Source organism: Ixodes scapularis, unplaced genomic scaffold (assembly GCF_016920785.2).
Source record: "Ixodes scapularis isolate PalLabHiFi unplaced genomic scaffold, ASM1692078v2 PGA_scaffold10__122_contigs__length_95168666, whole genome shotgun sequence".
In the NCBI taxonomy this organism is placed as follows: domain Eukaryota; kingdom Metazoa; phylum Arthropoda; class Arachnida; order Ixodida; family Ixodidae; genus Ixodes; species Ixodes scapularis.
The window spans coordinates 91,050,368-91,194,546 of NW_024609836.1; the positions used below are offsets into that span (position 1 = coordinate 91,050,368).

At 46.0% G+C, this 144,179-nt stretch overlaps 5 protein-coding genes across 5 annotated transcripts in view; 4 read left to right on the forward strand and 1 right to left on the reverse strand.

Moving 5' to 3' along the window:
• The window catches only part of LOC120840702, an 11,276-nt gene extending 240 nt beyond the window's left edge, over nt 1-11,036 (reverse strand). The window contains exons 1-3 of the mRNA XM_040211325.3: nt 10,747-11,036; nt 9,516-9,599; nt 8,645-8,746 (exon numbers count right to left, since the gene is read on the reverse strand). Coding sequence (XP_040067259.1) covers nt 8,645-8,746; nt 9,516-9,599; nt 10,747-10,819 — 259 coding nt within the window. The 5' untranslated portion in view covers nt 10,820-11,036. The remainder of the gene's footprint in view (nt 1-8,644; nt 8,747-9,515; nt 9,600-10,746) is intronic.
• A 24,747-nt stretch (nt 11,037-35,783) lies between these two features.
• On the forward strand, nt 35,784-47,191 carry LOC115316760. The gene is made up of 6 exons (XM_040211311.3): nt 35,784-35,974; nt 36,709-36,804; nt 37,178-37,245; nt 41,203-41,374; nt 42,143-42,274; nt 47,000-47,191. Exons 1-6 carry the CDS (start codon nt 35,867-35,869, stop codon nt 47,189-47,191), a joined length of 768 nt encoding a protein of 255 aa, XP_040067245.1. The 5' UTR covers nt 35,784-35,866.
• A 621-nt stretch (nt 47,192-47,812) lies between these two features.
• Nucleotides 47,813-60,673, forward strand: LOC120836050 (hapless 2-like). The gene is made up of 6 exons (XM_040211312.2): nt 47,813-48,049; nt 52,628-52,725; nt 54,243-54,399; nt 54,961-55,126; nt 57,179-57,314; nt 60,534-60,673. The coding sequence occupies exons 2-6, from the start codon at nt 52,654-52,656 to the stop codon at nt 60,621-60,623; spliced, it is 621 nt and encodes a 206-aa protein (XP_040067246.1). The 5' UTR covers nt 47,813-48,049; nt 52,628-52,653; the 3' UTR covers nt 60,624-60,673.
• A 5,484-nt stretch (nt 60,674-66,157) lies between these two features.
• LOC8033319 (polyribonucleotide nucleotidyltransferase 1, mitochondrial) lies at nt 66,158-92,291 on the forward strand. Its single transcript, XM_029976219.4, has 23 exons — nt 66,158-66,391; nt 67,583-67,721; nt 69,095-69,200; nt 69,924-69,973; nt 72,185-72,248; nt 73,229-73,390; nt 74,205-74,391; nt 77,732-77,783; nt 77,916-77,973; nt 78,879-78,975; nt 81,142-81,244; nt 82,088-82,158; nt 82,698-82,734; nt 83,946-84,102; nt 86,719-86,882; nt 87,497-87,568; nt 87,859-87,922; nt 88,355-88,438; nt 89,102-89,185; nt 90,840-90,946; nt 91,197-91,252; nt 91,364-91,442; nt 92,007-92,291. Exons 1-23 carry the CDS (start codon nt 66,207-66,209, stop codon nt 92,175-92,177), a joined length of 2,349 nt encoding a protein of 782 aa, XP_029832079.2. The 5' UTR covers nt 66,158-66,206; the 3' UTR covers nt 92,178-92,291.
• Nucleotides 92,292-101,044: 8,753 nt separating this feature from the next.
• On the forward strand, nt 101,045-103,019 carry LOC8023847 (leukocyte elastase inhibitor-like). The gene has a single exon (XM_040211303.1). It carries the CDS (start codon nt 101,234-101,236, stop codon nt 102,401-102,403), a length of 1,170 nt encoding a protein of 389 aa, XP_040067237.1. The 5' UTR covers nt 101,045-101,233; the 3' UTR covers nt 102,404-103,019.
• The last annotated feature ends 41,160 nt before the right edge of the window (nt 103,020-144,179 follow it).

Here is a 144,179-nt window from a genome sequence, read left to right on the forward strand (position 1 = left end):
TTGCTCCCCCCCCCCCCCCCCCCCCCTTTTGACTGCGCCAGTGTAAAGGTTCTTATTCCAGGCGATTGTTTGCGTGTCTGCAGTGGTGCATAGTGTAAAGACTTATTATGATATATATCTTGTCCTACACTTCGGTGTGCATTAACCTCATAGGCTTCGTGTTATTTAAGTAATGGTTTTTCAGTGGTAAAAGCACGCACGGCTTTTATTTGATGATGCTCTTACAATGTATACTAGCTCTGGCAATGACTTTTGTTATCGTATAGAGTAACTAACAGCTTAACAAACACAGGACGTGGTTGAGCATGTTATTATCCCTCCGCACGCAATGACTTTGCGTCATTAGTGATTATAAGAACTCCAGAAGACGAATCACGAATCAAGAAACGTGAACATAGAAGCCACGCCCTTCGTTTTGTAAATTCTCATTGAACATACACAGTCGTCCTTATGATTATTTTTGTATACCACGTTTCTCTTCCATCACTAGCTCTTCACTAGGCCAATCGCAGCAGACGACATTGTCCCGGTTCCTTGGTTCCGCTTGGTCCCGCCGTGTAGCATAAGGCCCCAAGTTAACTAACCTCTCTGTCACTCCTTCGCGAACTAATCTTACCTTCCGGAAACATAGGAATTGCCTAAAAAGAATCTTTGAGCCGATTTAGTCTAGAGCCTACATATGATTCAGGCGGGCTTTAGACTGATCCGAAACATTTTACCCCGGAGACCTATGCTCATTTTAAATAGAGCGAAACATTTAAAAAATGCCGCAGGATTAACGTGCTGCGAACCAAGCCTTTCTCGCAAAGCTACCATTGCGTATTTTATTTACAGTAATGTGTTGTTATTGTGTTTGCTTCGTAGATTTTCATCATGTTGAAATCTATAGATGTTCAGCTTGATCAAAGAAGACGCAGAGTGTTTGTGGGCTATAAATCGATCTACAGCATGTAAACTAACGCTTCTGAGGCCCTTCAGACGGCCCGCAAAAAATTTTTTTCGCAATGTATCAGGCTGTGATTTGTTACAGAGGTGCAACCAGATGGCGGAAGCATGGTGCGAAAATACCAACAGATGAGCTTACCTTGTTCAAAAAAATTGCGGTGGCTTAGCTCGGCTATGCCAGGATATACGTAGCATGAGCTTATGCGCACAAAACGAGAGGCGCTATCAAGCGGCTCCGGTGCGGCGTCAGACTTGGCTACTGCGCAACGGAGGCGCACAGCTGGGCACGCGGCGGCGCCAGTGCGTCTGCCGTGGCTATGACGTCACTCCTCTGGAATGCGCAGACCGGCGAGGCGGGCGCGGCGGCGGCGGCGGCGGCGGCGGCGGCGGTTTTGGCGCGCCAGCTGTGCGCCATGTGACATCACTGCACCTCGCGCATGCGCAGTACAGAGCACGGCTTATGCGAGCCACGCAAAACTGCTCAACCTCGGCCAGTGTAGCTCACGCTACAAAAGAAAATAGTAAAACCTGTTTCGGGCTATCTGCCGCAGCATTTTCAGACGACATCCTGACCGCGCTCGCCTAGTTCATTTTGCGGACGACAGATGTCGGAAGCGCCGAGCGCGCCAGCGCCGAGCTTAGCAGACGATCTTCGGAAACTTTTCAGAGTACCGGTGCGCGTCTCTCTGATGTTAAATTCTAATTGTGCGATAATTTATTCATAAAAAAACAAATTAAACTCATAAGAAAGCAACTATTTAAATCTCTCACGGCTTCCTATATTTGGTAAGGGAGATGATCGGTCGAGGCCCTGCATTACTCTCGTACATCACGTTGCGCCATCTTTCGGCAGAACATACAACTGGGCGAGCCCGGTTATGACGTCGTCTGCGAATGCCGCGGCAAATAGCCAGAAACCTTTTTTTTTGAACAAAGTAGGTTTATTTGTTGATATTTTCACTTCATGCTTCCACCACCTAACCGCACCTCTGTAGGAAATCGTAGCGCGATACCTTGAGAATCCGAATTTTGCGGACCGTCTAAAAGGGGGTTTGAAGCGTTAGCTTACATGTTGCAGAGTTATTGATATTTCGATCATGCGTCAATACCTACAACGCAGCAGGTTAAAACATTCCCTGTGTCCGGATGCATTTGAGCATTTTACACGAGGCTCCGTGGGGAGGACTGCAGCAACGTATTTCAATTCAATTCAATTCAATTCATTTATTTACTCCCATTTGTACATATGGGTGACGGAGACAGGGAAATAAGCTGCAAAATGTGCAGCTTGACAAAGCCCCTGCCCCCTATCGGCCGATCGGCAGACAGGAAACGTTAACAGAAACATTTTAAAGGCGAAAAAACAAAACAGGCAATTCTATGCGGGAGAAAAAAGTTTAAAAGTTAGAAGTGAATATTGTGCGTATTGTTTTCTTATTTAGTGCATCAAGACAGACATGGTGGTCTCTTAAAAAGTTCATTAATGTTGGCAATGTATGCTGTAACATTTGAAGCCCATAATTTGTTCTAGGACGAGGTACTCTCAGGGACCCGGCGCTACGTACTCCGTATACCGTATTTTTAACACTTAGTCTAGAAAACCGCAGTAATGGGTGGTTAAAATACTTAAGGGATGCCGCGTATACTGTCGCAAGCTTATATTTGTAATATTCTTGTATTTTTGGTACTTTATGCTTAGAGAAAAGTGGATCGGTGTGTGCGTAATACGACGCATTGGCTACGACTCGAATTGCTCTCTTCTGCAATAAAAAAAGTTTATTAAGGTTTGTACTGGTCGTGGTTGCCCACACCAGGTTACAGTAGGATATACGAGAATTGAACAATGCATTATAAATTAAGAGTTTAATACTAGATGGTAATGTATGGCGATGCTTATATAGAATTCCTACGATATTTGAAAGCTTAAGTGTAAGATTTTGAATATAGGAGTCCCATAACATATGTTCATGAAAAATTATGCCTAAAGTTTTAACAGTGCTTGCAAATTCAATATCCGAAGAATTCAACATTAACTTTACATTAGGATTGAACACTCTACCTTTTGATTTAAAGATAACGGCTTTTGTTTTGGTTTCATTTATTTTTAGGGAATTTGAGACAGTCCATGAACTAAGCTTTTGCAGACATGTGTTTGCATCGGCTATCATTATATCAATATTGTTCCCTGAAAAAAAATATACTAGTATCGTTGGCATACATGACAAATGAGGCGTTACTTGCAATAGCGACTACATCATTTATAAATAAATTAAAAAGCAGTGGCCCCAAGACACTACCTTGAGGTACCCCTGTTCGGACTGCTTTCAGCATAGAAGAAAAACCATTAATTTCAACTGTTTGCATCCGACCGCTTAAGTAACTTTCAATTAAAACAAGAGAATGCCCTCGAATGCCATAGAAATTTAATTTTTCAAATAGAATTTTATGATTTATCCGGTCGAAAGCTTTTGGGAAAAGCTTTCGACGAGGGAAAAGACATCACTTTCTAACTTCTTGAATGCGCCCCGTTATCGATAATGTTTTCGTCGAAACATATCAAGCTGCCCACATCGCGCAACCGCCATGCGTCGTAAAATACTTATCGAGGCGATATTCTCGATAACCCCTATCTTCCCCTAAGTGGCCAAAGTAAGGCCTACTCCTCGATCCTTATGAGACATAAATATTCCAAGTAGAGCTGGAGATAAATGGTGAGAGATAAGACTCAGAAGTTAAACCAGCGGGTACTTATTACTTAATTTACGAAATCTCTTTTTAGGAAACGAGGGTATTTGTAAATGTCTATCAAACACCTTTCTTTGCTCGGTGGTTACTTTATGCATGAATTTATAGACAGAGGTAAGTTAGTCTGCTCCAAGGGCGCCTTATGTCTACATTGAAAATGAGAAATTTTGCAAGTGCAGTAGGACTGCTGGTCTAATGTCTGTGACATGAATTTCGCGCTAGTGATACATAACCGCTCGCCGGTAAGAGGCCCTTCCAAATCGAAACGGACAGGGGTGGGGGTCAAATTCAGGATCCCTGCGTAAATAATAATAATTTACTGGAGGTGAACAGCAAGACAAATATTCTCGTGTTCCTTTCTTTTTAGAGCGCAGCTCTTAGGCGCCCATTCCTGGCTTGAACGGCGTCGGCGTCGCCGTCGGCGTAACCGCGAGTAACCCTCGTAAGGGTTACGAGGGTTACTCTCACGAGGGTTACCCTCACGAGGGCTACGGGGGTTTCTAACCCTTGTAACCCTAACGAGGGTTACGAGGGTTAGTTACCCTCAAAAGGGTTACGCTCACGAGGGTCACGGGGTTTATGTGAGTTATCCTCACGAGGTTCACGAGAGTTGCCCTCACAAGGGTTACTAGGGTTACCCTCACGAAGGTCACGATGGTTAGCCAGGTCACGTAACCCCCCGGGGTCACGTGAACTGGGAATACCCCCGAGGTCACGTGACCCACCCGTCGATGTCATCGCCACTGATGACGTCATCAGTGACGTCAGTAATGACGTCACCGGCATCCGCATCGTCATCGTCATCATCACTAATGTCATCATGAGTGACGTTACTGATGACGTCACCGGCATCCGCATCGTCATCCTCCTCATAACTGATGACGTCATCCGTGACGTCACTGATGACGTCACCGGCATCCGCATCGTCATCATCACTGATGACGTCATTAGTGACGTCATCGGTATCCACATCGGCATCGTCACTAATGACGTCATCGGTGGCGTCACTAATGACGTCATCGACATCGTCACGTGACCCCCCGACATCACTTGGCACCCCAAGGTCACGTGACTCCCACAAGGTCACGTGAACCTCCCCCCCCCCCCGCCACCCGAGGCCACTTGACCCTCCCCCCCAGTACCCTTCCGTCCTCCTCCTTAAGAGCTCCGCTCTAATTCGGCGTTACAGGGAGTTGTAAACGGCTTTCATTTTAGAGCGCAGCTCTTAGGCGCCCGTTTCCGGCTTGAGCGGCGTCGGCGTCGCCGTCGGCGTAACCGCGCGGTGCATTATGGGTAAATTTCCCCGCTAAATCTGGCAGAAAAATTTCCCCCCTAAATCTAGCGGAAAAATTTCCCCGCTAAATCTAGCGGAACAATTTCTCCGCTAAATCTAGCAGAAAATTTCCCCGTTAAATCTAGCGGCAAATTTTCCCCGCTAAATCTAGCGGATAAAATTCCCCGCTAAATCTAGCAAAAAAAATTCCCCGCTAAATCTAGCGGAAAAATTTCCCCGCTAAATCTAGCGGAAATATTTCCCCGCTAAATCTAGCGGAAAAATTTCCCCGCTAAATCCAGCGGAAAAATTTCTCCGCTAAACCTAGCGGAAAATTTTCCCCGCTAAATCTAGCGGAAAAACTTCCCCGCTAAATCTTGCGGAAAAATTTTCCCACTAAATCTAGCGGAAACACGTCCCTGCTAAATCTAGCGAAAAAATTTCCCCGCTAAATCTAGCGGAAAAATTTCTTTTGAGGTCAGGTGACCCCCGAGGTCACGTGACACCGTGGTCACGTGACCCCACGTGACCTTGGCGAGGGGGTCATGTGACCCCTCCAAGGTCATGTGACCACCCCCCCCCCCGATAACACGTGAACCTCAGTACCCTTCCCTCCTCCTCCTCAAGAGCTGCGCTCTAATTCGGCGTTACAGGGAGTTGTGAATGGCTTTCATTTTTTTTTTCTTCTTTTTTGGTAACTGAACATCCTCAAAAGCGTTTATCTAAGAGGCACTTCAAATAACCCTATAAAACATTTTGAGATGCTTCTAAACATGCTAATGTCGTAAACTAAAAATATACAAACGACCTCTTTGTGTCCCAGTTGATATTAGGACAAAACCAGTTTATAGTTATTGTATATAATATCACTATACTGCATCGTCTTTGCAGATTACAAAAAAATATATATAGATATCTTTGTTAGCAGTTACACTCTTGGATTTTGTATGTATCAAGTATATTATTGTTTTATTTGTAAAATATTTTCCACATTTACATATTTACGTGCCTTTTTTGTTAGGTTAATAAAGGCAAACTGTACCGAGAATACTTTCCAGAAATACGGCAGAAATTACGCGAATGTTCCCTACCCAGAACTTCCAAAACGTGTGCTGCCATCTTGCGATCGGTCAGTAAATCAATTCATAGACCCTCGTGTGCAGCGACGTCGGAGCAGTTTCAGCCTAACACTAAACGATGGCGCCACCGTCTAACTGTGTGCTCGTGCTCGTAAACAACGTCCTTGGTCGTGCGTAGGCACCAGCGACCCCGAAAAGACGAAGCCGCTTTATTGAAAACATTGTTAGTGACAAACGTTATAATAAATATTGCGAAGGCCACAAGAAACTTATCTTGGCTAGCTTGTTAGATTTTCCTTCCTGAAGGAATACACAACGCACTGGTTCATAGTTACAGTAATCATTTGCCAACCATCGTTGCTAGCTATGACCAAACGACCCAACGACCCCTGACGCACATTCGCCGGCCTTTTATTACCGTCGGAGGCAGCAAGCACCCTTGGTGAAGACGACCGCAATTGCTCACATCGGGTAGGAGGTGGCCAAGAATGGTTACCTATAGGGGAGTTTACGACCAACCTAAATTTAATCGAAAATTTACTCTTAGGGGTTCTTCGGCTTGTCCATATTTTATTTTAAGCACCCCCTTAAAAGGGTTCTTTGTGAGAATTCCTATAAGGTGTTCTTTTAAGCTCCTTCTTTTAATGCGGAAGTTTATCATCGCCCAGTTGTGTTTCTAGTGCGCCAGGGGGCGAGAGTGATTGAGGCAAAACCATCCTTCACTAGCTGAAAGAGTTCTTGGTGTGTCAAAAAAACCTTACAAGGACAGTTTTTTTTTCTTAGAGTGTAGGTTTTTATTTTTCTGCTGCTAAGATGCCCACTAACTAAAGAGAGCAGATGCAATTCGCACAATGATCCAGTGACACCCAGATTAAATTTAAGCAACAACTTTCTCCTGTGCACATAGACAAGATGTGACAGAAAGATTGGGCGGGATCGTCGCCACCACTGAATCTCCCGACTCTCAGATAGCTATTTTAATTCCTCTTTTTCTTCCTCATACTAATATTCACTGCATGCACCTGCCTTATCGTATGCTACCCTGAACGATCACGCTCTTTATTTTGTAGCAATATCCCAATTGGATTCTTAGTCCTTTTCAAGTATGCTACGCGCTTATTACGAACGGTAATGTTTTACATTGTCCGTATGTAAAAAAAAATTGGGTTATGGGGATATTTATGCAGCGTGTAGTTGGTCAGCCATTAAAGTTGCGACGAGTCACACGCTGTACATGAGCAATTTAGCCAGTGCAGTACAACCGCTAGCCTGGGGTCTTTAACGTGCAGCACGCAGTAGTGATACACGACCGCACGCCGGTACGATGCTCATCCAGATCGAAACGGGCAGAAGTGCGGATTGAACCCATGTCCGTATGTTTCTCTTACCATACAATTGCCAATCGTTCTGTTGTTAACATTAAGTTTAGTGTGTGTTTCACTTTGACGTCCTCAGATGTTCCTGCACGTATACTGCCTCACGCTGGTGATATGTGGCCTCTAAGATTATCAATGTCCTCGAATAAGGACCCTTAAGGACTCTAAGAATTTAGAAATAAATAAACCTTGCAAGATCCCACCTCCACAGTAGATTTCGGCTTATATTTTGCTTCCAACAGACGCTGCCTTCTAACACATGCAACTTGGGTCGAGCGGCGTTACAATAGGGAGTTTTCGTAGATCGTTTTCGCCGTCACGCAGCGCTCTCCGCAACCCGCTACGATAGCGGGAACTCTACAGTCAAGGCCATCGGCGCGCAAGCGCAGACTCGCTTCTTCGTTGCAGAGGGCTTAGCGGGGGGCTCAACGCGGTCTACGAAACCTCGCTAATAGGGAGTTTTCGTAGACCGCGCTGCCCCCTCCGCTAAGCGTTCCGCAACGAAGAAGTTGCTACTGCGCCTGCGCGCCGGTAGCCTTGACTGTGGAGTTTCCGCTATCGTAGCGGGTTGTGGAGGGCATTGCGGGACGGCGAAAACGATCTACGAAAACTCCCTAATAAGAGAAAGTTTTAGGGAACTGTTTTTAGACATCCGATATGGTATATGGGCCCTCCGGTACGAACTGCGCATATGAGAGACTTCTGAGGCGGCGCATGCGCAGTGCGTACTGGATGGCCTATCGTACCGTATGGCATGTGCAAAAACAGTTCCCTAAAGCTCTCTATTATCTCTCGGCAGCCGCAGTGCAATGCGCTGTATTCAGAGCGCAAGTTCGTCTGCTTTTTCGCAAGGGTTGTGGTGATGTCAGAACGCCGAGCTTTGATTGGCTCTCATTGAAGGATAGGGGATAAACCTCAAAGCCAGCTGCCTTGAGGTCTACCCATTATCCTTCCAATCAAAGTCAATGAGAACTCGGCGTCGTTCTGACGTCACCGCAAGGCCTGCAAAAAAAGCAGACGACTTGCTTTCCGGATAGTCATCGACGGCTTAAGAAAGGTAGGGCGTAGCGTATTATGTTCACGCTTTGTGCTTCGTGATGCCTATGCGGCGTTCTTATATGGCCTCAATATCATTGACTGTGGATTGATCCTAAGAAGCTCGGAATTGGCACCAATCCACGTTTCTTAAATCGTCAGTGATGATAGTTTGTTGTGAAACCACGTACCACAACGACACTTGCACGTGATGTCTTGAGTCGTGCAGTGGTTTCTTTTGCCCAAGAGGCAGGGCTGGTCTTGAATAGACTCGCACGGGTCCTCGCTTTGCACTGTGAAGTACGAGCAAAGCACAGTGATAATATATTGGCCATAGACCCTTTTCCAAAACTGCCTGCGCCATCTAGTAGCCACTCTGCCAAGTCCGCCATTGTTTGGGCACGAACTCTGATCGTGCATTGGACACGAGGGTCGCGTCAGCGTTCGGCGAGGACTCGGATCCAATCACGCGCTTCGTACACCAAAAATGGCGACCGCCAACGTTGCTTGACGGGGTTTTGCAAGGGGTCTATTGGTCGCAGAACCAATTTACCCAAACGACACCAAGTCGCCGCAAAACGACAGACGCTTCCGTCTTGGTATTACCGCGTGCTTGCGTCACGCCCGGTGTGAGACGCTGCAAGCCGTACTTACCGCGATGCTGCCTCGAGCTCGGCCGCTCCGCATGAATTCACTAGTGATGACGTTAGGGGGAGTATCTTTAATGTTATATTGTATAAAACTGATTCGGAGGAGGCCAACGATCCAGGATAATCGCAGGGCGTTGTTGTGCATGCAACGTGCTGGTTACAAACAAAGCCCCCACGAGGGTGCGGACAAGCGCGGAGTTTTCACAGGAGGGATGGGCACTGCGCCTGCGCAGAAACCAGATTCGTGAGAAGTAAAAAGTCTGCGCATGCGCCCTGCAGATAGCAGCGCCACCTCAGTTGCGTGACGTCAGGCCCGCGTGTCGGCCTATAAGATGGTCGGGAGCAGCACGTTTAGTAAGCTGTTGATGGTTCTACCAGAAGGTAAAAACGAAAAGAAAAAAATTAACCTCACCGCAACGACAGCTGCACCTTTCTTCACCAACGATGCAGGCCACCTTAGAACCACCGACGCATTTCAGCAGCGGGCACTCAGGACCTACGAATGAATGGACTCTACTGGCTATCACAGTTCCTTTCACTGATCTCAATGACAATTGCTGGATCGCGCTTCCCCGCTTCGAGCCCATTGCGCGATTGAAGCCACCGGTCGGCCATCTTACCGGTTCCGCGGAAGCGTTGTCAAGGCGGCGGGTGTCTCTGTTGTCACGTGACCTACACACGGTAACCATGGTAACTGTCTAGGCTTTACAGCGCTGGAGCATATCTCGTAAGATGGCCGACGGTGGCTTCATTTTCGGTGCGGGGAAGCGCAATCCAGCAATTGACCCCCCGTGACTGCTTGCAAGTATGGTACACTGGCGCCATCTATCGGGTGTCAGAGGAACACTTCCATCTGGCGTATATTTCCCTTTTCCTCTTTTTACGCATCGTATCTGGGTTTGAGTAACCCAGAGTGGGACTCTGGGTTTGAAATAATGCTTACAGTGTTATAAGTTATAAGCCACAATTTCTCATAGATAGCGTGTTTATTTGAGTTCGTAAAGACTGCAAAACCCTCAGTCTAGTTATGCACAGATCGGAAGTGGGCCAGGCCTACATGACATGCGTGAGTGTGCACATCCGTTCCCTCATCAAAAGCATTCGCTCTCAGACGCAAACGCGTAAATCAATTAAGGCCCGTCCATTACTCGCGTTTTCTTACGACTCAGTTCCTGCTATCTCTTACGACGAGAAAACTCTGGCACGCCAGCGCCGTCTACGAGGTAACCCTGGAACTGGATTTCACCCGAGTGAAGGTTTTGTAGAATTCGCGAGATCAAATGCGCGTACTATCATGAGAAATACATGGTCTATCCCATTGTCGAAAGATGTTTTTTTCTAGCAAAAAAAAAAAAAAAATATATATATATAAAACAATGAACGATGCACGAAAGAAAGAGGAAATATATGCGGAGCGTGAGTTCGTTTGCTTCTTGTACAGGGGTTCCGATGATGTCAGAACGTCAAGCTCTTAGTGGATGATCGAAACAAATAGCGGGTGGGACTCAAGGCATGTAGCATTGAGGTCTACCCACAATCCTTTTAATCAAAACCAAGGAGAGCTCGGCGTTCTGACGTCACCACAACCCCTTCAAAAGAAGCAGACGAACTTCCGATCCACATTATGACAGCTTCCAACTCACCTTCGGGACGCGACTCTTGAGTCGTGGCTGCTGCGGCGACAGCCGCGAGACAAAACACAGCCAGAAGCTTCATCGCTGAATGGGCGCACGTGGTTTCGAGTCTTTCGACATCTGACAGCGAGGACGACTCTCTTTATACGTGCATGGACGCACAGAGTCTACTTCGCCGGACGTTGTTAGTGTATGCAAATTTCGCTGGTGTCAAGTTTCGTTTCTGCGAGGCGTATATCGACACGGTGTCCGGTGCCGGTAACGAGCATACGCAGCTGTCGATAGGTCAAAGACACGCAGAAAAAATATTTAAAAAAAAGAAGTCACGCGTCTAGACCGCGGCGTCGGTTCCAGCATATACGTTATCGCGATCGACACAGAGTCCTTGGAAGTTGAAGTTTGACTCCTGCATATCGGCGAGGGAAGGCGGCTGGCTCCTGGCGCTCTCGTAGAACGTGCCGTAACTAGACATGTACACGTTACTGAAATGGAGTAACTAAATATCGTTACCCGTTACTCGCTCAAAAAGTAACTAAATGTGTTACTTGTTACTGGGATTCAAAATGAACGCGCTACCTCAGCTTGAAACTAACACGTTTTGTCGTTATTTTGAACGTCTCGTTCGTATCAAGCAGTAGCCGTTTCCACTATATGGTCGTCGTTCGTAACTCCTCTTTTTTTAACGCGTTCATTCAGGGATAACAATGGGTATACTCGCATACTTTGTACATATATTTTTATGGTCTCTCTGGCGTTTTATTGTGAAAGAAATTACGGGCGGGAGTATATATATATATATATATATATATATATATATATATATATATATATATATATATATATAAGTAGCATTCATTTCCGCAATAAAAAAATCGCTGCTGACCTAGCTTCGTTAGTTTTTTTTTATTTTAATTGATAAAGTTCACCACCGACCTGACTAATTTTTATTTTGAATTGTTTTAACACGTTTGAAAGGAAAGAAGCAACATGTAACATGCTTAACCGTATTCTGGGGTTTTTAAGACCAATTTCGGGAAAGGAGCTCTCGTGCCAAGTGGCATACGCCAACCATTCATATTGTCACAAATGACTTATGACGCGCTTAATCCGGGAACCTGTGCTGACAATGGAAATGAAATATACGTTCATGTCACCGTAGATGCATAGAGCGCTGGGGCGAGACGGGCAGCATCCGGTGTGGCAGGCACCATTTCCTGTGCGCTTCTTGGAGTCTGGCCGCTATAGATTTTCACGCATTGGTTCTGTCTCTGGAGACGTTTTTGTCGGAAATAAGCTGACCCACGAATCCTTCAATCAATCCTTTATATTTACTACCTGTGGCACTATCCTTGTGTAGAAGTTCGGTCAATATTCATGTCTAACACTCTTCTGTTCGAACTCTTATTTCTGTTTGTGCTGCGGTTTTTTCTTCGACATTCATATATTTCTGAAATCTTTGGTATCCGCATATTTCTGAATCAAAGCACTCGCATTCGGCCCTAGAAGATTGAACTACTTTCTAAGAACAAAGGTGATGAAGCTACGGTTCAGTGGAATGCAAAGAACGGACAAAGCGATAGACACGTCTTTTTTCTTTGTAGGCTGTTTTCTGGGACATGCAGAAAGGGCATTGTGCTCCTTTAACAACAGGAGGTGACGTCGTCACCGTAACCGACGCCTCAACGAGCGAGGAGTTTGGAATAAAATTCTCAAATATATTTCACAGATTTGCAGGGAAGGTTTTCCTGTATCCGTCAAAAGGCTGGAAAGTTCTGCATTAGATAAAATTGCGCTGAGTTTTGCTTCGATGAGTTTTTTACTGATACTTTTTTTAGCAGTGAGCTTTCTTCATTGCGGACATGGAGATCAGAATACCATTTAAACTTATGCGAGGGACGTCTAAATAGACACCAAATAGATCGGAGCCCAAATGTCTGTCACGAATAGACCAACTATAGCAAAAAGTAAACTATTTATATAGCATGTCCGAGAGGCGCACCGCAGCACCGTGAAGAAACCTTAGACTCGCTGCTCCACCCAACTGCAGACATTCCCGGTACCTATGTGTCCCACTCTCCCGCCCCCTTTTTTCTCTGATGTCAGTAAACAATTGGTTAGAAAAAGTCGTACCCGTTTTTTTTATATTTTTATTAACGGCATATTCAATCAATCAAAAATCACCCCTGCTCCGATCCGATGGGTCGCACAATTTTGTTCTGTCTGTGGAGCAGCGGGTACATCCTCACATTTTTCTGCGGAGCAGCGGGTACAACTCAAATATCACCATAGTCGAGATAGTAAAATCATTCAAGATATTAGGTGTAATCTTTTCAGATAATTTATCATGGAACGAGCACATAGAATACATACATAAAAAAGCCAGAAAAGCTGTTGGTACTCTATCCCGGTACCGTACAGTTTTCACCTCATTTGTTAAGTTAATAATTTTTCACGGCCTCGTGCAGTCACATTTTCAATATTGTCACCTGGTATGGGGTATCACTACCATTCAAAATATAAACAAACTTCTAACTCTGCGAAAGAAATCTCTAAGAGTGGTTGCAAATGTGTCCTATTTTTACCATACAAATGCTCTTGTGGTCCGTTTTAATGTTGTCAGAATAGCACACCTACATTACTACCGCCTTCTAGTATCTTATAAAACAGCACAAAAAAATAAACAAAGTTGTTTTCTACAAATAGCAAATTTAAATAAAAAATAGCGGCGTTTATAACACACGGCGAAGTGAAGAGTGGAGTCTACCCACAACCCCGGACAAACTGTGGACTGACATCGCTTACATACATACTTCCATCTTTCTTGAACAAGCTGAATGTTGAAACAGATCTTAGCCATAGCTTACCATTTGAAGCTTTAATGTTGATACTGTCGAGGTTGTGAATTTCAGGCTTCGTGTTGTATGTGAACTGTGTCAATTGATATCATATGTTACATTAGAATCTTGTTAATGTCTTTTTTTCGCCCTTCTGAACTTGAAGAATGTTTTCATTTTATATTAGATTTTTGAACAAAGCCCTGTACGCGCGCCGCTGTCTTGGAACTGGGGCCTTGTCAAGCTGCACATGTTGCAGCTTTTTGCCCCAGCTACCTTCTTTCCTGTGAAAGAAAAAAAAAATAATTGATTGACTGATTGATTGATTTTGCGGTGTTCGCTCAACTGGGGTGCGCTCTAGTGTCAAGCGCGCGCTACTGTCGCAGCGCCCTCGTGTTGCGCTCTAACGTCGGCGCTCTAGTGTCGCGCGCTCTAAAGGCGTTCTTCCGAACAGGAATGTATTGTTAAGTAATTTCCTCGCTAAATTTTCCCGGGCATTTGACGTCACGTGACCCAGCGTCACGTGACTTTGCGGTGTCACGTGACACCACGGCTTCCCATCACAACGTCACGTGATCAGACGCGTCAAGTCAGGTCAGTTGACGTGGTGTGACGTAACGCCATTTTCTCCGCTTAATTCAGCCCCAAAATTGATGTCACGTGAAATCGCGTCACGATGTCCAGTCGTCGCGTCACGCTGATACCGTGGAGTCAGGGGACGTCAATTTTCCGACTGAACTGAGCGTGAAAGTGCACTGAAAGGTGAACGAACGAACGGACGAACGATCAGGCGTTTGGATTAGGGCCGAGGTTCCATTAAAAATGCATTTAAACCATCCATCAGCTTCTTTCCACGAGCCCGGCCAAGCAGGAACGTCTATGCGGACCGCAAGTTCGTCTGCTTCCTTTGCAGGAGTTGCGGTGACGTGCATGAGAAAGACGCCGAGCTTTCATTGGCTCTGATTGAAGGATAGTGAGTATATAGACCTCAAAGCAAGCATGTCTTGAGCTCTACCCACTATCCTTCAATCAGAGCCAATCAAAGTTCGGCGTCTTTTTGACGTCACTACAACTTTTGCTAAGGAGCAGACGAACTTGCTCTCCGCGTAGTGTTGAGGCGTCGCAAAGACTATGCCGTACGGCAGGCAGGGGTACCTTTTTGTCACATTGCCTGCATGGGCCATTAGAGAATTATAGCAAACGCCCTTTTCATTGAGTAAACTGATTCCAAGAGGATTTATTGATCGTGTTTCCAAGGCTCCTTAAAACATTTGTGTTTGCTTACGACCACGTTCTTGTGATCTCTCACGACGAGAAAACACACTGGCATGCTGGCGCCATCTGTGAGGTGACGCTAGAATTGCATTTCGCTAGAGCGGAGGTTTTGCGGTACTTCCGAGAACAAATGTACGTACCATCTATGAGAAATGGTCGTTTGTAACATTATCAGAGGGTTTTTCGAACCAAGAAAAAAAAAGCATGATGCGCGAAAAACATAGTGAATATCCGGGAACTGAAACAGTTCAACGACAACCCGATAGATGGCTCCAGTGTGTTCTCTAGTCTTAAGAGGTCCCAAGAGACTTGAAGGCACACGGTCGTAAGTAGATGCAAGTGTGTGGCCTTAAGAGCACCGCGGACATAAAAATTGCGATGGATGGATGGATGGATGAATCCGGCTGAGCCCTTTGGATCGGGCGGTAGCTTACGCCACCTAGCCATTTTGTTTTACCATTTAAGCTTAGAATATTTAAATGCGAAATCTATATTCACTCCGCACTGCAAAGAAAGTGAGGCTATAAAACTTCCTTACCATCAGTTAATAAGAAAATGCCTATGGGCGAGTCCAAGAAGGCGACGCCACCTAGTGGAATAAATGTGAATGAGAGAAGCGGAGGTCTACCGCCCACGCAAGTGTGCAGCAAAAAGTGGCGTGACCTGGAGGCCGAAATCTGGAACAGGAAAAAGGGGAATTAAATGCCCCGGGGTTAAAGTTGCGATTAGGAACTGGATTTTCCGAGAACTTGCTAAAAAAAACTAATGTAATAGCCGTTTTCTTTTTATTTACCCGAACTGGTTCTCTTTTGGAGGATTATTAACAACCTCGTTCTTGTATTAATTTTTTGCTTGTCTCCTCGCTGATCATCTGCAATATCTTTTGTGACGAAAATTGTCACGATTTTTGTTTACACATTTGTAAACTATGCGCAAGAAGACGCACGATTTTCGTCAGTGACAACTTAACAAACGCAGGGTGTGATGAGCATGCTACTGGCTTGGCGATTCGTTCTTCGTCGTCCTTTTCGGCGGATGCCACGACCTCGTTGGCTGCAGTCTGCTGAGCGGTAATAGGGCACATCGAGACTCGCCGCGCCAGGTGTTTATTAAGTTGTCGGTGACCATATGCGACACTATTGAGGACGCGAAAACGTGGAGATACATTCTTGTTGTGAGTTTAATGTAGCTCGACTTGTCTTCGCCATAATGCAGGCCTCGATGCCTTCCTGGACCTCAGGCGCCTTCTTCTCAATCGGGCACTGAAATTAAAAAGAAAAGTACCATGAAAAACACGTTTGCGTCGTAATCACATTTGTTTAAGTCATTCAATTGAAAAACGTGGCTAGTGTGTAGGCAGTCTCCGAATGTTTAAAACGCAGATATTTGGAGGAACCAAGTAAGTACAAATATACCTGTCTCTCCCTCACAATAAAATATTTCATAGAATATTCAACGAAAATCAGCGCCTCTAAATTCAATTCTTATTACTTCTTGCGTCTCATTTCGGACGAGAATGTTTAGAAACAATAGCATAACTATGTAATATCGTTTTACGATGAAAACTTCCGTTCGCGATATTAAACAAGAACTCTGTAAACCCTAATGAGTGTTTTTATTTAATGAATCGCCCGATCGGTCTTCTCAAAATAAACAAACTTTAAACAGTGTTTTTTATAGTTTTTTTGTTTGTTTTAGTTTAAGTGCTATAACTTAAAGCTTATCTGTTCAGAACGCATTGCACTCTAAGACTTGTATATCGTCTCAAACATCTGAATGAAGTCTTCGCCGCGAAGCTTGATCAAATAAATAAAGGACATCGGCAAGAAACCTGTCTGTTTACTCTTCCTCCATCGTATAGGCATCAAGCACAAGATGATGAACGTTAGGATATACGCCTGGGCTTGAACGCTAAAGTTTGGTTGCAGCCGCTGTTATTGTAGGAAAAACACCGACCGCAATGGGCTTTTTGGAGATATGCCAAGTGTATAGGATAACATCCGCAGACTTCCGACTGCTTTGATTTTGAGCGAGTCGCCGACGGTACACGAGCTGGAAAAGCCACAAGAAACAAAATCTGGGCAGAAATCGCTTCTTGAAAGGGGAATTACCCCGGCGTGTTGGCTCGTATACACTTAGTTTAGCGTCGCTGAACTAAAGTCAAACGCCCGATTTATCGCAATCTGATTTGCGGCGAACCTATAACGAGCAATCCAATTACTTGTTATTTACATGCCACCTTCAAGTAGTTTGCTAGTCGTTTAACTCTATTTGAAGCGCCGTTATTATGCAATCATTCTATTTGCGTTCAAACTACAACAGTTACTACATGCTGCCGACTTTCCGGATAAATATAGATTGTATTACTTTGATGAAGACACGTTTTTATCCATTGTTTAGTGCTACAAGGAAAAATTTAATTTTCAGTCGCACTTCGTCGCATCAACGCTCCAAGAAATCTGGTGAGTCGGATTTCTTGCAAGGCCCCTGTGTGAGCCAATCGCTGCAATTAACGGAGGGATCTCAGCCAATGACGGAGTTGACAATATGTCTAAACTTAAAATAAAAGACAATTTGCACACTAACATTGAGCGTGCCGTAAGTGCGTGCCTAGTGTCACAACGCAGTCTTTTCGTCTAAACTTATTCTTAGGTTTCTTATTCGCCGAATTGCCTCCGCTGGTTGTCGCGATTGGTCCTCCAAAGGTGCTTGGTGTGAATGAATAGATGCATCGTATTCCTCAGAGGGAAAATACTCACCGCAGCGACATTGGCAGCTGATGTCTTGTGCAGAACACTCATTATGACCTTCGGGGCACGGCTCCTGCTCCACATTCTCGCATGGGTTGTCCGTCTTCACTGTAACGGAAGAACGAGGCCGATTCGGGAGTTTCAAAAGCTCCGTATTCCCTCTTCAGTCAGTGACTGGATCGGTGTTGATGACAGAAAGACCGAAAGCTTAACGCGCACGTTTCTCCTTCCATGGCTACTCTGCACTTGGAGTTAGGGTAAAAGGGATAAGGATAAGATATATACAGTGATGATGAGAAGTGACACTGAAGGAATCGTGATAATGACGCGAGACATGGTGAGGACGACCCTAATACTCGCTTCCACACAGACTCACAAAAAGAAAAGAAAAAAACAACTAAAGACGTGTTGAGAATTCATTTGGATCACGTGGTTTCTCGGATCTCTTTTTAGCCGCGGTCAGGGGCCTGAGGCGCGTATTTTCCTTGAATGACAATGCTGTTACATTAGCCACGCAAAAGACTGTCTGTAGATAAAATCCTAAGCATAGAAATGTATGACACAAACGTGCTTCCAACTTGCTTCAGGCGTGTCCACAGATTTTTTTTTTTTTCATCGTGTCTGCAACCAACACTGTGTCTTTTTCTTTCATGTATGAGCAGGAGTCATGGGCGGGTCAGGGGCCCGCCCATGACAAAATGCTATATGAGGGGGAAGGGGGAGAGGAGGTCCCAGCCAAATGGAAGATTTCGGGGGGCGGGGGGGAACCGGGTCTTATGGGCCTCACCCCTGGATACGTGCCTGCGGCCGACACTGCCTCAAACATACGCAGCACGCACGCGAAGAGTACCTTTGGAAGGCTTGCAGCCTCTCGGTGCTCGGAAAGTAAGGCACAAGTGATGCAAGCCTGTCGAAGGTACTCGCGTGTAGCACGCGTTTGGGGCTTGTCGGTGCCGGCTGTTTCTGTTTCGTCGCTCTCATGGGACTGGGGCCTGGCTGCAGTTACGGTACGCAGAGGCGGCTTGTGGAGTCACATTGCTCTCGCTGCACACTCACCCATAGCTCGCCGACGTTTGCGCAGACTTGAACGTATCGCGTTCCAGGTTACGCGTTACTTGTACCCAGTTACTTTTTTGGAGAACGAAGTAATGACCTAGTCAATTATTTTTATGAGAAGGAAAGAGTAACGTATTTGTGTTATTTTCCTTGTTGAAGTAAGGGTTAACAGAACACAGTTATTTCTGGAGGATACTGTGTACAACACGAGTACTCAACCTTGTTATCAGCGCAGCTCGCGGCTGCAATTCGCACTGCGAGAAAACGCTAGACAGATCATGAATAGGTGTGCACAAGCTATGTCAGTATAGCTCCGGTTGTTCCCGAATGAGCGCGTTAAAAATCATGGAATTATTAACGGCGACAAGTATTGAAAGCGGCTGCTGCTTAAGAAAAAAGTGACACATTCAGAATGGCTAAAAAATAGGTCGTTACTTTCAAGCCGAGGTAACGCGTTCTTTTGGAATCGCAGTAACGAGTAAGGTACTACTTGGTTGCTTTTTGAGAGAGTAGCGAGAAACGGTATTTATAGTTACTTCATTTCAGTAACATGCACAATGTCGACATTTTGCCAAATAGTCGGTCAGCCCACACTCCGGCGCTACTCAACGAAGCAAGCACTCTAGGATGACAACCTAGAATCACAGAACCGCATCATCGCGTGTTCTCTAAAACAGGGGCCTTAGTGTTCTCAACCCGAGGGCGACAATCCGAAATTCCGGCTTACCGCAATGACAGTAGCAGGTCTCCTTTCCGACGAAGCAGGCCACTTTTAACCCATCGCCACATTTCACCAATGGACATTCTGGACCTATACCACCGAGCGAATGATACGAAGTTAGCGAGTATACGCACGACTATACCTCAAACCGAAAACCGTGTTCCGCATCGTGCTGCATTCACTTTCATGTAGCCACTCCGATTATATGAAACGCAGAGAATACCAGCAGGACGCCCTGCGTTTCCCGCAATCACTATACTTTCCCGCCGAGCTTTCGGGGACGCCAATCACGTTTAGCAATAGAGGGTGTGATCGGCAAATGACCTGGCTGAAATCGTGTTTAGTCCTAGTGCAGCCCACCCTGTGAGACGGATTGCGGTGTAAGGAACGTAAAACATCTGCAGTCACTGTCCAAGGCGTGTTTGTTCCTTGTAAGACTGTCCTGTCCCTTTGGTCCTACAAAAACTATCTGCAGAATGTTCGAAGCACACTTATGTATGAAGAAAACTTGCTTCGAACAAACTTGAGGCGTGCCAGCAGATTACACTGTCATCATGTCTGCGGAGAGAACACCGTTGTCTTTTGTATAATGTACGTGCTGCGTGACTGAGGCTTTAGATGCGTGACGACGAATTTAACAGGTTCCGGGGAGTTACGCAAAAGAGGACAGCGTTCGCTGCGTATCGCGAGGACACCAAAGATCACTCACCTCTTGCGCGAGCCTCTCGAGTGGCGACAGACACCAGAACAGCCGAGAAGCATACAACCATCGTAAACCTCATGGTCGGTTCGATAAATCCGTTCCGACGTCCGTCTCAGCGCGAAAAGAGCGGGCGCATTTTATTCTTTATTTTTTTTTATTTAAGAGACTCGTACGCACGCCTGCGCGGCTATGCTCCACAACGGAAAAGCAATAGAGGCTTCCCCTGGTGGTGACTTTCACTTTCGTTTACCCAAAGGTAAGAGGCAGCAGGTAAGGGCAATCGGAAAGCCATTGCCAAAGCGCGGACGAGCGCGCGCAGACACACACACAAAGAAAACATCACAAACGACGGCAAGCAGCATTTAATCGAGACATAAAGGAAAGAAGTGGTCAGGTCGGTGTCTTCCCCTGGGACGTTCCTTCCTAATCGCTGTAAATACAGAATGGTCGCTTCGGCCTTGAACATGGAAACTATTCGCTTCTTCCCAAGACGACCAACAAATTGCACTTCAGGTGCCCGACGTTTTCGCGCCTTACGACCGAGCGCAGCGTACGCTACGAGACACCGGAGCCAGTCCAAGGCCGCTTGAGTGTTACGTGACCTTGGAGAGGGGGAGCAGTGACGGGCGAGTGCGTATCACGTGTTACGTTCACGGAGTGGGATTGGTTGAGATGGATCTTAGCTTTCGCCGCGGTCGGACGATAACGTAAAACGGAGTAGAGAAAGGTGTCTGGAAAGTTTGGGGCAGTTTGGGGTGATGCCCTCGGGCGTCGGTCGGTTCCGAATGTCCGATAGGGGGTGTTCGTATCAGTTTCTCAAAAAGGACCACGTGACCGCTTGTGGCCGGGGGGAGGGTTAGTGACCTTTGGTCGTTGACTCGGCAACGCGGTCGTCAACCCCTTCGCCGTGGATGCACTCTCCGAGGACGTCGGAATCTTCTAGATATCGGCAGAACGGTGTCTTCCGGTACTTTGGGATAGTCCAAAAACGTACGTTAAAAAAAAAAAAAAAAGTGTCCGTAAGTTGGCTTTTCCACGGAACACAAAGACAGACAATCAGCGTGTAATGATTAAAAGGTTAGTTTTGTGAAATAGAAGTCTATCAGGTTGGAATTGCCGCATAGGCCTTTTCAAAAATGACACTTTGCTTACGGTCGACTTGAAAATACTGCAAAGTGGCGTGCTCAAAGGACAAGAATGGCAAGTCTATTAATTGTATACAGTCTTCTGGGAGTCAGTGTCATATCAGGTATAGACTTGCCAGCTTGTTGGTGCTTTTCGCGCACGCCACTCTGCAGGAGTTTCAGATCGACCTCTCAGAGGGCTTAATTTTTCAAGGTGTCTATCAAAGGACGACGAGGCCATTTGAAACACACAACCGAAACGCACTCTATTCACACAAGGAAAGTACAAAACAACATGGGCTTTAGAAGAATGCTGAAAGCAATTATGCATCTTACAGTGCTAACTCTAAATGGCAGCGCAATTGACTACGAATACGATCACAGAAAGGAACTTGACAGATCAATGAGAACACTTATTAGTTCACATAAAATAGAAAGAATAAAAACAGCGAGGACTTTCACAGGCAACCACACTCTTTCATTTAGCAACGAGGAATGTTTATTTCCGGGCGTGAAAAATTCACGCGTTGACCAGAACGGGGTAGGTCTGAAGAAAGGAGGTTACAGTCGGGAGAGCCGATAAGGATTGAGTCACCATACCGTGACAGCTCGGCGTGATAAATTGGACTTCACGCCTTGTCAGGGATAACGATGCAAATAAGTCGTTCTTCTTTCTTTTTCAATGAAGAACGTCTCGGTGATTTCACGTCCGAATCGCTAATGATGCGTTCCCAGAATCTTAGTCTTTCCGAAGTTCGCTGCGCACCCAAAACACTTCTTCGCATGTGCAGTGATGGGATCTTTGAGATGATCGACTTTTGATGTTGCCTTATTTCGATGCTCTCGTAGATGGTCCTTTACGCATGGGTCAGTTTGTCCAATGTATTCAGCTTCACACTTAAGGGGTACCGAATACAGCTTCTCGGTCGCACATACACGCTCGCCTTAACCAGCAGTCCACTTATTCGTTGGCCGACTTGGGGTGCACAGGGTGCTGGCTGAGGTGCCAACGTGCGGAAGACTTGCGGTGAGGGAAGCGAGCGTGGCGGTTCGCGGTGGCGTGTTCGGGCAGACGGCGCTGCCGGCGTCTCGCGCGCCTAGAAAGTGAGGGAGAGGAGGAGACGGAGGGCACGCGGGGACATCAGAACGCTGAGCTCTGATTGGACAGATTAGTGGGTAGACCTAAAGCTAGCTGCCATTGTATCCACTGCTTTCGTCGAAGGCGTTCGAATGCGATAGCCAAACGTACGACACCGGCGTTCCGCGTTTTAACGTGTTCGACGAGTGCCGTGGAGACAAAGGTGGTTAGCTTTTGGTCTACCCACTACCCAGCTCGGCGTCCTGACGACCCCGCGTGCCCACGTCCCCTCCTCTGTCTCAGTTTCTCGGCGCGTAGTCTGTATTGGAATTGGGCGTTACGAGCGCCTCGTAGGGGATAAGGCATGTATCACCTGCAGTGTTGTCAGCGCTATCGAAAAGAAGTAACGAAATAGTTACCGGTTACTTGCAAATACGAGGAACGCGTTAGCGACCTACGTTACCTCGAAATAAAAGGAACGTGTTACCGTTACTGATAAAAAGTAGCGCAGGTTACTTTTGCGTCACTTCTTTTTTTAATTATGAATTAACACGTTTTGCTGTTTAGACGGTACAGGAATCCATAAGCGCCATATTTCGAGAAACATTATGTTCATGTAGAAACTGAACATAATTACTTTATCTGTTTTACTGTTTCACCAAAATACTCACGTGAACAAACGCGAAGAAAAACGCCAAAAACTAAAAAATTCACATGGCTTGGCGTCTAAAAGCTTTAAAAAAATGGAAGTGTATTTTTTTCTAATATTTGGAAGAAGTGCCTTATTTGAAGCAACGTGGAACTACGTTTCACGTTACCTCATATAAGTAACGTAAGTATGTTACCCCTTACTGTTTTAAAAAAAGTAACGTGTTACCGGTAACGCCGTTACTTGTAACGCGTTACCGCCAACATTGATCCCCTGGCGTGTCCGGGAACAACCAATATCCCCTTGAAGACAAGCCATGCGAATGACATCATCGTTCGTGGATCAGCGACCCGCCCCTAGCGGCAAACACACTGAAGCTCGACGTGCAAAGCGACAGACGCGTCCGCCTTGGCGTCGTCGCGTGCTAGCGTCACGCTCGTTGTGAGACGCGGTACGACGCGGTGGCGACGACGCTGACGCAAGCTATGCGGAGCGCAAGTATCGTCTGCTACTTTTGCGGCGGTTTCGGTGACGTCAGAACACTGCTTTCTGATTGGCTCTGATTGAAGGATAGTGGGTAGACTTGAAGGCAGCTTGCTTTGAGGTCTTCCCACTATCCTTCCAATCAGACTCAATCAGAAATTGGCGTTCTGACATCATCGCAACCGCCGCAAATTAGCAGACGATACTTGCGCTCCGCATAGGGGGCGCTGCGTGTGTTGACTACAGACGACGTTCGGGGGGGGGGGGGGGGGGGGGGGGGTGCCTTATAGCTTGTATTAACACAACCCACCTGGCTTGTATTTATCACTGAGACAGGAATGACTGGTCAATATTTGATTCGGGACAAGGGTGCGTCATTTTATTTCTGGCCTTAGTATAGCGTGTGCCACTCCACCGGAGATCTTCGAACGTCCAATAAATGCTTGACTCGCCGCTAGGGCACTGGAAAGGAAGAAACAGATAGAGCGTTGCTGAAGCACAAACCAGGACTGGATATTGAAACTGCTCGAGGATATTGATATATTCGTGCGGAGTGTATCGGGTGGTTTACTGTTTCGCGTAGTGAGAACGACTTACCGCATCTGCATTTGCACGTGGAGTACTCGGTCGTGCAATTGATCGTTTGCTCTCGGGGACAGCTGTACGACCGAAGCTGACCGCAGGGGTCTTTTGTCGTTACTAGGAGACGATCAAAATAATAAACAAATGTAAAGTAAACCATTATTATTAATACATCAACTTTATTTCGAACAGCTTGCAATAATTCTGAAACACAACGACCTTTTTTTATTTTTTTACCCGGCTTATGAAGATTCAGGAGGTAGCTTCACGCTTCGCGCTTTGTGATTCGTTCTTAAGCATTCTTACAGGCTAAAGCCGCTATTGCATTGGTTGGGGAGAAACAATATGATGCTCGAAACCCGCCACGCCCTGCGTTTCTTACATTGTCATTCCCTATAGACACTAAACTTTGATTTCGTTTTTCGCAGCGCCAGGCACACAACTCGCTCCCGTGTATCATCTGCCAAGGACAACAAAACTTCATTTGCTGAAATTCCCCCTAAACGTGTAGAAAGATGCACTCCACCCTAACAAGATATTTTGTTCTTGGCAAACAACAAAAATGCTAGCTGCTGTCACTGAGAGCTCAAGACGCGCGGTGCGGAGCTTCTAGTCTCTACGCCTCTTGCTCGGGGATTCTTATAGCGCAGTTCTTACCGGATAAGGGCCCATTTTAATTGGCTGCGGAGTGATGATAAGATTCAGGAGACTGGCTACGACTTGCGGTTCTTAAACTGCCAGCGACCATAGCCTTGGCGCTTGAAGCTAACCCAGCGGATGCATTTCGTTTCAATTCGCCGTTTCTGCTTTCGAGCTAATTCGATGTCTGGAACAGTGTCTAAAGCCGCGAGGACACACTGTGTATACTTTAACTGTATACGAAAGATAGTCTGCGTACAGATTCGAACGCGATTCAACGCGAGATCCGTGCTTCAAATGCCTCATGGCAATGAGTTCAAGGAGGAAACTTGGCACGCGACATTCGAACCACGGATATTGCGGTGACTCCTGCTTGCAGACTTCAGGGAATTTGACATCTTGCGCAGTTCGGGCACTTTCACATTCCGCTGCCAGCACAAACTAAAATCAAACAATACGTCAACTAAAAACTACAAAAAAGTGTGTTTTCTATTGCATTATAAGCTCCCAGAAATATCTCTTTAGGAGCGTTCATTAGCCCGATAGCTGAACCGGTGCTTCGTTCTGTCGCGATGTCATGCGGAAAGCAAGTTCGTCTGCTTCTTGTGCAGGAGTTTCGGTGACGTCAGAAAGACTCGGAGCTCTGATTGGTTCTGATTGGAAGAATAGTGGGTAGACCTCAAAGGCAAGCTGCCTCACCATCCTTCATTCAGAACCAATCAGAGCTCAGTGTTCTGACGTCACCACAACCTCGGCAAAAGAAGCAGACGAACTTGCGTTTCGCACTGTGCCCAACTCACCACAGCTGCAGTGACACTGCACTTGTCCGATGAAGCAGGCCACTCGGGAGGCATCACCCAGGCAGTTCAGGAGAGGACATTCTGGCTCTATTCGCGACTCCAGCAAAACGGACGCCGCCAAGCGGGAAAACCGGGAACCAGTCGGTCCAGGTCGCTCCGCGCCCCGCCGCGTCTCTGATGGCTTTCGCGGAAACGTGCTGTCGGCGCGGGGGCGAGCAATGTAATTTGACGAAGCTCCGAAAATTTCTTAAGTTTGCCTGAGTGTTCATTAGTGTGGTGAATCCTCAGTAGATTGTTTCTTTCCATCACGTGTTTGAAAGCCCGTTTACTCTACAACACACGGTCGCGTTCTTTCGATTTTTTGGATGGGGAGGAATCACGGAAAAACGTTTTGATTTCTTGTGTCTCGAATCACATTCAAAGTGACGACTGCTTGGTAACTGATAAGTGGTTTCTTTATAAGGATGTAGAACAGTGGACTGAGGTCGACAGACGAAGTGTTTCGCTGGAGAGAACACCAATGTTGCATTCAAGTGAATGGGAAGGTTCGATAGCTGCTTTCCTTGAGTTTGGTTGTGCTCGATTAGCTTCAAGTTAATTTAGCCACTAACGCCGGCCGGTGCGTTGGCTATTCATCTTGGCGGCTTTTCGCCGAAAAAAACCACATTGAAGGAGTTGGGCTAATTTCGCAATTACTTGATTCAGAAAACCTGCTCGATGCATATGATTAACGAGGGAAATTATCTGCTTTCAAAAGGTGGGGGACGCGTCTGGCAAAGTTTGAAGCTGTCACGACATTAGGATCTATCGCGCCTCCAATATTTATATTATAACCCCTGTCGAAGCCAGCAGCAATATACGTCTACATTGCTCAGGTTGACCGGCCACAAAAAAAATACTCATTTTATCCGTTGAGGATTCGAAGTCAAGTTCAATGCAGAGAGTTTCTGCGTGAATCTCCAATGAAGACTCTCTTCAGTTTGTCCGCACTCGTCTCCGTTCTACCGGCTAGAGCCATTTGGCTAAGTTTAAGTAGTATCTCTCTGTCTGTCAAATATACTTTTATTCAGCAGTTCACCTAATAGTTAGTTAACTAAGTTCATATTTCAACCCGAAGAATATACTAATATCGCTTTAGCGGGACATAGTACGTAATATAATACATAATCCGCATATTCGTCAAAATGACTTCTCGATTGCTACTAAACCTGAATTGAAATACGAGTACCAGCTGCTTAGTGAAGCGCCAGCGAGTCGACATGCTCCTTGGCTCAAGAAACGCTTGCTTAATTTTTATAATTTTCCTGCAGCCTGTGTTTTTTACCGAGCGCAGGACTGGAGCTGTTTCTTGAAACGCGGACAGGCACAAAAGCTTAATTTCGCGGACAGATAAGTCGCATGGTCGAGGCATGCGAGTTAGCGAAAAATTACTATCGGATTTGTAGCCCTCGCCGCTTTCCTTAGATGATCAAAACTAATTAGACCCTATTACCGTTTCTCTGGAGCCCATAGTTTCGGTTTTGATCGAAGCCTCCGAAACGAAAGTTTGACATAAAAAGAACAAAAAACACCGGCAAAACAAAACTATGCTCGGCAAGTTTATGCGCACCGGCTACACTTAACTGTCCCAGTTCAAATACACATAAAATTGGGCATTCAACAAAAGAAATTTTGTTAAATTGAATGCGCCACCCATTCAGGCGGCGCGGCCGAGCCGACGCGACCTGGACTCGGCCGCCATGTTTGTTTGGTGGTGGCGCCCCCTATAGGTCGCTGGAGTCGCGAATACGTGGGGACGTGGATACCATTCATTAAGGCGACACGCAATCAATCGATATTTATTAATTGTTTCGCGCTTCTGAATCAATACTTCGAAGTTGATTTTGATTTAGAATCATTGGTGGTGTCTCAAGAAACCGAAGGTGAATTTGACGATAGCAGCATTCTTCTCCATCATCCAGAACGTAAAAAATATTTAAACTGTACATTTTTTTAACAATGTTCAATCTCACAACAAAAACAGATTTTTTTTTTTTTTTTTGTAAACGCATTTTTAGCTTTGACCTTTGTTTAGCTTCGTCCATCTTTGATTGCAGCGATTGTCTCTCCCGAGTGCTTTGAAGGAATTCGTTTTCTCAAGGCTGGTTCTCGCACTTGCGGCCGCTTATACGTGACGTCCGCGTGCCTTAAAACCTCTTGAAATCTCTTACGACGAAAGCGAGGTCTCCTGCTCAAAAATCTTATACGCATGAGAAATTTGCTTTGTCCAATAAACGCATATAATCAGATAAGATATTATAAGAGCATACAGGAGCCTTATAAGAACATAGTATAAAAAATAACGATTATATAAAAAGTTGTAAGAAACTTCTTATCAGTTTCTTATAACTTATTATATTATCTTATATTGTTCTTATATGGTCTTACAGGTTTATGCTCTTCTGGGATTTGAATTGATCACATGCGTTTATTGAATAAAGAAATATCTTATACATATGAGATTTTTCACTAGAATCCTGGGATAAAATTTACGCTTGGCGTTTCTTGCAAGTACAGCCAGCCATTGATGGCGGAGAACGCAACAAGTCTTGAGACGATGGATGGATGGATGGATCGATGAATACGGCTGAGCCCTTTGGATCGGGCGGTAGCTTACGCCACCTAGCGACGAGAGAACGCACCGCAGCGCCATCTATCCGGAAGACGTGGGGAACTTGGCATTTCCGTATATTTCCTATTCTTTTCGCGCATCGTTCTTTCCCTGTAGGCTCGAAAACCTTTTGACGGCGTTATAAACGACCATTCCTCATAATTAGTATGCACATTCGATCTCACAAAGACTGGAAAATCATATAGTGAAATGCAGTTGGTCACATCATAGATGGCGCCAGCGTGCCAGTGTGCTCTATCGTCGTTAGAGATCACAAGATCTCAAACGTAAGTAAACGCACGTGTGTGAACGGACCTTTAAGGTGTGTTGAAAAAAATACTCACCCGTTGGCTGCAGCCTGGGCGTCGGCATGGAAAGCGCGACCACAACAAGTGAGAGGAACAGGAGGACCTTCATAGCTTCTCAACGTCCGCTGCTGTCTGCAAGTCGTGCCGAACGGGTTACTTTTGTGCCCGCTCCAAATGTAGGCATCTCTTTGAACCGGCGTATGAAATATGTCTGTGTGTCATCGTATGCCAACTATTCTTTGCCGGTGTCGTGGCACGTTATCGACGCGTTCAAAATCAGGTGGTTGCCCTCGCGAGGGAAATGTTAAACAGGATGCATGAAACCTGTAATTGAAATGAGGTTGGCTACTAATAAGCAGGGATGAACAATATGGATGTTGAGCGTTCACTCTCCAAACACATTACGACCTAAAAAAGACAAATTTAAAATTGAATCAAAAGCTTTTAGTATTATAGCTGGCTAATTAATTCATTTTGCGCCTTTCTAAGTGGCCACCATGGCTCCCAACTTAGCCCCAGAGCTAAACAAAAACTGATGCAAATTTCCTTAAAAAAAAAACTGGATTATTAAAATAATTGACTATAATAATAAATCAAGCATGCGAAATAAGGAACCAACCAAGCGGCTATGGTATACTGGCTTCAGAAACGAAATAAAAAAATGCACGTGATTTTTGAAGGGAATCGAGTTTTTAGACGGGATATGCTCCAAGTAAAACTTACGTATTAACTTGATCGGCGGGTGGAAATTGTCAAAAGCTTTGTCGAAGTCTTCGCGAAGCGAGCACAAGACGAAATTTAATGCTCGTTTGCGCGAAATGAAATTGGGACTTGGTTTTAAATTTTTCGGACTTCGTAAGAAAGGAGGAGGATGGTGACTCATTGTCATGTCGCAGATGCGACACGAGTTTACAACAAAAAAGATAAGAAAAGCTAAAAAAATTCGTCTTCGATAGGGAACGTCGCCTCCACACCATGCTCTGCATGATTAAAACCAAATCTTTTTCAACGTAACAGTGTGAATAATCTTTCAGCAGCGCTATAATATATTTCAAACTATGATAGCTGCAACTATGACAGTTCAAAGAAAGAATGGCTCCAGTGAGATACCAGTCTCCCAAAGTGGCAAGCTCGTTCGTTTTCCGGTTGTGTCTGTTTGTAGTGAAAAATCCCCCCCCCCCCCAAAAAAAAAAAACAAAAAAAAATAAAAAAAAGTTTTTTTTTTACATCGATAATAATAATAAGCTTTATTTTTCATTTCCCATTACAGGTAATGATGGGGCCGAGAATAAAAGCCGCGATAGATGGCTTTTTTTTTTTTTTTTTTTTTTGCAAAAATAAATTACTTATTGCTCACCGCTTATTTTCCGCCCCGTATTGTTAGCCTTCCGAACGAGATCCCAAAGTTTCAGAACTTTATCTCATTCAAAATTTATTAATAATTTTCAGAAATTTTCAATAAAATATGGGGCCCCTTTTTGCCCATTTTTGGTAACGGCACCATTCAGCTCCACGTATTCGAATGCTCCGTCACCTGGCATTTTTACATTAAAAAAATACCAAAAAATCACTTCTAACTTTTGAACAAGATAACGGTTATGGTTCTGAAAGTTCGTTATCCGGTCCGGATCGCTTGCGATGTATACAAGTTTGGCAGAGAACGAGCGTTCGGCAAGGCGTAGTTTATTTTTGTGCTTCGGAAGGCGAGCAAATTACGCGCCATACGCTCGACTGAAAATGAAACCAACCAGCAGCCCTTTTCTTTTTTTATCCTTTTTTGGAAAGGTCAATATACTTACAGACTATGCCATCACAGTAAGAAAAATAGCGATGAAAACAAATTATGAAGACCGGGTATAGGCGAACTAGATTGACGTCGATTATCAGCGTCGAGTCATCCTCATCTTTCCCGCTATGTGACATTCCGATGGACCGTCCGGATGATGTTGTTGTTGTTGTTGTCGTAGTTGTCCTAGTTGTTGTTGTTGTTGTCGTAGTCGTAGTCGTTGTCGTTGTTGTTGTTGTTGTTGTTTTTGTTGATGTTGTGGTGGGTGGTGGTGGTGGTGGTGGTGGTGGTGGTGATGGTCGTCGTCGTCATTTTCCTCCTCCTCCTCCTTCTTGAGTTTTGAGTGTGACACACCGAGTTCGTGGCGCGTCAGGTTCAGAAAACGTTTATTGGCCTTTTGGGAAGGGAGAGTGGGAGTGAGATCGGTGGCTTACAATCTAGGATCTATGGCCAGGAGAGGGAGGATGGGGGGGTTATAGATAGTTGGTCATCCCCACATCGTGAATGAAATCCACAGGCGTGGTCATGACCGCCCGAACGTTTGTCGGGAGGGCCCCAAGGACGGGCCCATTCCTCCATGCTGGAGACGTCTGGTCGTATGCGTTTTCGACGAATCTCTTCCAGTTGCGGGAATTCCCAAAGTAGGTGGCTTTGGTCGGCAAGAAGTCTGGAATGGAAGTAACTCCACTGCTTCAACCTCCTCTTCTTTTCCCTGCCCTTCTCTGGGTGTGCGCAAAAAACAAAAACTGCAACTATGAGGGAAAACAAAATTAGTGGTTATACTTGTAACAACTATGATAACAATTACAACCATCACTGCAAAACCAGAAAGCAGAACTGCCAACGTCGTGAAATATGCGCAACAGACGGGTCGCGCTTTCCCGCTCCGTGAATGCGACCACCGGAAGTTCCGAGTCGGTCATCTTGGGCATCTGTGAACCTGCTAGGTAAAGCGTTGAAGAGACCGGCTGGCTGTGTGCCGAGAGTCGCATCTTCTGTTTGTTCGCCATCATTCACCGAAGAAGTCTTTGAAGACCCTGTCTAAACGGTCATAGCTGGCTTTAAAAACCCGTACAAATGTTTACGAAAGCAGATCCGCAGGAAAAAAAAGGCACAGATCGTCAAACCCGTCTCGCGGTCAGGCGGCGTAATCAAAGCACATGCCTTGGCACGCCAAAGTCCTGCGCCAACGCGCGTTTGCACACTTACATACCAATCAAGAATCGACGCCGTGTTAATGTATTAACCTTTCGGGAAAGTTTTGAGGCTGCACGTGTCGAGCGTACATGTCGTTCGCGGAGTTACTTTCACTGATCAGTTGTTGCTCTCAGTAAATAAGATATATATATAAAAAAAACAGGGATTGCTATCACGCACCATCAAATCAACCATGGCTATTCTCGATATTTACTCGAATATATCCGAACTACTCACGTCACACTGCAACACAGGTAGAGCAGCGCAGTGGAGCAACGCTGGACGGGAGGTAGACTTTCAGCAAACTCGCTTATGGTCCGGGATTACCGCACGCTACAAATGCAGTCGTCCGAGCAAAGTAAAACGCTGTTCCATAGGCATATACATCTTCACGCATGTTGCACTGGCGAATTATTCCCGAGTGGATATCATGGCGTCGATTCTTGCCCGATATCTAAGCGTGCGAAGGCGCATTGACGCAACACCTTGGGTTGACAAGACGTGTCCCTTGATCAAGCTGCCTGACCGCGAGGCTTGTTCCACGAGTTCTACCTCTTTTCCTGCAGTACCACGGGTTTTTAAAGGCAGCTACGACCGTGTGCACATGGTTTTCAAAGCATTTCTTCGGCGAATGACGACGAGCGAGCAGAAAACGTGTTTTTCAGCCCAGCCTCTGCAACGCTTCATCTGGCCGATTTACACAGGCCCAAGATGGCCAATTTCGCACTTCCGGTGGCCGCACTGTGCGCTGCAGCGATCAAGCAGGGATGCGCGATCCAGAAAATTGTCATAGAGATCAGTGGTACGAATTCAAATCTTTAAGGAACAAAACGTTAGGGCGCAAACAAGCTGGTGAAGGTTTAACGTAATTTTTGACAAACCCCGAGACTGGGGAAAAGACGAGGGACAACACAACACACAGTTTCTCAAGCTCTGTGTGTTGTGTTGTCTTTCCTCTCTTCCGCAGCCTCGAGGGTTTGTCTAAAATTATGCAAAGCTTTTATCGGTGTTCAGTGTGCGCCGTTTTTGTCTTGTTTTCTATAAACAAATGTAACAAGGGACACAGGCATAGTGCGCGTACAAAACGTTGTCGAAACCACTGGAACGAGCGGGTGCACGTGCGAATGAAACGCTACGGTGGTAAACTAAAGAGGGAGATTGGAGCGTGCGGTGGACGTCAGAACACTTGACTGGCGCCGCGCTGCGGCGAGACGCCGAAATGCAGCGTCTCGCCGCTGCCTTGAGACGCTGCGGCAAGACGCGAGGACCCCCCGAAAGTGTGTTTCGCGTACTCGCCGCTGCAAAAGCTGTACGCTGACGTCCAGGTTCCCCGAGAAATGACCCTCTGATGCTCTGTGCTACCAGACCCTCGCGCTCCAAATCTGCAACCGGGCTGTCTATGGCTCCGTCGTCGAACCGCCAGACTTTGTGAGTATAGGAGGTATTCACTGGACACCATATTTGAGGGCGATGTTTAGAGCGCATGCTCAGAACGAGCTCACAATAATAGCCTGCTAAGACCGGCAGCCTTGATGGTGCTAAATGCACGCTCCAAAAGGACTGCGGAAGCTCGCCGTTAGCACGCGCTCAGCAGCAGCGCACAGGGATATGGCCGCCAGTGAATACTCCCTACAGAGGAGGCTACGGAAGAAGTGAAGATTGCACGTGAAGAGCTTAGCATAGCGCTCAAGGTGCTAGAGCACCTGTGCGTCTATTGCCTTGAACTATGCATGGCCACAGAAAGCTCTCCCCGACTCTAGCTCCCCATAGAGCTGCGTATGTCTGGCCATGCTCGTAATAAATTGAGTTTCAACAACAACAAAATAAACATTACTGAACATATCAGAGTGAGCCGACTACAGAGGCGCTTTTTCAGTCGTGTATAGCTGAAGTCCCTCTATCCTGGGAAAAGTGGCGCCATTCATTGTTGTGGAAATGCTCGAGACACGTGCCGCGCGCCACTTCTGGGAAGAACATTGAGTCTGAAATCTAGGTCAGGGCTGCGCTGTGCCGCCATGATCTTCCCAAGGACTGCACGTTGCACGTGCCTTGTGCATCGACGCACCTTGCGCTGCTTTTGAAGCATGAAGGGGCTTTATGTATAGCAGCTAGCCGAAGCGAAAGAAGACGAAGGAAGTGCCGCAGCTCGGCAGGCTGCTGTTGCCGGATGGCTGGGCAAGGTAAACAGGAATAACCACCGTAACTCGAACCCATGGCTCGCTTCGTGCTTGCGGTCGCACTGGCCGCGGTCTTGAACCCGGCCTGGACACTCACCGACATCAAGATGAAGGCTGTGCTCACGTCGTGCGACAGCCACGCCTACGAGCCCATGGCGTTTCAAAACAGTATCACCAACTGCCAGAAGAAGATACAAATATCGCTCCTTGTCAACAACACCGCTCTGGTAGGTCTGCCTGCTCCCGCACCAAACAAAGTCTGTGTACTTTCTTGAGCCATCCGTATCCTTCCCGAGACATCTGATTTGACGAAAACGTTGCATCTGCATGTATTTCGACTCAGGGCAGCCGCGGCGCTGCAGAAAGCCCACACTTTCACGCGGCGCGTAATAGTATAGGAATAAGATGTGTCAATAAAGATGGATGTTGACAAAAATTTGCGATTGAAGGTGAAGGGATGACGTCGACAATGCGTAACATACACATTTGCGCACAAACCGTCGTACTTGGACGCTTGCTGACAAATAATGTCATCAGGGCCGTATGGAATGCTTGAAACTAGCTCGGTGGTAGCGACAAGTATATCGGCTGAGCGCTTCAGGTGGGTCTCCCGATGACGTAGTGTACGCGTTATGAAAGGCTGAAGTTTTGGGCGTTCGGGCGAGGAGTTTCTGGAGATACCACAAACCTCCGTCAGCATCTCTCATGAGGCTACAGAAGAGACGAGCAGAACCTGCGTCTCTTTTGCGCTTTATTGACGCTCGGACTTGGCGTTTTTAGCACGCTAAAGGAGGTTGTCTATGGTGTCCGGTTGGCCTTCTTCTTGATAATAATGCATATCAAGAAGACAAAGCCCTTATTTCCTGTCAAATCTTAGAAATAGTCTCAATGATTCCAATCTGAACAATACTTCCCCAATCAACTTGGCTGACACCTGCCTTTGTGCTTGGCCAGCCACAGCTCGTTTAGTCGGGTCATGAGCGTTTATTTTTTTATTGCGGAACTTTTTGAAAGTACTGGCTGTACTTTGTTTCAACATTCGTCAAAGCGCAGCCAAACGCGCAAAGTTATGAGCCGATGCACCAAAACACCACCTCATGATTTTCGTTGTCTTTCTGTGCGTGTGATTTCACCGGAAAATCTAATCAACCGCAGAAAATGCACCGCGTCCTATGGCGCTTTTAGTCTGTCTTTGGCTGTGTTCCAAATCTTACCCAAATGGATCCGAGTTACTCCGGCGGATCGTATCACGTGACAGCACAGATTGAAAAACGCTGGACGCTGGTAGGTTTTAGAACGCCAAGGGTACAAAACCCTTACCTTGGAGTTAGATCGAGTAAATTTTGGAACACGGCCTTTGTGCGTTCGGTATCATCGACCAAACCAAACAGGCACAGTGAGTGCGCCCGCCGCTATCCTGCGCTTTTTTCGGTGTGTGGCTGGTTTGATCGGTGATAGGAAACTCATAGAAACGACGAGGGCCGTTGCTGCTTGATTGGTTCCTTCGGACCGCAGTGTCCTCCACTGCGCTTTGATTTGGGATGAAACATATTACCTATAGTTATACTCGACATCAACTATTTAGTGCTACGTCGTCGAAGCTAGTATATATCTTCCACAGTGCTTCAGCACGCCTCCTTTGCGCCGCGAATGAAAGCCACACGTTCTCGCAGCAATGGCAGCATTGTGGAAGCTGCGCCAGCCTTACCGAGGCTACCGCAGCTGCCCCAATGCTGACACTGCTGCGAGAACATGTGGCCTTCATTCGCACTCGCCCTAGTTCAATGAAGACGCACTAAAGCAAGAGCAAGTCGTCTGCTTCTTTTGCAGGAGTTACAGTGACGTCAGAAAGACGCTGAGCTTTTATGGGCTCTGATTGAAAGATAGCGGGTAGACCTCAAAGCAAGCTGCCTTGAGCTCTACCCAGTATTTGCAGGAGTTACAGTGACGTCAGAAAGACGCTGAGCTTTTATGGGCTCTGATTGAAAGATAGCGGGTAGACCTCAAAGCAAGCTGCCTTGAGCTCTACCCAGTATTCTTCATTGAGAACAAACCAGAGCTCGGCGTTCTGACGACACCACAACCCCCGCAAAAGAAGCAGACGAAAATGCGCTCCGCATAAGTTATCCATCAAAACGTAGCACTAAAACGTTGACGCCGAGTATAGGAAGCTCGTGTACATCGATGTCCTTAAGAGCCTTCTACTTTTTGCAGGGCAAGAAAAGCGGCGGTTACGTGCACGTCACGGAGGTCTACGAACCAGAGCTGGAGAGGACCACTCGGCTCTTCAGCTCCATCGTCCTTCGGCTCAGACAGGATGACATGCTGCTCGCTTACCCTCTGCGCTACATCGCAGTACGACCAAAAGCCTCGCGAGGTCTTCTGCTTTAGTTCGACTGTGGCGGTTGGAATGCGTCTCCGACTGGTGAGTTCATACCGCGGCGTCCTGAAAAGTGGTCCCTCGTCTTCCGCCTGATGACGTCGTAGGAGTGACATGCTGATGCCTGTCGCGATCGTGGTGAATGTGCAGCAGTGGAATTAATTGTGGCAAACGCCTGCTTTGCTAAAGGTCCCTCTCTAGCGGTACAGTCGATGATAACCAATGCAGAGAGGAGAAGGGACGCCGCGTCGACAGCGACCCACGGGTCCACTTTCTTTTTTCCGCCAGCATTTTTACGACCAACCGCCAAAATCGCGACATGCGACAGTACGGCACGCTGGCTCCTGTCACGTCATTTCTTGCCACTTGGGGACCACTTTCGATGGATGGGCGGTCTATAGACCGCCAGACACACCAGCCGGAGGCGCATTTCAGCTACCCTAGTCATGACAGTGTTCGTGGTCATATCGATGGGAGAGCTTTTTGTGGATTGACGGACTCGAATGCAAGATTGTGAGACCAGGTTTATGTTAACCGAGTTTGATGCAAAACAGCTTTCTTCTAACTCCTTCTAACACCCGTCCTTGCCTCGTTTTTACTCGTCCGCGGACACGCTGGTGGGCGCGTGGTAGATTTGGGAGACATTTCACAGCTTTGCTTGACACTGGAACAAAAATATAACGGTTTGAGAGAAAGTGTGAACTATGATTTTTGTTGGCTGAGCCTAGGTTAGGCTTGCTTTCGGATTCGTTTAATGCCATTTCTTTTTTTCTTGTCAGACCGTCAACGGCAAGGTGACTGAAACACACCTCCCAGAAAAATCCTGCAACCTCAGCTTCTGCTCAGAAGCTGACAAATCTATGCGTCCTCCGAGGGTGAGCCAGTATTACCTGCAATGCTTTAGTGCCCCCCCCCCCCCCCCCCCCCCCGTTTTAATATTTTCTGAAGTGCTGTCTAGGAATAATAATCCTGAATCGTCGTAATCCGTGTGACCCGTTTTTCGACAATAATTTTGAATTAAATACCGCGTTATGAGAATCCACAAGACTGATAGGTTAAAAATGTACTGTGCTTTGAACATCAGCCTCCACAATCCAATAAGAACTAAAATTAAAAAAAAAAAAACGCGTAGAGCTTGGTTTTGCAAATATTGCTATTTTCATACTCCTGTTAAAACTCAATTTAACATAGACTTGTTTGTATCGATCTTTGCGATCAGTTTATATAATGTACGGTTTCTGTTCTCAGGGTTATTGCTGCAACTGTAAATCTGGCGGCAACTGTACTGTTCACTGCCTCACGTACAGCAAACTGTGGTAAGCGCACCTGATATCGTTGCCCCAGGTACAATTTTGTTCTTGTTTCTTTTTTTCGATGTTCCTGTATGCAGGCAGCATGAGATTGCACGGGCAGTATAGGGTGCAACTTTCCCACGAACTTCTCATTGGTTCAACCGATCAAGGAATTGATGATTGGTCTTCTGGGTCGCTAAACTCGTCAACAAAAATATTCTTTGTGTTATGACATAGTGGGGGGAGGAGCCGAAAGATTGCTGCGAAGTTTTCTTTTCTCAAAAACCCGCCAATCCGTCTGTCTTAGTGACGTTTTTCGTTGAGGGGACGAAAAATCCCTACGCCTCCCTAGGCACCGAACAAGAGCAGCACTAGAGAGCGCGCGGAGACGACCGTGGCTCATACGTGTGACGTCACAACAGAGATTATCAGCTGCGACCGTCATGTTTGATGGTCTCTAAAAAGCACGATGGATGCTTGGGAATTGCATTTTAAGATCAACACCGTCGAAGTGGATAGTCTGGTATCGTTCTTATCTCCGCAGATAAAGCAGAATTTACTAAAAAGCGTCCCTGCCGTTCTTTTGATTTATCTCGGCCTTTCGAATCTGGCCAAAGTGTAGCCCGACGTGGCTAGGTCACGACCAGCCGACTACCGTTGTCTATTTTCGGGTGAACTTCGCCTCCGGGCAGTTGTCCCTTCATCGGCGGGATAAAATCATTTTATGGTAGACATTCGAAGATCAGTCAGTTTGGAATTAAGTATGTTTATCGACGGAAATAAGGAAATAAACGTAATGTCAGGTTGTCAATATGATGGTGATGGCGGTGATGCTTCGAGAACGCAAGGACACTAAACTTGACATCGTCGATTTGAACACGCACCATCAAATTTGTCGTTCACAACTGATAATCCTGACTCCATCGTCAAAGGTATCAACTATAAAATGATGTCACTGAACGCGCCCGCACACTATATACGTGCCCTGGCAGGAGTCTTTCGTTTGAAAGTCTGTCATGGCCACCCTTGAGCTCATGGAACGCGAGTCGTTTTAATTCCAGAATCTCTTGAACCGTTATTTCGAAAATTGCAGGCTGTGCTGTTCCTCGTCATTGCTCATTGGAACACCTCTAAGCAGGGTCGTCGAAACAGGAGGATAGGGAGGGGGATTTAGCCCCCCTCCCCCAGCTGCGTCGAAAGAGGGGGCAAGGGGCATAAGGGGGGGGGGGGGGGGGGGGTATCGCCCCCAGCCCCGAACCACCATAGCATTTCAGAGAATTATAATAGAATATTAGGGGAAAGGAACATCCCCGTTTCTTCACCACCATCACCTCCTGTCTCTCACTCTCTCTCCCGAACAATTTCTACGGCCCTTCTTGAGACTCCTATTTGTTTGTTTGTTTGTTTGTTTGTGCGTGCGTGCGTGCGTGCGTGCGTGTGCGTGCGTGCGTGTGCGTGCGTGCGTGCGTGTGTGTGTGTGCGTGCGTGCGTGCGTGCGTGCGTGCGTGTGCGTGCGTGTGCGTGCGTGCGTGTGTGTGTGTGCGTGCGTGCGTGCGTGTGTGTGTGTGTGTGTGTGTTTGTGTGTGTGTGTGTTGTTCGTACCTTAATTATTTCTTTAGAGCGCAGCTCTTCGGCGCCCGTTTCCGGGTTTCGCGGCGTGGGCGTCGCCGTCGGCGTAACCGGCCCGCTAAATTTAGCGCGAAATTGACGTCACATGACCTCAACACCAATTCAATTCCCAGCTACGTGACTTCAACGCGAATTCGCTTCTCCGCTAGATTGTCATGTGATGTCCTTTTCCCTGCTAAATTTAGCGGAGAAACTGAATGGGAGGAGGAGGGAAGGAGAGGAAGAGGGGATGAGGAGGAGCATACCCTCCTCTCCGTACCCTCCCTTATTCCTCCTCAAGAGTTGAGCTCTAATTTCGCATTACAAAGATTTGTAAACGACTTTAATTTTTTTTTATTTCCCTTTCTTCGGCTTTTTTTTTTTTCTTTTTTTTTTTTTTTTGTTATCCGCCGTTTTTCCTCATCTCTCAGACATTACCGACGTCTCTACACAAACCGCCTGTGGGTGACCCCGGTGGCGTTGTTGACAGTGGCGGAAGATGAGCTCTATAAAGCCGCCCGCGTACACCGCGCACGGCTCCACAACATCACAAAGTTCAATCTTCGCCTCGATTCCGAAGCGAAGATTTTGGCCTCAAATAACTCCTTCCCAAAGTTGTGAAACGTCACTTTGTCGTCACCAATAACTTCCGCAAACGACGATCTTGCGACGAGAAAGTTCAGAGTATTTACCGGCCGCCTAGGTACAATCTACGCATCATTGACTCTAACGCGGCGTAGGGATGTAGGGACACTCGGGCGAGACGTCATCAGTGCAGCCGCTCAATCGGCTGGCACCACGGTGTTGCTCGCACGCGCTTCGATGGAGATCGCTACGACTTTGTGTTTTACATTCTTACTGGAATTTGAGCACCGAGAGAGCTTGGATGATTGACACCTCGCTCGGCTTGACGTCAGCGTCGCGAGAGTCCAATTAGCGCGTTCCGTAACTTTCGGACACAAAGTTGTGCTCGACGAGTTTAGCTACCCTGACGGCATCGAGCGTGGAACATTGTACACACACAGCTCTGATTATGCATGTTTCCATGCCTTTATCACTAAGGCGAAAAATGTCGAGTCACTGGGCTGTGGACGTCTGATATTTCGGAGATGAGAGCTACAGAGCATGCGCAGAATGGCGCAGAAGGCGATTGTCTGAATTGTCTGTACACTCGGAGATTTCCGAGAGTCTATGATACGTTACGCAGAGATCACGCGCAACCGCGATTGTCTTTCGTCAGCAGAAGTCGCACGAAAGAATTCCTTGCACAGCTTCGATAGTCTGTTACAGGTTAACTCTTGGAGTGCAACGCCCGGGCATGTTCAGACGCGTTCGAGTGTTCTTTTAGATTTTTCGGTTTGCCCCCTGCCCCTATTAACAGGTGTGCCAATCTTTTTTTTTTTTTTTTTTACGTGTATGGTTATGCATGAGCAAGCGATGAAAACAATGTTTCATTGTGTGATGTGACTTTTTGACGGAATGTAACCTTTTTCTTTTTGTTTACGCGACTTCTGTTTCGGTATGCTCTTTCGATGTTACATAATAGCGACTCTACGTCGTTCTACCTGGCGCTCTATGGCGAACAGTGAGATCAAGAAATAACTAATGAGCTCTGTATTCGACGACTGTAAAAACAAGGAAGTTCCAGTTTATAATAAACATAGGCTGAGCAAGGCCGCTCAAAAGTGTAACATCAGTGGGTGCGAGGTCGAGATGTCATTTCATTGGGCATAGCATGCACCGGGTCTCGAAACGTAAAGCACGAGAAAGACGTCATAGGTTGGAGGCATGTAGACATCAATTAACTTTTTGCCCATGAAATACGTTTATAAATTAATATTCTTCACAGAGTATGCTAGAGTGTTACTGTAGCATGCTCTGTGCTGTTACTGTCACCAATTATGGTAACAGTGCTACCATCATTGGGGGTTTCCTTCTCTTCACTTGCCTCCTCTCCGGTCGTGGGCGTACCAACCGGGGAGGGGGGGGGGCAAAGGGGGGCACTGGACCCCCCCCCCCCAGTTCTTAGAGGGGGGGGGGGGGCAAGGCATGTGTTTTGCCCCCCCCCCCCCCTGAAACAGCCACCACTGGGCAGGGCAAACACTAGCCGGCGGCGTCCAAGGGATACCAAGACCACCGCCCCCCGTCCTTGGGGAGGGGGGTGCGGGTTGGTTCGCCCCTCCCCCCCCCCCCCTTACTCAAGAACAAGTTGGTACGCCACTGTCTCCAGCATTCCCTCTACTCAATATGAAAGAGTGGAGGGCCTTGTGGTAGGATCGTGTCCGGCTTTTCTTAGTCTGCAACGAAGTTACACAGTGGCATAGAAGCCCGGAGTGACCTTAGTTTTGGCTCATGCTTCGCTCGACCGTGAAGGTACTTCGTCTGCGTGCTCGGACCCCCGGTCATCAAGCAAGACACCTTTGTTCAGCTGTTTGTCCAGAGCGAACATTCAAACTTGTCGCAACGCTGGCAACCGCTTATGGACCCGCCCGAGGAACTCGTACTCAGCGCTGAACATCCGCTGGACTCCAACAGCCTAAACACGGTGTGCCATTTTTCGTACTTTTTTAGATGACTGAAACAAATAAACAAAAAACAAAAAAACAATGAGGAATTCTATTGGATCTCGTTGCATTGTATTGTAAGGTTTCAGAAACTTGTATATGCATCACATTGTTCCTAAAACTGTATTATAAACACTAAAACTCAGAGGATCTTCGCTTCATTGTCTGAGGTATTGCAGCTATATGAAAACTGGAACAGAAAATTTGAGACACGGCCCGTCGCGGAAAAGGATGGTATGGAGCGGCCGTGGCTGAGAAACCTTTGTCGCCAGCGACGAGAGCTATTTCGCCTGTCGGTGTGTTTCTACACGTACAATCGCACCACTTCCGAATGTTTCCAGATTGCCGCCCCTGGGCTCCTCAGATACAAAATTACTTCTTTTTTTTTTTTTTCAAGTAAATGTAATTCGGTTCTATTGAATCTACCAAGCAAATTAAGCTAACTAAACGTTAATTACCAAGAAGTCCCTTTAATGGTTACATTTAAAAACCTCAGGACCCTTGCCTTAATTAATAATTGTATGAGCTAACAACTTGTCTAAATATAAAAACACATTTGGATCTGACTGGAACTTAAGATCTATATTTAGAGTATCCTTAATTAAAAACAAATGACTACATGCCATCATGCGTCTATACTGGCTTCGTGCGCGCTCATGAAGTTAGGCCAAAAGAGGTAACCATTTGTAACGTCTAACGGCACCTACTTCCTCGTTCACATCCCGTACCCTCTGCCCTTCATACCGCAGGTTGCTGCCAGTTACTTGTCAGAGAAAGCACCCGAGGCAGAGTTCGTACTCAAAGACTACAAGACATTGAGGGCGCTGATCCCGTACCCTAATCCGGGAGTGCCCGTGAATGAAATGTCGTCCGTATTCGCTGTGAGTGCCCCCTCATACACATTTTTTGCACATATATATGTTTATTACCTCGAAACATCTTACGGTACTGTAGTATTAGTATGCATTAGGTATTTTCAAGATCCACACAAACATCTTGGACGTAACGCTATTCGTGCGGGGTTCATACCCTTGCAATTAATCGACTGGGCAAAAAGAAAAAAAACGTTTTATGTTTCTACATTTTAATATTGTCTTCAATGAGATTATGAAATTTGATAATAAAAACGCCGTAAAACAAATCACGAAGAAAGATGCATGAGCTCAATGAGCCAGGCTTGAGCGAGTTGTCGTAACTCACGCTCAGAATTAGCTCCCGTTTGTCGTCGGCCAAAATCAACAACTTCGATTGACTCCAGTGCACGTTGATGGCGCATTTCGCCCAATGAAGGTATATTTTCTTGGCGTACAGTAACTCGGAGTTCTTTCGGAGCATGCGCTTTAAGCAACGCACTCAAACATGACATCCAGTGTATACCATTACACCATTAGTTCCGTTGCACTCTGAAAAAGCCAAATCTGGTCTTAAAAGGACTCTCAAAAGTTCTTTGGCTTGTCCATCTTTTCCACCCTAAAACGATTTTTCCAGTATCCGCCTAAAAGGGCTTCGTGAAAAACCTACAATGAGTTCTTTTAATCTATTTTCTTTTATGCGAATAAGTTCTTCACCGCCTAGTTGCCTTTCTAGCGCGCAAGTGCTTGAGCCGAAACCGTTCTTCAAGAGCTAAAGGAGCTCTTGCGGTGTCGAAGTACCTTTCAAGAACATATCTTTTTCTTTTTTTTAAAGTAACTCTTTGTCGGCGAAGAGGATATGAATTACAACGTTTTTTGTTCTGCCGTTATTGAATGTTAAAAGAAAAATAAACAAGTTTCATAATTTTCTGGTTACGTAAACAAATGATTTATTTATTCATACTGTCGGCCCTTTACAAGGCCTTTACAGGAGTGGTAATACATACAACATGTAAAAGAACAATTATGCAGTGACACTTAAAGTGATTCACCCGGAGGGATAAAAAAGCAAAAGATACATTCAAAACACAAAGTCACAGCACATTATCAAGCACTATACTCTTTATATTTCAAATCTTTTTAAATATATATATATTCCTAACATTTTTGGTGCAGTATTTCACGTCATATAGTATATCTTCTTTCAATACCGGCAATTATTATTTTGCTCAGAAATTTGTCCCGATTCCACGTTGTCTGTCTGACTCCAAATGAACACAGTGTTTTCTGTCTTTGGGAAAGCGAAGGGCGGCTCAGACAACATAATGCTCATTCCGAACAACATGACCAAATCGAGCGACGTCCTGGAATGCATCAATGATCTCTCGCTTTTCAACATGGCGGACCACTGCCACCCCATGAACAAGAGGTGAATCACTTATCCTACCAAAGTATCTTCTTTTCTTTTTACATATAACAAAGTACGCGCTCACATACTTGCGTTTGCTTATGACCGAGTTCTTGTGATCCCTTATGACGAGTGAACACGCTGGCACACTGGCGCCATCTATAAGCTGACCCGGGAATTGCATTTCACTAGTGCGAAGGTACTGCGGTATTTGCGACATCAGGTGTGCGCACTATTTGTGAAAAATAGAAGTTTATAAGATTGTCCAACATTTTTCAAGGCAGTAAAAAATGATGCCCTAAAAAAGTGGAAACTACTCGGAAATCAGAAGTGTTCAACGGCTACACGAAAGATGGTGCCAGTGTGCTCTCTGGTCGTAAGACATTACAAGCGGTTTTAACGCACTCGGTCGTAAGTACTCGCAAGTGTGTGAACGAGACTAAAGAGCGTTGTTTTGTCTGAAGCTGTGACGTGAGACAAAACCAAAACTCATCAATTGTTCCGGTCGCTTCAATAATAAGCCGCCTCGAAAGTGGCGATTCATGTTTCATGCTTCGGTTGCACGGCGATATCATCTATTCAATAATAAGTTACCATGAAGCAACTTTTTAAATAAAGTGTAATATATATATATATATGTATATATATATAAAACTGAGAAGAAAAAAACCCTTAGTGAAAAACAGCAACAACGGACGATTAAATCGTCCGTTGTTCCTGTTTTTCACTAAGGGTTTTTGTTTTAGAGCGCAGCTCTTAGGGGCCCGTTCCCGGCTTGAGCGGCGTCGCCGTCGCCGTCGGCGTCGCCGTCGGCGTAACCAAGGTCATCCCAAGGTCACGTGACCCCCAAGGTCACGTGACCCCTCCAGGTCACGTGACCCCTCCCAAGGTCATCTCAAGGTCACGCGACCCCACGTGACTCCCAAGGTCACGTGACCCCTCGAGGTCACGTGACCCCTCCCAAGGTCATCTCAAGGTCACGTGACCCCAAGATCCCACGTGACCCTTTGAAGGTCACGTGACCCCCAAGTCACGTGACCCCTCTGAGGTCACATGACCCCCGAGGTCACGTGGTCTCCTCCCCAAGGTCACGTGACCCCTCCCAAGGTCATCTCAAGGTCACGTGACCCCAAGGTGACCCCCACGTGACCCCCAGGTCACGTGACCCCTCTGAGGTCACGTGACCCCTCTGAGGTCACGTGACCCCCCGAGACCCCTCTGAGGTCACGTGACCCCCCGAGGTCACGTGACCCCCCTCCCCGAAGTCACGTGACACCCCCCCCCCCCCGAGGTCACGTGACCGCCCCCCCCGGAGCATATTAAAGAATGAGTGGAGGAGGAGGGGTCTACCCTCCCCTCAGTACCCTTCACTCCTCCTCCTCAAGAGCTGCGCTCCAATTCGGCGTTACAGGGATTTGTAAACGGCTTTCACTTTTTTTCACTGTTTTTCACTAAGGGTTTTCACTAAGGGTTTTCACTAAGGGTTTGTTCTTCTCAGTTTTATACCCACGCCTTCGGCCTCCCGCCACCATATATATATATGTATATATATATATAAAACTGAGAAGAAAAAAACCCTTAGTGAAAAACAGCAACCACGGACGATTAAATCGTCCGTTGTTGCTGTTTTTCACTAAGGGTTTTTGTTTTTCACTGTTTTTCACTAAGGGTTTTCACTAAGGGTTTGTTCTTCTCAGTTTTATACCCACGCCATCGGCCTCCCGCCACCATATATATATATATATATATATATGTATCACTTTTTCGCCAGTGATATATAAATATATGTGTTAACGATGTAAGCGGAACACTGTGTTGACATTCACCTTAAAAGGATCCTGAACCAAACATTTCATTGTCTATAAAAGGTGGCGCACTACCTTTCTATGAGTCAGCAGCCGCCGGTGTGCGCGAGCACACGCAGCAAAATTGACGTCATGAAATCTCCCATTCAAGCTTACTAAGCATGAATGGGGGATATGATGACGTCATTTTCGTTGCGTGTGCTCGCGCACACCGGCGGCTGCTGTCTCATGGAAAGATAGTGCGCCACCTTTTATAGACAATGAAATGTTTGGCTCAGCATCCCTTTAAACCGTGCGCACGCTCATGGATCTTACTCACCTAAAACGTTATCAGGACTTTTTTCGTGGTTTTTGTTTAGATGCTTTGAAAAAGAACCCTACGACATATTTTTAAGAGAAGACGTAAGTAAACCTCTCCACTTTTTTTACCTTGGCCCAACTTGGCTCTCCTTGCAGGGAGCTCCGGACTTGGAGCGAAAATAAAGGTTTTCTCTCTCTCTCTCCTCGCAGCTTAGGAGAGGGGAGCGCTAAGGATATTATCTTCCCTGCAGAAAACCGAGGTTTTTCGTCGGCCTTTAAGTGCTTCCTTACGACGGGAGAACACAGGCGCCATCTATGCGAGGGACCCTGGAAGGGCATTTCACCAGCGCGAAGGTTTTGCGGTTTTTGCGAGGTCAAGCGTCCATCTATGGGAAATGATCGTTGATAACATTGCCAAACAATTTTCAAACCAAAAGAAAAAAATAATAATAATAATGCGAAAAAAAGGAAATATACGGTTGTGTCAAGTGTTCCATGGTGTCTCATGGTCGATGGTGCCAGTGTATACGTTCTCTTATCATAAGAGATCGCAAGAGCTCGGTCCTAAGCAAACGCAAGCAGGACGCAAGAAGAGTGAACACAACACCCCACGCCTAGCGTTCATTAAACTGTCATTGACTCTATAAGGTACTTGTTCTATACCCTCCGATGCTCCCAGAAAGAGGTTCCTGATGCACTCGCGATGCACTTATCATTAACCTTCCTTTTATCCGTCTCGGTTAGTCATAAGGTCTATCAGTCTCGTGACCATGAAGTCTCAAAATTGAAAAAAAAGACGTCCATCTCTTTCACGACTAAAACTGCCTGACCACTGGATCATTTGGTACCAGCTGCCTTTCTGATTGGCTGGACTGACAAGAAAGATCAGTTATTGCTGTTCAGAGTTTGATTGTCTAGAACAGCGTCTGGATGAAAACAGATTTTTCATACACAAACTCTAGGAGGTTTAATTTCGATGCGTGTTTCATGAAGGTGAATAAGAATGCAATAACAAGGTTCCGACAACACGAATAAAACTGTATCTATGAACAAAAAAAAAAAAAAAAGAAGAGAATAATCGTGTTAATTTTGAACAATGCGTCGTTCGTGAACCAATTATACCGCGTTTCAATTGCTGAACTCCCTCAAGGGGAAAGCTGTTGCTGGTCGATGTAAAAGTTCCCGAAGAGGGTTTGTTTCCCTTCCAGTACGGGAGGGTCCAGGCACGTCTTTTGTGCGCAGGAAAAGAGGAGGACCGGCGAGTTCCCGCCCTTGCTTCTGAGCTCGTACAAGAAGCAGCTGCCAGAGTCGCCCATCCTGTTCAACGAGACGAGTGGGGAGCACTTCCTGGCGTTCTTCCACGCCCACTCCCACCTGAGCCTGATCCTGCTCGAAATCAACGCGGAGAACATCACGCTGTTCAAGCAAGGGTAGGCGTCTTGAAAGCGAAAGCTTAGACCTTATTGTAACCAGTTGAACATCACATTTCTCACAAGAGAAGATAATGTTCTGAAAAAGAAGGCGTTCACTTTCGTAAATGTTCCTGGGGACAAGCATATGGCGATCGAAACATGTTCCATATTTCTATCCTTCAAAAGTGTTAAAGCCGTACGGTTTAGTTTTTTGTGTCTTCTCTTGTTTTGTGTGTGTGGAGCCTGGGAGGGAAGGGGAGGGGGGCGGGGAAGGGCAGGCGATATGTTCACAGGTATCAAACGTTTCGTACTCTGAGGCAAAACGGTTAGAGTGAGTGATACTGATACGTATGGGCTACTTTTTCTGCCGACTAATTGGCGATCTAGTTTTGTTCAAATGTTACATTACAGTTTTTGACTGACCCGAAGTACACGATCTGTTTAATGACATGGATTTCACGCTTGCGAAAAAAAGAAAAAAAAAACCTACAGAATCATGGCCGGTGGACTTTGCAGGGCCCGTTGGCGAGTGATTGTTTAAAAAAGAAATGGGCAGTATTTCTTCCAGTTCGGTTCTCACATCAGGGAAGGAGCTTATAGTGCCTCGTGCATTTATATATGCTCGCTCTGGTGTCCAGGACGAACGGGCGCATCAACGTGGTGTCCACTCGCAGCTCGTTCTCGTCGTCCGTGGTGCGCGTGGAGGCGCACAATGTGGGCGACACGCCGGCCATCTTCACGGCTCTCGTGACCCAGTGCACACACGGCGTCTCCAACAGCGACACCAGCTCGGCTCCGGTCAGGCCCCGACGTTCCATCCTCCTGCTGTTCGTCGTCCAGTTCGGCACGCTGGACATTCGCGAGGACGTCAGGTGCACCGGTGGGCAAGCTCCTTGCTTTCCAGCTTCCCAGCAGGGCCCTTTCAGGCGTGCAAAAGGCGTGTGCGAGCTGAATTCTCCACATACCCATAGATGGCGCAAAACGCTACTGTCGAGACCGGGTATAACGAAGTGGTTACAACGAAATAGCGGCTGCAGCGAAGCGGTCACAATTTCCCATTCCCTTTTGCACTTCGTTATAACCGAAGTCGCTTATAAGTTATAACGAAATAGCGGCTGCAGCGAAGTGATCACGATTTCCCATTTCCTTTTGCACTTCGTTATAACCGAAGTCGCTTATAGCGAAATAGCTGATATAGCGAAGCGATCATGATTTCCCATTCCCTTGTGCACTTTATTATAACTGAAGTCGGTTATAACAAAATACCGGATATATCGAATCATTAGTGAAATCAAAATCATATCTTGCAATAAAATAGCTTCTTTTCAGGGTTGTGACATTTGGGGATTAGCAATTTGAGGGTTGCAGGTACGGCGGGGACGAAGCCAGCAGTGGGTTTTATTTCATGTGCATCTAATACATTTCGTTAGAACCCCCCCCCCCCCCCCTTCCGGCCCTCCCCCCTTCTTGTAGGGACCCCCTCAACTTCCTGGAGACTTCAAGCACTGCATTTCCAATTCCCGTTCACTTCGTAATACTAACCGGTCTCGACCCAGTACTCCGTTTCACACCAAGCCCCAGCGCAGCCGTTTCGATTGGGTACAAGTGCATCGTCATGCATCGCCATGTCGATGCAAAGTGCATCGTCATGGCGCTAGTCGTCTTTGGGCGTTTGCTATGTGCCCAGCTATAGACCAACTGAACTCACCGACGTCACGCGGCTGCGGTGGCGCTGCTGTCGCCACAGCGCATGCGCAGGCGCTTCGCTCCTCCCGAATGTAGTTTCTGCGCATGCGCAGTGCCCACACCTGGTGCGGGCAAAGCGGGATTGCTTGTGTTGGTGTATACCAATCCCGCACAAAAGAAAAAAAAATAATAATAAAATTGGAAGCGATATTTACCTTTAAAGCCCTATAAGGTATGAAATGTAGTATTTAAGGTCTAATGTTTTAAAATAATTTAGAACACATGAAGCCTTCTTTTCGGCTGGGAGTGAAAACCATTATTTTGATCAAATCCCCGATATAACGACCGCGGAGGAACTAAATTGGTACTTAGGTCTCGTGATGTTAGGTCATGTGACATCAATTTTCCCGCTAAATTTAGCGGGGCAACTGAATTCGTGTACAGGACACGTGACCTCAGTTTCCCCCGCTAAATTTAGCGGAAAATGCACGGACGGACGGACAAAATTTTAGGATTAGGGGATAGCGTTAAAAAATCTTTCATGCTTAAAAAAAAAAAAAGCAAGATCAGGATCATGTTGCATTTATTGTGCGTGATTGACTAAGCCGTTGATAGGAGACGCACAAAAGCCAAAGCAAAAGAGACGAGCAGCGGGACGGTGCACTTTCGGCGCTGCCTTCGTTGGCTCGTTTGGACGGTAGCGTCGCCTGCGCTCGGGCTCGGTGTGACTGCAGAGAGAGAGAGCTTGAATTTAAGCGAGGAAGAAAGGCAGACGACAACGAGCAGTTGAAATTTGACGGCGGACATTTCCTGCGTAGATTGGTTACTTAGGCGCGTGTGTGCCCCTCCGTGGAACAAGGAGGATAACGGGCGGGGACGCTATAGGGCAAAGCTTGAAGACGATTGCAGACGACCGGTCGGCCTCTTCCTTGCACCTTGCATCGCAAACGCGGTCTATTAACCACTTGACCGCGATCGAGCAGTTGGAAATACTCTCGAGGTAGCACTCGCGTTTTAATGTGACCAACTGAGACAAGACCGAGTTTTTAAAGGGGCCCTGCAATCATATTTAAGCGTCTACCTTTTTTGCGGTTTCCACGTCTCTTGGGGTTGGGGCAAGCCAGCGGGCAGGGAGAGGGTAACCAAATATCAGTGCGTCATATTTTAACCGGGCGGCGCGGAAACCTCCTCCACCGACGAGGGCGACCCGCGGTACCGAAAGCGCGCAAAATGTGACGTCTTTGGTCCTGGGCTTGACACTGGTCAAAGCCGCTAAGAGCTTTTTTTTAGTCGAGATACAAAATATAAGAGTCGCGAAACGTTTGAATTATGTATGAAAGTAGTTTTTGTTCACTATTTTAGATCAGAAAAGAAACAAATGCGGTTTAGAAAGTACGGAAACGAGAAATGACCCGTCGACATACCCGCCACCAAGCGGCGGAAAAAAACGGCGCATACTAGAAAAGGCTAGTGGGATGAGGCTACGACAAACGAGGAGCGTAGAAGGTCCCGGATGTACGTGGCGGCGCTGTGGTCGTATACCGGCTCAAGAATCCGACCGGTTCCGAGCGTTCCGAAGGCCTTCGGCGCGGGCCCTGCTGGCGATTTGGCGCTTTGGCGGTGCGTCAGCGCGAAGTGGCTCCCGTTCTGAACTGATATTTACCCCGTGTTTGCTGTCGTTTGTGGCCAATGAAATGTTATGCCGAATAAGTGTTTAGTCGCGCTGCAAATGCAATGCGAGCTGCCCTGGCAGCCCGCTTCATACAGCCTATCCAACACGTGCTTTAGTGGCGCCCTCTCGAGCCGTCGACACGGAGTGCGGCAGCCGTGTGCGCTCTACTCCTCCTCTAGTTCAAGGCCACTCAAGCCAGGACCTACGACGTCATGAAGGAGGTTATTTTTTGCTTGTTTTTGTAATTCTAATTTGCCTATAACTTTTAAAATAAAGCGAAATTTGAGAAAAGAAAAGTTGGATTAAGTTACTACGTTCAGTACGCTCAGGTTCAGTGCAAATTAAAGACCAGTCAAAAAGTCATTGCAGGGCCCCTTTAAGGCTCTTGCGACGGTTAACGACCGGCTGCGGGTAGTAAGCCGTTGCAAGGGACTTCAAAACAGTTTTTGTCTCAGTCAGTCGTGGTCAAACGCGAGTGTGTGAACGGGCCTTCAGATATTTGGCACACTATACACAACTCACGAGGAGGCAACGCCATCTAGCGAAAAGACATGAGGGAGGGGAATAGGGTCTATACAAGTATGCAGCGACAACTTGCGCGGGCTAGCGGCCGTGATGGGAAACAGGGGAAAGGAGACTTTATCAATGTTCTTGGAACTGTCAATACTTCACCGCAATGGACTCAAAATACCAATAATTGGCTTTGTCGTAGTCAGATTAGCCAACAAGAGCGAGCGGGTCGGGCTCCGGTGTCCAGGCAGTATTCTTTTTTAGTAAAGGGCAACTCCGCTGAATTTCGAAAAATTTAGGCTTCCATGTGATTCACATTCACAAAGCACTACTAAACAACTCTACGTCTTCGGATTCGCGAAATGTGGAATATTATTTGTGTAATCCTAATAGCAGATACCGAAACCGAAACTTCGGTTGCGTCAGGCAACATTGGTCTCGGGTCGTCAGAGTCATGGCCACGTCACGTCGAACCACGTGGTCTTGTGACGTTCGGGAGGGAGCGAGAAACAGAACACGCGACGCCGGGCAGGTCGTTTTTCTTCTTTTTTTTTTTATTGGACGCGGGCAGGTCGCTTCGCATGGCGTGGATGGTGATGGCCCGGGGGAGAGGGGGAGGGGAGAAGACGAAAGAGGAGAAGGGGAGCGGAGAAACCGACCGATAAGCGCGCAGGGCAGGGCAAACTAGCGCATCCGTGTTACGGTGATCACGTCAACGCCCGGTCAGCCAACACCGGGAGGAGAAACTCATGACGTCATCGTTCAATTTCGCTCTGAGAAGTAAAAACAAGCAAAACGTGAGAATGACGTAGTCATGCCTCTGACGTAGTGGTTCAACGTTGGCCGCTCCAACTCTGTGGCATTGACTGCGCTGATGTTTGCGCCTCGCGCCGCACGCTAGAGTTGGCGGATTTCGGCGACTTGGCTCGCTTGAAGGTTTGCTGGCCAGTTTATTAAATATATAAACGGAATTAGATCGTAATATTTGACATGGGGTCTTCCTATATGATACTGAAGAGGGCTACATAGTTTTCTAAATATCAAAAATGAAGCAGAGTTGCCCTTTAACGCGGAGAACGCATGGTCGTTGAAGCACCGGAGACACCTTTCTCATCTGCTCAAATAAAAAAAAAACAGCAATATTAGCGTTTGATGTTCTCACTTGTGTGTGTATTACGGTGCAGTATACACCCGTTGACTTCTAAAAGCACAGGCCACGGGGCGACTTTCTTGTTCTAGCGCGGCAAATGCAATTTGAGCGGCAGCTCTTAGATCTCGAAGGTTCTTTTCGTCAGATGGACTACCGCTTAGTGTGAGAGCTATCCAGGGATTTAGAATCTCACACGTCGCCATCGTTGTGCTTTAAGCTGATCTACATGGAAGCGTAGTTCGGCGCTTCAACGCAGCGCCCGTGATGGTCATATCATGGTGCATCCAGGCACTGCTTCGTGCGATCAAATTGTGAAAACATTGAAGACCAGAAAGCATCGGCCGGGATTTGGAGTGGCTAATAAAATATATGCTGGATGTCGAATTCCCACCCTTTTGTTGGACTCAAAGAGCAGATGCGTCTGTTTTATCTCTGTGTAGTGGAACTGCATGACTCTGAATTCGGCATGATCGCTTCCCGCCTGGTGACTCTTCGACCAGGCAAGCAGTGCTTCTGCTACCTCTCCTGCCAATGCAGCGTGCGTACCGCCTCTGCCTTCATTTTACCGTCTGAAAGAGAGAAAGAAAAGAAGGAAATAGCTCTTTAGACTATATACTCGTTTTCACCACAATAAACGCAGTAAAAAAATGTCCGGTCCCTTGCGGAGAATGACTAAATTCCCCCTTTGTGTAGATAATCAAGATAAATTGTGGTGTTTTTTTGTTTTTTGCTTTTATTATATATATGTTATCTTATCAAGGCGTGCACGTTTCAAACAATAAAAGCACCGCTTCTTCCTCTGACAGCCAACTCTTGTGGGAACTACTTCTTGCGGCGTATGAACAATGCGCAAAACTTCCTTTTTTCTTGAGGTGAAAACGAGTATAGTGGGGCTTTCGACGCTCATGAATAATTAAAAGATTCCTCTAAAGTGCTTTGTTTTTGATAGATATCGAAATCTTTGCTGATTTACCTCTATCTAACTTTGTTTTTCGACACGAAACGATGCCATAAACGCAACAGCATTGCGCTCTCTGTGTCGTCTGTTATCATCGGTTAAACCAATCAGGCGCCATGAAGACGCTGCGACGCTGCACTTCTGAGTGCCTTCTAACCTTTGACTTCGCTCAGGCTTACAAGAAACACTGAACCTAAGAACAAAAAAACTGTCTACATGGTTAGGGCATGCGTGTCCCAAAATAATTTTTCGCCGAAAAAAACACATTTATGTTACAAGGCGAAGTTTTCGATATCCAGGCGAAACCGAACTTGTACCCTTGTGGGATGATGATAATTGCGTTTGTACCCAACTAAACTGCGCTTTGACGTCCAGTGAACCTGGAGCGCACACTAGTTGGGTACAAATGCTATCATCATCCCACTAAGGTACAATTTCATTTTCGCCCTCAAATCAAGAATTTCGTATTGTAACATAAATATTGGGCAGAAAATGTTCAAGGTTCATCCAGAGCAGGTTGTTTTTACGTCCGAAAATAATCGCTACAAAGATTGTCTCCCCCCCCCCCCTCCCACACACATACACACGAACACTTACACACTCATCTTAATCACGACCACAAAAGCTCGTAGATGCTTGATGTTTCTGGTCTGCAACCTCGTACAAGTTAGGCCCAGCCCCCTAATCAAGACCACGTCGCTGACGTATTCAGGTAGTGGTAGTACTATGCGTGATGACGTGGTTTACTCTTTCTTCTACCGCACTTGCTCTTGGTCTAATACCCCCGTCAGACGGGCACGTTAAATGACATTTAAGCAAAATGACATTACAGCTCGACCAATCCGCGTGTTTAATACGCCACGCTGCGCGTGCGCCCGCCGTGTGCAGAACCAGCATCACGAGCTGATTCGCCGAGCGGTGAATGACATTCGATCAAAATGACATTTACTTTCCCGTCTGACAGGGGTATTATTCTCGTTGTTTGAATTGTTACATAATTTTCTTCTTGTGCCTGGATATGGGCTCGGGCTGACGAGAGGCGAGTGCCAAAAACCTTACCCGTGACGTGGAGTCCACTCTTTCTGCATTCACGCTAGTGTGGCAACGAGAGCCTCGAGTGTCGCCTTATCAACGAGGCCGACGCAGTCAAGGCGGGCATCTACAAGAGCCGTTCAGCCCGATCCAGCGATGTTCCCGGTCTCATTGGAAGTGTGGGCCTTCTGCTGACTCTGGTTCTCGTTCTCATGGCAGCCGGTGAGCGCTCACAGGGATCTCCCTTGATCTTGCGAAGTTACCAAGTGAACTTGGAGGGCTTGAAGAGAAAGGAAACTCACAACATAAAAGGATATACATAGCCTGTTACAAAAATCTCTTTCCCACGTTACCCACACGCTGCGAGCTCCCTGAGTATATGCTTCACCAACCGAAATTTGACAAAATACGGCTGCAGAAGCGCTGAACGGGACGCTATGAACTCGAAAGCATCACCCATATTTCGATATCTTAAACGGATGGCCGTACTTTTGGGAGACAAGGGCGCGATCAAGCGAGGTCTATGACGTCATTGACCTCCTGGCGAATTTGAGAATGAGGGGAAGCGGCCTCGCTTCGGTTCACCAGCTCGACCGAACGTAGCGAGGAGGAGAGGGAATGAGAATCGTAACGTGACTTGTCTCGTCGGCCTCGCCGGCCATGTTCAATAATCGTGCGCTCCTTTCCAAAAATACGGCGATCCGTTAGAGATATGGCTGCAGGGTAGCGAGGACTTCGTGAAATCTTTGATTTCTAAATCCCTTTTTTTTCTTTTCGACGTAGGTTTTGTAAAGGCTTGCCTCGGCGCCTCCGGCTACACGGCCGTCGCCAACTTCGGCATTCGGCCCTGCCTTTACGGGAAGAAACGGCTGAGTCGTTACTACGAGAGCGACATCATCAAGTATCCCGTGCAGCACGACTTCGAAGGGTACCCCGTGCATCCCAAAACGTGCGTCCACTTAGCCCTGCTTTTCTACACTTCAAAGAAAAAATATGACCGCGTCTTCCCCCCGCACCCAACAAAAACCTCCAGCAAAAATATGAAAAAAAAAGATGCACTTGTAGTTTGATTTGTCGATCAAGCGCTCACAATTAAAGGTGCGAGGCAATATATCTCTTTATATATATATATATATACGAACTCGCATCTTTCTCGCGGTAATTCCACATTGTCATTGCCTATTTTTGTGTTTGTGAACTGTCAGAACATCCTCGCTGTTAAAGTGGAGATCACACACATGGTAACCTGCCGAGAGGGGCTTGCCTGTGCGCAGTATAACGCGGTCCTCAGCTTGTTTCTTTTTTTTTTCTTTTTTTGCGTCTGCTGGCGGTTTAAAAAAGTGCCGTTCTTCTTTATTGCTCTTGTAACCGCGGTCGTACACTCGGGTACACAACACGTCGGCATAACCACTAATCTATCTACTAACTTTAAGAAGAAAAGTTCACTTACGTTCTTCTTTTTCTCTTCTTCCCGTTTCTTTTTTTTTCCGAAAATTTTCTTCTTTTTCTGAAGGAATTTGTGGTCAGAAAAGGGAAGGGCCAGGGTCGGCCCTGCACCATTGAGCGCCCTGGGCAAACTCCAAACGTGGTTCCCCCCCTTTCCCCCCTTCCCCCCCTCCGCCCCCCCCCCCCATTTTTTTTTTACACGCCCCTATCTAGTAGGTACAACATCACGTTGTTAGTAAACATCTGAGTAATGGCACAACACGAGAGTTTTGTCAGAAGAGAACCGCATTCCAAAAACGAACGGCGATCAAGCATATAGAATTATGTCGGGCGCCGCGTTAAAATAAAATTTAAAAAAAAACTAAAGAAAATTTACAAAGGGGGGCGCGGCGGCGCCCCCCTTTTCTCGGGGCCCTGGGCGACCGCCCGCCCAGGTCGCCCACTCCTAGGGCTGGCCCTGGGAAATTGCTAACACGTGGAGTGTGGCATCATTAAATGTCGGTTTCCAGTTGAAAGGACTGTATCCTGTCTGTGTTCGTCCTTACACGTTTTATTCTCTCGTATTTCTTAAATTCAAAAAAGATTGTTTTGCTGAACGATACTTCACAAGCTGCATACATATTCAATCGATGCGAAGGTAAACATGCGAAATATCGCGCGGAAGCCGCCACGGCCGCATCTGCATGACGCTGTCAGTACTGTGCAGATCCGGAACACGCAAAGGCTCGAACGCGGAGCTGACGAAGCCGAGTGCAGCCAACGTCGCTGTTGATGCTCAGTCAGCCACTCGAAGCGCTAGCGTCGACTTGGGTTCGACCCAGAACTTTTTTGGCTCGGCAACAAAGCGCGAGCTCTGCAACTGATACAAAGCTTCTAGTGAAGTTATGTCATGCTGTTGCCAGTCGCGACCCTGGCGCAGTGGCGTTAACCAGGAATATATATATATATATATATATATATATATATATATATATATATATATATATATATATATATATATATATATCTTTTTCTTAAGGGGGGGGGGCGGTTCAAAATGCATGTGTATATTATAGGGTCTGCTGGGATTTCAAAGGGAGGGAGGAGGGGGGGGGGTTAGAACTTAGCACACCCTACCGGACACTGGAAGGCCCAGAGTTCAAACCTGAATATTAAAAGGGAGCGGGGGTGTCATGGTGTTTCGTCGCAATTGTAAGGGCGAAACCGGTCACTCGTGATTGTAATTTTCGGTTTTCTAGTATAGTTAGAGAAGATAGATTGAGTTCGCACATTAATAAGAGGATCTAAGGGCTATCCAAAAGCATGCGCGTCCCTCAAAAAGCGTGAACGTTGCAGAGCGGGCCTATGTTTTCGGTGAGGACATTAACCACGCAAAAGCACGCCTAGGTTTTCTCTTTGCCTGCTCTCTGTCACCTCCTCCCTTTTGTTTCTTTCGGGAGGTTATAAAACCAAAAACAACACTGAAGGCTTTGACGATAGCTTCCACCACTCTTTTAGCATAAAGTGTCCTTTGTGCTGCAGTAAAAAATAAAATAAAAATAAACTCGCATTCCAGGAAACGTCGCACCCGAGTCATCGGCTACACTGCCGAGTTTTTCCTGAACACCTTCTACTTCTTCATCTGGCCCTTCCTACTGTGCAGGGAGCGGGTCTTGAGGAACAGTCAGCCCAGCTACCAGCTTCTCAAAAGCGTAAGGTTCACCCGTCAAAGCAGCGCTTGACACGTGTAAGTGTAGGCGTTTGCAAGTACTGCCTCTGGGCGCCGCCATCTTGTCGCTGGTGTGGGCAGATAGTCTGATAGTCGTGCATTGTTGAGGCGTATACCCATGGCCTCAGCAATGCTCGACTATCAGACGATTACCAACACCAGCGGCAAGATGGCGGCTCCAATAGGCCGCATTTGCAAACGTCCATGCTTCGTTTCCCATTCAGTCTATGTGCACAGCCAACGCTATAAGATCCGATGAAGCCAATCAAGCAGCACCAAAAGTGCACCGTCACGACACTGCACTTGTCTTTGTGCGTTTGGTATCACAGACTGAACCAATCACCCAGAGTTAGTGCGCCGCGATCCTGCGTTCATATGTTTTCGTGCGTGGTTTGTTAGTCGATGATTTATCAAAGGAACAAAGGCGATGAGCACAGTGACGATGCACTTTTGGAACTACCTGATTGGTTTCATTGGATGGTAGACTCGCTGCAGTCGGACTTGAAGTGAAACAGTGTATAGGATATACACCAAGACATGTATAGGACATACACCAACCAGAAACTAACATTCTTCTGCAATTTGTAAACCGCAGCAGGCGTGATGGCGTCCTTGATAAAGCAAAAAAGAAGCGCATTAAGAACTCGGATCTTGGCCTTACGCGCGGATGCTTTTATGTTCGAATACTTATGCCCATCTCTGAAGCAGGTTCTTGGAAAAGCGATTGCCAAAATGCATCAATGTAATTGGAAGTATGTCTTGGTTCGAAATGGCAAGATTTTTAGAGCGCAGCTCTTAGGGGCCCGTTTTCGGCTTGAGCGGCGTCGGCGTCGCCGTCGGCGTAACCGCGCGGTGCATCATAGGAAATGTGCCATAGTGCACCGCGCGAGCCCCCCACCGGGGTCACGTGACCTCGTGGGGGGCACGTGACCCCCCGAGGTCACGTGACCCCGGTGCATCATGGGAAATGTCCCATAATGCACCGCGCGAGCCCCCCACCGGGGTCATGTGACCTCGTGGGGGGCACGTGACCCCCCCGAGGTCACGTGACCCCCCGAAGTCACGTGACTCCCCTGAGGTCACGTGACCCCCGCCGATGTCGCGTGACCCCCAATGACGTCATCGTCACTGATGACGTCACCGGCATCCACATCGTCATCATCACTGATGACGTCATCGTCATCGTCACTGATGTCGTCACTGGTATCCACATCGTCATCGTCATCGTCACTGATGACGTCACCGGCATCCGCATCGTCATCGTCATCATCACTGATGACGTCACCGGCATCCGCATCGTCATCGTCATCATCACTGATGACGTTACCGACATCCGCATCGTCATCGTCATCATCACTGATGACGTCATCAGCGACGTCACTGATGACGTCATCGTCATCATCACTGGTGAAGTCATCAGTGACGTCACTAATGACGTCATCGGTACCCGCATCGTGATCGTCAATGATGACGTCATCAGTGACCTCAGTGATGACATCATCGGCATTGGGGGTCACGTGACCCCCAAGGTCATGTGACCACCCCCTGGTTAGTTTAACCCCCCCCCCCCCCAGTGCCCTTCCCACCTCCTCCTTTAAGAGCTGCGCTCTAATTCGGCGTTACAGGGAGTTGTAAGCAGCTTTCACTTTTTTATTGTCAAGCAGATAGAACACCACTTGTTCCGATAACCAATGAGGCTGATGTTGGAAACATCTGCTAATTTAGCTGCTCTATCTTGTACAGTCTTTTTTTTCTTTTTTTCCTTTATTTTTTATGGACTTCCTGGAACTTGTATTGCCGGAAGAACTGAGTCAGTTCTTGTCTTCCCAAAATTGTACTCATATCTTTCACTTGAACACGCCTTCTGCAGCAAATAAACATATGACTGTATTATATCATTTCTAGATCAGTGCAGTGCTGCGTATCATTCGATATTATAATGTTCATGGAAACCTGGGATCAGCAGGATGCTGATATGCTCGTTCTGCCGGATTACACACATTTTTTTTTAAACCGTGTAAGCATAAACGCGGCGGTGTTCAATTCACGTGAAATCTTCAATTAAATGTGAGCTGTTGGATATTTTTACTCGAACTAAGAGCGATTATCAGATCTTAAACTTAAAATCTGGGGTTAATATCAGAGCTGTCATGTACCGCCCAACTTCGGCGGATTTCGAAATGTTTATCTCTTTTGTATCAGCAAATAACTGCACTGGTCCTAGGAGGTGATATAAACGTTAATATACTAGAGAACTCTTTCCAAACTAAGACACTCAGTAATACGCTGCCCTCGAACTGGTTTCGAAATGTTATCACGTCTCCCACGAGAATCACTACCTCCACATTAAATGTAATTGGCCTTTTTATTACCAATATTACAACCAACGTCAAAGTAACCGGAACCATAAGCTGCGGCATAAGCGATCAAATTCCAATCTTCTTGACTTTACATAACCACGACCCATACAAAGGTGTTGCTAAATCTTCAGTAAGCCTGTCGTACCATCAAGCAAGCCTGTCGTACCATCAAAGAAGTTTGATGGTACGACAGAGGGTCTTATGGGCCATCCGATAATGTCTGTTGGACCATAAAGAAGGTGTGACGGTCCGTCAAGAAGTTGTGATGGGCTGCCAAGAACATGTGATGGTCGATCAAAAAGTCTGATGGGCCATCAAAAAGGTCTGATGGGCCGTCAAGAACGTTTGATGAACTCTCAAAAATTTCTGATGATCGTTCCGATCAGGTAGGACGGGCCCTGCCAGTGATGTCATGTCCGCCCACGTATCAAAAGTGGTTCCGAAGTACCAGGCACTTCGGAACCGATTTTGAGGCGTGGCGGTATAGGACGCTAAGCACGCTAGTCAGACGAGTTCCAGTCATCACAACAAAACAACACCGCCCCCCAACCCCCCGCCGCCCCTACGCCCCTCGTCTGCCTTTTTTGTTCCAACGTCATTGGTCATCAGAGATTTCTCAAGTTGACAGCCCATTCATGACAACCTTTACCGAATATCCCCTTAGGCAATAAAACGATGCTTCCAGCCTTCTACCAAATGGGGTAGTGCTGGCGTATATGACGATGATTCTGCAGTCACTCCTCATTGATGCGATCGGACTACAAACGCCTACTTTATGGCCGAAGCCGTATCGTAACCCGTTTTGTATATATGTATATATATATATATATATTGGTTCGCAGGAGGAAGCGGAAAGAAACAGGAAGCCGGCAAGGGACGTCACATTCAAGGCGCGGAAACGAGACAGCCGAAGAACTAGATCGGAAATATAAAAAATTTGACGCAAGTTGCGCAATTTAATAAAATGACCAATAAACCAAACGCAATGTATGCTAAATGGACCATGCTGCTTCCTCTTGTTATGAACTCTTGCTTGCAGATGTTTCATTAGGGGGGGGGGGGCAGTTTATTAACATGAAACAACAGAAAAACGCACAAATGGAAAATGATACAAAGAAATAAAAAAAAAGTGTAGTAAAAGTTATACAAAATATAAAACAGCAAAATGGCACACTCGCATAAAATGGATTCGAAGGGCACTTAGGAACGCAGTAGAGTCGTTAATGGTAACTATAGATGATGGCAACTGGTTTCATTCGGAAATGGCGAGAGGAAGAAAGGATTCATTAAAAGCATTGGTCTTGCCGAAAATTCGTTTGATAGCACAGGAGTTATTGAGGCGAGATGATATTCTTTCTGGGGGGACAGCAGTGAGTCCTTGATGCCTGAGCAGTGATGATAAATTCTGTGAAGGAGGCAGAGTCGGGAGAGTTTCCTTCGGCAGTGCAAAAGAGTTAGACCGAGTTTATTTTTTATTTTTTAACGTAGAAATACTGTTGAAACGATCATATGATGATAAGATGAAACGAGTCGCCCGGTTTTGCATTGTTTCTGAGGTATCGACAACGTATGATTGATGGGGGTTCCAAGTCGATGCTGCATACTCTAGTTTAGGTCTAATGTACGTTTCATAAGCCATTTGTCGAACGTGTGGAGGGGCCTCTCGTAAGTTTCGTCTGATGAATCCAAGATACTTCCATGCTTTATCAGAAATGGTTTCAATGTGGGTTGTCCAAGAAAAGTTAGTAGTTAATCTGATGCCAAGATATTTGTACATGAAAACGGGTTCTATAACATCGTTGTCTATGGTGTACTGATATGCTAACAGGGACTGCTTTCTGGTAAATTGGATTAATTTGCACTTGGATTTATTTAGCGACATCAACCATTTTCTGCGCCAGTGGCCAATTTTCTCTAGATCATTTTGAAGTTGGAAGTTGTCTGTTACTGATGAAATCTTGTTACATATGACACAATCATCTGCAAAAAGCCGATTTTTTAAGGAGATGGCCCAGGGAAGATCTTTAATGAAGATTAAAAAAAGCAGGGGGCCAAGAACGGAACCTTGTGGAACCCCTGACGTAACGCTCGTTACCCAAGCAGCACACATGGTCCCCCGGATATCCTCAGGATGTCCCAACGTTCCAGGGATGCCCTGTGGATGTGTATAGGACATCTGCGCTGCTAGGGTAGTCTTGATTCGTGGTCGTTAGTGACTATGTATTGAACGCGAGATGCGAGAAAATGATTAATCCAGGAAGGTACTAAGGGGTCTAATTGCAGAGATGATAGCTTGGAGAGAAGACGTTGGTGAGGAACACGATCGAACGCTTTTGAGAAGTCCAGTAAACTGGCATCGGTTTGTACACGACGTTCACGGTTTGTGTGCAATTCGTGAGCAATTTTGCTCAGCTGAGTCTCGCAAGAGAAACCCCTGCGCAAGCCATGCTGATATCTGAAGACAAAATTGTTTGAGGACAAGTGGGTCATGATGTGTGAATACAAGATGTGCTCCAGAAGTTTAGGCGATATGCAGGTTAAAGACATAGGACGATAGTTAGAGGCTAAACACCGAATTCCCTGTTTGAAGATTGGGACAATCTTACCGATCTTTTAATCAAGGGGTAGGCAGCTTTTGGAGAGTAACTGGTTGAAGATGAGATTAAGAAAGTTGCTGGATATAGGAGCTGTATTTTTAAGAAATGTTGCATTTATATGGTCGGGGTTTGCTGAAGACGAACGTTTAAGTTTTTCAATGAGTTTAATTATTCCGGTTGTGTTAATAGCGACCGGTGACATAAGATCATAACACTTTTCAGATAAGGTTGGAATATTTAATGGGTGTTTATTTGTAAATATTGAAGAAAAGAAGTCATTTAACACTTCGGGGCTGTCACTCTCCGACTGGTTCTTCGTTGAGGTTGGTGAGATTAATGGTCCTGGAACTACTTTTTGGTGACAGGCTTCCAAACTTTTGTCGGAAGCTTGAGGATTATTGAGCAAAATCGTCGGTAAATCTGGAGAGAAAAATTTTGTTTTTGATGCTCTAAGGCCTTTCGTGTAGTTTCTGAGAGCAACGTAGCAAGAGTCCCATGCACATGATAGGTTAGTTCGCTTAGCTTTGGTGAAGAGTCATTTTTTCTTGTGACATAATGACCTTAATGTTTTATTATACCATGGGTTAGATGAGTCGGTGCGAATTTGTATAGTAGGCATATATTTTTGCACCAGGTTAAGAACTTTATCTTTGAAAAGATTCCAAATTTCTTCGATAGTTCTTAGTGAAAACTTGGATTGGAAGGTGTCATAATAAATGGATAATTTGTTATTTATGTCTTCATAGTTGGCTTTATTGTAATCGTGAATAGTTTTGAAATTAGGACTCTTCACAAAAACAGGTAATGAAAGAATAAGTGCAGCATTTTGTGGTCACTTAAACCTTCAGAGAGTTGGATAGACTTTACGAGGTCAGAAGATGTAGTTAATATGAGACCGAGAATGTTAGACGAACGTGTGGGCTCGTTTACAACCTGCGTCAGGTTAAGCGTGAGACACATATCAAGAAAATCTGCAGATGCGCGACACCCTTCGAATGATAAACTTTCCCAGTCAATCTGGGGGAAATTGAAATCACCAAACAGTAAAAAATCTGCCTTGGGAAAGCGAGTTTTAATGTCAACCAAAATGAAGGACAGCTTGGCAGAAAACGGGTCATCACACAGTCAGGTGGCCTGTAACACGCATCAAGACTAATCTTGTTTGAAGGGGTAGAGACACATACTGCGGAAATTTCAATGCTACTATCTGTGACTTCGACATCAAAGCAGGGAATGTTCTTTTTTTTATGGCGATAAGCACACCACCCCCTCTTCGCGCATTTCTATCATGACGAAAAATATTCCATTGGGCATGACAGGTTAAAATCTCGTTATCGTCTATGCCGGGATTAAGCAATATTTCCGTTAAGATAACGATATCTGATGAGCTGTCCTCTATGATGCCATGAAGTTCGTCGCGTTTCGGGATGACGCTTCGTATGTTAGTGAATAGGACTAAATGGATCTTGTTTTTGTTGTGATGTTCGAGTCGACAAGGAGTAAAATACCCGTTTCGTTTTGTTTGCTACGAATTCGGTTCGAGGGAATGAAGCTCGTCTACAGATTGAGATTCTTCGTTAAAAAAAGTAGCGTTTGTTACCAACAAGCAATTTGTCGAAGCGTATTTTGAAAGGGGCTGTCCCATGCTCAAAGAGTCTGCCTCGAGCCAGCCGTACCGAAGCGGAGAAGTCCTCTCGGATAGCAAAAACAGTACCTTTCAACTTTACCCCGCAGGCCAATACGCTTTCCTTGTCCTTGAAACGAGCAAATTTGACAATAATTGGTCTGTTTTTGCCCGCTTGAAGTCTACCAAGTCGATGCGCCCGTTCAAAATTTGCCGGATTCAAGGCAAATTTCAAGTTTTCGGAGCAGAAGGCAACGACCTTTCCTTCTGATTGACTCCAGCTTTCGGAGGGGGAATCCGGACAGCCAAAGAACAACAGGTTAGACCGTCAAAGTCTATTTTGCTGGTCTGCACATTATTTACGAACATCAGCCAACTGAATAGACATACTGTTTGAAGAGCTGGGACTAGATACGACGTGTGAGGCAGTCAACTGAGTCAACTCCGCCTCGACGGCGGTCAATCTTGCGGAGAGTTGACCCACTGATGCATTCGCGATTTTTTGGTCACTTTCAAGGGCACTGATTTTGGCCAGCATGCTACTTTGCGATGCCTCAAGTCGTTGAACAACAGCTGGAATGTTGGCCATCTGCTGGCTGTCGGGGAGGGGTAGTGTCCACTGCAGCCTACTGCAAGATTTTTAAAATTATTAGATACTGCATGTTGTAGCCTGGTTCAGGTGGTAAATATATTCACTTCGAGGAGCCGAAACCAAGCAGGATGATAGTAGGCTGTCTGCTACACTGCAGATCAAATGAATGGTATAGGCAGGAAGGGCAAAAGAAAAATACAGCGAATTTCATAGGAATTCATAGAACAAGTATACATTTCACAAAAAAATTAAAAAGTAACGAAAACTTGTACAAATGTGCATCCACAATGCACATATTACACAGAAAAAAAGCGAATACCCATCGGTATTCGCAATACCTCCTAGATAAGAACGCCCAAGTGCTGAATTTTCCGGCGTCACTAACGACCCTAGGCCACAGAATGGACACGACTACGACGTCAGCGTTCGGTCGAAACTCGCGTCCAATCAGTGAGAACACGACGTCCTTGTTGAACGCTCTCTCAGCAATCGTCTCCAATCTGTGGCCTACGATGACCTTCGTTAGTGACGCAGAAAAATTCAGCACTTAGGTTTTTCTTTTTTTCACTTAGGAGGAATTGGCTTGAGACACGAGGCGAAAAAAAAAAAAAAAAAAGTCCAGAACACTGTAAATATCAAATGTTATCGTTCACAACGATGAGCGCCGCTGCTGGCAAAATAAAAAGGTGTCAGGACTGAAAAGGAATGACGGTAAAGAAGTTACGAATTTTGAGAGTACGTTATCCAGTAACAGCGAAAAAGGTTGATGAAATAAGATCAAAGTGAAGAGAATTCCAGTCGGTGGACTGGAGCGAGGGAAAAAAAGAGTATTTGAACAAATTAGCGCGTACAAAGAAGGGTTTTATATAAAACTCCCTAGAACACTGTAGTTTTATGTAACGCCGATGATGGCGTCTAGCACTTTGAGAGAAGTGGTTGCAAATACGGGTTCATATCACATGAGCGAATGACGTTTTAGCGAACAGCGACATTTGAGCGCATCGACGTTTTAGCGAATAACGGGGGCCCGCGTTAACCTATCCGACGCGCTGCGCTTACGCCGCTTCGCGGCGACAGTCTGCGGCGGCTCATTACAAAAATGCGAACCTATTTGGCTCAACCGAAAACGCCGCTTCGCGGCGTCCGACTATTCGCTAAAGTGACATTCGGTGACACGTGGGCGTTCGCCAAAAACGTCATTCGATCAAGTGAGTGCCTCCCCGGCGTAACAGAGTCGATATTTTGATCACTTTCATTAGTACGTCATATGAGACGGAGTATACTATTGCCTAAGTATGCCTACGCAAAGGCATCACAGTTGCGCCTGTCTCAGTGCGAATGTTTGTCTGCAAGTCATATTACTCGTGTATTTTCCTACTACTGTGCTTTTCAGTCGGTGACAAGTTGTTTTAAAATGGCTGAGGCTCTCCCGCTCAAAATTGTCACGAGTGAGGCAATTCTTTTTATTGAATAATGAGTTTTCAATAAAGGTCTGAAATAACTAATTTATATTCAGATATTGTGAATATTATTATACAGATCTCCTCGTATCTAGTGTCTCAAAAAAATAATACTAATTGGATTCGTTAACGACCGTCTTACAGCGCCACTACTAACAAAAAGATAAGCGACATTTTGCTGAACAGGCCTCCTGCATTTTAACAAACACATGGCGGCGCCCTGCGATCAAATTTGAGGAAGCATGAAGGTCCCGGCGGCGTGCGCGAGATCGCTCTGTTCCCGTTTTGGCCTGTACCAGTGCCCGGGAAAGTATGGACCGGTGTACGGCAGAAAGGTCGAGTGCGTCCTGTACCGCCTCGGCGTGCGTCATGCTCACGGGGCCGCCGGCATCGGTCTCCACGAAACCGAAGTGATGCTCTCAAATGAGTAAGTTTCGAAACGCCGTGATGCGTGTGATAACTCGTGGGTTGGCATCTTGCAGTTTTCCATTTTTCTCTGAATTCAATTTGTTACCATGTCCCGAGCCATTCAAGAATGTCGCGTGACATTTCCGGAGTTATCGTGAGGTTCCCTGCATCGTTTGGTTTCATCGCCCGCATACTTGCGTTCTGGATCAATCTTTTCATTCCAGAACTCACTCCGACGCTCACTAGAGCTTCGGTGCCGTACCGAAAGTGGCAATATTAGCTAACAAGTGTAACCGTCACGTTTTGGGACATCGATATTTGATTGAAGCTGACTTACTCGCCTGAACCGTCACCGAACCTCCAAGATTCGGGCAGCGGGTTTCGCGACAATCAAAAGAGCATGTCGCCTTCACCTTGTATATATATGTATAGATCATCGCATAATCACTATCACTAGACGTGTCGTCGCGGGCCTCCTTGGTACGGGTTATTGTCTTTCCGCAGCGCCGTGGCTCTCCTGAGTAATCAAAGCTTATTATGATTATGATTATAATTATAACTATTATTCAGTCAAAGTAATTACTGGAGGCATTTCGCAGCCTCAGTTATTAACTGCTTATTCGAAGCTGTTTGATTTCTGCTGGAAGTCAGTTTCAGCATTTCCGTTGACGGGTAGCATTTTTAGTTACTTTGTAACCTTCTGCGCAAATATCAACTTACAAAAAAAAAAAAAAAAAAAAAAAGCTTGAATCACGGCGGTACACGCTCATAATGGCAGACCACAACCCTGATTCTGCTATAATAAAGATTCAATATCTTCGAACTGTACTTAATAACTGAAAGATAGATTTTGTTTTTTGCCGAAACCGAGCAAGCACTGCGGCATAGACCCCTTTTCGAAACCCCACCAAGCAGCATTGGTAACCGCTGTTTCTTGGGAACGAAGCATGTGATTGGATCCGAGTCTTTGCCAAATGCTGATGCAGTACTCGTTCTCGACATGAGCCGACGCGAGTTCAGTCCAATCGTCAATGCAGGACTCGTCTCAAATACATGCTCGGAGTAATTGATCAAACTACGGTGAACTCAGATAATGGGCAGAGCGGCCATTAGATGACAATCATATTTGAAAAGGGCCTATTGTTGCGAATAAAGTGCCAACAGACTGGTTCGAACAACAGCAAATTAATTGCTGCCATCGTGCTTTCAGCCAAGTCCTCAAGCTGGCATCGGGTCGGCTGGCCAAGTTTGCCGATGGCTCCGCGGTGGCGCAGATCGGCGACACTTCGGTCATGGTCACAGTCGTCAGCAAGACCAAGCCGACGAGTGCCACTTTCCTGCCCCTGGTGGTGAGGCACCCTACTCTCCTGTCATCAAGCTAGCAGCTTGTCTGTAATTTAGTCACTGGCAGCTAAAGGAACGCGGTGTGCGACTTATGGTGTTCACGCGTCTTGCTGTCAGTTTGTTCCTCTGCATTCTTATCACTTAATGCTACAGTCTCATTAGCCGCGGAGTGATAATGAGGTGCTTGGGGAATCGCCACACCCTGCATTCCTTAAACATCTCGGCAAGGGTTTAGTTTTTTTTTTATTGTATCGATTCGTGAGTAAGCGCCCTTTCCAGTTTAGGCATCGCCTAGCTTCGGACTGGCTGTGCATCGATACACTACTGCGAGCAAAACACGGCACTCTGCTTCCCTAGTTTCTGCTGCACTGCCGACAAGCTGGGCTACTTACTACGTCTTCCGAGACACCAAGATGCTTCAGGACTTGGGTACGAGGACAGTTGCTGCGCTTGTTAATTACGAGACTTTTTGGACAGAGTGAAAGTGTCCCACATGAATCTCATTCACGGTTGCCAGGCAGCAGTTACGCACAGCTTGCGTTGGACCTTCTGAGTTTTTCACGCCGCAGAATCGGTCACCGGTGAGGGTGGCTTCCATGAGGCACGTTTCACATTGAAGGCAATCAGCTGCATTCTCTTGTTGTAATGTTGATAATAACCAACCCGTTTATCGCTTTCAGCCTGAAAGTATTAGAAACCAGAGCCGGTTTCCTAGAAATAGTGTCTTAGCTGAGACTGGGTGAAAGAAAGCCTGCCAAGCATGGGGTGCACAAGCGCTTGGGGCTCAACTTGAGACGGAACTTCGCCTGTGCACTAGTTTTGGCAGTGCTTTCTTTCACTCTTTCTTAGCTGAGACGCTGCTTCTAGAAAGCCGGCCCAGTATACAAACTGCCTTGAAACATTGATTATCGAGTTTCACGCTTGAACCATATTTTTACCTGATTTCAGTAGCATTCTAGTAAGTATTGCTTAGCATAAGCATATCCTCTTATGTGTTTGCAAAACATTCCCAGGCCTGTAAATGTTTTAGTTCATTCAGTATTGTAAATAGGGAACATATTTAATTTTGATTTGTATCTGTATGCTGCGTGTCTCTGTTTAAAAGTTTGGGGAGCAAAAACCTAAATAATGTGTGTGTGGCATTATTGATAGGCACATGTAACTGAAATGACGTTGGCGTGATATATATGTGACTGATCGTTTGGACAGTTTTTATTTTATTATCAATACTGCCAGCTCATTAAAACCAAGGTAAGAGTGCCTGGTTGTGATATATTTGGCACATTCTTCACTGATGTAAACGGTGTTCCACTTTTGTGACATTGAGGCATTCAGCAACACCTGTTTTTTGTCGAAATCCATGCCATTTCTTTTTCAGGTGGACTATCGACAGAAGGCTGCAGCAGCGGGCAGAATACCCACCAATTTTCTGCGTCGAGAGCTGGGACCTACGGAGAAAGAAATACTCACGAGCCGTGTCATAGGTATGGCGCATTTTTGCCATCTACTCTGCCAACATATTCCTCTCAATACTATCTACTGCAATTTGAGGTGTCACTGCCTTGCTTCACAACGTGGCAGAAACTAGCTGCTTTTGGGCATCACCCCAAAGTGTACTACTTGCCAACGCCAGTTTGGCCATCTTAAAAAAAATGTGGGTTCCTGTAAAACTCTCCAGCTGCAAAGTTTGGTTGCCAGATGCTGAAAACTTTTTAAAATATCACAGCAGAGTGGATGCTCATATTCTAGCGCCTTCATGTCTCGCTCACAGCAACAAGTCACGAATGTTTGGATTTATTCGTCTATTATAGTTCAGCTGAAAATAAAACTAAATTGAAGGCATCTGGCACTGAATGCCTAAAGTTTTGGAAGAAGTTTGTTAATGATGTAAATGTAACAACCCTTATCAATAATAATAATAAAAATAATGTAGTATGAGGTCATATAAAGTTTAATAAAGACATTGTCACTCACTAATAAAGAAGATTACATTGAAAGTTATTTTGGTAAGAATGATTATTCACAACTGCAGCTTGTCTGGAGTTATCAGTGACATTATTTTAGTATCAAAGGGAGGGGTGCCTTTCGTAAGAATAGAATGCTCTGTCCTTTAGTGTGTATTACTAAGAAACATTTTACAGTCAGGGTTTGTGTTTGTCTTGCTGTAGAAATTGTCGCATGTGAAAACATTTTTATTTTGTTCTCAGATCGGTCCCTGAGGCCCCTCTTTCCGGCCGGCTATTTCTACGAAACACAGGTAAGTTCAGCTTCAGACTCAGCTTGCTACACTGCTGAGCAACTTATCGTAATCAGTCGCAATTGGCTTAACCCCTTGCCTACTAATAACGAGTGTCACTCGTGCCGCCATTTACGGACCATAAAACCCGACCACGAGTGTGACTCGTGTTTCGGTTTCAGAGCTTGTTTTGTGAGCTCTGCGGCAGATGGCAGCACTACCCCTGTTGCTCCTGTTTACCTTGGGTTCTTTTCTTGTTTGCTTTGCCTTTTGACGGAGAGAGGGCGCTTTATTGACAAAAAATAAGCGCGCTATTGTAAGCAAGCGCGCCAAAAACATGTCTTCGGCGCGGAGGTCTGCTTTGGCGGACGAAGGTATACAAAGACTTCTTTTTGAAAGTGATGAATGCGCCAGTATTTCTGACGACGAATCCTGCTGCCTTTCCGATTACTCGGAATCCGATGAGAGTTCAACGGACAGTGAGAAAAATGTTGAAAACGATGCGAATCCTGGAAGCATTTCATCGACCTCGGCGTCTGCACGTCAGTGGAACTGGGAGAAGAGAGACAACCAGCCTGCTCAGTTCACCTTTGTAGAAACCCCAGGTGTGTCAGCAAGGGTTCAACGCAGTCTTGGTGAGAAGACAAGCGCCTTGTCGACCTTTTCCGTGTTTGCAAGTCATGATTTTTGGGCGTCTGTCTCTGCTGAGACAAATCGCTACGCCGAACAAGAGATGGGCGACGAGGATCGTCCCAAGAAATGCTATGAGGAGCAATGGTTTGACACCACTCCGGATGAGATAACGGCATACTTTGCCTTGTGATTAATTATGACGCAAGTGAAAAAACACAGTCAAAATGAACTGGTCCAAGAGGTCCATAGTGGAGACCCCGATTTTCGGCAAAACGATGTCCTATGTGAGGTTTCTGCTAATCTCTCGATTTCTTTCATACTGTGAAGAACTACTGAAGAAGAGGAGACGACCAGAAGTCCTGGTATAGAGCACGAGACTACGCCTGAAAGCCAAGGAAACGTTTTTCTTTATTTTGACGCAAATTGCTTGATTTAAATAAAGCTTTCTGTACGATCTTTAAAGAAAAAAAATGAGTAGGCAAGGGGTTAAAAACCATTTGTCGCACACTCAGTTGCTACCAAACGCAAGTGTGTGAACATCTTTCTGGTGTACCTGAGGTGCAAAGAATTTAGTCAAGGGCTGCACAAACGACAGTGAAACCTATTAAATATGAATGCAAATTTATTGGTCCTCAAAGATGTCAACAATTCCAAGTTTTTTGTAGGTTTATTGCCGTTCTTTACTTGCGTAAATCGTTTCAATTTATTAATTTATCAAATAATTTATCGTAAAGAAACTGCTGAAGGCAGGGGGTGTGGAACTTTACGCTCAGTGTTTTAACTACCGTATTTACTCGGATAATAAACACACACCCCAAAACGGGTACCAATATTTGGACTTTTTTTTTCCCCTTGCGTAATGAACGCATTTCTAATTTTCAACTCCGCAAGTCTCGAATTCTGTCCAATTTACCTAGCCACCAAGTCAATTTTCTTTTGCCGCCAAGCAGTAAGGCCAAGCCAAGCCCGCCTCTCTTGTAATGGCTGTAACAGGCCGCAAGAGCGTAGTTGCGGAAATGATCAATCGTGAAACCGAGCGACGCGCACACTTGACGAAGCTTGGGTCGAGGAATTGTCCAGGCCCGGACATCCTTCTTCTATCCGATGCATTGATGTCAACAAACATGCAGTCATTTGTGGTCCGCTTTCGGACAGTGAGTGAAAGTAGTTAGTCCTAAGAATGGTAGCATTGTTCCCCGTGCTGAGCGATCTTCGTAGGGCGCTTCTTCTTTGGCAAAAGGCATGCCAAAAGCGCCGTAAAAAAGGTTAGCAATTTATAGAGCATGGTTACTGTGGTGCGCCCATGACCAGCCATGGGTGCGCCTCCGTCATCAGTGGAGATGGGCCACAGTAGCCTGCCATGTTATATTGGCACCTAAAATGACATTTGTACAAAGTCTGTAAATGAAAAAATTTACCCTGTGTAATGATTGCCCCCCCCCACAAATATGGGTCAATTTTTCTGAAAAAAAAAGTGTGTTCATTATGCAAGTAAATATGGTACATTTTATTTCATCAAGCACTGATTCTGCAGATTTATAGTCTCTTACCGAGTGCGCACGCGTGCCAAATGGATTTGATGGAACCGGATTGTTTCAGCTGATGTGCAACTTGTTGGCTGTGGACGGCATCAACGATCCCGACATCGTCAGCCTCAACGCAGGTGAGCTGTCCGAACGTCTCCATGAGACAAAACTGCACAATGTTGTACCCATATTTATTAATTATTCCAGAACTAGCAGCAACATAGAGACAACATGCAGCATAGAGACAGCGTGTCGTCGAAGGTCTTTGAATGTTGTCCAACCCCAAACACTCTGCATACTGAAAGAATCGAGTTCCTCGGTTGTCTTTTGCGACGACAAGAGCTTTCTTCTCGGGAGTGTGTACTGTGATGACACTTCACATGTCGGACAGTGATGCCACTAACCCAAACCCCCGGTTTTTGTTAGTGTCATTATGGTGCCTAGAAGGCATCTTCGACTGGTCTTTTTACTGCGTCCTCATTTGTGGTCCCTTAAGGTCCCTTAAGGTCCACCCGGTGACGTCACAAAAGTATTGAGTCGTTGCGTTCCGCGATTCTGGCAGTGGTGCGACTGCGGAGGTGGATGCAGCGGAAGCCTGCTCCGCTGTAGATCGCTCTCCAGCTTGACAGTCCTCCGAAGCTGCAGCAGCTGGTATATTGGGCGTCTCAAATAGTGGCCAGGCTCTTTAAATCGACCGCAAAATTCGGTTTCTTAACCTATCGCGCTACGATTTTCTGCAGCGTTGCCCACAGGTAGTGCATTTTTCTATAAAATTTGCAGAGAGCAAACCTACCTGAGAAAAAAGTAAAGAAAGAAAAAGACTAAACTCCTCTGGAAACCTAGCAAAGCCACTGGTTTTCAATCAATACGGAGCCCCATTGCTTGAAGACCAGTGACTTCGCTGCGTTTCCATAGGAGTTAAACCTTTTTCTTTCTTTGGGAGGAGTATTCGACTATCACATTGACAAAACGGTAAACGAAGAAAGCTAGATGCGTGAAAACCAACATTGAAGCTCTGAAATTGACAACCCTACTCATCCGGCGCACTTGTTTCGGTCACTTTGGCTTGTGGTGCCATCGCTGCCCGAGTGGAAGCATGGCGTCTCAAACTCTGCAGCTTCGGCAGCACTGTCGGTGTCCGACGTGCCTTGGGAGGGACCCGTGGGAGCTGTGCGCGTGGGCCTCATCGACGGCGACGTGGTGATCAACCCGACCCGGCGCCAGATGGCGCAGAGCAGCCTCAACCTGATCGTCACCGGAGCCGAACACAGTCAGGTTGGTAAGTGTGGGCGCCAACGTTTCGTCTCCTTTTCCTTCCTGCGAAGAAAGAACCTGAAGGTGCACTGTGACACGGTTTCGCATATTGTCTTTTTACAACTCTAAAATGTTCATGGCGGTTTTTCACCACAAAAACATTCTACACATCGCCGATCGCTCGTGCTTTGCCCAAGTGTATCACTAGCAGCCCGGACCAGACGCTGTAGCTTCAGGACTACCCGTTATCTTATTGAAAGGTTGCAACTTCTGGGGGACTTTTATAGATTTTCATTGGTGAAATGGTCGCCGTCGAAGCTCACAAATGTGTGGGTATGAATGGCGTCAGCTACCAGTAACGGGCTCCGTTTTTCCTTTGAAAGTCTCGGAAAAACGCTCTTAACTCTCGAATAAACCGACGGTTTGTTCAGAAACTTGGCGTCTGGTCCGAACCACCAGTGCTGCGTTTGGGCTGAGACTGAGCGTTTACAACGCTTAGTATGTTTTTGCAGTGAAGAAAAACAAAGATACACCACATTTTTTTGACGACACAATGTACATGCTTGAACTTCACAGGTGGTGTTTCAAGCTTACTCCTGTTTTTTTTTTCGGAGATGGCGTTCAAAGTAGGAATGTTGCCAAGGAAGAAGCGAAAGGATGAGTAGAGTCAGTACATTTCAAGGGGACACAGTCACATTTTATTCGTTTAAATTTGAGGGAGCTTTTGATGAGGGCCGTTGCAGCGCCAAATCCAGATGCCAGCAGACAGTGCGCAGAAGTGGGAAACATGTTCGGGACTGTGCCAGCCGTGCCTCGTAACTCGACGCCTGCGTCTGCAGTGATGCTGGAAGCGTCGGGGGACAACGTGCTACTTCAGGACTTCCAGAAGGCGGTGCGTCTTGGCGTCAAGGAGACGCAGGCCATTGTGCGACAGATCAAGGAGTTCCAGAAGCTATGTGGGAGGCCCAAACGCAACGTCGAGAAATACTTCGTGCCCACTCCCGAGATGGTTGACTCCGCCCGCCTGTAAGCCTTTGCGTCTGCCATTTCCTTTCTAATGCAGAATGCTTTTCACAGCTGCGGCTGTTAGTGGCCCGTTTCCTGCTTTCGCGACGGTGTGAGCGTAAACGAAAAGGTCCCGTGATGTCACATCACCTGACGTCACGGGACCTACGGACAGGTTCAGGTTCCCCACTAAACTTAGTGGGAAAACGCATCATGACCTTGCTGCCGCTGTCTATACACAGCATGTGTAACAATCTTTTGGAAGAGTATTTATTTATAAAAAAAAACACGCTATTTTATGGGCGAAAAATTAATTGAATGTATGCATGCCTTCACCAGCCTGACATATTTCTCGTATTGCACTTTTCGAGGCACAGTACTATGCAGCATACTTGGGTAGTAATTCAATTACAGTAATTAAATTACTGTAATTTAATTACTTTTCCTAGTAATTTGTAATTGTAATAATTACTTTTGGCTGAAAGGAATTGTAATTGTAATTTAATTACTTTCTAGCATCAGTAATTGCTAAATTTCAGGCACAATTACAATTACTTTTGCAAGATTTTGCGGCGGTGGCGCTTTTCCCCCCTGGCCACGGCGACGAGAGCACAACCGAAGCAATAAAAGAGAGAGTCTCCCAACCTGCTCAAAAAAAGGGAAAAGGGAGGCTGGGATAGAACGGAATGAAGGATTTTGTAGACTGCAAAACGATTTAATGAAGAATTTCAGAAATAATTTGATAAATGAGGGCTTCATTCGCGTCCGTTTTCGTTCCTGTCGTAGTTGAATCTGACTCTTCGTCTCGTTCGCTTCCTGTTGCTCCTGTTTCTAGGGGTCTTTCTTATTTCTCATTCCCACACGGGGGTATGGGGGTCGAAGTCGAGCTGGTTGGCTCCGATCACATCATCCGGTCGAGGCGGGGAGGTTCGAAGTTTTCCTTACGCGTCTTCGCCGCTAGCATATTCGCTTACATATTTCAGTCAAGTTTGGGGACTTTTTTGTTCATGTAATTATTCTCTTTTCTCTATGAGTTTTCACGTCTTTCTCCTCTATCTCGTATGTTGGTACCACTAACAGAGGGTCGTGCTACTCTAATATCGAGGCGAAGAAGCGCAGTTTAGCAACAACAGTTGGAAGTAAGGCAGGGTGAGTCGTGTTGATTAGACCTGCTGCTTCTTTGCTTCTTCGCCTGACATGACGATCCTAAATTTATTATATATCTCAGGAGCTTTTTTTTTTTTTTTTGGTGTTACCGTGCACTGAATTAACCCAGAATCCCTGGCAAGAGAGTTGCTGCTATTGTGACACTAGTTTTGTGGAAGCGACCGCAGTTCGCGTGCTACGGTTACCCACATCCGACATGTTACAAGTCCACAGACAGGGAGAGGCAGCGAATCACCGAGTTTTATGATACCAGTACTGTCGCATATTTGTTTCCTTGTATTATTTTTAAGTTTATTTTTTGTTGGTTTGACTTGGATACCATTTGCACAAGCTCTAAAGAGATTCACCTCGCACCTGTGAATTTTGTCGCCATTTATTTTTATTTTTTGAGAATATAAGAAATCAGAAGTTCATTACTCCAAACTATTAAGTTCTATAATCCATTTAACAAATTTCATAAAAGAAAAGTACAATGCGTGACATTTATACAGCGGCCATATAACTCGTTTACAGTTATATGGCCCAAGGTGGGTAACTCTCAGAAATAAGTAATTGTAAAGTAATTGCATTACTTTTAAAAAGTAATTTGTAATTGCAATGAACTACTTTCGCATAGTAGTAATTGTAATTGTAGTTAAACTACTTTGGGGGCTAAGTAATTGTAATTGTAATTAAATTACATTTTGAAAGTAATTTACCCATGTATGCTATGCAGTGGCACCTTGACGTCACACCCCGAGGTCGATCCTTTGAGCGGCCTTACTCGTCCTTTGTTTATTTAGAACTGTAACTCCTTTGTCTTCACAGTCGTCAAGTGCCGAGCTCATTAGTTATTCCTAGATCTCAATGTTCGCCATGAATTGTGTGGCTGAACAACGTAGAGTCGCCGTTTTGTAACAACAAAGGAGCATACCAAAACAGAAGTTGTCTAAACAAGAAAGTTACATACCATCTAAAAGTGACATCACAAAAAAAAAACAAAAAAAAAAAAACATTGTTTTCGTCATTTGCTCATACATACCAACCATAATATCCCGACAGATAACCCACCTAAAATCGAGAGCAAGTCTGGCAAAAATAAGGAGTAAGCTAACTTTTGGTGTACAATCAATAAAAGTTGAACGAACACTGTTTTTAGATCGTGTTTTTGTGTCAAACTTGTTATCGCGGCAAGGGACAATGAGGAAAGATGATTCTTTTTACCAGTCAGCAATGTTCGCTTATACCTCAATATAGCAAACTAGCCGATTTTACACTGAGGCCATCATTGATCCGAACACTATGGTTACGAGGAGTGGGCTATCTTTCGGTGTTTAAAATAGAAAAGCAAATCCAGCCAAAAATAGAGGTGGGTTATCTTCACGGGTGGGGCATCTCTTAAAATATTGCAATATACTACATAAAAAGAAAAAAAACAGCAAAAAAACATCCCAGTTTGGAGAGGCAGGGAGCAAACCGAAACTGAAACTACACGGGAACATGCCCTATCATACTTGGGCATGGCTCTCAAGGGGTTGACGGTAGTGGAGCTGAGATTTGCATTACGTCGCGCTGTTGCGTCGTAGTGGCCGTAGCCATAGCCATATCGTGCCATTATCACTCAAATTTAGTGAGCTATAACTTCTCACTGAATTTAGTGGAATGCCACAATGGGTCACATGGTTAGGCGGGTGGTGCCACTGGAGGCCCCTTCAAAAATTATGCCTTCTTAGGGTCAATCTAAAAATACTGCAAAATGGCATCACAAAAGACGCCACAAAAATGGCAAGTTTATCGATTGTATACAGTCTCTTGGAACTGAGCATCTTATCAGTTATAGACCTGCCAGCTTGTTGGTGTTTTTTGCGGACACCACTTTGCAGTATTCTCAGATATTCCGAAAGAGGGCATAAGTTTTGAAGGGGTCTACAGGTCCCATGATAACATGGCTCATGCCACCATGGGCCACCTGGTCATGTGATGTGTGCCAGGTCTCACGATATCAGTGACACATAGTGGTGTCACGTAACTCATGATGAGAGGTCATGTCACAAGATTTTGCAGTGTCGGCAATGTTATTAGATACAATAATGTCGGGTGTCAAGTCACTGTGCAATACAAGGTCTCATCACGTAACCGTTTGTGTGGTGCCGGATAATGCGGCGGGGTCATACGGATTTGACCGATGTGTTGCCAGCCCATTATATTCTTCCAGGCTCGCAGAGACGAGAGTTCGAGACATACTTTCGGACGTAGGACACGACAAGGTGCGTCACCCTTTCGTCTCTTAGTGCATCTCAATCTCTTCTCCATTTGCCAGTTTTTGGGGTTCATCTGACTTCGCTCAGGCTTCTTTGGTAGCTCGTTTTCAGTTCGAATAATTTTCTCCGGTTTCGCAGATTTCCAGGGACAATGCGCTGACCGAATTGAAGCAAGACATTCTCGAGAAACTACAAGGTTGGTCGCGGTCACTTTTACGCACCGGATTATGTCCTTTGTTTGCTCATTACTTTCTCGTTTGATTAGTCCATGCTGACACCTTGTTGTAAGGGTCATGTTTTTGAAGCTGGGGTGGTCTGCACTTTCCTCACCGTAGCAATTATTTGTTGTGCAGGCATCTAAGATAATAAAAGAAACTGTGTTTTAAAAATAGTTTTTCATATTTATTATAATATATTAAATGCAATATTGAAATTCACTTCTTAAGGTAGGCTCTAAAACAGTCGCTTCTCAGTAGTGTATCTCTGATGACACCACTACCTCTGGTCATAAATCTACCAGCTTCTCCTATGTTACTGCATTTAACTGGTACGTACTAGTATGGTCACTGACGGCCTAAGAAGCTGAGGCTGTGCCAAGTTTGGAGCATCTTATTATTGCCGCACAGCCACCATTGGGATTGTGGCATTAGCCGATAAGAGCGCCGAAGAACCTATCAGGAAGTGGGAACATTGAAAGCCTTGTTCTGTGTTTCTGAAGCCATTGTTGACTATGCGGAGTGCAAGTTCGTTCACTTCTTTTGCAAAGGGCTGTGGTGACGTCATAATGCCGACCTCTGATTGGCTCTGATTGAAGGATAGTGGGTAGGCCTCGAAGGAGGCTGCCTCGACATCTACCTGCTATCGGAGCCAATCGGAGCTTGGCATTCCGACATCGCTACAACCTCCTGCCAAAAAAGCGGACAAACTTGCGCTCTGCATAGTTATTTTTACTGCATATGTGAAAAGGGAGCCAAGCTTCCAAAATAAATCAAGCTTTGTCTTTGTTACCGTGGCGAAAAAAGAGCTTCCGCAGTGCCCGACCACTCGAAGCGAATTCTTTTTTCTGATTGGTCGTTCCGTTCGTCATCCGTCTTCTTTCAGAGAGCTTCCCCGGCGTCGAATCCTTCCTGCTCAATGAAGCCTTCACGGAAGTTTTGAAGGCAGTCTTTAGGGAACAAGTCTTGCAAAACGAGAAAAGGTAGTGCATCACTTCTTTTTTTTTTTTGGCTAGACTTTCGTGAGCATCGGGGTAGCATACGTGCATATGTTTTGTTCTGGAGACTGTTTGAGCCGTGCTACGGTCCTAACGACTGCGGCGATGGCTGGTTTTGATGCTTGCAGCGATCAGTGATAGGACCGATTTTTATTATCCAGCGTGGGCAAATGAATGCGATGGCAATGAGGAAATGCTACCTACGATGCCGGCATGTCTCGTTAATACCTCGTTAGCATGGATACCCTGCCATAGAGACAAAGTATTGCGGGGCAAACTGGATAAATACGTTCGTTTTCGTCTTGTTATGAGGAACACCTCACATTATGGACAATTTCGAGGGGAAAATGAAGCAGTTCATATATAACGAGATACCTCTGTACCGATTATAGTGATGATTGTGATGACCCTGACAGTACAGTAGAAACTTTCTGTGATAAAGACATATAGTATAGTAAAGGCAAGGGTGTGGTAATGCAGAGCTTAAAGGGGCCCTGCAAGGACTTTTTTACTGGTTTTTAATTTGCACTGAACCTGAGCGCACTAAACGTAGTACCTTAATGAAACTTTTCTTGAATTTTGCTTCATTTTAAAAGTTATAGCCAAAGTACAATTACAAAAACAAGCAAAAAATAACCTTCATGATGTCCTTGGTCGCTTGAGTGGCCATGAACTAGAGGAGGGGTAGTGAGCTCAGTGAGCGCTCACGGCTGCCGCACTCCGTGTCAACGGCTCGAAAAGGCGCCAATAACGCATGTGCTGGATAGGCTGTATGAAGCGGACAGCCAGGGCGGCTCGCATTGCATTTGCTGCACGATTAAACACTAATTCGGCATGACACTTCATTGGCCACAAACGACAGCAAACACTGGGTAAAGATCAGTTCAGAACAGGAGCCACTTTGCGCTGCCATACCGCCAAAAGGCCAAACCGCAAACCAGACCTGCTCACGGAGGCCTTCGGAACACTCGGAACCAGTCGGATCCTCGAGCCCGTATACGACTGCAGCGCCGCCGTGTACATCCGGGACCTTTCTACGCTCGCCGCTCGTCGGTTCCTGATCCCACTACCCCTTTCTAGTATGTGCTGCTTTCTGCACCGTTTGGCGGCGGGTATGACGACGGGTCATTTCTTGTTTCCGTACTTTATAAACTGCATTTGTTTCTTTTCTGATCAAAAATACTAAACAAAAACTACTTTCATAAATAATCGAAACGGTTCGTGCCACCTATATTTTGTATTTCGACTAAAAAGAAGCTTTTAGTGGCTCTGACCAGTAGTAAGCCCAGGACCAAAAACTTCACATATTGTGTGCTTTCGGTACCGCGGGTCGCCCCAGTAGGTGGAGGAGGTTTCCGTGTCGTCCGGTTAAAATATGACGCTCTGTTATTTAGATTCTCTCTCCGTGCCCGCTGGCTTACCCGAACCCCAAAAGACGTGGAAACCGCAAAAAAGTTAGACGCTTAAATATGATTGCAGGCCAGTTTAAGTTTGCTTGTTAGACTGGTATAGGCATTTGAGGTAGTAATAAAGCAAAGATTTTGATTTTAAAAAGCTGATTTTACCGTAGTGGAGTCTTTTAAGGCTGGTTCACGCACCTGTGTTTGCTTACTACCGAGAGCCTTAAAACCCCTTGAGATCTCTTGCGACAAGCGAACAGACTGATTTAGTGGCGTAGCCGGGAAAGTTTTCCGGTGGGGGGTGTTGAGGTTGAGATTCCTGGTATGTCCATGTCCTGGATGGGGTCAAAATGCATGTGTATACTATAGGATCGGCTAGATTTGGGGGGCGGGGATGTTCAAGCCACATGAGCTCCCCCACTTGCAATGCCACTGACACCATCCACTGGGTAGCCTTGCTCGCTCTGCTGAAATACGGCTCCAGGACCACTTCAGAGGTGGTGCTGCTTGACAGCGTGTTTTCTCGTCGTAAATTTCGCAAGGACTCGGATGCGAGCCAACGTAAGTGTGTTAACGGGCCTCTGTGCACAGCAGCTACGATGATTGTGACGGCGACCATGCTATCGAATACACGAGTTACGGAAACAGCGCTACAGATAGTGATTTTGGCCGAACTCCTAATATAGCCCGAAGAAACTCCGGTGATGAGTCGGTTGGAGGCTTTCAAAGGCGTCGCTTTTCGTTCACTCAGGTTTGATGGGAGAGGGCTTACAGACCTGCGGAACATCTCCTGTCAGGTGGACCTTTTCCAGCCGCTTCACGGATCGGCGCTTTTCCAGCGTGGTCAGACGCAGGTGAGGCATGCCGATCGATCGGTGCCGATCTCCCGAGTGAATGACTGCAAACGTCCTAGCTGGGTGTGCTCGACCTGAATTTTCGGACTGTTCATCGCAACCCAGCTCTCGTGGGCAGGCCGCTTGGGCGATGTTTTAGCGGGTCATCTTTCTGGTACTGAAGTTGCATTCCTGCTAGCTTTTTTCTTTTTGCTGGTTGAGGCCTTTGTAATTTTGAAGATTGTCCTCTACTAAATGGGGCTGATGATTGATTGATTTAGATTGATGTAATTGATTGATTAGTAATCCATGAACACCATGATTTTGGTAATATGTAGTGTACTTGCGTGTAGAATTGTTATGTGCGATGCTTAGAAACTTGTATCGAAGACATTGAGACCCTAGGAATTATAGCATTTGCAATATGGAATGATGAACTCGTCAATTGAAGCTCAGTAACGATGTAGGCTAATAGCAGGTACTGACCGCATAAAGTAATTGACATCATTTGTTGGAATCATGCTTCATGGCAATTTTTGTAATTTTGCTCTTCGAATGTTAGTTGGCTGCCTTATGTTGTGATGTGTGAATAGAAGCATTGCTTACCGTAAAACCCTTTATTTTCGCAACCCTAATTTTTTGCAGTGGGGTGATATTCGCGACCATTAAATGTTATGATTTCTAAACGCTGGAATTCGCCTCTGTGGATAATAGAAATATTCGTGCCCACTAAAGTTTGTTAATTTTACAATTCGCGAAATTCGCGAAAATTAGGGGCTTGCAAACATTAAGAGTTTTACAGCATTCTTTCTTCCTGTGTTATTCAGGACCTGCTGTAGCAAACTTGAACACACATGTATGCAGGTCCTCTGCACTGTGGCCTTTGACTCCCTGGATTCAGTATTGCGGTCAGATCCTGTTTCTGTGATAACCGGGTAAGAAAACAGGCCTGCTTATTCTCCCTGTAGTTTATTTTTTTGCTCTTCATGTTGTTTGAAATTAGAAAAAACACAAGCTAAAAAAAAAAAAGAAAAAAAGCGGAAAGAAATTAATTTTTAAAAAGTGGCCTTTCTGATTTTGATACATGCTACTAGCTTTCTGAGAAACTTATGTTCCTCTATTTAATCGGTAAATGTGAAAACCACTTCAATGGTCCCGTATTGCCTCTCGACATTTAATGGGAACATTCAAACTTCACATGCCTTTTTCTCCGTTTGTAGTTTTAGTGCAAATACCTTACGGTTGTTTTTTCAAGTTTGTCATGGGGGGCATAACAATTTTGGTGCCGTTTTAGTTACGACGAACGAAACTGTTTCTTATAAATAATGATTCAGGCTAGCTTGTATGCTATGATCGCAACTGGTTATGTATACACACACAATCAATAACTAGTGTTACCTAACAGGTTTTCTAATTATGTCGAGGGTGCTACTCACATTCTAAACTTGAGGACACCGTTCGTTTTGCATTTCAGGGGCATCAAAGAGCGAAATTTCATGCTGCATTACGAGGTGAGTCGGCATCTACTGTTGCTCTGTACGAAGTCCCTCAGTGACACTTGTTCTTGCGAATCGGTCATTGGATAAATATCTTTTCACCGCAGCTGCTTAGAAGAAAAACGGAACTGGCTCATTGGTCGCGCATGCGGCATCAATTAAGCCATGCTTAGAGTATCGACATTCCATTCCCCAACTTTATGTGTAGGTGCTGCCAGTTTGGTGCATTGTACAGAGCGGGCAGGGCGCCATTGGCAATTGTTACGATTCAGACCTGTGGTTTCCTGAGCTTTTAGGTATGGCATCGGGAAGTTGGGGCGATATTGTTTTGCTCCGTCGCTGGCTGTTCTAACATTTCTGGAGGACGGAAAACCGTTTTGCGTGATTTCAGAACAAGCTCCAAATCACTGGCAAGCCTGATTTTAAGTGGCAAGGTGACCAAAGTGCTGTTACTCAGAAGTGTAGCTCATTTGGTGACTCTGGGCTGCGCCTTGAAGCAGAAGTCGGTTTTATGGTGGCATACGTGTGTTTGCTCGTGCCTTTTTCTAAACAATTAGCGTAATGGCGCCCCAAATGGATCAAGTTTTTATTGATATGTTGATAGTCTTGCGTGTCTCACGAAAAACAACATAGGTAATGATTGTCACAGTTAGTAGCTGCGCTCAACGAGTATTGTATTATGTTACTACTGCTTCATTGCCCAACATCAGAAATAAATGCAGGATCCCTTTGAAAGTAGTTCCTTTTCGATTGCCCTAAGGCATTTCTGTCTGCATGGCTGATGCATAAAGAACTGTATTAAAGGGGCATTGTGGGCTAGCTGATTTATGACTGAGGAAAATAAAATATAGCATGCAAAACACGGAGACCAAAGTAGAAGTAGACAGGACAAGCACTAACTGACAAAATGTAATTTTTAATCGAAGGGCAGAATGGCACAACAACCACGGCAAAAGAAAACCCGAACACACTAAAAAAACTAGTTCATTCTGCGAGCTTAATTTCACTTGTTGAATTGTTCGCTGAATGTTGCATGCCACCCAGTTAGCCAAAAGTGGCATTTCCTAGTGCTTTTGATGAATGCCAGGAATCCTAGGAAAGCCGAATAATCCAAAAGCCTGCTCGTCCTTGTCCCTCTTTTGTCAAAAAGCTTTAGTTTCTCGAAAGCCTGGATACGGTAAGCAGAGTTTTCCCATTTAGCGTGAGTGGTTGCGCTTTCCTTCCAGTTTCCGCCGTACGCCACCAATGAGACGGGCCGGTCGGGGCCGACGGGACGACGGGAACTCGGCCACGGGGCGCTGGCAGAGCATGGCCTACGTCCGCTGGTCCCCAGGGACTTCCCCTTCACCATTCGCCTCACCTCGGAAGTGCTCGAGTCCAACGGTAATCCGCCACAACCCTTTCGGAGCAGACCCCTTCCGGAGGCCCGGCCTCTGGCATTTAGAGCGTCATCTGAGGTACTTTGAGCCCAGAGATCCTGGGTTCAATCCCCGCACCTTCCCTTTTCGATCTGGATGAGCATCGTACTGCCATGCGGTCGTGTATCAGCACGGTGTGGTTCACGTTAAAAACCCCAGGCTAGGGGTTGTACTGCACTGGCTAAATTTCTTGTCTTGAGCGGAGGCAGTGGGCTTCCATTGAGGCTGACTAAACATACACACAATGCAGTTATTGTGTGACTTGAGGCTAGAATGCTTGAAAACTCCAAATAGTGATACCAATTGCAAGCAGAGGTGCTTGATTTGTGGATAGATTTAGGCGAGTTGGTTTGTAACTTTGAGTAGAAACTAGTGATACCAATCGCAAGCAGAGGTGTTTGATTAGTGGATAGATTTAGGCAAGTAGGTTTGTGACCTTGAATAGAAACTAAGACTGCGGCAAAAAAGACTGGGACAGAGTCGAAAGAGTGCAGGGAACAAGCATTGGTATTGTCTTCGCTTTGAGCTTTGTGAGCGAAAGGTGATAAATTGTAAGCACCGACATCAATGGTACCGTGAGTGAGGGCAAGGAAGAGAGCCATGGAACAGCGGAAAAAGTTCTAGGGTACGTTAAGCCTGTTCATATTGCCACGACACTTGCAGTTCCTCGAGTGCGTATCAAGTTTAGTTTTTCTTGATGGTACATAGCATTACGTTGGTGTTTTCTTGCAAAATAAAGTCAGAAAAGACCAATTAGTCCAGACCTGGCAAGTGGTAATTTTCTGCTTCTTTTTGTTTATTAAAGCATCATCAGCAATCGGTCTATCGGTAGCACCAATAGATGCCTTTACACTCCGTTTCCTGTTACAATGGACTGCAGCGGACACTACAAGCCATCGCAGCCAATCCAGTGCTGCAAGCATATCACGTGACTCTTGCATCACTCTGCACCTCCTGAAATTGAAATGATACTCGCGTGGCATTAAATTGGCCGGGATGGCTCGTAACGTCCTCTGCGATTCATCCTAAGGTGAAGCGGAGTATATGTACTTCGCTGCTTCGAAGCAACCGAAATGTAAGGAAAGACGGCGCATGTTTTGCTCTAGGCTTATTATTCAAGGGTGATTAACCCTTTGAGTGCCACACCCGAGTATACTTGGGCGCGCTTCCCTGCACGCTCCCTGATGCGACCGAGTATACTCGTTTCGGGTTTTCAATTTACTCGCCTCTTCCCTCTAAACTCGGGCTGACAATATTCTTCTGAACAGGAAGCGTCATCTGTGGACAACCAATTGAATCAATGTTTTAAGTGGTGGTTTCGTCTCTTGATGGCAGGTAGAGATTCTTGTAAAGGCAACTTCCCTATGCCTTTCCACGTCAACAGTCTTTTCCAATGGCGAACGCACATGCTTCGACTTTGCGCTTGTTGACGGATGCTGAAATACAGGAACTTCTAATGAATTCAGAATCTGATGACAGTGAAACCGAGCATACTTTGGAGAGTGACGAAAGCGAAGACATCTCGACGCCACCTGATAGGCTACTCAAAAAGAAAAAGAAAACTCGACGACACTGGCCACGAGTGGAATACAGGTGACTTCGCTCCCATTCTTCAGAGTTTTGAGTCATCGTCTTCCGGAGTCCGCACCTCGGGCATTACGAAAACCTCAAGTGAACTGGAATACATTAAGCTCCTGTTTCCCCCAGATGTTGTGGATGTAATTGTTGTGCAGACAAACCTTTATTACCGACAAGTGATCGCTTCATGTACGCTTTCTGAGCAGTCGCGCATGCAACAATGGAAGAATGTCACCAGAAATGACGTGTACATGAACGTTGTTAAGATTAAAAGAAACATATTCTTTAAATAAACATACACATTCAAGCATGTAAATGTGTTATTACGCCCAAAATAAATTTGCCTGTGCACTGAAAAACAAGACTTGGCACAGGGGGACCGCCGGGCCAAAAAAAAAAAAAAACCCGACACTTAAAGGGTTAAAAAATTATCCGCACTCTGGCTGTAGAATTCATTTTAGTCTAAACTTTTCTAAACCCAAGCCTGTCACGAATTATTACATGGGCAAACCCCTGGCTGATTTGGAAATGATCTATCTCATCATCCACCGTCACTTGTCTATACAACAGAATCAGTTTACGTGCATGCCCATTGTCGTCACCAGCCGCGGACGCGGACGGGCGTCCGGCTTCTTTTTTACGTCTGACGCTCATGTGTCCTTCCTTAAACTTCTGTATCCATTTAAATACACTTCTGTGACAAAGCACTTCCTTTATACTGTGCACAAAGTCTTTTCTAAGTGTCGGAACCAGACGCACCCTCGGACCACGAAAACAATGACTTCCCCACTCCTGTAAATCACACGTGGGACAGCCACAATTTCACGTACCTCAATCACAACCGAGTTGATGTACCGCGTTCAGACCCGCACTGCAGTGACCGGAGAGGCAGCGGCCTCGTACAGAAAGCGCCGATAAGACAGTGTGCCCAACGGAAGTTCCAGATGAGCGGAGCGCGGATAATTTCTGCATCACCCTCGCACAAACTCTATGTTTCCCGCAGGGTCGTCGTCGATGGCGAGCGTCTGCGGAGGCAGCATGGCGCTCATGGACGCGGGGGTTCCCATCCAGGCACCGGCCGCGGGCGTTGCCGTCGGTCTGGTGTCGTTGCCGGACCCCGACCAGCCGCACCAGCTCAAGGACTACCGGCTGCTCACCGACCTCCTGGTCAGTGCCCTAAATTCTGGCACGGCGCCTGGAGCGCCTCCCCGACTGGTGTCTTTACCGCGTTCTGAAAAGTGGTCCTTTGATTTCGCTTTGACGACGTCGTAAAAGTGTCGTGCTGTTGCTGGCCGCGAACCTGGTAGTGTCGCAGCAATGGCGGTGAAGGTTGTCTGCTCTTCAGCTTGACAGTCCATGGAAGCTTCGGCTACCAGGAGTCGGGACGCTGCGATGACGGCGACACTGGTGTTTTCTCTCCGACGTTTTAGTTGAACCTTTATGACTAACGGCCACGACCACAACATCCAATGACGTTTTGTCCCAGCTCCCACGACATCATTCGTTGCCACTTTGGGACCGTTCGCGACGCGTGGGAGGGTTAAGATGGCAAACGCAGTGGTCGAGGGTGCCTTTGAGGCCCTCTAGCACTACCAAGTGGCTGCTCGTTTTCCCGTCTTTCTCTTAGAATTGAAAGGTCGTCGTCGAAGTTACTTGTGTTGTGCAAAGGGCTCAACTGGCTCACCAACCTGAGCGGTAACATGTTCGTCGGAGGAAAATTAAAGCCGGCAGCCTGCGAATTTAATAATATGGTCCTGACATTTGTTTTTATTTCTTTGCAGGGTATCGAAGACTATCTCGGGGACATGGATTTCAAGATGGCCGGGACGAAAAAGGGAATAACTGCATTGCAGGTACTGTACGAATTAGCTGTTGAGTAGCATTTCTGTATTCACAGAGTGAGACATCCCCTGTTTCTTGTATCTGAAAGGGTGTAACAACTTGCTCTTGCTGGTTTTGCATGTTTTCACTTGTCAAGGTTGATCAGTTGGCTCATGTGTGCTATTTGGATGTTTTATTTGCTTTCGAGAGTTATTTTGTTTTTTGTCTGCTTGTGCCTTGTTCGTTGCAAGCCGCACCTAGATGTTGGCTGTCAAGAGTTAAATTGGCTTTTTAGGATGTTGAAGCAGCTCTCTTCCTGCAGGCTGACATCAAGTTGCCCGGTATTCCCGTGAAGGTGGTCATGGAAGCCATACAGCAAGCCACAGGTGCCCGATCCTGTTTATCCTTGTACTGAATTATGTTTTCACCAACCTGCCGACCAACCTCCTTTATTTGGTGCTTGCAAACTCACAGTGGAGCTAGATTTTTATGCCCAGTTAGCTCTGCAGAACAGAGCCCCGTTTTCCGAACTTATTTTCTACAGGTTCACAGGGGTGACCTTGCGCATAACAAATAAACTAACAATAAACGCTCTTACAAGCTGTCAAATTTTGTTGCAGGTATATCTTGGGTAAATACAGGTTCACTTATTAATCTACTTAACATACAAATACAAATTTTATATACAAGATTGCTGTCTACTATAAACGGGTTTCACCGTGTTGTACGAGAGCAGCAGACACTTCTATTCGGCAGTGCATTAAAAATATTTTTGACAAGTTTTGCCGGTGCTTGATGGTATAGTGGGTTCTTTTCAGAGGGCAAGTCGGAGATCTTAAGAATCATGAACGAAGTGATCAGCAAGCCGAGGGCTCAGAAAAAAGACAACTGGCCCGTGTCAGGTAAGGTGCCACTTACTGTGCCCTTTGTAATTTGACTCTCCAATGCATGTTGTCTCCTTAAAGGGGCACTCAAGTGGATTTTGAGATTGTCTATTTATTGTCATAAAAGAACCTAGGGGCTCTAAGTATCCTAAAAAAACAAACAAATTACATTCAAGGGTGGCCAATTTTCCTATTAAAAATCCAATTAAAGATTGTGCCACGGCCCCTCTTTCTGCGCCATAGAGCAGAACACCAGGAATGCCGTCCAACGGGGAGGTAGCAGGGGAGGGCGCACGACAGCCAATCACGAGTGTTTGCTTCCCAGCACGCCAATCTTTCGAATACGCACACATTCCAAAAATCAGTCCGCCAAGAAGCCGTCACTCGTGAGTGGCTGTCGCGTGCTCTCCCCTGCTGCCTTCCCGTCCGACGGCGCCCCCTTGTGTTTTGTGCCACGGCGCACAATCTTTGATTGGATTTTTTAATAAGGAAATCGGCCGCCCTTGAATGTAATTTGTGTTTCTTCTAGGATGCTTGGAACCCGTGGATTGAATTATGACAATAAATAGACTCTCTCGGAATGTCCCTTTAATGCGTACCGGAGAAATTTTAACTTAAAAGGATGGACTAAAGGATGCCTTTGGAGTCATTCCTTTGTTTACTGCGCCGACGTTTCAACAGAAAAGCTGGAGGTTCCACCGCATCAGCGTGCAAGGTTTGTCGGACTCGGGGGCTACAACATCAGAAAGCTCACAGCTGAAACGGGTATGAATTTTTTTTTTTATTTGTTAGGGTGCCTACGTTGCGTAAAGACTCGTCGATAAAGTACAAATGCAGAAATTGTACCACTGCAGATTACAGCAAAATAAAAAACATGAATGCATTTACATGATTAAGACAATGATTCAAAGTTGGAAACACTACAGTGATGAAGGAAGTTTAGACGTTTTAAATTTGTCGCCAAAAGGGCTTTGACTATGTCATTGAGTCGCTTAATCAAATCTTCAATTGATCACGAAAGAGGCGAACGTCTAAGGGTACATGCGCCAGGGGAAAACGTTTGTTATTGTTATTTTCAATGTTTAAATGAAGCTTTTGCAGGTTATGGTGGTTAATCTTCTCTTTATAACTCTGGTGTTAAATTAAATATAGCTTGTCATACACTATTTACTCTAGCCAAACCTATATAGTTGCATCCTACATATTCTAAAGTATGTGCATGCCAAATTTAGTTGCGATAGGGTGATATTAAGAGCATAAATTCTTGCGCACAAACCGTGAAGATACCCCAAAATCACATGAAAAAGAAAAACGCATTCAAATGTTACCATAGATACTTAACTATGCTCTTTCACAGTGCAAAAAATAATAGTTTGTTAATAAGTTTCTGTGAGAAATTAAATCTATATAGGACTGCAACGGAGAGGAGATGGCTAGGCCCATTTGTCAACATAAATGTGATGGGAGGCGACATCACTCGATTAACCACGCAGAAACGCACCGACATTTCTAGGTCTTCAAATGCGTGTGACTAATTTCACAATCATAACTTGCACTAATTGTTTTATGTATCAATATAACGATTAAAAAATAATAAACACCATAAAACCCAAAATCACATTTTTGCCAAATATTGCCGTTTTTCGACCCGCCTCTCTCCTTAAAGAAACCTAGTTCTATATTTGAACTGAAATTATTGTTTAGTTATCTCCACTTTCAGCTGCATAAGCAGGTTATAAAATATATCTGGATTCTCAGATACTACACGTATGCTTGTGAAAAGTGTTATGTAAAAGTATGAGACTGAGCCACTGCTGTCTCCAAGTGAGACATTTCAAATGCAGTGGTCGGGACTCCTCAGCTGGCAGCTGGCACTTCAAGCTGTGGCAGAGATCAGATGGGCATTTCTCAAAATTGAAAACCTAGAGATTGAAACCCTAGAGATAAAAACCTAGAGATCAAGAGCCAAGATATTAAAATCCTGTATATAGAAAACCTAGAAATCAGAAACCTAGAGATTTGAAACCTAGAGATTGAAAACCTAGAGATCGAAAACCCAGAGATTGAAAACATAGAGGTTGAGATCCTAGAGATTGAAGATCTAGAAATTGAAAGCCTGGATTGAAAATCTAGTGATAGAAGACGTAAAGATAGAAAACCTAGAGATTGCAAACCTAGAGATTGAAAACTTGAGATTATAAACCTACAGATTATAAACCTGGAAATTAGAAACGGAGATTGAAAACCTAGAGATAGAAATCCGAGAGATAGAAAACTTAGAAATTGAAATCCTAGAGACTGGGAACCTCAAGGGTCCCCACTTTACCTTGGTGCCCATAAACAATCTCTGGCCCATTGGCACTAAATGCCGGCCGGTAACCTAGCCTGGCTCTGTGGTCTCTCTCTCTGACGACTTCAGGAGTCCAGCTGACGGCCATTGACGAGTCCTGCTATGAGATGTTTGCCCCAAACCAAGACGCCATGGCCGAGGCCAAGGAGATGGTTGAGCAGTTCCTCAAGGAAGAGGTGAGGGATCTTCTTCTTGGAGTAGGGAACTTTGACTGCCATTTTACTGCAGTAATGGACAAAGGGACAGTTTTCTCAAAGGAAAACTTCAACGAAATTTAAAATATACCCGTCGTGCTGAGAGATAGGTTGAATATAATCCACAATCTCCATAAATGATAATCGCACGTTTCTATTTTGTGCCTGATGGCCTGACGTTTCTTCTTTGAGCCTGATGATTGCAAGTTTGTTTCATTCTGTTTTTTTATAGCGAGAACCCAACTTGGAGTTTGGTGCCGTTTACACAGCCAAGATTGTAGAGATCAGGTATGCTACAACTGTTATGCTTTCTTCTTGGTTTACATGCACTTGAGAAATTGCTGAAAAGTATAGTAATATAAAAATTTACAGCTTTTTTTAACTTTGTATGATTTGCAGGGAATCGGGGGTTATGGTGAAGCTCTATCCGACAATGGTTCCGACACTCCTTCACAACTCCCAGCTAGACCAAAGAAAGGTGAGAACTGAGATTTAGAACTGTGATAAAGCAATAAAATATGGTATTGGAGAAAATTAACGTAGAAGCGGCAGGTTAAAAATGTTTAATGCAGTGAAATTTTTGCACCAAGGTAGTGATTGTTTTGTTGGTGGGCATTAGTCTTAAACCGAAAAATTGCAAAGCAGTCCATTTCTTTTTATCACTTCTTGAAGTCTTTATATTCTATTGTTTCTCCTTACAAAACATGAATACAGTATCCAACTCTTCTCAAACTGAGTTCGTAGAGGCCTTGAGGTTCCCCGAGCTCAAAACTTTCCTTCACCATCCCTGCCCCCCCCAATTAGTGTTTTCCCATTTTAGTCACTATTTTAGCAGATCTGAGCTACCCGTCAATGCATAAATATGAGCCAATCGCTCCCTAATATGTATGTCATTGTCTTCACTTCCCGAAACGACTGTTTAACGTCTTCTAAACAGATGTTAACGATCGCTCCATAAATACTGTGTTTTATGCGTTACAGAACTAATAAAAGTCGCTGCAATTTTTTGTTTTTAATTATAATTTGTGCGTCATCTTTGCAGGTGAACCATCCGAGCGCATTGGGCTTCGAAGAGGGGCAGGACATCACTGTGAAGTACTTTGGGCGGGACCCCGTGAGCGGGAAGATGCGCCTGTCCCGCAAGGTCCTGCAGAGCGCTCCGACCAGTGTGGTCCGGAACCTGGAAGAGCACCACAAGGCATCCAGTTCGTGATCGAACGCGCGCAAAAAACACTCCATTCGTAGATGTACATACGCCATTGCAAGCATCCATGTATAGAAATAAAAATTCTTTATATACATTGCTACCTACACTTCTGCATAAGCTTCTTTATTGGAGGGGGGGCACTTCTTTTATTGGTAGGATTCATATCACTGACGTGCATGCATATATTTTGTTACCCGTTCGATAGAAGCTTGTTGATAGTTATCGGTTCCTACTAGGGATGCCGCAAACTTTTTTCTAACCGAAGTTTCGATGATTGAATCAAGCGGTTCTAAAGGTTCGAAAGATTTAGAATTTTCGAACTTTTTATATAGAAAATTTTGACAGCAGTCGAATTTTCAGACTTGTTAAACTAAGAAGTTCGACGCTTTTCGAACTTTGCACGTTCAGAAATGCGATGATTTTTTAGACCTTCGAACTTATTATGCTAAAAAATTCGATCCTTTTCAAACTTATTACGCTGCAAAATTTGATGCTTGTCCAACTTTCAACCTTGATAGACTAAAAAATTTCATAATTTTCTAACTTCCAACCTTCTTGCACTAAAAAGTTTGAAGCTTTTCGAACTTCCTACGCTAAGAAGTTTGATAATTTTCAAACTTATTTATCTAGAGAATCCGAAAATTTTCTAACTTTAGAATCCTGAAAAGTCAAAATTTGGACGAACTTGAACTTTTAAGGTAAAAGTGCGAAGTTTGTCGAACTTAGAAAGACCGGCGGGCAATTTCATTTGGATTCAAGCAGTAAGGTATATTTGTAATTGAAGCGCGTTATAGCCGAAGCTATTTATGGCAGAGATGTTAAACTTTTTAAGAATGATCTATGTATAGCCTAGATAAGTGTCGTCTTAAGCTATGATTATTGTTATTCAAGATGAGTTGCAAAGAACTGTCCAAACATGAATCTATGGGCAATTATGCCCAAAATTTGGTAACTTCTTTCGTCCAAATTGTTTGAGGTATCACATTTAAATTAACACCACAGGCAGTACATATCATTGCCATCTACAGAATACAAAATAATGTATTTATTGTTTTTTTCATGTTGAATAAATTAACTCATGGGGAAGATTTCTAATATTGTTAAAGTAAGCACGTCATTACAAAAAATAATAGAAAAGCCATTGTTAAGATTTTATTATTACTTTCTTGTTTTACGTTTCTGTGATGTGTTTCTTTTAGCCTGTACACGTTTTGGTAGGAGAAACTTGTTTCGAAGTTCTGAGCCTCTGAATATATATGTAAGAATACAACACTTCAGGTGGGTTCTTGATAGTTCTTTTTTTCTCCAGCTTTTCATTCTCGTATTTATTGTTATGTTTATTTTTTTTTTTAACCAATGGCACAGATATTTAGGTCGAAAAGACGTAGCTTTGAACTTGTGACTAGTAGTGCCTTCTGACAACGAGTTTCCGACAATGACCATCTACGCCATCTTTTACGCAGTGAAGAGCGACAGTAGTTTTACATGGTGCATAAATAATTTCAGATTAAAATAAGCTCGACCACGCCCTCTTTCCCCGTATTGTTTTCTTTAGCAGTCCGAAATACACCACTGCTATGGTGGAACGCTCCTCGACCTCGAGTTGTGTCGGCTTCTGTGGTTTTTGCTTGGCGTTTCCTCCGTACCGGAAAATAAACTCCAGAACAATCGGGCGGCGTTCGATCGGATTACTACCGGCGTGCAAGGGGGTGGGACAGTAGTTTGCCAGATCGCTTCAAGGTTTTTCTGAGCTTCAACCTCCTCCGCGCTCCTGGTCGTTTCGAACTGGATGAGTATCGTAAAGCAGTGCGTTCGTGTGATCACTACTGCGTGGTGGACGTTGGAAATACACGCCGGGCGCGTATTTCCAAAACATGGCCATTCCAGACCTGCCGCGGAGCGGCGTGCTCTGATTGGCCAAATTACCGCCGCACAAAATATTGACGGCGACGCACATGCGGCGCTGGTCGCCGGCAGGAGCGTCTGCTACACTACGGGGCTCCGGCGGATACTTCGGTGCCGCGGTGACTTGGTGGACGCGTTGTTGTGTAGAGTACGCGTTGTTTCATCTGCCAGTGCATACCCACTGAGTTATTCCGCATATCACGCGCATAAAACTCGGTAGCAGAAGTTTCGAGCATGCCGATGTCCACAGTCCGACTGCTCCAACCTCGGCGATTCTCTACCCAAACTCAAATGAAGTAGGCCTCGCTGCTCTGTTCCGTAATTGAAACCGTGGAGTGCTTGCAGCACTAATGCGCAGTGCTTATTTGAAACATTAGTATAACGTTTCATTAAAACATATAATGTTATATGTTGTGTTATTAACGTTAATATAACGCCACATATGTAACTGTGAAATAACGTTAAAAATAGAACATTCAAATAATGATTTTGGAACATTTATCACTAACGTTATTTATGTGTTAATATTGAAACGTTAATGTAACATCACATATGTAACTATCAAATAAAGTTAAAAATAGAACTTTAGAATAATGATTTTGGAACATTTGTTACTAATATTATTTCAGTGTTAATAATGAAACGTTAATGCAACTTTATTTGTAGAAAAATAAAATAATGTTAAAAATAAAACATTCAAATAATGATTTTAGAACATATATTTTAAACGTTACTTCCGTGTTAATAATGAAACATTTGTGCAACTTTATTTGTAAAACAATAAAATAATTTTAATATATATGTTCGCCGGTTCCTTTTTCTTCAACCAATTTTTAAAGGTTTTTCTGGAAAGTACTCTACCTGCCCGGTGATAGTTGCAAGGAGGTAAAGAGAGAAGAAGATTAAGTACAGAAGAAAACGGAAAGAAGAAAAAAAATATTTTTTTCTCAATTAATTTAAGGCTAGGTGGCGCAAGCTACCGCCCGTTATAAAGGGGACAGCCGATATTCATCCATCCGCGTTCCCGGCCACTGCCACCGCTGCATGGTTTCGCTGGTTCGATTCTCTTCGAGCGAACTTCTGGGACAGTTTGAATAGCTTGAACTGGTTTGAACTTTGAGTCACTTTGACTTTGGTTAAGCTATGTCCAGCAGCGTCCACAATAGTGACTGCTGACTGATAAAGCGGACAACCAAACAGCTCCTGGACGGCGGGACTCGAGAACCAAGTAACCAGCTTTTTGATAACCACTGTGCACGTGCTTATTTTCTTGAAAACACGCCGTCGTAAGCTGGTATCCTGTCGTTCTCTTCGTTTGTTTCAAAAGTAACAAGAGGAGGAAAAATGAAATGACATAGAAAACCATTACATCTGTGTGTGGATTGTGTCTACGTTTTCCGGTGTGGCTCTTGTCAAAGTAAGCCTTGTCGCCTTCCTACGCGCCCGCGTAGCGCCCGCAATGCTGTCAATCGCGCTGCTCAATTAATTGGCTGTTTTTCTTGCTCTGAAACGCAATGCAGACTTTATATCCACTTCAATGCTTCGCAGCTGAATAAGCACTTGTTTGTCGCTGAACAAGATTGCCATGAACGGATTTTCTGCCGCGGTTTTACGCCCCGCAAGTGTTTACTTTTTCTGCCTTATGTTCACGTTTTATTGCACAGACTGCTTTGGTTTGTACCAGTTTTAGGCTATTTTTCGCATGTCAATTTTTGTAAAATTAAAAGGACGCGAATTGGTTTCAAGCTACTTGTTTCTTACGCCTATCATTATTTCACATCGTGTTACTTTGATCAGCACTGGAGGTGAGCTAGGACTGCTCTAATATGTCTTTTTAACGCCAAAAACCAGAGAATGAAGTACGTTATAAAAACTCATGCAGGACCTGGTTTCAAAAAATGGGGACCTTGTCCTGGTGCCTTTTTGTTCACTGTTCCTTTTTTTGCACTTGATACATAGGTATGCGACCTGTTCAGTTACCTGAAATGTCACCTGCCCTTTCAGCCTGTGGCGGTCCATGGGAATTAGAATGGAAGCATTAAAGCCATCTTCAGAATTACTTGTGCATCAAATCCTGTTACTCACGGGATAATTCTTGTGTGAATCTGAAGTCCAGGCTATTGATAGCTTCTCCATGCTAGTGATAGACTCCAGCTACAGTCTAGTTTTGTCATCTTTATTTCGGTCCCATCAATTTCCAGCTGCTGATGTCATCAATGTATAATGCTGAAGTTCTAAAGGCCCCATAAATTACGGGCAGATCCAGACAAGATCCAGGACACTGAGCGCAACGAATGCAATGCTGCTGGTTCTTACGACCAGTGACTTACACGCACACACCCCTGGCATACCCCAGGCCGAGTTCCTAATAGCTTCGTCCCACTAGACCAACAGCAACATACGACAGACAGCCTGTTTGTCGGAGTCCGCCGTCCCACCTGGCGGATACAACGCAAAACACGGGGACAAGGAAACTTGTTTCCTAGTGGGACTAGAGTTGTCAACAAAACACTTGAAAGTACAGAGACAAAATGAATCTGGCGACGCGGTTTTCGTGTTTTGCTCTATGGGCGTAAAACGCGCAGGCAAACATGGTGAAAGTGGAGACAATTACTTTTTTTCTTGTTTAAAGCTTCCGCTTGTCTTCATTTGCCATTGGCGACTTTCCGAAGACGGTCGTGACAATCGACACCCCAAATTTTCCGAACTAGAACTCCCGAATCGTTCCTTTTTTGGGTCATTCGAAGCATTCTAGGTGAATTTCACGCCGATTTGAGGACGTTTTTAACTTTATTTCCGAATGACCGAGGGCATTTGTTTTATGGGGGACAATACGGCATCTCGATTATCACAGAACGGATGACAAGTCTCTCGTTTTGCCGGAATGGCTTGCCGCGGAACTGGCGAAACGTCGTGTTTTACTTTGTGGTGAGCTGTCTTACTTTGGTCAGTCTTCGCACATGGGTAAATCAATCCTGATGCAGGGCCGTAGACTTCAGCGTCCTGAAGCACCACCTCGCGCACTAAGTTTTCGCGAGCAAAACCAGCCACAGCAAATACCCTTTTGCAACAGGACCAATAGCAAGCAAGCCGCGCCCGCGACCACTACGGGCAATCCAGGAATCGAAACTGCGGGAGCGGAAACGATCAGTGGCCGCTAAGGACTGCGTCACGGGAGGAAAGGGAAGAAGGGTAGAAGGAGGGTGAGAAAGACAGCAACCGAAGGCACAAGCGGGCGAGCAAATTAAGTTTGTCCCCAAGAGATGTTCCTCGGTACTACTGTTTGCTGCGCTTCAAGTTCAACGAGAAATAAGAACTCGTCCGTCGTCGATGGTTTGTCGGCGCTTGTTGCAGGTGTTGGTCGTTGCAATGGAACATCATCAGCGACTCAAAACTTTGTGGTGTCGTTGGACAGAAATCGATGTTTGTCGCTCGAGTGGGACGACGGTATAAGAATTTTCTACTCATAGTACACAAATCTATGCTATACACCCCTCGGGAGGCCTTTCCCAGAATTAGCAACACCTTCCCAGATTGACAATCATGTATGAACCCCTGGTCTCAATCCTGGTAGTGTTACACCAGTGGAACGCGGGCACCGCAGATGCCTGTTCTGCTGCGGCTCACTAGCATGTCATTCGAGGGACATTCAAAGAACCCCAAGTTGGGGCGTTACGACAAAATCAACATTTTCCCCCCTCTGCTCGGTCTCTTTGCTTGAACATCTAGAACGAGCCACACCGGGATCAAGACAATCTGCACCAGTACATGGTGGCTCCTATGACGCATCTTGTAACGCCTTCATCCCAACCGCCACTCTCCAGCAGTTCTTTTAGGCATAGTCTTCAGAAGGTAATCAAATGAGCATCCACAAGCTACGTCAGAGTTCCAGGTGCGGTTTGGAATCTTGCATCAGGGAAATATTTCTCGAGACATTCACCACATATGTTAATGAACACCAGTGTTGCATGCATTCATCTGCCAAGAAAGCACACTTGATCATGCAGACGCTTGCTTCCCAGAGGTCGATTGCGTAGCACTCTACGGTGCAGCCCGATCCTGCTCATCAACCATGCCTTTGGCACGTCCCCTCTTGTGTGTAGCATTGCAGATGCTTGAAGTACTGTAGACTGCCTGCCTGATGGGTAAAGAAAGACCAAGCAGACAATCCAAGCCACTCATGAACCAATGTGCAGAAAAGGAAATTCAAACATGGATATATGGAATATGCTGTATGCAAGACAGATTGTAGGTCGCTATGCTTGTTCTGGGTGCGCCCTGATCAATCTATTGAGTGGGAGTTTTAACAATCTAATTGGGACACCAGTGTCAAAAAAAATATTACGTGAAGAAAGATTTTTTTTTAGAGCAATATTGACGGCGCGAGAGGCGATTTAGTCGGCAATCACGTCTTTACCACTTGTTTTCTCTCTCGGCACTTAGCGCGTGGAGGAGAGGTCGATCTCCTTCGCCTTCACGACCGAGATGGTCATTTTGGAATGACCCATGACGGTCTTGGACTTCGCGCACAATTTCAATTAAATCTCTCGCAATCGATATTGCTCTAAAAACTTTTTTTTTTTTTGCGTAAAACTCTTTTTTTTTTTCAGGAATCCTTTAAGTAAGCCCACAAAGTTACTTCCCAACCAGTAAGTTACGCCTTGAAGTCCTACGGCATGCTACCTTAGGGAGAAAGTTAAAGATGGGAAATTTGGATCGGAATGTGCAAGAATGCATTCCTAGTGGAAAAGCATTGATGTGTATGCTCCGCTAAAGTGCTTACCCTGCTACATTTCACCAAAATTTGAGGAATTTATGCCTACATTGCAGCAAAAGTTAATTTCACTTTATAACTACCGAAACTAATAGTTCGGGCGTCGCAGTACACTGCCAGATTGTTCGTGTAACATTGTGCGAATCGTTCAGAACTTGCGGTTATCGCTTAGAATAAAGTGTGATTTTATTCGATTTACGCACCGAACATGAGTCAGCACTCGGATGTTTCGTGATACCTCTTATTGTACGTGGTATGTTCGGGTAGTCTAATTATCTCCGTTGAGTGCGCTTCTTACACCACGCACTGATGCACTGCTGAGAAGCTACACCCGTGGAGTAGGCATTGCAATTCTGCATATGTCGCTTTGCTGCAGCACAGCCTTGTTATAACTCAATCTACGAGCACTAACCATCCTAAAGAAAAACAGAAAGTGCATTAATCTGCGGCCGATTTGCATACTAAAAGAATTAATCAAAATTCTCGACACTTAGCGTCAGCGCAGAATGACAGATGGCGCTACCGAGCGTTCGTGAATACGGTCAAACTACTCGCGAGCGATGGAGTCCACGCGGGATCCCATTGCTCGCGAGTGGCTGACACGCGCCGTCCGTCGTTCGAACATATTCAGCAAGGTTCGGTAGCGCCATCCGTCATTCTGCGACCATAGTAAGTGTCTGGAACTTTGATCACTTTCTTAAGATACGAATCGGCCGCGGATCAATGTAATTTCTGGTTTTGTTAAGGATGATTAGGAGCTCGTAGAGTCGAGGTATGACCATTGAACGAGACTCTCAAAGCACGCTTTAGTGCCCCATTAATGGGATACCGAACCGAAATTTGGATTTCGCAAAATGAGGATGCATGGGCGTTGAACAAGACACTAGGAACTCCAAGACGTGACTCGTACATCAATATCTCAAGCGGATGGCCGCGCTTTTGGAAAAGAAGGGCGCGATCGAGCGAGGTCTTTGACGTCATTGTCCTCCGGCAGAATTTCAGAATGAGTGGGAGCGGCCTCGCTTCTCTCCTCCTCGCTTCGGTTCACTAGCTCGAAGGAACGTAGCGAGAAGGAGAGGGAATGGGAATCGTGACGTGACTTAATTGTCTCGTCGGCCGTGTTCACTCGCGCAGTGATTTTAAAACGGCTGCAGTGATTCGGGGATCGTAGTGTTCTGCTGCTGCCTTGAAAAGGTGAGGGCCAGCTCTTTGGACGTCCTCTGAAAAACGTTTTACAAACAGAGAGGTCAGTTATCTCCCTGCCTGTCTCATTGCCTTTCCAATGTGACTTTCTGCTGTCGTGTCCTTTGTTCGAGAGCAATCGCGGCTATATTGTGTCTCAGCACGATCACCTTAGTCATACAAAGGAACGTGCAAATAAAGATAATTATTATTGAAGCACATCTTACCTTCACATTCAAACCTCGGGCCTCCTGTTTTCTCCACCGTGTGGCGGCAAGCGTCTGTTGAGGCCACCATGCTTCGAGACGATCCTCGCGTGGTTCAGACCTGCGTTAGATTTCTTTTTTTAATCTCGCCCTGGCAGCTCGTTGGAGCGCCTCTCGGCTTTATAAGCATTGCAACTTGCATCGGTGTGTTGGTAAAAAGAAATATAATGGGAACCATAACCGGAAGTAAAAGTAAAGCCTCCACTTTCGACGTGCCACATCAGCCACACACCCCAAACCCCACACTCCACCCCGTTTCGAAGTGCTGCGTGCTGCTGAAGTTGCGACAGGAAATTTATCGACAGGTACGATTTACGCAGCAGACATTGTCGGAACGAATACCGGCAATTGCTAAGGCGTTCTTTGGGCCGTCGGCGGCTGTTCCTCGTGATGTGCCGAAGTAGGCAGGCGCCCGTGACAACTCTGACAACTCCTGAAATGCTGGGCGTGGCTGGTACAGTCCGCTGCCAATCAGATTGCAGGACTAGCCGATAATGAAGCCACGCCCTGCATTTCTTAAATTGGCAGGGCTGGAACTGCCAAGTTTCGATTCGTTCTTCGCCACCTTTGTCGACCATGCCGCAACCTGATTGGGGCTGCGGAGGAGATAATGCCATGCTCGTGACTCACCGCAGCTTGCCGGCATTCATATCGTTGTGATGTAGTTTTATGCCTTATGTGGGACACTGGCCCAAATTGAGACAAAGGGGGATATTTCTACGGAGGTCGTGAACACGTGCGTAAAATATGTTAAGCGCATTAAAAAAAAATTGATGCGCCAGATAAGGATTTCAAGACTTCCCGAATCACACATCTGACATCAGTAAATTTCGTGCTTGGCCTAAAGTTAAATGTCGGAAAGTGCTCTCTTCAATTTTGCTTTGTATTAACGTAGAGCCAAGGAGGTAGTTTGCGCCTGGTTATGTTCTCATGATATGCATCACCATCCACCTATCCAGAAGCATCCAGAGCTTCCAAACATGGCAGCCAACCTTGCCTGTCCTCTCTTCGATTTCGCCTTGGACCTCTACAAGCAGCTACTAGTTCAAACCGGAAGCACCGCAAACATCATCTACTCCCCGTTCAGCATCGCGGCCGCCCTATCCATGACACTGGCTGGGGCGCGGCACAACACAGCGAAGCAAGTTGAACACGTTATGCACCTCGAAGCCGGCACGGTTCACAAGCACTTTTCCGACGTCTTGTCGATGATCGACAGTTACGCACCCGACGTCGCCCTGCAGGTGGCCAACCGCCTGTACTCCGACCAATCGTTCCACGTCCGCCCAGCTTACACCTCTCTGCTGGAGGAGTTTTACAAGAGCACTATGAAAGCGGTCGACTTCAAGAAAGACCCGGGTGCCTCCCGTCTTGAAATTAACGCGTGGGTCCAAGAGGCGACTCGATCCAAGATAAAGGACTTGCTTCCAGAAGGCTCCATAGACTCTGACACGGAACTGGTCATCGTGAATGCAATCTACTTCAAGGGACTCTGGAGCTTCCAATTCAATCCTAGGGCTACATCGCCGAAAGAGTTCCACGTGTCCAAGGGCGGGACCAAGACTGTCGACATGATGTACAAGCAAGCCAAGTTCCGGATGAGCCGCTGCGGTGAACATAAAGTTTCTGTCCTCGAGATTCCCTACAAGGGCAAGAGAGCGTCGATGGTGATCCTACTTCCGGACAAAATGGACGGACTCTCGGACCTTGAGAAAGCGCTGACATCATACACTTTCCGGAAGATACTTGACGGCCTGACACGTGAGAGGCTCGTTGACCTGCGCTTGCCGAGGTTCAAGTTGGAGCAGACGACGAATTTGAAGGACACGCTGATGGCAATGGGGATCCACGACTTGTTCTCGGACTCCGCAGACCTCTCTGGAATGAGCGATAACGAGAATTCGGAGGTCTCGGCCGCAGTTCACAAAGCCTTTGTGGAGGTGAACGAAGAGGGTACCGAGGCTGCGGCAGCTTCGGCCTTTGTAAGGGTTGCTCGGTGTGCCGTGCACGGCGTGCCTTTCACTGTGGATCATCCATTCTTATTTGTCATACGGAGCCACGATCCTGACATCCTCCTCTTCATGGGATCTGTACGTCAAGTATAGTTCCTCGAAGTGCTTCCTATCACATTGATTGTATTTTATGGGAGTCAACTTGGAAAGCTGAAGCACGTTTGGATGCTAAGTTGATTATTAAAGCCTTAGAAAAAGTAAGTGTCAGAGATGTCTACGAGCTCCATGTGTTGGGGTTTTATTGCTTTTATTATGTATGTGTGTGGATAAATGGATCCTCTTAATAATGGTAGATTTTCAGGATGTTAAAGTACCTTCCAAAATCCAGCTTCTCTCAATATTTCAAGTGTTTAGGCAGTTGAGAGTTCGAAAGGTTTATCTGCAAGTAACCATTAGTTGAGTGATAAAAAGAAATTTTAATGCTAGAACGGCATTAGCATTTACACATTGTTACCTCTATGAGCATGAAAAGTGTAACACTATGGTGTCCTGATTCTTGAAGCTTGTTGGGGCAGGTCGATATGTGTGCCAATATTTTTTTAGTGTTGCGAACGAAGTTCTGGTCAATGACACAATGTGCAACGTGGGAAATGATAAAACTACTGCTGCTATTGTGTGCATTTGCAAATGTTTTTGACAGGTGTGCACAATGCGCTTATTTTGCTGCTTTTACACCTGTACACTTTTTTTTTTTGTTTTCTATTGCAGCAGCTATCTATACACTTTTTTATGTTGGGTTACAGAGCAACAAAGTAATGTTGAAAACAGTGAGTAATATTTTTTTTTTACCCTTTGTGAGCATTAGGTTTTATCTGGCAGGCAATGGATGAGAGCCTGACACTCCAGACACCATTTGCAGTGTAAGAAAAATTAAAATCAAGATTTTTTCTTCCTTGATTTTGTATTTATATCTTTTGAAACTGATTCATTCTCGCCATATGTTTGTAAGTGAACAGGGTGGATCTGTGATAGGACTGTTCATGAAATGATGCCGAGTGACTAATGTGACTAAAGCGCCGTGTGCTTTGTAATCTCTTGCCAAAACGCTGGCGCCACATATCGCGTAGCGTAGCGTGGAACACTTGGTGGTGCCGTATATTTCTTATTTTTTGGCGCAATCTTCCTTTCTTGGTTCGTCTTTGTAAATGTTATAAACAATCATTTTTTATAGGATAGGTTGTACATACGTTTAACCTCGCAAAACCCGCAAAATCTTCGCTCTAGTGAAGCGCGCGCGTTCGAGAGTCACTGCATAGATGGCGCCTGCGTGCTATTGTTCTCGGGCACGGTGGCCGCGGAATAATGCAGCCTTTCGGATGCCCGTCGAACGAACACTTTCTGATTCCTCGCGCCGCGCGTTCAGCCCCGCCGTGTCCTTACCTAAAGAGAGTATCTTACACCGTGCCCATAGACTAAATCTATACTCACAAAGCCCGGCAGTTCGACGACGGAGCCATAGAGTGTCCGGTCGCAGATTTGGAGCGCGAGGATCTGGTATAGCACAGAGAATCAAAAAGCCATTTCTTGGGGAACCTGGACGTCAGCGCACAGCTTTTACAGCGGCGAGAACCCGAAACACACTTTTGAGTCATCGCGTCTCGCCGCAGCGTCTCGTGGCAGCGGCGAGACGCTGCGTTGCGGCGTCTCGCCGCAGCGGGGCGCCAATCAGGTGGCTCTCCTCCCAGCCGTTGTCTGCCGCTCCACCTTTTCCGTTTCAGCGGCCGCTTCTCGTGGCGATCTGCCAGGCTTCGTCAGTTTGCAGGAGGATATGTGGGTCGCCTTACAGCGATCCACATAATCGTTGACACCCTTTTGTGACGACAGGCTTTCGCAACAACCCCTGCATCTTTATATTTTTTTTTCTCCGGATCACGCGCGCGCTTTTAATTTGCTTGGTGGCGTTATTTCAGCGGGTTTTGTTTGTTTCATTTTGAGTGCAGTGTAGAATTCACAGTAGTGCACGACGTGCGCACTTCACGCTTCACAAGTACCTCGTTCGCGTCGAACTTGATCGCTTTGCACCCGCATGCTAGGAGCAGAGCCTGCTAGGAGGAGTGGCTGACGCGGGGGAGCATTTGTGCTTAGCTCAATGGGCTCGGTTAGAGCCACTAACTAAACTACGCTTCACGGTAACGACACTTCAGCAATCTCGGTGCCCGGCATAGAAAATAATAAAAAGACACACATTTCATAGCCCACGAACTTATACGTTTTGAATGTTTTTATCCGCTCGTAAATATGCACAACGGAACCATTTTCATATAGTGACAGGACGGGAAAATTAGCAATATATACACGAACTCATCTCTGTTACGTCACGGCGCGGTGGTGGCGCGGTGGTGGCGCGTCGGGCGCGCTTCCGGTCCGGGGCTGTGGGCGGAAGCCGCCATGGGGCACGTGCATTCCTGTGTTACTTTGAAAGAAACCGGACAAAAATCTGCCTTCTCGTCAAAACGCCGCGACTGCGGCTTTACTAAAAGGGTCGGGAAAGGTTCGAAGGTCTGTTTTCATGCGTTTTCTGCCTGCTCGGTTCGTCCGAGAACGTGAACAGGGGCCGTGAAAAGGGAAGAACAGATGCCGTCGGACCATGATTGCTTGTACGGGAAGCACTTTGGATTGAATTCACGGATATTTGTGGTGTTCAGATTTATTTGTTTTGTTCCAACATGAACGCCGGAAAACCGTCAGGTTGCACGGACCATCTGCAGACTACGTTCAGTGCGTCATCACGTTCAAACGGCCGCCTCATCGCTCGAGCTGTCGTCTGCTCTCTCAAACGTTCCTGCTTGTCTGCTCGTTCAAACGACAGCGGCCCGCATACCAAACGTTGATCGGGTAATTGCGATAAGAAGTGCAAACCTCGAAAGACGTTTTAGTTTGAAGGTTGCTTCGGGTAAGTAGGCTCGGTGTAAACAGTAGATATAAGATGTTGATTATTGTTACCAGTGGCCATCACCGACTTGTTATGCCTGATTCACTCGGTCCGATTCTGCTTGCGATTTTCAGTATCGACGTCGACATCTCAGCTACGGTTCAGACTTTTGCAGACCGAGCGACGTCATGACTAAAAATAGCGACCAAAACCTCACCATTGGTCGCTATTTTCATCCACACTAACTGCATAGAGAACATGCAAGGGTACAGAGCACGAGTCCTTAGTAGTTGATTCCAGTGCGCAAGCGCTGCATTGGCGCCTCCTATGGCTTCGGCCTCGCGCCTGTACCGTTCGTTTTGGTCCAAGTAAGTGTAAAATAAAGCGTAGTTCCGCTTTTCACCACATGAGCGGTGGAGATCGAATCTCGAGGTGAATATATAAAACTCTCGGGATGATATATGGCAGCATAATAAAATTTCAGAGCGCATGACTGATAAAGCACAGGACTGTAAGGTTAGCACTAAAAACAAGCGCATCTAACCGAACATAAACGTCAGCCTCCCGAGGCGGTATTTCGCAAAGTCTAGAGTTTATGCAAGCTGATGCGCAAGTGCAGTTATGTTAAGATTAATATAATAATGTCCGTCTGTCCTTCGCGCTATTTACGTATACGTAATTAGGAATACTATTACATCTCTATAAACTTATTTTTGCTCTAAGCAATGATGGAAGTGCTGCGCCGTTTGCGCCTAATAGCGCTATGAACGAAAGTCTTCTACATATTGCGCCAAAATGGCATTTTTGCTGCATTTTTTGCGCAGAGATCAACTTAAAGTAATATATATATATATATATATATATATATATATATATATATATATATATATATATATATATATATATATATATATATATATATATATATATTGGTTTAGCCGATGAAAGAACACGTACAAGGAGATGAGGAATGCCATGATGATGCGCTTTGATGCTGCGAATCAACCGGCCGTAGCCGTTTATGCTGGGCATCGTCCGCTCTGGCCGGCGACATCGTCTAAATATCCAGACGGTGTCGTCGAGTCCTGAGACAACTTTGCAAACTAGTAGGAGTGTCGATTGCGGCTACTGCGATACAACAGAGCCAGGGTCCTGTACTCCCGATACAATCCCTTGATTATCGTGTCTGCCACAAGCCTTTGTTCCGTGGCTTGAGAGTACCGTGACACTTGTGCTGCTCGCGTCAACTTTCACAGCCTCTCAGCAGCGTGCTCGCGTCGAGCTTCACCGTTTTGCACCGGAGTGCTAGGAGCAGCGGCTGACCAGGGGGAGTGCCTGGCTTGGCGCGAAAGGCAAGCAAATTATGCTCGGGGATATTACAGGTCGACCTTTTTGTTCTTATTGTAAGTTAATCTGTAATTGAAAAAAGAAAATACGAACGCAGGAAAAGATGCTTAAAGGGAAGCTACGGAGCTTCTTGGAAAAAATGAGTTAGAAGTGAATTCTAGCGTATTTTTATCCCGTAAACCCGAATACCCAAACCATTTGCTGCGTAAGTATTGTTAAACGCGAGAAAAACGCGAAAGACAGTCGCTGTCCGTGACGTCATCGACGGCTCTTTTGGCTGCCCAAGGCTAGGGGGGCGGGGCTTCAGCCCTATTTTGAAATTGCTCTTGTGGCTCTCCGGCGCGTCGCATTGAAATATAATTTTGATATCTGTTATTCTAAAGGCCAAATGAACGCAATTCATGCGTTTTTTCTCAAATGTAGAAGTGCCCCATCTTCCCTTTAACAAGCCTTGATCGGGTATTGACCGAATCCGGCAATGCACGCAGGCGCCGCTTCTCCAGCTGCAAACGTGAAAGCCGGGGACACTCCGAGGGTGGTGGTTGTTTTCATGTTGTCTACCTTTAGTGAGTTCTGACTCAAGCGGTTTGGAGGTTCCACGGGAGACGCCACTGGAATGACCTCGCAGCTGGTCGACTGCTTCCATGGTCGCCTCGCCGTCAGCTCACACTGACTTGCCAAAGCCGGACCCCTCCGCGCACAAACGCAGACATGGATAATCCTTTCATGGAAGCACGTTCCCACTTCCAGCTGCAACTGTACGAGCGACGATGCTTGTTCACGTAATCTTTCGCGTCCTTCCGAACTTCCACGCTAGGGAGACCTCCTCTTTGTTGACCACGATTTACTTGTCAGGTGTGTCAGGCGCGTCAGGACATCGTATAGTCGCCGGCGAGGATTGCGAATCATTCTTGGGAGATCCCTTCGTTGGACCCGGCGTCAGCGGCGAAGTATATTGGCATCGAGATCGACCTAGAGGTGGCGCTACGGTCGCGCTATCATCATCATCAAAGTAGGGATGGAAGCGTGGCCGCCCCGTAGGCTCTCCATGTTCGCGCGCGAGACGGTGTAGATTATTGCGTTTATTTTGTTGCATAGCATTGATGGGAAAAACAATTTTGGCGGAGAACGGCGTGGTACCGTTTGGTGCTTCAGTGAATATCGAATCGCCATACCAGCGTATGGCCTAAATTTAAATAATCGCTTGTGTGGATGCGTCGTCTGCTCTGAGCAGACGTTGGGAAGCATGAATCACCACGACGGATGCTATAGTCTCCGGGTGAACTGCACTATTTATGTTAAATATTTTTGTTTCTCTTAAATTGATGTCTCGGTTCACCAGCGTGGGAATTCAACAAAACAATGAATTCCAACACGAATAACATAATACAGGGTACTGTGGGCTGGGAAATCGCAGGTTCTGTGCATTTTAATTTTTGCAACTTTTAGCTTTCGCAGTAATATAAATATTTATAATGAGGAGAAGTTAGTGCTGTTTCGGATATTACTGCACTATTGAGTTCTGCTGCAGCCAATGTTTCCCTTTACTGTGCCATGGTTTGGGAAAAGTTTTCGGAGTCGGAACAATTCTACTACGTCGCGATGAGGAGAGAGCGCCTCTTCTAGTTACGACCCAAAAAGTGTTCGTTGGTAGGACAACTGAAACAAGCAAATCGAACTATTCTAATATGTCTGCCTCGAGTGGAAGGAACGGGTCTAACCCAGAAACGCAGTAGCGTGCGTGTTATTAGATGCTTTTTTCGGTAGTGTGGGTTCACCTGCGTCAAGTTTTTCGGTGAGGGCCGCGGATGTCAAAAGGCTGACATTATACATTTCGGGCTAAATAATGTTCTATTCAAACATAGTAGTCTCTGCAACTTCAACAAACGACCCGCACCACGACACAGACGGCATCGGCAACAGCGACACTCTTTTACTGACTCGGGTTAGCGACTCTCATGTAATGCTTTAATTGCGATATTTTTTCGCCGTTTATTTGGAAAGTTGTGCTAGAGAAAGTCGGGTTAAATGTAAAATAACGCCTGCTTTAATAGATTTGACGTCCTTATTTCTTTTAAGGTGCATGCTTGCGCAGTAGATCACTTCAGCATGCTTGTGGTTGTCATCGAGGGTGATCACACTGTTTAAATAATGACTTAGAAATTACTCCACTTTAAAAGGCTACCCGTGTTCATATTTCTGTCAGCGTCACAACGTGAAGTTTAAAATGGGAATGCAACATGCCATTTATGACATAATAAACTAGTAAAAAAGTGTAGGTTTAACGTCTTTCATGCAATATGGCCGGTTAAAAATCAACTAACGGATTTATCAATTGATTAGTCTATTAAAGGGTAGCAATCAGTCGGACTAATTTTTTAATCAAACCACAGCTCCAATCAACATTCAATGTTTTATAAAAGCTATGGTTTGTGCGAGATAACACAAATATGCGGGACCAGCGGTTGTATACAAACGACAACACTAAGATTATTGAAGCACCCGATTGAATAATACTCGCTTTGTTGAATTTCCACGCATGTGGAACGATACAACACAACCTTTAAGGCCCTGTCACACTGAGGCAACAGTTGGACAACTCTATCCGGCAACACGGGAAAGTTGTGTTGCCGGCGACCCTGTCACATCGCGGCAACAACAGTCGGGCAACATGTTGCTGCCGCCCGGCAACCGTGTTGCCCGATTTGTTGTCCGACAACCCTGTCTGCCCTGTCACACCGCGCTGACGGCGAGGACAACACGGGGAACACTCCGCCATCTTGATTGTTTACCTTCGTTCGTGTGCGGCGCGAAATCGCTGGAAATGTGACTCTACAAAGTACTAGTGCGTTCGGAGGGTCGGGAATTACCACGGTACGATATCAACAAGTGACTGTGATTAGAAAACTTGACACGGGGAGTATTTTTCGCTCTTTATTTTATTGAAATGTTCTTCATTTGCTGACAAGGCAGATAGCCCTAAACGAGGAAAGTGACATCGCTGATATAATTTCGGGATTTACGCCTCCATATGAAGTGTTTCTGTTCAGTTCTTTCATACAATTCCTATGTCTACTGTAAAATTGAGCTAGCACCGGCAGTACCCCAAAGCGTTTTTTGTAGCGTGGTGTTGAGATGAACTGACAGTGCTTCAAAACTGCGGCACCGACATCATCGGCTTTCGTAACAATCGGTGGAAAAAATATTTTTAAACGCTGTCTACTTGCCTACCGCCTGCTATGTGATCGCTTCAATCCCCCAAAACGTCCTGGGTATTTTTAAAACAAATCAGGTGTCTGGTAGTGGCTGTTTCCAAGTTCCAAGCATCAACAATCATGATCTTACGGGAACATGTCTGCGAATGACGTGCTTCCACATCCCACAACTGTGTCCCGAAAAGTAGCCGATGTAGCGAATGCTATGAGAAATGCCATGAGGCCTGTCATTGAAGCAGCAATGAAGGAAAGTTGTTGCGCTGTTACAACTATGGCACCAGAAACCGAAAACGGGCAAAATAGGCTCCATTTTTCCATTGCAATTTTCAGAAAATCACATAACTTTTGAACAAGATATCGGATCGGGCTGAAACTTTCGCGCAAAATGAGCTGCTTGGCAAGTTGGTTAGTCATATTGACTTAAACAGCGCAAATAAGGTAAGGAAGGAAGAGACAACAGGAAGGAAAGAGCGCTCTTTCCCTTCCTGTTGTCTCTTTCTTCCATAACTGAAACTTTGACATCTGGTTGTGACCTCTAGCGCTACCTTTGGGCGGAGAATGAGCGTTGGCGATGCCTAGTTTATTTTTGCGGTGAAAAAAACCCCGTAAATTTTTTTTGCTGACACCCTGTACATGCCTGCCTACTACTTATAGTCGGTAACAGGTTCGTAAAAGACTCAACGGATGCTCCGGCTCCAGTGCGAACTTTCTGCCTTTGGTAACAATTTTCTGCACGCTCTGCCAAAGCCGACGGAAGGCAAGGAGCGTGCGTTGAAGGCAGAGCTTCTGTTGCATTCTTCAGCCGCTCTCGCAGTGCTCATAGACCGCCCGAAAGACACGGCGTCCACCGCAGAAACGACGCCAGAACTATCTGCGGACGTGCCTCTAGCATACATGTATGATTCGAGCATCTCTGCAGACTGTTCTTGTATGTCCAATCTGAGAGGGCCGCCGTATAAGCAAGGAGCAGGCCACAGTCTGGAGACTGTTTTCTTTTTTTGTGATGTATTATTAGTGTGACCGAGGCTTTAGCTTGTCAGCGACTTTAATGTCATTCGATCCAAATAACATTAAGCCCTTTTTTTCCCCGTCTGACCAGGGTATTACTACCAGTCTATTTTCAAAGATAAAAAAAAAAAGCGAGAAAAGTCGGTAACTTGCCAAACTTTTCAAATTGTATCCGCTATCAAAAGCAACCAACAAGAATAATCGCACGACATGCCCCAAACCCTGCTTAGCGCGTTGTCGCGAGCTTAGGAGAAGTTTGAAAGGGTCTTCGTATTTCTCTCTTTGTCGCCGTTGCGTACAGTGCCAACCGTAAGTCGCTAGGCGGGACCCAGCGGCGAAGCCAAGTCGAAAACAGAAGAAAGGCTAACAGGGTCTTTCCGGAAAAAGGTCGAGAGGGATTATCCGCCTTCGGCCACGGAAAATCCGCGGCGGTCGTCTACGTCCGAGGATTACGGGCGATGGAATCGAAACTTGGCCAACGAAAGAAGAAAGCGAGCGCACGCCACCTGACAGTACACAGGGAAATAACAAAGGCTCCCCTGACTTGGCTTTCCCTTATCATTCCATGGACGTCGCTGTCTTTATGGGCACTTTTTTTTATCTTCCAGCTTAGACGTGGCCACTAGAAGGTTCCTCCCCCCTTCTTGTCAGTGTTATCGGTCTTTGCCTTTCGGTAATTGGGGCCACAACTCTCAAGATCTTTTTTTTTTTTCTTTTGAATGACGGTTATTTGTGTTTTGTGGTGCACCGAGATAAAGGAACCGATCGTTATGGGACTCTTCGGGTTATAGGTACAAAAATGCCCGCTCGTTTGCTTTCCCGCTGTGCACGCGGTACGGCCGATCACTGAGTTTTAAGTGATCGTCCGTACTATATACGACTTATGCCGCGCGGAAAAAAGAATATGTATAAGGAAAAGACTGTTTCGTAGGACGACAAAAGTGTATAAGAGCCTAAACGTACTTCGAAGACTTTAGTGGAGTTTTATGACATATTGGTCGACGCGTCGGCCTAAGTCAGGCCTTCACCAAGACACTAACAAACACACACACACACACGTACATAAACATGTACATACACATATACATATACAATGCTAATCACACTTGTCTATAACGCGCGAGCGTGCGGCTTTCTCCGGGGAGCGCTAGACTGGTGGCATTCGCGTAAACTAAGCTAGTCACGTGGCTCAACATGGAACGGCCCGCTCGAGGGGTGTCGTCCTGCCCACTCTATCAGCTGGCGGCGAACGCGGAAGGCTGCTCGCACGCTTTTTACAGACATCATTGCTCGAACAATAAACACACTAAAGCATGAAGGCGTATCAACGATGTCGTCATCAAAAAACAAAAATATATCACAAAGCATTTTACCTTTATCGCTTATCAAGCTGATATAGCGTGGGCAGGATATAATCGTAAAAAATATATATGATACCCGAATCCTTCTGATGAAAGAAACTGCCTTTGAAAAAAATTAGAATTGTATAGTTTGAGAGAAAAAAATTCTGAGGCGCTGCAGGGTAGAACACGTCAAATTCCCAATTTGATTTTATCTCGACTTTAGCCGCCATTTACAAAATATCGAATTCTTGCAGAATTATTATATTTATTACGCAATATTTACGCAGACTTGGCTATTTTTGGAGGTAAATTTCTGTCTTCTGTTATTTTAAATTAATTTTCTAAAAAATCTCAAACATGCAACCTAGAGCAAGTGTGACGCAACTTCGGACAGCTATATAAAACGAACGGTAGGGCGCAATGACGTGAGACAGATATCTGTGCGTAGCTATCAATGTAAGCTATCGATTGACATGTATTTTCTGGTTATTGTGTTTACCGTGTTGTTTTTATTCTGCCACAAATATAGACAAAAATGAAAAATATGCAAATTTTGAAGTCAATTTTCTCAAAAAAGCCATTTTTTATTTCGTTCATACTTTTTTAATTTATTGCCCAGATTCTGCTTAATAACCGGGTATAAATATTGCCTGACCTTTTTTGTTGTAGTTTTAGGACAACCAGTTGAATAAGTCATTTTTATCGCGTAATACCAACCTCCGGCTCCGGTATGCGGGCTTCACCGCAACATTGATAATTGGCTCAGCAATATCAGATTTCACTGACAACCACTTTACCTCGTTGCATTCCTAGTAATATACTTTTTACAAAAAAAGAAATGTCACAAAAAAATGACAGAAGGCAAGTGGCGTAGGCAAATTTTTTTTTCTCTTTCAAACTTTTTTAATTGATTTCCCGTGTGTTGCTTACCAGCTGGGTATGCACGTTTTCTGGCGCTTTTCTTTATGTTTGTTTTTACATCAAAAGAAAGAGCCATGTTCGTTACATCAGTTGCAACTGGTCCAGTTGTTAGGTGAAGTATAGGTTCAGTAACCTCTTCGCGAGCGCCAGCAAAAGGCTGCGATTCTTATCATGAAGATTACCATGCGACTCTTAGTTGACCTCGGCGTGCGCCGTTGCAAGAGGGTTATACTAATCTTGTTAGAGTGGAACTCGCGTCGTCACAGGCTGTCGCAATGCATCACAGCGAAGTGGAACTGTGTGAAGCAGTCCTTGTCCTTCTCCCAATAAATTTATGGGCGGAAGCTTGAGACTCTTTGGTTCCCGAAGTTTCTGTAGCTCGGCTGGGTCAAGTTTGTCAAAAGGAGAAAACAAATGCAGTAAACACTAGACATTATCACGCCGGTCGATGGAGTCGTAACTGTATACATACAGCTTTTGCGGATACTTATTTGTTTCAAGGGTGGCAAGTTATCACCAGTACAAACATGGCCACAGTGTCGGCAAGAGCATCAGAACAAAAAGGAAGGTTTGGTTGGCTTATCATTTTGTGTCTTCGTTGCAGCGCTTTTCTCCGGAACTAATGTTTGTAGTCCTCTTTGAGCCCCTGGTGCTATGGTCTGTCTGTTTCTCTTATCCATTATTTATTTTTACTTGTAAGCGAATAACACGCACCATGACATTTCTGGCGTCCTTAGGTTGATTCGCTAATCAGTGTCTATATTTGACAAACTCATCTAGTATAAGAGAATAAAAAAAATATAAGAAGAGGGCTTGCAGCAATGAATTTGTATAAGAGAACTGCGGAACTGCGTCGAAAGCAGAAAGCCGGAACCTCCCGAGGAATGAACGCGTTATTTTGAACTCAGTCATGGCTGCAGTTTTCAGCTTTAAAAGAAAGAGTTGCGCGGACTACTTCGAGAGACATAAGCGAAGGGTATACCGCAACCGACGTTTTCGTTATGTCACCGATCTCAACGTAGACGCCTTGAAGATGATCCTGCCTCCATCGAAAGCCGCGGCTCTTGCGTTGGATGACGTGCTCTGCCAGAACTGCTTCCAGTACACCGGTGAGAAGCTTTCATCATCTGTCAGTGATCCATGCTCGAGCTCTCCAGCAAGCTGCATCGAAGAGCACGAAGTAGTGGAAGGTCTTAACGAAGAGATTTCTGCTGCTGGGCTTGAAACAACTCCTTTGCGCATGCCTTCTACAGTAAACCCGAAAAGCCGTCAGGCATATGCTGAAAGAAAACAGCGGGAGATTGAAGGATCACACAGCCGACAGGTACGAAAAAAGTTGGCGACTGCATATACCTTGGAGCCAAGTGGGTCAAGTTCTCGCAGTGATCAACCATGCCTCGGCTGCGACGGGTGGTGGGCAAACATCAGAGAGGCCTTTGTGAAGGCGGCATCTTACCAGGAGAGATGTCAGCTCCTCACGCTTGTGCCCAAGGGCGTAGCCACTAGGGAGGTAGAACGGCTAATTCCTGAGGCATCGAAGTACCTTCTGAAGAAATCAAAGCAGCTTCGTGAACGGTTCGGCGTATGGGAGCGTCCGGAGCCTTATCACGGTGGAAGCATAAGCGAGGACACCATACGGGCAGCCACGCAATATTACACCGACGACGATCTCGACTGTTCTCGGCAGAGCCCAAACAAAAAAGATGCTGTTAAGCTTCTGAAGGATGGCGAAGAACATGTGGTCGTGAAGCGGTATATGACAAGGTCTGTCCGAGAGACGTACAGGCTGTTTAAGGAAGCAAACCCGGACTCAAAATTAGGTCTGACTAAATTTTACTCGCTGCGGCCAAAGTGGGTCAAGCTAAACCCTGAACAGACTGTCTGTGCATGTGTGTGCTGTACGAATTTCGATTTGTGCTTTTCCACCCTGAACAGCATGCGAGAAGAAAAAATAACAAAAGAGGAGATTCTCGCTTTGTGCCTCTGCCCTGAACCCTCGTCCGAATGTTTCAGAGGCGAATGCAAAGACTGCCCCTCGACTGACAGACTCTCCTTAGAATCATTGGAAATGGTGCCTGAAGAGGAAATTACATTTTTCACATGGGAGAATGGTAATTTGATAAGCAAGACCGCCGACTCCAGCCCCTTTTTGAAAGAGCTACAGAAATGGGCCACAAGGTTTTCCACGCACGATTTTATTCGTAGGACACAACGGGAAGCCATACGGATTGAGAAGTCTAGTGTGACCTCAAGACACATCGTCATGCACTTCGATTTTGCGGAGAACTGGACGGTAATTTTGCCACACGAGATACAGGAGTACCACTGGCACAAGCGTCAGCTCTCTGTGTTCACGTGTGTGGCATCCACGTCGCAAGGCTCAAAATGCTTCGGCGTTGTCTGTGAGGACTTATGTCATGACACTTCCCATGCGCTGCTGGCTCTGAGACTTATAGAAGACTGGCTGGAGGAGCACATCCCAGTTTATGCTTCACTAACGTACATATCCGACGGGGCACCTGCTCATTTTAAAAATAGATTTCAGCTGCATGAGTTCGAACGAGTGGGCCATACCCAATTGAAGTGGATATTTTCTGCCTCTGGGCATGGTAAAAACTCTTGTGACGGGGTTGGAGGGCTTTTCAAACACCACGCAACGGTGCACAACCTCCGTTCACCGGAGGAGCAGCTCGTCCGAACATCAGTAGATTTTGTGGACAAGGTTGGAAGGCGTGTCAAAAACGTAACTCTCATGAACTTAACCGAAAAGGAGGTGAGTGACTTCCGCAGAATCAAGAAAACAGAGTGGAGTTGCGTACCGACTCGGAAAGGCATCCGCGCTTCGCACGTGTGGCGACGCGAAAGGGGCGAAGTGCAGCTTGAGCGAACTGTTCTATCTTCGTCTTAATGCATGAACCTCTGTGGTGCACGTGCGGAACTCTCAGATGATCTACGGCTTTGTTTTGTTTTGTTGTTAAAGCCTCTTCTTGTACATTTGCGCTTCTGTAAAAAATTATGTGTTTCTATAGGTGTGCCTTGTTAACCCCAATAAATTACTCAATAAATAGAGTGATTTTGTTAAACTGTTACCTATGAATGTTTTATTGCATACTGCCAACAAAAGAGTATGATTACTGTAAGCTGAAAAGCAACTTCCGATATGCTGTGCGTAGCCCAAAAAATTTAAACGTATGCAACAAGTAGTCCAAAAGCCGAAGGATGGACAAAATGTAGTCAATTTTTTTTTCACGTACCTCGGAATACTAAGGGCCAATGAAGGATAGGCGAAAGAATGCCATGCGGTAAATTTAAAAAAATCGAGCCGATTTTCCGATAATGTTTGTATAAAATAAAGATTGTCCGAAACGCATAAACGGGGATATTGTTTTTCTGGACTGGATAGTGCCGTAGAATGCAACCCGACATGATCGAAACGGATGAAACGTCTTGGATCTCTCCACTCGCTTAGGCTAGTTAACATTGATGTTAACTAAATTTACTTTTGTTGTTGTTTATCACGGCACAATGTTCAAACAAATAATTTAAATATATAAGTTTCGTGCAACCTCAGTAGTAAAACGTTGTCGTGGCGACGTTCGAAAATGCAAGCTGTGACTTCGCAGACATCACTTCGTCAATTCAGCCATCTCTCATTTCTTTATGACGTTACTGATTTTTTTTTAAATATATTAGTAAAAATTCAACGGGGTAAAGTAGTTTTCAGTGAAATCTGATATTGCTGAGCCAATTATCAATGTTGCGGTGAAGCCCGCATACCGGAGCCGGAGGTTGGTATTACGCGATAAAAATGACTTATTCAACTGGTTGTCCTAAAACTACAACAAAAAAAGGTCAAGCAATATTTATACCCGGTTATTAAGCAGAATCTGGGCAATAAATTAAAAAAGTATGAACGAAATAAAAAATGGCCTTTTTGAGAAAATTGACTTCAAAATTTGCATATTTTTCATTTTTGTCTATATTTGTGGCAGAATAAAAATAACACGGTAAACACAATAACCAGAAAATACATGTCAATCGATAGCTTACATTGATAGCTACGCACAGATATCTGTCTCACGTCATTGCGCCCTACCGTTCGTTTTATATAGCTGTCCGAAGTTGCGTCACACTTGCTCTAGGTTGCATGTTTGAGATTTTTTAGAAAATTAATTTAAAATAACAGAAGACAGAAATTTACCTCTAAAAATAGCCATGTCTGCGTAAATATTGCGTAATAAATATAATAATTCTGCAAGAATTCGATATTTTGTAAATGGCGGCTAAAGTCGAGATAAAATCAAATTGGGAATTTGACGTTTTCTACCCTGCAGCGCCTCAGAATTTTTTTCTCTCAAACTATAGAATTCTAATTTTTTTCAAAGGCAGTTTCTTTCATCACAAGGATTCGGGTATCATATATATTTTTTACGATTAAATCTTAAAAGTTTGGTCGAATTCAAATGAAATCACCCATATATATATATAAATAAATAAAGAGAGAGAGAGACAGATAAAGAAAATATATCGTAGGATGCCGAAGACTATGAAGTAATGAAGTCTCACTTTGAAACGTTGTTGGAGTTTTAAAGCATTTAGTGAGTCGACGTTTCGCCCTGAGACAGGCCTTCCTCAAGACTGGTTGCCAGAGTCGGTTACAGAGTTGTTTTCGGTTTCCCCACCCGGGCCACGTCACCTGTCAGATCACGCGCAAAAAATGCCCAAGTAAAAGAGCCCAAGTAAAAAACCGCTGCTGTCCTCCCCCCCACTCCACGTACGGCCGCAGCAGACGCCGCCAGCCATCGGAGTCCACCAGAGGCCACGTCAGATTTCGTGACCCCAGGGACGTCACGTGCGGAGGGCGCAGTAACGTTCACAGAGTTGGATCGGCCCAGATGGCCAGCAGCGCACGCCGCCGAAGGACGCAAAGCTAAACAAAGCACAGTCAAAAAAGAGAAAAAAAAAAAAAAGAAAAGAAAGGGAGAGAGGAATGTAATAAGCGCACTCAGTTAATAACGCCAAAACGCATAGAAATAAACCCTGCATAGAGAAAGAGAAGGTGAAATAAGCACACAGAGTAAATCAAAGCCAACGCGCTTAGACAAACCCCTGCATTAAAAAAAATACTTAAAAAAGCGCGCGCAGTAAATCAAGCAAACGCTCGGCCGAAGCGCATAAACAAATCTCCTGCAAAAAAAAAAAAAAATAAATAAATCGTTAATATAACAGTACAGTGTTAACCACAGTCCCAGAACATTCAACAAGGAGGGCAACAGGTGGAAGATGCCTGTTGAAGGTCATGACCCGTTGACTCATCGACAGGTTGTACAGAAAGGTATACACGGAAAAATTAAAGGGTTGAATAATGGGATTGAATTCGCTACAGTCACTCCGCCACAGGGGGATCAAGGTAGATTGCATGCATAGATGATATTATACCTGGATCTTCATTAATACCGGCCCGGATTGAATTAAATTTGTAAATAAGATACGATTCTCTCTGCCCGCGATCACGGTTGCTTTTGAAATTGGATTGTAAAAATGTAACGTCCAGTTTGTCAAACGTGTGTTTGGGTAAAGCCATATGTCTTGAAAGGGGGAGTTTGGGAAATGAATTTACATGCGCCCTGTGATTGTTAAACCTCAATCGGAAAGGTGTGCTGGTTTGGCCCACGTACTGCTTACCGCAGGTGTCACATGTGAGGAGGTATATCACATTACTTGTGCCGCAGTTTAAGTTTCCGTGGATTATGTAGGCGAAATTAGAATTCGTACTCTCTACCGTGGTTTTAGGTGTCACGTGTTGACAGACCTCGCAATTTGTTCTCCCACAAGGGCGACTGCCAGTTCTTTCAGTGTAGGTTGTCTTAGACCTAACTATGGCGTCCCTAAGATTGCGTGAGCGTCTGTAGACTACCCGGGGAACGGAAGGGATAATCCTTGCGAGGCGTTCACTTTGTTGTAAAATGTTAAAATGTTTTCTTAATATGGGTGCGACATTCGGAGTCTTATTGTTGAAAGTTAGTACGAGGTTCGCCCGACGTTGCTCTGTCTGAGGGCTCCGCTCACTCAACAAGAGGCCACGATCAAGGACCTGCGCCTTATTGATCGCATGGTCTATGATCTTTTCCGGGTACTTCTGTTTTTTCAGGACTTGGCGTAATTGATCGGTGTTTGTTTTAAAATCGTCGTTGTTTGAACATATACGTTTAAACCTATGAGCCTGACTATAAGGTATGCTATTTTTGCAGTGCCGTGGGTGGCAGCTGTCGTAGTGCAAGCATTTCTGACGATCCGTAGGTTTTCGGTACAGTTGAGTGGCCAATTTAGAGTCATTAATTAACACTCTTGTGTCTAGAAAGGTAATTTCAGATTTTGAGTAACTATGTGTAAAAGAAATGGAGGGGTGCGCAAAATTAAAAGCTCTAATGAACTCGAGAAGCTCTTCTTCCGAATGCGACCAGATAAGAAATATATCGTCAATGTACCTTTTATAGAAAAGTGGTTTGAGGGAACGCGATGCCAAAAAGTTGGATTCTAAATTTCCCATAAATATATTAGCGTAGTTAGGTGCCACCTTCGTTCCCATTGCAGTGCCGCTGGTTCGAAGGAAGAAACTTCCATTGGAATTCAAAGCTATTTAACTCAAGCACCAGACGCGAGAGACTAGCCACGACATACTTATCTGGTAAATCGTCACTCCTGTGAGAGTCGTACGCATTCACAAGGGCCTCTATGCCATCATTGTGGGGGATGTTTGTATATAAAGACGACACGTCCATCGTAACAAGAAAAGCATCTGTAGGGATATTAATTTTAGAAATTTCTCTGAGGAAGTGGTTCGTGTCCTGAATGTAAGATGGGAAGATGGGTGGGATGTTCCTAATCAAGCTATCAATATAGCTAGATATTGGTTCGGTGAGGGTTCCTGATCCCGATATAATGGGACGGCCTGGGTTCCCTTCTTTATGAATTTTTGGTAGCATGTAAAATCTACTGGGGGAAATTACCGAAAATACGGCAAAGGCATTAACTGCTAAAACGCCGTGCCAGGTAGATTTTACATGCTACCAAAAATTCATAAACAAGGGAACCCAGGCCGTCCCATTATATCTGTTTCAGGAACCCTCACCGACCCAATATCTAGCTGTATCTAGCTATTGGCGACGTGCGCGATCGAAAGCGTCGCTGTGGTCGGCCTTCCAGGATTGGCCGAATGCTGAATATGACGTCAGCAAAGGTTTTCTCATCGACAGAAATAAGAGGAGTGTAAGAACTTTAATTTTGACGGTGTTGGCAGTATTGCTTTGACAGCGCGATGGTTTTGAGCTTCTACCATGCGAATTACAAATACCGTCGAACTTGTTGCTCGCAAGGTAATGACGTCACGAGAGGGAACCATAGGAGGGCGCCACCAAAACATCTCGCCGCTAATACAAGCAGAAGATAAACAAACAAACATTGCTTCTTAACCCTCCGACAATCTTCTCGGAGGGTTAAGAAGCGACGCTTTTTGGCGTTTGAAACGTGTACGTCTTGATGAGATAACATATATTTAATCTAAACTGCTCTAACATATATCTTAACAGACCGATCTCACTAAGCGTTCGGCGCATGCGTGACGCCGTCATTACTTTAGTTCACTGGAGGCAGACGGCCGTGCATGCGAGGGTTCATGCCGTCTCGTGCTCCACACACGCAGAGCTCCAGCGGGGTTGTCGCACGTGCAGAAGGACTAAAGTTCCCTCGATGGATTGCGACAGCGGTGGCGTAGTCTAGGGTGCCTCAATGTCCTCTCAATGTCCTTCTGTTAAGGGTGATGCCACCCTTTGTAGTACCCGATGCCGACAGCACGCGCTCACTGGTAAAATACAAAGAAATCGACGAAAACAAAATGTCGCCGTAGCACAGTCAGCGCCACGAGCGCGTGCAGGGACACGTTCCTTCACGCGCTTCTGAACAAAAAATAAAAATAAAAGTGTGAGACAAAATGGCCAGATGTCTCCAAAAGCGCACATGAAGGCACCCTAGCGTAGTCAAACTGGCTGGTGAAATCGGTCTATTCTCCATATTAAGGGGAAAAACTAGTAATGCTCCGTGAGGACGCGGACTTTTTTTCTTACTACGGTTCTTCAGTCGAGGCAGCCGATTCGCATTCATTTGTCGTTTCTGCTTTTGGTGATGTTCACGAAATGTTGGGCTGTGCGCTGATTCCCATCAACTCTGACAAATGTTTGTGCTGGGGGTAACTTTGACCTACTGAAATTTTAGCGATTGCTAAATATACCTGGCTTGGACGCGTCGTCATCGCAGAATGATGGTGGTCACCTCCACTTGTTCGTGCCGAGAAAAATCTAATTCGGTGAGTGCGAAAATTGTGCTGCAGAATGCATGCCTTCGGCGGCGAAGCCGCCACGGTGCAGCCGATGTGATGTCAATTAAATGAATACGTTTTAATCCTATTGAAGCAATATGGGTAAAACAAAACGCGATGTGTCAGGATTGCCGGGAACATGTGCAGGACTAACGTTAAGTAATTATTAGGCTTAAAGTAATCAAGGAATGACTTCAGCGTCAAGTTACCAAAAAATCTGATTGTAATCGACTATCTTTTTTTTTTTTTTTCTAACGTTTTGCCGTTATTCTTTTTTACGTTGTCAAGTTTGAGGGTCCGGTGATGTCGGAGCTACCTGCATGAGCACGTACGTTTGGCGTCTCTTTAGTATTAACGTGCGTGCGAATGAAACCCTATGACGAAGCCACATTGTCTCGCAGCAGTGATCGGGCTGCAACACTGTGGAACCTATGCTATAGCCTCGACAACGTCGCACCGGTTCATCAACGAAGCACAAAGAGGTGAACACGCTGGACGTAACGGCGAATCACATCGCGGGATCTCCTGTCGGTTTGCCGAGGTCTGTGCGAATCAACGTTGGCTAGCAATAAGTACGCTACGCGGTGCGTCTGCAAAGCAAAACAAAGACGTCAGCACATCGCCGAGTGCTTTTCCCTGTCGCGGTTCCCTGCTCTTTTTTTTTTCTCATCCGGGGACGAGGAATCTTGTCTCGTTGGCCGGTTGCTCCGACCCACACATCCGCAACGTTTGTTTGTTTATCTTCTGCTTGTATAGCGGTAGCGGGTCTTCCTAATCTAGCTGTCTTCTGGAGACAGGTCCCTGTCTATCCTAAAAGGACCGCTCGAGTTAAATCTTCCACAAAGCTAAAAGCTTGTTCACACATCTGCGACTTCTTAGGGCTGATTGCTTCATGACATCTGGCCAGGTCTTACGGCGACATTAGCACCATCTATCGGGTAGCTGTAAAACACTTAACATGTACGTGTATTTTTTATTTTTTATTTTTTTGGGGGGAGGGGGGGGGGGGGCAGAGGGACATATTTTTTATTGACTTGAAAAATTTATGACAATGTTACAAACGACCGTTTATCATAGATACTACATTCTGAGAAATCCCTGCGCGTCTACATACCCGCAAGACATTCGAACAGCCAATCTCTGCTATCTACGAAATCAGCTCAGCGAATGATGAAGCGGAACATCCGATTAGACCTAAAAATGAAGTCTGCGCTGTGGCACTACGCAATGCAAAGCATCATGACTTTATTTTAAAGTCTAATGGGATGTTCCGCTTCATCATTTGCTGAGCTGATTTCGTAGATCGCAGAGATTGGCTGTTCGAGTGTTTTGCGGGTAAGTAGACGCGCAGGGGTTTCTCAGAGTGTGCATACATTTGATCTCGCTAACACCGCAAAACCTTCCCTCTAGTGAAATGCAGTTGTAGGGTCAGCTCATAGATGGCGCCAGCGTGTTTTCTCGTCGTAATAGATCGCACGAACTCGGTTGTAAGAAAACGCAATTGTGTGAAAGAGTTTTAAAGGTGCCCTGGAGGAGGTTTCTGAGATCACCTAACTTTGGGGATAACTCACTCCGCTGGCTCTAAGTATCCTAGAAATCCCTGGATCATGACGATACGCGGCAGATTTCCCTATTAAAAAAAAAAAAAAAAAAAAGAAACGATCAAAGATCGCAGCACGCAGCACACCCAGGCACGGCTAGTGCCACTAAATAAGCTACGCTTCAGAGTAACGACACTTGGCCATATTGTGTCTTAAAATCATGGTTGCCAGTTATCTGAAGCTTTATCTGAAATCACAGGAAACGCTTTTCTGCCTTCCAAAAATGTTTAACGCGACAGAGCAAAAAACGCGACAGAGCAAAGCAATATTATATGATCTTCCTAACACTAAAAATCTTATGCCAAGGAAGTCGCACTTTTGAATCATGACGGTCGGCAGTTGCATCTGCTCTGCATACGAGCCAAAATGGCGGCTGCCACAACAATGTCGGAGAACGGAGTGCCGATACTCTAAGCGCAGCTCATTTAGTGGCTCTAGGCACGGCCGGACTGGAAGCGCGCGCTCTCTCTCTTCTTGCGGCCTTTGCAATTGGGGCAATCGCCACCTCCCGCCGCAATTCGCGGGGGGCGCTGTCACCTCACCCCTGGGCTACCCTTTGCCGTTTGCACAAAGCGCGTCTGACAGTGTATCTCAGCGCTGTCGCAACTTTCGGCCGAGATTTTTATAGCCTTTGACATCTGATCCTTACGTTTAGACGCTCAGCCACTATCTAATGCGCTTCTGATGAGCCCAAAACGGTGAATATTTCACGCACATCTCCGAGAGATTCGGGAGTAGAAAGTATAGTAAGTAGAGACAGCGAATGCAATTGCGGAAACACTATACTCATCTGTACCTCCAGGACTTCCGTTGGAACTCAAGAACAGGAGGAGATGGACCCCTTCTACGTGGAGGAGCTATATAATTTGTACACTCTCGTGAAATGTAAGCAGGCCCAATCTATATATTGCCGTGGTCTGCATCGCCGTTTCATGGGCCGCACATGAAGTCGGTCAGCTGCTCTAGACGAGGGTGTAGTAGTCTACATAATTTTCGCACAGTGCATATTACGGCCTAAAGTGCTTCCTCGAGGGCTTGTGCACATATCCAGCTCATTTTTTTGTCACAGGGAAACGCAGTTTGCTGACGACGCCGCCTGTCGGTAGAGTGACTTTAAAGTCGAAGCGAAGTTCAATAAACCATTGCCAAAACAACAACCTATACGAAGCTCGAACACCAGCGAAAAGCAGCTCGAGGGGACTTTCCGAGTGGGGTGAAGTGGGGTGAGGTGATTGCGCCCCTGGCGGCAAGCAAGTGAACTACATACGGAGAAAAAATGCCATTGACTCAAGGGGCGATTGCAAAGGCCGTAAGAAGAGAAAGAGAGCGCGCGCGTCCAGTCCGGCCGTGACCCAGGTTACCTCCGGCGACGGGAGAAGTATGTACCGAAACAAAGACTAGTGTCAGCCAATAGCAAGTGAAGGATCCTTGCGCCTCCGACTGGTGGAACCGCGGAAGTGATATCTTGGATGAGCGCAGCTCGTGGCCCAAAGAGTCCGGCAGGTACGTAGGCGGGGGGGGGGGGGGGGGGCACAGGTGTGTAGCCAGTGGTGTTCTGAGTGTGTCGAAGGGCCAGTACACGCGTGCGTAAGTTTTAAAGGAGCGTACAGTCGCTGACGACTTAAGGAAGGCAGGGCGTGGTCTATCGTGCTCCTCCATTCGTGACTGGGTTTGCGGCGTTCTCATCAGCTGATGACCGGCTGCGAAGCGATAATAAAACTCCGGGTACTGGCCACGCATTGCGTTTTCATGTTGTCCGTGACTAATGACTAGTCTTTCGATGCTTGTTCTTCAGTTCGGAACATAAATGTCCGGGTCAATTGAAAAAAAATAAAAAAATAAAGAGCTGGGATGATTTGTGCAGAGCAGGAACCCGATGTATGGTGCTTAAAGAAAATTTGACGGGTTGGCGTGAGATTTCGTAAGCACGCCCCCCTTTCATACCGCGTTTAGAGTGACACCCGAGATTAGTTTTCTATCGACATTTCCCGAAAGATTCAATAAAAAGAAATAAAAAAGGTGCTACAACTACTTCGTAAGGCGGAGGCTTGCCTCGATTAAAAATGAAAGATAATAAAATCCTGATGTGGAGACTCTTTTAGTTTTTTATTGTAGAACTATTCATTCGGATTTTGGTATTTCTCGCTTCGACCGATTCTCATTCGAACTCTCTTATTTTAATGTTCTCCAGACATCCCAATGGGGTATATATGCGGCATTTGGGGCCCATTCTAATTTCATCGTGTCCGCACTTTAACCAAATGGCACTACAAATGGGCATGTTTCTAACATTTCTATAGTCACCAAAACGGCAATTTGGTCTAGTTGGTTCATTATCACGTCACGGACAGTTTAAGAAAAGGTAGTGGATTATTATGTTATCAGTTCTTGCCTCGTGATTACTCCTCCAGTGTTCATATGGGCTGATGCCCAAATCTCATTAACTGCGAATCATTTGATTTCATTTTATTTAATGACCTCAAAAGCATCTATTGATGCATTACATGAGGGGAATGACAAGAATGGCGGAGAAGTCGTGACTGATACATATATGAGAAATTTTGGGGAAAAAAAAAAACTTATTCGCCAATGCAACAACAAAAACGCCAAAGTGTACGAAAGAGGAAAACGTGCAATGAATTGCACACACATTGTGGAACTCGAACAGTACAAACACTGAAGTTAACAATAATACAAAAACCGTCATAGACTAGCTCGTAAACAAAACAACTCTTCACAACACTGTTTAAACAATATCGGGTCAGATAAAACCACACCATCCCTGGGGAGACTATTCCATTCCTCTATGGCTAAAGGGAGTGGTGAAAACATGAACAGGTTAGTACGTGACTTAATAGGCTCAATTTTGAAAAAAAATGATCAAGTCTAGCAGATATGAACCGTGCCGGTGAGCAGAGAAATGTTTTGAATAATCATCCGTCGTAATATATATTTTATGAAAAAGACATAAACGGGCAATCTTCCGCCGAATCTTTAAGGGTCTAAGCCCAACCTTGTCGTTAAGTCTGTGACACTAGTAAAGGTGGAGTACTCGTGACAAATGAACCACGTAGCTTTATTCTGCAGAGCTCCTATAGTTTGAATGTTTAATAACTTTGATGAGGATTCCATATAATACTGGCATATTCTAGTTTGGAAAGGATGATTGATTTATAAGCTGGTAGCTTCGTTGTTTGTGCCATATAATATGCTGGAGACTCCGTATACATCCTGCATTTCCTGAGCTGTCTGTTGCTATCAGCTTGTTTCTGTTTAATATATGACGTTGCCACGTATAGTCTTGGCTCTATAAAGGATCTGTCGCTTTTTTGTAATGATTATTTTCGCATTTTAAGAAAGCGTACCGTGTGTGACGAAGAAACATCGATTTTATTTCTCATAGAAGAAGACACTCGTATGATACAGCAATGACTGCTCCATGAACAAGCGGGTCCTGATCCGCGCTTGATGCTTGTAAAGAAGGACGGACGTCTTCAATGAGAGCTGAACCTCGAGAACAAAGAGTGCGTGTGCTTATAAACATGCGCGTGTGGGAAAATGTGTGTGTGTGTGCGGGGGGGGGGGGGGTTGTTCTTTCGTGAACAAACAAAGCTCTAGATTTGTCACACGTGGTGCTGTCGTCACTTTCTGCCTTGAGTCTTTCATACACGAGAGCTTTAGCAGGGTGTCCAGTGGAGTTTCTCTAATCGAACGCTTCAGTCCCTCTCCTTGCTTTTTGTGCTTTTTGGCCAGCCAAAGCGTATTTATATTTTGGCTTTATCGCGCGCTACGGGAACCCTCCAACGGAAACGATGTCTTCATCCTGAAGCAAACAGACGCATCGACACAGCTACTCCCAGGGACGACGTTTATAGCATTTGCGAGGAAAGAAAGAGAGAGCGCGCACAGCTTTAATGAGCGATCATAATGGGAGAGGGCAGGCGTACCCGTACTTTTGACTGCATTGCCAAGAAAATTCGTCCCCGAGTGGAGCAGGATATCAAGTTTCTCGATCGTTTCTTACTTCAAGTCGCGAACGGCGCGGCCATGCACGAAGAGTGTATACACCTTGTGCTTCTCTCGAGAAAACGTAGCTGAGCTTTATTGAACTTTTCTGTCAAGGCGCCACAACAACTGTCGTCACCGACAACTTAATAAACGTAGGGCATGCCTGTGTCACGGCCACGCTTCTGGCTTAGTGATTTCTTTTCTTAAGTTCGTATTACTGGGGAGTAATGCGAACTGGGGAGTAATGCGGTGAGCAAGTCGTCTGCTTCTTGGGCATGCTGGGTTGCAATGGTATCAGAACGCCGAGCTCTTATTGGTTGTTTGAATAAAGATAGTGGGTAGACCTCAAGGCATCTAGCATTGAAATCTAACCACCATTTCTTTCTCTAATCAGCCAATAAGAGCTCGGCGTAGTTCTGACGTCACTGCAACTCCTGCGCATAAGAACAAATTCATGAAAGTGCCAAAAGCGACAGGGAAAAACAAATGCGGAAACAACACAAAGCGCACTCGCAACTGAAGTTTATTTAAAAAACAACAACAAACTATAAGCCGTTGTAGAAAGCTTATTCGTCAAACAATCGATAAAACCCCTCAATAAAATCAAACAGCTTCTCTGAGAGGTTAAGGGAGGGCTCGCTGATGCACTCGTTTCATCTTGCCCTAATCTCGAATGCCTCGTGAACTTCTCGGCATACTTTTTCTTTGTGTTTCCCTAGAATATTAACATCATGCAGAACTGGTGTGCATGGGCAACGACTAATATGGCTGGCGAGATTACCAGAACCTCTCATGGCTGCCGCATGTTCGCGAGCGCGGTCATTGGCGCACGTATGCACCCGTCTGACCAATGTAATCGGAACCGCAAGTCAGCGGTATCTCGTACACCGCTCCCATGGCACACTAACCATATTTGGTACCATGTTTTATGTCGCACTGCTCTTTCATTGGCCGGGGACTATTGATACTGCGGCAAAGACGTATACCAGTTTATCGGGGGGCTGAAAATGCCACAGGAACTTTAAAATGCTGCGCAACTTTCCTTTATATTATGGTAATCTCGCCATCTATTGTTGTCCTTGACCATGCTCCCCAGTTCAGCATAATGTTAAGATTCTAACTACATATGGAAAAAAAAAATTGTGCCGACAAGTTTACGAGGCATTCGAGATTGAGGTAAAAGGAGATGAGTGCGTCAGCGAGCCTTCTTTTGCTTGTTTAGGAAAAGTTTGATTTTATCAAGGGGTTTCATCGTTTGTTGTGACGAATAAGCGTTTTAAAGCAGTAATATTAAGGCCCGTTCACACTCTTGCAACCGAGTATGACCGAGAGAGACGAGACCTGTAGAAACCTCTTACATTTTTTTAGGACGAGTGAACACACTGGCACTCTGGCGCCATCTTTGTGGTGACCCTGGAACTGCATTTCTCAAGAGCGAAGGTTTTGCGGGATTTTCGAGGTCGAATGTGCGTAATACCTATAAGAAAGGCTCGTTTATAACGTTGACAAAAGATTTTCTAGCCAAGAAAGAAAGGATAATGCACGAGAGAAATAGAAAACAAGCCGGACCGCCAAGTTTTCACTGCTAGCCAATAGATGGCACCAGAGTGTCCTCTCGTTGTAAGAGATATGAAGAGGTTCCAAGGCACTCGGTTCAAAGAGGTCGCAAGTGTGTGAACGAGCCTTTATGCGTTTTTCTTAAGTGAACTTCAGTTGCGAGTGCGCCTCGTGTTGTTTCCGCTCTTCTTTGTCCCTGTCGTTTTTGCGGGTTTTAAATATTTGACTATGAACCAACTTGCCAAACTTTCCACTTTGCTGAGTAATAAGATGCTAGAAGCTCGCCACGCGCTCTGCGCTTTTCAAGTTTTCCGTGGCCATAGGAGTGTTTACAGCGTCTGCGCGCTTCAAAATACACGGGAAATCAGCACCTCTATCGCTAGCACAATCGCCGCTGCTAAACAACACACGTAGTACGGCCAAAGGAACTGTCTGACGTCATGGGCTACGAGGGAAACCCCTCTGTCCCCAAAGCGGGAGCAATTCCAACTCTCCATGCTGGCTTGGCGCAGTGCCCAACCGGTCTCGAATATCCTCGCCAGCAGGCGGCCGTAACTGTCCCTCAGCGGGCTGTCTTTTTTCATGGGGGTGCTTCCGTACAGCGTGTGGATCACGTCCTTCCCGCGAGTCACCGCGTTGCCGTACGACGCTTGGCCGCAGACGCCCAGGTCAGCGGACACGAACACGTGACCGCCCCTGACGACCTTATCCATGCAACCCTGTTCCGTGTCACTCACGGTGGAATCCTTGTCGGGAGAGCGCCTCCGAGCGGCCTCCATGGCACCGATGATGCCCTGCTTGCCGTCTGACCTCCGCAGAAGGCGCTCGAAGTAGGTGTTCCTTTTCACGCAGGGCAGCACCTTGCCTGATTCGAGCTTGGGGAAAAGCTTTTCCAGGGTGTCGTCGGCGTCCCAATGGTATCCAGAACTCAAGCTGGACGTGAGCAGGCTTTGGAAGTAAACGGCGAACGAGAATCCGCCGGCCATCCAGCAGAAGAGCACGATGCGTCCAGCCAGCCCTCGTTCGAACCGTTTCGGTATAGGGTACGAGAATAGCATTGCCGTTGAGACAAGAACCAACACCGCGTCTTGGATGTCGCCGAGGAGCTTTCTTCGCGAGATGTAGTTCATTAGACAAAAAAACAGCACACAGGCGGCAATGGAAACGAGCAGGAAAGTGAAGATGGTCATTGGGGCTTCGCGTAGAAGAGCGTCTGCTCGACTTGAAGGATGACGAGCGGTGTAGAAGACGCTCGTTCCGTAGTAAAGGACGCCGGGAAAATGAAGCTGCCGCAAGCGGCCTTCTGTGCTCACAACCTTTCCAACCATGATGTCGATTCTGTTCTCGACGATGTCTGGAATCCACTGCTGGTAGCTCACAACCACTTTTTTGTATTGGACCCCAAGCAGATCAAAAGCTCGAAGAATTAGATTCATTAGTGGAGTGGCGCATTTACGCTCCAAACAACCCAGCACGAGACTCTGGTTTTGCAGTCGCAGCGATGTGATTGCAGCGGGAACACTCTGCTCCAGATTGCGTGAAGAGTTTATGGAGGCGATGGAGCTCCGGGTAGCGCAGTTCCAAATCCAGTCCACTGCGAAATCGAGATTGTTTTTACATCTAGTAGAAAGACTGCCGCTAGGCAGGCTTGCGTTTCCACAGACTCGAACAAGAAACAGGTTGTCCGTGGTCGAAACGATTAGCCAACTAGAAAGAGGATGTAAGCGCGCGTAAGAAGGGAGCCAATGCGAAAGGCTGCCGTTCCATACGGACTTCGGAACGATGGCCACCGTCTTCCTCTTGTACGCAGCTCTGCCACGGAGGTGCTGCAAGTACGTTGGCCAGAAGCCGCACCAGTACCTCGCGCTAAAAGCGGTGCCAATTCTACGGAGATAGAGAAAGCTGTCCATCTCTTCAGTGGCACAGAGAATGTCGACGTCGGTGTCGTTGGGAAGCAGAAAATCGGTGTAGTCCATTTGTGAAGCCGGAGGCGCAACCAGCATTGGGAGCACGATCCAAACGAAGGCGAGACACCTAAACATCTTCACCGAACGGTATACTGATTCGGCGAGACCCTCGGCACAAAGCAGAGTCCAGTCGTCTGGCCAATCTGAATCTCAAAAAGGAGAATATTGTACTCTTTCGTGATTTTAGTTCAAGTACCGTATAAGTTTCCTGGATGCTGTCAAGTTATTGATTGAACCCAATTATTGCCACTATTGACGCAGGTGGAGCTTCATCTTCATTGGGAAATAAAAAGGCATACCAATCGATGGCGTTTCAAAAGCGGCTACTGATTGCTTATTTTCTGGCAGCGTCGGTTTTGATTAACGATGAATATTTTAAGCAAAACAAAATACGACGTGTTCAAGTTTAATTTGACGTGCTGATTGAGGACCGCTCAACGTTATCAACCGGAAATTCAATGCCCGTTGAACTTTAAAGAATATACGTGGTAGCCTGCGTCACCCGCAATAAAGTCGGAAGTCAACTTAAAGCACGTTGAGTGTTTATTTTAAGGCGAAATCCCTATACGTTCAATTACGGGAAAACGCGGCGTCGGCGTTGTGCCCGTAAAGTGGCCACAAAAATACGTTATCAAGCACGCGCCGCTCAAGGACAAAAAAGATACACCTCAAAAAAAAAAAAAGAACAGCAACGCAGATGCTTCGTCACGGAAGCCGTGCAGCCGGTGGGGGCGCCGCGCTTGCGCAGTGGAGGAGCGTGATGTCACTTCCGGAGCGCCGTGTGCAGAAGGAAGACGTGACGCGCTGCCTCCGATGTGTTAGTTGCGCTTCGGACTTCATCTGCGCTCGTTGTGTGCTTCGTGCGATGGACTGTGAGGCGACCGCGTCCACATCTACACGGCATCGACATCGGCAGCAGCGTCTACATCGACGGCGGCTTTCGCAGGCAAATGAGGCCACCACGCAAATACGTCACGGCCAAGGAAGCAAGGGAGCGGATCAATGCGGCAAGGCGAGCGAAGAGGCAGGCAATTAAAGCAACCACGACGTGAGGACGACACTCGGGACATATTTGGGAGGAGATCGAACAGTCACGCCACCAGCGGTATGCCGCAGCTGTGTGGACAACAAACCTTATTTTATTGTTTGTTGTTGATCAGAGAAATCGAAGATGACGATTCGAAGGCCGCTCCTCGCGCGCCCAAAGCACTGGTCAAAGTGAAGCGCTCGTGCCCAGACCGTGCTAGGCGAAGTTCAATTTCTTTGTTTTGCTGTGATAGTAAACACAACGCTGTGTGGACAACAAGCTCGATAAAGCGCCCCGTATAGTTCGATCTCCTGGCCAATAGCCCTCTGATGACGGGAACGTTGTTGTCACAGAAGACGACGTCATCAGAACCGACCTGCTGCTAGATACCGAGGATCTCATCGCGTGAAATAAACTCACACTGAACAACTACATCTACATCATGCTACCCAGCACGTGCAACCTCGGTCAACCTCATTGCTGTGCTACATGAGGGTCCGAAAGTTTGCGGTCTGGTGGCCAGCGTATACGCAAGCACACACACCGAATACAACACCGGTAGAAACAACTTTAATACGTGTAGAAATATTAATCGAAAACATTTTACCTGCGGGACTGTAATGCTTTTGCATTCCTACACGAAAGCAGTCTGAAGTGCCTTGCCATTTTTTTTAACATTGATTTTTTTTAGTACGGGAACCTAACTTACGGCCTTTTTTATGTTTAAATTTCTCCAGTCCATCATTATTTTAATTTCGCTGGCAGTGTTAATTCTCAGAAACAATAACGGTTGACAATCAATGTACGATTTTAAGAACGTAACAGAAATGCTAGGAAAATCGCTGCTGCACCGTCGAGCTTCACCTATTGGTCCCCGCGTAGTGGGAATCATCTCAACCGTGGCTAACATTGTAGACGGAGTCAGTTTACTACGTTCTAAGGTTCACTTCCTTCGCCCGTGTTAACGTTGCTAAAACCCCTCAGTTGGGAAACTGCCATAGAGCCTGCTTTAAAGAAGTAGCTCCGATCAGTACTCGAGAACCGAGCTAACGGCGATCGGAACGCCGCCATTTCTCCCGCAGCGTCCACTCCGGGAACTACACGGCTGCACGTCGAGTCGGGCAAGGGCCGGTGGCGCCATCTCGCAGGGCAGTCTCGCATTAGCTATGTAAAGCAACTCTCATGTTTCAACTCGTAGCTGAAGGATGGCGCTGTTATCGTATTTAGCTCGGTCTCGGTGGACGCCAGCGGCCCGGGTTTCAAGGGTGAGTTTCCCAACTGAGGGTTTTAGTAACGTTGGCCCGTGATATCTATCGACGAAGCAGTTTTTAAGACAAGACCGCGTTCGTCCGCAGCGGGCGCGGGCACTGGGCGTGCGCAGACACCAGGCTCGCCCGAGGCGAAGCGCATCTGCGCATGCGCAGTGCCGACAGCAGCGCCACCGGAGTGGCGTGACGTCAGAGAGCTGAGTTGGTCTACAGTCACTGGCAGCTTTTGAAACGCAGGCTGTGGCGAGTCGCGATCATCGCATTATCGCTCCACAGCCAATCAGATTGGAGCATCGGTTAAAAGAACGCGAATGAACCAATCCCGAAGTAGTCGCGCTGCTCGCACATTGTACCAAAGACAGTCTGTTCGCCGCAGACATGTTGACAGAAGTCTGCTGATAATACGCCTCACGCAAGTTCGAAGCACAGGTTTGCTTCATACGCGTATACGTGTGTCTCCAACCTGCCTGCAGACAGTGTTTCTGTACGGCCAATGTCACAGGACCGCCACACAAGGAAGAAACGCGTCTCAGACAGTGTCTTTAGACGACGGCCTTTTATACGTTGGACTATGCGTGTGGCCGCGACATTGAGCTGTCATTACAGAGATTTAGGGAACTGTTTATGCATATCCGATACTGTATGATGAGCCCTCCGGTATGCGAACTGCGCATGCCCTATCGCAGAAGACTCGCACAGGCGCAGATCGTACTGGAGGGCCCATCGTATACCGTATCGGATGTGCAAAAAACGATTCCCTTTAACTCTATATTAGGGAGCTTTAGTAGATGGTTCCCATGATTCTGATAACGATACCCGATACTCCGCCACCGCCTCCCTTGCGCATGCATAGTATCGTTATCGGGGCTATCGGAGGTATCGGAACGATCTACTAAAACTCTCTATTGACGCGTTCTCTCCCTTACCGTCGATGTAATTTTTATTTTTATGTCATAGCTCACTGGCAACGTCATAGATCTCAACGATCACCAACATATAAAACACCGTTACGGTATGCGCGCTCTCTGAGGCGCTTTACGTTTCAACCATCTTTAAGAAGGTGTCTGGTGTTCTTCGGACACACGTCGCTCGGTATGTATACGCGTTCGCAAGAAACGCGTGGTCTTTCACCCCTGTCCGGTACACATGATTGCCCATTTAATATAAAGTATGCCGCTCACTCGCCCTCCCTGAAAACAGACACTGCAGTACCGTGCAGTGAGAACACCAATGAATGGCTGTTCTTGAAAGAAGTTGAGTCGGTGAGAATGAAAAGCGGAGGATGTCCCTTTCGCCACAAAGACAGTATAGAGTCTATAGACTAACATGCGGCCCTGTCGTCACGCATCTGCGGTGGCGCTGTCGGCGGCACTGCGCCTGCGCAGACGCTTCACTCCGCGCGAATTCGGTTTTTGCGCACGCGCAGTGCCCATACCTGGTGTGGACAAACGCCCGCTCGTTTGTAAACAGCGTGTCGGTCGGGGCGCGATCCATCTATAGACCTTTCCCAATGGCTAAACGGATTGAGGGGAAACAAATCATTAGGATTCAAAGTGCTTCGCGGGGCAGTGTGCATGAAGGACCTCGTGAAGCCGTGGGCACACCGCTGCTACATAGTGCAAACGTGGCAAAAGACGGTCTGCGGGCAGTTTTAGGGAACCGTTTTTGCATATCCGGTATACGGTACACGATGGGCCCTCCGATACGAACTGCGCATGCGCAAGCGTTCTGCGCTCTTACCGCAATGCGCTGTTGGGGCCGTAGGCACAACCGATGCCCCACATCGACAGTCTCGCTTCGTTACCAAAACAGTTATTTCGTTGTCGGAGGAAGCGTGCCGAGGCTTCGTACATGAGTAAAATAACTCGTGGTAGTGTCCGGCAGGAGCGCCGTAGGTAACAGCAAGTGTATAAAGTTCGAATCAGCAAATAAGAAAGAAAGTTCAGAACGAAATGCGACAGAACTTGCTCTTAAAAAAAATTATTTAACGTTAAGAAAATGGCAGACACGCCTGCGCAGTAGCTCAGTTGGTTAAAGTGCTAGTTTCGGGCTCGCGGAGGAGTACCGGAACCTGCGTCGCGTCAGCCCGACAAAGTTTCTGCAGTTTTTTTTTTACGAGTGCAATCAAGAATCGCGCGACAAAATGAACCAGCGAGCCCACAAAACACAATGATGCGCCATTTTTGTTTTATTCGTAAAAAACAAAACACCAACAACAAGAAAATATTGTACCGTTGCAGACTAAATGCTTTTCAAGTCAATCTCGAGCCGAAAAAACCGCGAGTGAAAAGGCGCTCGACTTGATCAGGACAACAACGCCTCACGAGTGTTGCTCAAGGTAAGCATCCTTTTCAGCTGCAGTCGCTGGTGCCGTTCTTCGTCAGTCGACATCGAACTCCTCCGAGGCAGCAGTGCGGTCGACCTGAAGACGGAAGTCTTTGTGCTCATGTCGGCATGAAATGAAAAAAAAAAAAATGGTCCGCTATTTTATTTTAAAAGAACCCACCCTGGTCGTTTCTCTATTGGGTGATCACGTCGCTGTCGGGGCAGCGTCCTCCTGCTGAATGCTGGTGCTCAAGGATACCGCACAGTAATCGATCCATCCGTGAGGACGGCATCGACATCCTCTTCGACCTACTATGAAACTGCGGGACTTGGAAAGTACTGGACGTTTGCACACCATGGAAGACTTTGGGAACGCGCAGCGGCAAACCACGACGCCGTTCTTCTAGACAGATAAACATGAAGCTATGGGGACACTCCTACACCATTACGTATGAATCGGTGGTCATAGCAACTGTGCTGATGTCTGACGTACAACAGCGCCAGATGGTCTCCTCTATTAAATCAGAGATTTGCACTGAGGTGCATCTCGTCGTGGGGCACCGAGAGGCGTCCGAATGGCGTCCTGGAAACTCTCAGGTTCTTAGACATCAGCTACACAGGGACTTTGCTGGATAACGAGCGTTGGATGCAAGACCTTGAAAAGGGGAGAATAGACACCGTGGTAGATAACCTGGGTGTAACTAAGTACCGCTTGCAGCACGTATATGTTTCCCCTTTTGTTTTGCTACGGAACATCGGTCTTCTCCACTTTCCGAAAATTTTCCAGTCGCACTGATTAGATCTTTTCACGAACGTCCAGGGCTTATTTCGCTCTAGTGTCCGCGTCGATGGCCGCTTCTGTGGCGTGTTTCTGCCTCGTCAACTATATGCACGGTAGAACCCTTTTCAAAGGCATCCACAACATGGTACCGACGTTCATTTTTACGTTGATGCACATCTCGTACCCGGTACCGAAGCAGTTCCTGAACAACCTGGGAGGACGTGTTGTTGCTCTCTGCGGGACGGCCGGCGGATTTTGGCTGGCTGCCTACCTCCAAAAATGTTCTGACATCAAGCCTCAGCTCCGGTCAATCCTGGCAGGCCGACGACACCCCTCCCCCACAAGCTCGACCCCAAATTTACATCCGGGACACTTGCCGTGTGTCAAACGGGAAACCTATTTCCCAGATTTGCTGCGTCATTCCGACGTTAGGCAAGGCCTCCTTGGCGCTGTGACGTCGGCTTGGAGACGGTCACCCGACAAGCATTCAGTCTGGAGTGGCGCGGACGATGGATGCGTGGATACGGTTGTTCGGGGCACGCATGTGCTTGTCACGGCTCATTTAGATCACTGCACTCAACTAAAGTTAAAGGCCGACGTACACTTCGCGCTTTCCAGTTTTGCCCGCCTCCTCCTTTCCTATATCCTCTTCACTTTTTACGTTGCCCCAAGTTAGCTGCCCTCGCAGTTTAGGAGAAGGAAGCGCAAAGATGATTATCTTCTCTGCAGAAAACCGAAGTTGTACATCGGCCTTTAAGCGAACCAATGACGCTCGGAAAGGAGCCGATTCAAACGATTTATGGTGGCAGAACGACAAAAAAGGAGTTTCTATTGAAGCACAGCTACAGTCGTTTGGTCGAGAGGTTATTCGAGACCGTAAATTACAAGCGGCATGATCCAGAGCTACGACTGCAACGGTACGCGCCTTGAAGCCGACCCCTCGGTGGCCAACCTAGACTTGGCGCCGCCTCTCTGCGCGTGCTGTGGATGTTGTGGGGCGGTGTGTCTTATGCAATGTTGTATACGTTCCTCAAAAAGAGAAATGAAAGCTCGTTTCTTCTGTGTTTTGGAACGCGTTCCCGTTACAAGTTCCGTTCGTGGAAAAGAAACTCGTTCTCGTTACAGTTAAAAAATGGAACGTATCGTTTCATATACGTCTCAGTTACATTTTGCTAGTTAGATTAACCAGAGTTTCATAATTTTTTTTGTCTGTCCCATCAAATGGGAACATACGATTTTGAATGCCGTGATGCGAGGGCACCAAGAGAAGAGAACAAGAGGAAGCTGGGTTTTATTTGTTGATATATTCAACTTCTAAAATCTCAGCTTTTAGCCATATTCATGTTTGTGGTGAACTATTCAGACGAGCCAAATGTACTGCTACCCCACGTTGCACGAGCGTATCACAACAACCTCACAAGTTTCAATCTAATAAAGTCCCTTGTTTGAACTTAACAATTAAGTTGCTTCTCTATGTTGCTTTCCGTATGACGAGGAAGTGAAGGAGAGCGTAGGGCTTTTGGAATGTAAGTCCTGAAAAAAAAATTGCGGTGGCTTAGCTCGGCTATGCCAGGATATACGTAGCCTGGGCTTATGCGCACAAAATGAGAGGCGCTTTCCAGCGGCTCCGGTGCAGCGTCAGACTTGGCTACTGCGCAACGGAGGCGCACAGCTGGGCACGCGGCGGCGCCAGTGCGTCTGCCGCAGCTATGACGTCACTCTTCTGGAACGTGCAGACCGGCGAGGCGGGCGCGGCGGCGGCGGTTCCGGCGCGCCAGCTGTGCGCCGTGTGACGTCACTGCTCCTCGCGCATGCGCAGCAGGGAGCACGGCTCATTATGCGAGCCACGCGAAACTGCTCAACCTCGGCCAGTGTAGCTCACGCTACAAAAAGAACGGCGGCGTTCTCTGTTCCTCCAAAAAGGAACGCGTTCCAGGAACGCCGTTCCGTACAACACTGGCCTTATGTTGGAAATGGAGGTCGTTTTCCATGGTGCCATCCGTCGTTTCATGAAGAGAAGGAGCCCCTAGAGGTGGGAGATGCGAGGGCTCAGACTATACGATGACACGGCATTCCTACAGGCTTCGTCCCGTGGCACGGAAGCACTCGTCACGCGCAGGGCCCGAACAATTGGCTCTGCTTATTTCTCCACTGGTAGAAGAACCCCTGGAAGCTGCCGTTACATTATTATAGCAATTCGTTGAAACGCGCGTGGCTGTCGCGCACCACTACAATTTAATTGTACAGGGTTTTGATATTCTCCCTTTCGGTTGACAAACAAAAACCAAACCTTCTATAATCAATTATTTACCTTGTTTTTGTTTTAAACGTTTGTGGGGCATTTTTTTTTACAAATCTATTTTATTTGGTGTGTCTTATTACACGTTTTGCACAAAAGCATGTTTTGCGAGATGGTATCTTTTTTCATTTCGCGGAGGAAAGAAATTCCACAACATTAAGATAATTTTACTTCCCTGTTCATCCCTTCTATTACTTTGGCATCGCTGAACCTCATTTATTTAAATGATCATTATAAAGACGCACGTGAAGCTAGCTTCCGTACGAGAACAATGCAGAGAAAGCAAACGACAGTGCGAAATAAATTCTAGGAGCTTCTCCGCTGTGACGCTAAGTGGCGTCGATTTCGCTGGAGCCACCGAAAATTCGATCTCCTTGCCAATAACAATATGCCCGATGGTAGCGCGATGTTTTTTTTTTCTTTTTTTTTTTTAAATAAAGCAGCATTTTTTATATGACTTTGTTGGAATTGATTGAATAAAGGTGTTGCTGGCACTGGAGACGACTGCCTGGTCAGTCGACATCGACCGCTTTATTCTTTGTAAATTTGATAGGAATACCGAGGGTCTCTTTTCCACTACAGATTGCATGCATTCGAAGGCTGACGCACGAATATTATTCTCGGCATCGAGAGAACGTCCGACCTTCTATATAATAAATTCAACAATACCAGAGGAGAGGCAGCACTCATTCGGCGATGGGATTCGATGCGAGTGGTGTGTTGAGAATGCTCTTCGGGCTGGGTCTTCTGGTCATCTCTGGATTCCTGCAGGCCAAGGCATCGCTAGGTTCCGGAACGAGGGATTTAGTCATGCGCATTCCCGACAGTGAAGCGCTTGAGGTTCTTTGTGCCGGCAAGGACAATGACGCCTCACGATTGTTGCGCAAGGTAAGCACCAGCTTCAGCTGCAGTCGCTGGTGCCGCTCTTCGTCAATCGACGTCAAACTGCTTCGAGACGGCAGCGCGGTCGACCGGAAGATGGAAGCCTTTGTTCTCATATCCGTGTGGAATGAAACGATGGGCCGCTTCTTTATTTTAAAGGAACCCACCATGTCGTTTGTCTGTTGGCTGACCACGTCACGGTCAGGGCAGCGTCCTCCTGCTGAATGCTGGTGCCCAAAAATACCGCACAGTTATCGAACCACACATGGGGAAGGCGTCGATGTCCTCTTTGACCTACTGTTGAGCTGCAGCACTCGTGGAGTACTGGATGCTTGCACACCATCGAAGACTTTGGGAACCCGTAGCGACAAACGACGACGCCGATCGTCCAGCCAGATGAACAGAACGCTATATGAATACTCATACAGAAATACGTGCGACTCGGTGGTTACAGCAACAGTGCTGAAAACTGGGACGCACAACAATGGCAAATGGTCCGATTTATTGAATCAGAGACTTGCGCTGGGCTGTCTCTTCTCGTGGCGCACCGAGAGGCGTATGAACGGCGTCCTAGAAGCCCTCAGATTTTTAGGCATCAACTACACTGTGACTTTGATAATTAAGGGTCGTTGGATGCAAGACCTTGAAGAGGAAAAAATAGACATCGTGGTGGATAACGTGGTTTTAAGCGAGTACAGCTGGCGGCACGTCTACTTTCCCCTCCCTCTGAGCTACGGGGCCATAGTCTTCTACACTTCGCGAAGATATTACGGTCACACGAACGAGATCCTTCGAACAATACGCCCGACGTACTTCACTTTGCTATACGTGTCAATCGCCGCCTGTATGCTGTTTTTCTGCCTCGTCAACTACCGTTACGGTAGGAGACTTTGCAAGGACCTTCACGATGTGGCACTGGCGCTAATTTCTATGTTGATGCTTTTCTCATACCCGGTACCGAAACCCTTCCTGCAGAACCAGGGAGGACGGATCGTTCTTTTCTGTTGGATGGCCGGCGGATTTTTGCTGGCCGCCTACTACCAAAGCCTCCTGATATCGAGCCTCACCACTGGCCCATCCTGGGTGTCCGACAACACCGTCCAGAAGCTCTACTCCAGGCTTGCATCTGGGACACTCTTGCCGTGCGTGAAACGGGGGGGCTACTTGGATGACCTTCTCTATCATACAAACGCCAGTCAAGGTATCCTCGGTGCCCTGTCGTTGGCTTGGAGAAGGTCGCCTGAGAAGAATTCAACCTGGGTCAGTGAGGACGAGGAATGCGTGGACAGGGTTGTTCGAGGTACACACGTGTTTGTCACGGATCGTATGGATCCGTGTGCCCGAACGACTTTCGAAAAAGTCACGGCACGTGGAACGGAACAGATTCAAACGGTCTACAGTGGCACTGCAACCAAAAAGAAGTTTCATTTGAAGCACAGCTACAGCCGTCTGGTGGAGAGGTTATTCGAGACCGGATTGCATGCACGGTTTGTCCAGATACACGACTGGAACTGTTCTCGCTCGAGAGCCGAACCCTCAGTGGCCTACTTCGACGCGGCGCCGTTTCTCTACCTGTACTGCTACTGTTGCGGGGCGGCGTGTCTTGTGTTAGCAATAGAGATGGTGGTACATCTTGCCATGCATTTCATAAAAAGAAGACACGTCGGAAGATGGGGGGAACGAGAGCTCAGGTTACACGATGACACCGCGTTTCGACAGGCATCGCCCCATGGCACTTTGGCACCCGCCATGCGCAACACCCGTAGAAGGCTCCACCGATTTCGACACCCATAGAAGAATCGCTGCAACTGACGTCTGCATATCTCGAGGCCCATGGACTGCTCTTTAGCATATATCTGTGTAGTATTCTGAAAGTTTACATGTCAATTTCTGCGTCCCATGATTGGTGTCACGCTACCCGCGAACGGTTCTATAGGAGGTATTCACTGGACGCCATATTTGAGGGCGATGTTCAGAGCGCATGCTCAGAACGAGCTCACATTAATAGCCTGCTAAGACCGGCAACCTTGATGGTGCTAAATGCATGCTCCAAAAGGACTGCGGAAGCTCGCCGTCAGCACGCGCTCAGCAGCAGCGCACACGGATATGGCCGCCAGTGAATACTCCCTATAAGGAGTAGTCGCTGGCGGCCATAGCTGCGTGCGCAACTGCTGAGCGTGTGATAACGGCAAGCTTTGACAGTCCTTCTGCAACGTGCATTCCACACCATCAAGATTGCCTGTCTTGGAAGCCCATTAACGTGAGCTCGTCCTGAGCATGCGCTCTGAACATCGCCCTCAAATATAGCGTCCAGTGAATACCCCTATTCTAAAATTTGAAATGTAAGGAGCAAAAACAAAGCAAACTAGACATTGCTTCGTTTACATTGCGTAACTTTAGCCTGCCAGGGCACGAAAAGACGGTTACGCGAGGTGTTTTTTGTAAGGGAGTATTCTCGGGCCCCTTTTTTTCAATCTTTTTATAAATGACATAGTGAACTTAGATAATAGTGTCAACTACATAATATACGCAGATGATACACGCTTGTTTTTCTCTGGAACTAGCATTGACGTCATTATCGGAACTGCAAATCAATTCTTGCGGAGTCGAAACGTTTGGACCACCGCAAATTCATTAACAATAAATGTTGCAAAAACTAAGGCAATTATTTTCTGCGCAAAAAAAAAAAAAAATACAAGCTGCACCAGCAACCTGCCGGGGGGGCTCTCTCTAGCCTCCCGAGATGTGGAAATTCTGAAAAATGCTAAGGTGCTTGGCGTAACTTTTGATGAAGATATGCTGTGGGGTGAGACGGTGCAGGACACAACCACAAAGCTCTCAAAGGTTGTAGGCGTTTTGTATAAGTACCGTATTATCTTACCATCCTCGATAATGCTGCTTATATATCAAGCCCTGTTCTGCTCCTATTTTGATTACTGTTTCCTGGTTTGGGGTACCACTACAAAAACAAACGTTCAGAGACTTTTTTATAATGCAAAATAGGGCAATACGAATAATATGTAATGTAGCGTATGATCACTCCACGAAATCTTTGTTTAAAAAGCTGGACACGTTAAAAATCACAAATTACTATTGTTACTAGCTTTTGATGGCATATACAAGATCATTAAACAACCCTGTTAGCGTCTTTAATTCAGTCTCAGGTTTGGAGTCGCGGGACGCGACATACAGCACTCGTCATTCTCGAAACTGGGCCTCACCGCGCCCCAGAACCACTTACGGTGACCAGTGACTGGCTTTTCCTTTCTCAAGAATTTAAACAACTTTGAAGCAAGGAAAATTTTCGTGGCAAGCACAAGCAAAAAGGAAATTCGTGGCCTATGTGAGTGATCTATTGAATAGGTGTTGTCATGTTTTGAAGGTATAGAGACAGTTGCGTATATATTTTTGAAAGTCAATGTGCATTGTTGTGTGCTCATCACTCAACTCTCGGAGCATGCGTGTGCAACACTGCATTATGTTTTCCTTGTTTAACCTTTTGCAGTGTATATAATTGAAAGCACTGTCCTGCATAAACACTCGATTACCTGTCTTTATATATGTTAAATTGTTCATTCACTCATATTTTGTGTCTCTTCTGCGGATGTAAAGGGGAGGCGGGGGCTTCGTCAAGTAGCGACATGCTGTTTTTTTCCCCTGCCTTCCCCTCTCAGATGGAGAGGAAATAAAATTGATTGATTGATTGATTGATTGGTTGAATTCAGCGGTTGCGCAGAGACTGGCAGCGCGGTGTCTGTGGTGTGCATTACGCGGTAATAATACACGACCGCAAGCCGGTTCTACTTTGGTGCTACTGTCATCCAGATCGAAGCTATCGGGGGTGAGGATTTAACAGAGGATTCCCGAGTTCTGCAGCGGGAGCTTTAACAACAAGGGTTCCTTGCTTTGTGTTGTATCGGTAAATAAATGCATCCCTACAAGGCGACGTTCCAGCTAGAAATGATTTGAGGCTGAACCGCGAGTCAGCGATTTAGCGAGCGACGAGACGAGAGGCGGCGACAGCGACGAGAGTCAGCGACGAGAGACGTAGATTTACCACTGGTTAGCGTCGCGTCGCTTGGTTCCTGGATTTCTAGGAAACGTCGCTCATCGCCTTGATCTCTTGCTCCCGTCGTTTTCATGCGGCTTTCCTCGTCGCGCGACTGACCGATAGACAGCGAAGCGGGTCGCCGTCGCTTGCCTCGTCTCTCGCCAAATCGCTTACATGCTGTTTATACATTAATAATTGCGTTTTTATATCACAAAACCCCTCGTCCCCATGATGATAATTTTTCTCAATTGTTTGTATAGTATGGACACAAGAATTTCCTCTTTATGAAAAAATATTTACAGTATTTACATAGCAGTCAACCCTTGCACTTGATAATCTTTTAACTTGCACAAGGTGCTTTTCGTCGTCCACTTCACCAAGGTTCTACCGTCGGCGTTTCCGTTGGTAGGACACTCGTAACATTTTTTTCATGTTGGGGAGCGTCTTTATGTTCTAAAGGTCCCTATTATCCTCGCACATTGTCTTTTTCATAGCACTCATAAGCTCGTTGCAACAGAACTTCAGGCTCCAGATCATCTGAGTCACTTGATTCTCTTGTCTTATCACTGTCATAAAATGCAGAACTTGCTTCTTCTTGTACTTTTGAAAGCTTTATCGCTTGCCATAATTCCCCGTCGTCCTATAAGAACGTGTTCTGTTCCTCTATTGCAATTTTTTTTTCTTTTGGCTTAGAGAAAAAGCTGTTTGTTTTAGCGATGAGTAGGTAACCTCACTCGCACAGCATCACACGGATGAAAATATCGAGCGTTTGCACTTCTCTTTACATCGGTGTTTTTCTTCGCCCTCACCTGGTGTTTCTTGACTTTATCCTGGAGCTCCTGATCTGTTTGGGAACATTCTCCCCTGAGCGCACCAAGGGACATGCCTTTCACGCCCTGCTTTGTCTAACGTTTCCGCCTTTGCAACAGGTAGGCTGGCGTGAAACCCGTGATAGAGTAAGGTGTTGCTCTGTAAACTCCAAGATACTTGGTGACGGCTTCCTAGAAAGGGCGATCCTTCAGG

Coding starts and splice junctions, on each gene's coding strand:
- LOC115316760 (XM_040211311.3), top strand. CDS start 35,867: ATGACATGCTGCTCGCTTACCCTCTGCGCTACATCGCAGTACGACCAA. Junction 35,975..36,708: donor TTGGAATGCGTCTCCGACTG/GTGAGTTCATAC, acceptor TTTTCTTGTCAG/ACCGTCAACGGCAAGGTGAC. Junction 41,375..42,142: donor ACTCCAACAGCCTAAACACG/GTGTGCCATTTT, acceptor TTCATACCGCAG/GTTGCTGCCAGTTACTTGTC.
- LOC120836050 (XM_040211312.2), top strand. CDS start 52,654: ATGATCGCTTCCCGCCTGGTGACTCTTCGACCAGGCAAGCAGTGCTTC. Junction 52,726..54,242: donor ACCTCTCCTGCCAATGCAGC/GTGCGTACCGCC, acceptor CATTCACGCTAG/TGTGGCAACGAGAGCCTCGA. Junction 57,315..60,533: donor GCTACCAGCTTCTCAAAAGC/GTAAGGTTCACC, acceptor ATTGGTTCGCAG/GAGGAAGCGGAAAGAAACAG.
- LOC8033319 (XM_029976219.4), top strand. CDS start 66,207: ATGAAGGTCCCGGCGGCGTGCGCGAGATCGCTCTGTTCCCGTTTTGGC. Junction 69,201..69,923: donor ACTCACGAGCCGTGTCATAG/GTATGGCGCATT, acceptor TTTTGTTCTCAG/ATCGGTCCCTGAGGCCCCTC. Junction 87,923..88,354: donor AGCCATACAGCAAGCCACAG/GTGCCCGATCCT, acceptor GGTTCTTTTCAG/AGGGCAAGTCGGAGATCTTA.
- LOC8023847 (XM_040211303.1), top strand. CDS start 101,234: ATGCATCACCATCCACCTATCCAGAAGCATCCAGAGCTTCCAAACATG.